Here is a 142,863-nt window from a genome sequence, read left to right as displayed (position 1 = left end):
ACAGGACACTAGTTAGTTAATATTTAAGGCTTTGGGCTACTATACTGCCAGCAGTTAGCCAGACATGCTAATGCAGTTTACATTAAACCTGTTTAATCCGTCCTTGCTATTGTGTTTTTGAGTTTTGATGTTGTGACTTTATACGTTCAGTTATGATTGGACAATAATACAGCACCCTTTTAGAGATTTTCCAACCTTTTTTTCTGATTCAATTTTCACTATTTTTCTTTACGTAATTTATTTAGTTTGCCTTAATCGGTCACATTAGAAATCTTAACATTCCCATCATGTGTAATTTGTCAGTATTTCTGAAAATATGAAGACTATATCAGTTTGTTAATTCCTCAATTTCTCATACACTGAAGACATCCTCTCTGTCCTCAAAAACCAAGGGTTAAAATGACCCATAATCCCCCTTATTAAGATTTATATGTTCGTGTAATTTCCTCTCAGTAAGTGGCTCTTTCTTTCTTAAGGTGAGTTCAGACGCTCACCTATAAATTAGCCATAGACCATTTTTAGTCTAGACGTCAGAGGGGAAACGGACACAATCAGTCAAACTGCTCTATTTTTATACAAGAAAACCAAACCAACGTTTTGTTCGACACGCAGTTCAATCGGTACCAGTACAGTTGCTTGACCCTTGACCTTCATAGCCTCAAGGCAATTCTAGATGACTTTTAAATATATTTTCACTCCACTATCATTTCACTCTTTGTCAATATCGCACCGGCGGACACACAACCTCTGGCTGCCTTTCTCAAAATCCCATTTCCGGATGGATTTCTTCAACTGTCCATGTTTACTGTCCGACTCCACTGATCAGATTAAAGCTGTTGCTTCGCCGCCCAACCCCGCGCGTCATCAATATTCCACGGAACAGATGCAAAACACTGCGGGCCTGCTGCATCGCTTTTTAAGATCTGTGAAGTACGACTCTGTTTTTAAAAAAATCCGTCAGAACCACTTACAGGACGAAAGAAACAGATCTAATGTTCAGTCTGAACTGAAGATACGTTAGAGCGTATTGTTCATTTGATCCTGTTCAACAGATGTTTTGTTCAGTATGGGAACGTTAAAATACTGCAGGCTGCAATATTGTTCTTGTTGACACTGTAATTCATCTGATGAATGAGCCTCATATCTTCGGAAACTTTTCAACCAAGTGCTCACAGAGAAATTGGCTTTATTTTCCGTGTGACCCCAGAAAAAGGGCAATTTCTTTATCGTCACTTGTTTCGTGAAATGGTATTTTTATGTACTGCACACGACTTCCGTTCAACATTTCAATACATACCCGTTTTATTGCGCTGCCGCACAATAAAGTACCTTCTGGGAAGGAGCAGTATTTTTACAGTTTTGATGTGATTTGCAAAACTGCAGAATATACATGTGACCTCAGTACGTCAATAAGTCCCCTTCTCAGTTGGTGGAAGTCTTCCCATCCACTCTTCCTCATCTTTCATCTCCCTCCTCCTCCCCATCTCTCTCTCTCTCTCTCTGCCCAGGCTCCATACTTTTGCTCTGTCTTCTTACTTTTGCTCTCCAAGACGTATTGATAATTTCCAGCAAGAATACGATTTCAGTTTATTCTACAGAGCGAAAAATCTAATAGCCGAGTCCTCAATTCAATTGCGTGTGTTTTTTTGTTTTTTTTACCGGAGTGGGGAACAATAAACAGGGAGGAGGGCTCGGTTCCAGACTTTCACCATGAGATTATTGTTCAAAAGAGATCTGATATGATTACAGGAAGCAATAGATGATAATTACATCAGAACATGACTTTTCCTCTGCGAACACTTACATTCATCTGGGTTATGCATCGGCCCAAAACTGAAATGTGGCAATGCACTATACACGGCATGCGGCCCGCTGCGAGTCCCAGAGGAGAGGCGCTGTTTGCAGTCATTGCAGGGTCACGAGGCTGGAGTCCATTTATTATGTTCGGTGGTGGGTTGTTTTTTTTTTACTACAGTACTACACTGTGTGTATTTCATCACACAGGTACAGGGATTAAACCTGTCACACAGAACCACAGTAAAAAAAGTATTTAAAAAAAACATTGAATATCTAAAGGGAAATATATGTCTGTGGCTTGGTTTAGTGGCATCATGTTGATACAGACCATTTGACCAAAAAAAAAATCTGCATTTCTGTGCATTTTTCTCAAATAATTGTAATCAGAGTTACAAGTCAACATTTACAGACGTGACTGATGTAAACAAACCTTTGTCAGCATCAGACAACGGTTGTTGTGTTGCTTCCTCGGTGAATGTGAAGGACAACAATATGACCCCTTTTTGTTCGGATCCACAGCATATGAATTCACGTTTTATTCACATTTGTATCACTTGCCATTACATCACATTTTAGGTGATTCATGAAAAGTTATTCAGCCCCAAATATTTAAGTAAAAGTAGAAATATCACCATGTAAAATAATGATTAAATCCCTGCGTTGATCTGCAAATCAGCAAAATATATTCTAATTATCACATGCAACACTACTCATGATGCAAAACAGACCATATTAACAGAGTTAGCTGAATATAGTTGTTTTTTAATAGCAGTTTTGTTTGATTGTTTTGTATTAACCTGTAAGTAGCATTTTAATGTTGTAGCTATTTTTAACAAATCCATGCACTGTTGAACAGTTTGTTTGAGAGATGGCAGTATGTCATATAAACTAATTATATACAGGAACATCTGATTAGAAGTTATATCAAGTAACATCAAATTGAAATACTCACTTTCCAACACTAGCACAGTAGCTGAGTAACTGCTCCTTTCCACCACAAAGAGCTTTATTACACAACAGCGCTGTATTATTTTTACATTAGAGACCAGGTGATCGCAAAAGTATGAGAAAAGTTTATTACAAAATGTACAAAAGTGTACGAAAGTTTAGTACAACAATACTGTATTTTATATATACACAGACATACACAGTCGAATTAAAGCGTCACTGAAGCAAGAGAACATATTGATGCACTATGTATACAGTAATATAGACATTAAAAAAAGTAAAATGTGTTATGAACAAAAAAATAGAGGGACAGAATATATGCAATAAATATGCCATACATGCATAGTATCAATGACAGCACATTATTAATACACAAATAATCATATACAGAGTTAGAGGTTGATTAAATAGTGACGGATAATTAAAACAAAATGTAACCTAATAGAACATCTCAGCTATAAGCACTGAACCCTGTCCTGACTGAACCTCCACTGTATGTTGGTGTTGCACCACTTTCATCTTCATTCCGACAAAAAAGTTCACATCACAGTCACTGAACACAAACCTGTGCAGAAAAAAAGCAACAAAAAAAACCCCCACACACACACAAAATAAAAACTTGGAGTAATGATGCTCACGGTTTGCCAGAGTCGGCTGTTTGGCAAAGAGCGAGCGGTGGTGAGGGCCAGGCGGTGAAAGATGGCCACTTTTACAAGGCACGACAATGCAAAAGAAAAATAACAAAACTGGCCAACTTTGATGGCCCCTGAATATATTGGGCACTCTGCCTCTGTGTGTGTGTGTGTGTGTGTGTGTGTGTGTGTGTGTGTGTGCCTGCAGCAGCAGCAGCGGGTGGGGGGCAGCAGGGTTAAGTAGGATAGAAGGCACCCATACTTCAGATTGGCAGCAAGCTGCCGCGAGGATAATCTAATCAGGGGATGCAATTCAATTAGCCAAGGGTCTCTGGGGCCACCGAGCCAGGCAGCCGGTGGCAGCGCTGCTGCCGAGGGGGTTCGCTGCTGCCTCCACACCCGACACCCCGACGCTGGCCTCCGCTGGGCCCCGGCCCGCTGCGCATGAATGCAGATGAAATTTGAAATATGAAAATCTCCCAATAATTTATGGAAGTTGTCAGGAACACGGAGCCAGGCTGCCGCTGCCGCTGCTGCCGCTGGCCGAGGGGGGGTGGGGGGGGGGGGGACAGAGGGGGAGGCTGGGGGAGAGGACAGGGGTGATATTTTTCTATGGAGTTAAAATTGTCTTACAGCTGCTGCTGCTGTGAATAGTGATATTATAACACATATGTGTAGTCTGTCAACGCGGTAAGAAGACGTACCTCAGTGTTATTGCCATTTTAGCATTTAGCCTGTTTACTGTGCGTAGTTAATGTGTTTCTGGACCTGTTGAAATCCAGATCTTCAAATACACAAGTATTCTAAGGATAGAGTTTTGTGATTGATATCTAGTGTGATGCAGGAGGGATACAACGGATTCTGTGCTGTTTATTTCTTAACTGGAAAAACTTACGGGGGCAAGGCGTCACTTTTATATTCATGTCTAACCTTTGACCTTTCACTTTGAGCTGTAAAGAATGCATTTCAATTTTCTAAGGAAGTGTAGTCTTATTTATTAGGGACGCCCAGATTTAACGCAAGAGTCAACAAATCTCCGATAGTCGTGAATGTTAAAATCCTTTTTGTCCAAACTGTGAGGTAAAAGATCACAAAACACGGGAATTTATTTTGTCCAAACTGTGGCAGACTGCGTTAGATTTATCTCGGTGTACCTCATGAAATAGCAACAGGGTTTTAAAGCCTTGTTCTATTTAATGTGAGCGTTTCCTGTACAAATCAACATGTTTCGTGTTTTCTCTGATTGTTGCAGATTGAAAGGAAACTGAATTCGTACAATTGCTGCATCAGATTGGAGAAAAATTCCACTTAAATTTGGATAATTTATGTTAATTTGTTTTGAAAACACCACATCCCACTAGCAAATTTATTAAGCTTTTTTTTTTTAAAGAATAATATGTGAAATATAAAAAAGGGGCCAGTCATCTTAGCCTTACATAATGACTGGGCATAGGGCTAAATGGGTCAGGCCTGGGTCTTACTCAAGATTTAGAAATAAAGAAAAATGTCAGCGCCTCTAAAGCTTTGACGTTATGTCACACCTAATACAAACTAAACAACCAAAGTGGAACAACCAAAAGTTGTGATTTGACTAGGCGGTGAGGGACGGATGTACTTCATTGAGCCCAAACTTTTCCGGAACATTGCTGAAATAGCCCGGCATCACCTTTGGACCCCGAACCTTATGTTTAGCCCTTTTTCTCCTTACAGTCTCCATGCTAAGCTAAGCTGAGCTAACCTGCTGCAGGCTGTGGCCTCACACGGCAGATGTTACAGTGGCATCAATCCGATTTTCCCAAAGGAAGAACGGCCCTGGTAAGATTATTTTTGAACATCATAAAAACCCGGGTGATTCACCAGCAGTTATCACAGAACTCTGCAACCCTTCCACACCTGTACACACCACTGTGTGTGTGTGTGTGTGTGTGTGTGTGTGTGTGTGTGTGTGTGTGTGTCTGTCTCTCTCTCTCTCTTCCATCTCTGTGTCATAACGGCTATGACATGATGCACCTCCTCAGGAGAAGAGGAGAAGCTGATGAGAGCTGGAGTAGAAGGGGGAGGAGGGTGAGACAGGATGAGATAGAAGATGGAGGGAGAAGCCACGAGAGGGAGAGAGAAGCTCTTAGACAGATTATTGCTCATTAGAGGCCGCCTTGCACCGTACCATTATGTCAGGAGGAATCCTTTTTCATTTGCACAAATTTGCCTGGAATTTTTTTTTTCTTTTTTTCTTGTTTAGCCCCGGCCTCCATTATCAGAGCTGCAGAATCAGATTAGCCCATGATTATTCTCCGGCCCCCGCTTGCCAACATTTCCCCGCGCGGCCGACGCCGGTGGCTCGGATTGGTCGTGGCCTCTCGTTCACCTCTGCCCACCGACAATGCACGCGACGGCGGCCGCGATATGAAATCATTCAGCGCGGGGTGTGATGGCGCCACCTGAGCGCCGAGCGCATGAGGACTGGATCGCGTCGTCGTGCCGTGCGCAAACAGACGTTCTCCGTGTCGGCCGCAAAGAGGCTGTCGCGACGAACCAGTCTCATATCTGTAATATGAGACTGGCTTCATTTTGAACCTCATGCATTTTTGTAAACGTGGAAGGAGGGACAGTGGTAGAAGCTACATTTACTAAAGTTCTGCACATTTGATTTACAATCTTTTTACAGGTCATTTTAGAGTATTAGAGTTATGAAGCATTGAGTTTTTTCAGACCCCTGCCCTCCCCCTCCTCAGCTGCTCTGTCGAAGGCTAAAGGCTACATCAATTGCTACTAACATAACCCAATCTCTGCCCGAACAGCTGGAGGCTGCCCCGAGTTGCATTCTGGGTAACGTAGGCTACAGAGAACATAGGTACATGTCACTTATTCTCTAACGCCACGTCACGTCTTGTGCACAATAAATATCACGACAAACCGTCACTGTGTGTCGCAAGACAATCTGCACATTGTCCATTTGTTTAAATACTATACTACTATATTTAGAGAATGTGATCATCTTATAAAATCTAACACATTGAAAGAGATTAAACCAGTGGAACCAGTCTTTTCTGTAGAAGTCTTTTCTCCAAGTGACATTTCCCAACTAAACTTCTCAAATCATCTCAGTAAAATCACAGTAACAGACCAAAGAGATAAAAAAAATTTCAACAACATTTTTTTCTATGGCTTCCTTTGTTTGGCACATTTTAAAATCTGGATCATTTTTATCCGCACAAACACACTGATGAGTCTGATTTCTCATTTTGTCAATTTCATAAAGTGTACAGCTGACGGGGACCAAAAAAAAGACAATAAATATGAGGCAGGCACCTTTAAAAAAGCACAAATCTTTGGTCATATTCAGTCAGAAATAATATTGTAGAGCAGTTCAAGATTATAGTACTAGGCCTTCACTATTTAACACCTGAAAGAAATCTACAAAATAACATCATAATACAAATTGACATGTTACATTATTGTATTCCAACTAAGTCTCTTTGATAATATGCCATTAATAATTCAAATGTTCCTATGAAAACTATGATGTGTAAATATGAATCAAAAATGTTACTACAGATAAAATATGTTTAGTATATTCCCTGATAAATAGACAGGCTCCATAGGGCTCACATGACCCCTCTGATATATCTTGTGACCCCTTGCAGGGGCCCAGCCCACTGATTGTAAATCAACTGTGAGTAAACTACTTAAAACCACCTTGAGCAGCAACAGCAGTCAACTGATGCTCACACATTGTCGCATTAATAGTTTTGTCATTTTAATAAAACATCTGGGCATTTTACTGCAGAGTGTGTACTTGGTATAATTTGCCGATATCCCTTCTGTACGCGGAATGCAGGACTTTTACTTGTAATAGAGTATTTTTACACTGTTGTAACTGTACTTTTACTTATGAGTAAATCTCTCAGAGTTCTTCTTCCACCAGTGGCTCGGGTGTAACTAAGGCAACGCGACTATCAAACGCCGTACAGGAGGAGGAGCAGGTGGAATGGTTTCCCATTGCTAAATAATCACTCCAATTAGGCCAATTAAAACCGGAGGCAGAATCCAGTTATGGATACCCCACGAATAAGCCCCCGCACTAATCACAAATCAATAACGACACGTTCGACTGTTACGCTCTCGTTAACCTATTGCTTTTGAACCGCTCGCGCGGATTCGTTTTCCTTTTTTTCCTTTGCGTGGCTTTAATTGGCTGTAAAGCAATAAGACGTAATCTGTTTGTTGGTTTTCGGTTCATTAGTAAATGGTGTAAGTCACTGATTCCAATCATGAAACTTAATAATGAGCCAAATATACGCCGGGATAATGAACAGTACAGTAGCCTCGGACTGAACCCGACCAGTCGGGGGTCTTCGTTTCAAACTCAAATCTGGAAACCCTATGTTTGTTTGTTTTTTTTCCTTTTCATTAGAATTCATGATTTAATTACTATAACGTGGCTCTGTGTCTTATGATCAGCTGTGCGTCCTGTCAGCTGATCCGCCACTGAAATCTGAAATCTGTTGAGTGCTGTCGCTTCCTGGGGTTTGTTTTTTTAATTTCTCTTTGCAGCTTTGATGCTCATCACAACACCCTGATGCTTTGGCGAGACTTCGCAACTGTCAACTCTTGCCAATGCATCTTGGTTTGATGTACAGTACTGCTGGCTGACAGATGTGTTTCTGGTTCTGAACCCCAGACTACAGCTGACTGAGAGAGCAGAATTCTTGGGGTTCACATGCAGGTTAATAGTCTGAATGTAAAGGATATGTATGTATCACTGTCTTGTGATTAAGTTTGTCCATTCAAATGCAGTCTCCCTTTTTTTTAAAACACATGCAGAGCTGTAGAATTGAGACCTGGACCTGAGTGAGACTCAAATCACTAAGCTAGGACTGAAGAGTCTGACGCGGATGCGTCCGACGGCCTGAGATGAGTCTGGACTCGAAAGCAAATGTTTTAAATTTGAATCAATTTCAAAGCAGTACCACTTGAGGCTGCAGGTTTGTTTTCCTCCAGCATTCAAGGTGCCACTTTATCATGGATAAACTGTGTTACATGTACTTATTTAAAATAAAACATGCACCACCAGCAAATTATGTCATTTAATTGAGAAATGCTGATTGAATTTATGTCTTTCACTTTGCTATCCCATAACGATTTCGATTGTAGTTCCACCTCTAGCCGTTTATTTAGTTATGAAGAGTGAAATATCTTTGGCCGCAATATCAAACTTTGCCTTTCCACTAAAACTATATACCTCTATGTGAGTGTTCAGACCTGAATGACTTGTGCTATGACTTACACTTTGGTCTGACATGGACTAGTTGACTTAAAAAGACATTGGACACGGATTCTACCTGGATATGTTGCAGTTGATTGAAGACTTAAATCTTGAAAAAAAAAACTCTTCTGCATGTATGTATTGGTGCAGGGCAGAGCAGAAATTAGACAGATATTTTGTGGAAACTTTGGTCAATTTATTTTCATTGAGGACATTAAATAGCATCAGTTTACATCCGAGACTTTACATACGGTATAAAAATGCAAATGTTTTTAAAATACATATCAATTTGATTAAGTTACACAAAGAGTAAAAAAAAATGTGCCAAGTACTTTTGAAGTAACGTTTATACATTTTCATAATGTTTAAAGCTTATTTTAATTCAAATAAACAGCAACAGTTCATATTTTCATTCAGCTTGTTTTGACTTAAAAATCAATTTCAACCCAGTACTTGTAAAAACAAATGTAAGTGCAACATACGCAGGGTATATATATATATATATATATATATATATATATATATATATATATATATATATATCATGATTTCTCATCTCTCTTGTCTCTGAACCGTGCAGACTGAAGGCGAGATCCCACAGAGGCCATCACTCTCCCGTCCCACCGCTCTCCCACGGCCTCCGTCCCCGCCACCTCCAGCCAGGAGGGTCTGCAGGACGCCGTGTAGCCACGCTGGAGTCACTGAAAGCCGGCTTGGTGGGAGCAGATTGCTGCCTAATTGTGCTTTTCAGAGCTGCTGTGCGCTGGGGGGTGACGACAGCGGGGCTGCATGCCGGTCTGGGGCCACGCCGGCGGACGCGGCGGCCACCGGAGGAATCCCGACCCGGGCAGGGTCTCATTGATCTGCAGAAGCAAAGGTCACCGCCGCTTACAGGGCTGCATGGCGGCCGCCAGAGCAGAGGCTGGAGTGAGAGACTCTCATCTCTCACCTTCAGCCTCTCATCACTTTTATTCTGTGGTCATTTCAAGCGTGTGTGTGTGTGTGTGTGTGTGTGTGTGTGTGTGTGTGTGAAAAGCATCCTGCGAGATCTCATTTCCAGTTTGGTTCATCCTCTTCCATTTCCCCCCCATTATGCATCCTGAGACTGAATGATCCATCTCTCCCTCTCTCTTCTTTTTCCCATCTCCTGCGTCCCTGCACCCCCCCCCCCCCAGCACTCTACCAGCCAACCCCTGCTATTTTCACCCCACACACATCCGTCGCTGCACTTATCCAGCCTCAGACGGCTGCTGGCTCGATGGCTAAACGGATTATCCAACAACAGAGCACCTCTCCTCCTTCTCCCCTCACTCTCTGTCTCTCTACCATGTGCACTCCTCTGGCCGTGGGTCCTCTGGCGGCGGGTGGGGGCCCCATTGAGCGGGGGCCCTGGCTCTCCACTGGCCAGGGCTCTTTATTGAGGCGTCTATGGGGCTTTATGCTGCCAGCGCTCGGCCTTGCCCTCGCCGTCATCAATCATCCTCGGCTCCGGGGCTGCTATCACTGCCCAGACAGGCGGCCAATCGCGACGCCTTTCCAGGAAGCTCTATAGGAGATGGGAGAGGGAGGCAAAGAGGAGAGGAGGAAAAAAGAAGAAGAAAAAAAACAGAGAATCAGTTTGTTTCTGTGGCTGCCAGTCTCGGGGTCTGATGTGATTGGCATCTCCTGTACCTTCTGGGTGCATGACCACACTGGCAGAGTGGCCTGTGTGCTGTATTTGATTCGATCACGAACTGGGACTCTGAGTCATGAAGGCACATATAACCATGTTAGAAATAATAATTATAGTAGGCATTTTTGGGCAGCAATAACAAAGCCCCCCCCCCCCCCGCCCCCGCTTTTTTTATGACGGATCTATGTTAATCTGATAAGTTTGGATTTTAGACGATAGGGACATAATATTAAAGGCAAAATCATAAAAATCCCCGAAGGAATAAAGGAATATTATATGTCCGATCAAACCCGATAAGGGTCAAACTGGCTGATGGAGAAGTTTCGGTGGGATGTGGAATAATGTGGGTTTGTTTGGGCAGAAGTCAAACTGAAGAAGAAGAGAGTTTGTTAAAAGAAAGACGCTCACTCTCCTCTTTTTCATCTCCCCTCAACAGCATGTCGAATTTCTTCTCAAGGCTTAACTTTTTTAATAACGATTGTTTTTCCCCCCTCTGTTAATTCTCTCCTCTCCCTTTCTTCTCTTCTCTTTTCTTTTTGCCCCCATCTCTCTCTGTCTCCCTCTCTCTCTCTCTAGCTGCAGCCCTGAGCTCTCATCCTGCTCCAGGAGAAATAGGCGGAATCTGATTACAGACCTATTTTACAGCAGACGCTGGGGCGCAATAAAGGCGGCGAGGGAGAGAGAGCACGGAAACGGGACTCGGCCCATCAATTAGATCTCTATTAGCAGCCGATGCAGACCTCACCTCAGGATACGCCGGGACCCTGAAATTAAACAATTCTTCAAGCACGACAAGCCCAGTCAACTCTGCTATGCGGAAGAGGACGATGATGATGATGAGGAGGAGGAGGAGGAGGAGGACTATCCTACAATGAAACACAACTAACATAAGGTCACGACTCACAACCAAGTGCAGACTGCCATTTCTTATTTTCATCATGTATAAATGTTCTATTAGCATGATATTGGATATTTCAAAAGCCATCATGTCCAATCAGGTCAAAACAAATTGGCATGTAGGCAATCAGAGACACATTATAGGACTTATGTCTCGTTTTAAACCTACCAAATAGGTCAAAACATAATGCCATTATTATAGTAATGTTTTTTTTCCTTGTTGTCCTTTCTCGTATGTATTATTATATATTGTACAACCTCCTTCCAGTGCCATTAATCTCCGACTGTTGACCCCGTGACCTGAGGCGGGACAAAATGTCAATATTGGATAATTAGCCGCAGCATTAAGGTCATTTGGAGAGGAGTGTGTGTGTCCGTGTGTGTGTGTGTGTGTGCGCGTGCGCGGTCTTTAAATCATTATTGCTTTTCAGGGGGAAATTAAAAGTTTTACTTTGAAACGTCATTCCGGGGGTCTGCCCCAACGAGGGGGCCGCTGCTGCCAGAGATGCCCGTTTAATTGAGGGTTCATAGTCAATGGGGATGTTGGTGTGTCCATGTTCACAGGGGGTTTACTGGTGGGGAAAACGTGGAGGGATACAGTGAACCAGCTTCCTGCAGTCACAGGCCCAAAGACTCCCAATACATTAACTGGTTCTATAATGTGGTTTGCCATATAAACAGCCAGTAACCTGGTAAGGAAGACCAGTATTACTGCTGGGATGAAATGTGGCACCGTGTAGCTCAGCCTCATATCTGTCAGTTGAAGACGTGGCTGCCATCATCTGTTGACGTTCCTCTCCAAAAATAAGAAGGCGAAAGACTAATACTCCCGTGGAAGCAGGACAAGTACATCTCCATATATGAGTTTTGTGTCATTTGCTCTGGAGTCTCACACATTCCAAATTAGGTTTTGGAGAGACTGCAGCATGGTTTTCACAGCCTCATGTTCCGGGTCGGTTCCTTTCTGTGCATGATGCCCCCCCCCCTTCTCTCTCTCCCTCTCCCTCAACAATCTTCGCCTGTTTCTTCTCAGCTACTGTGCATTTTCTCCATTCGCTTCCAATCAAAGGATGGCCATTTATCATCGCGGGAGACAGCCTCGTCTTTCCCTCTACCTTGCCCTGCTCGGTTCCAGCAGCAAATTTGCGCATTTTTATGGAAAACCGCGAGTCATTTTGATTGATGAAATCCAAAGATGTCCACAACAATCCGCGGGGATCCCCAACTGTGGCGCACCGGCGGGGCGCTCCAGTGTTGCCATTGTTCCCCCGCCAGGGAAGAAAAGGAGCGCGTCCGGCGGAGAAACACCAGGGGGAAGAGAAGTCTCGATTTTCAGTTCAAAAGGGCCCAGAGAAGCAGCGTTTTCTTTACAGGCAGTATGGGAAAGTGGAGGAAGAAACCTTTTTTCCCACTTGCAGACGACAACAATACTTGCTTGGCTTTTTTTCTTCTCCCCCTCTCTCTCTTTCTCTCTTGACGCATTCAGCCATAAAGCCACTGCCCTAATAGAAACAGGCCAGAATAATGAATTGATTATATATATATATATATATATATATATATATGTATATATATATATATTTTAACTGTGAGGCTTGCGATGTTATTTGTGTTGTCGCCTCTGCAGCTGAATGGCTGGTGCGACACAATCCCCCCCATCCCCACCTGCATTCATCCAATTTGCGCATATGCGCTCATTGTGTGTCACATGCGCAAAGTAAAACAACCATCCCCGTTACAAAACGATCTCAGACCTGCTCATTGTACGTCTCGTCTTCTTTTTATTATTTTATTTACGCGCGCGCTTGTCTTGTTTGCGGTGATTCATAACGTCACATGAAATGTCACCTGTCTGGCCCCTAATTGGCCCCTTCTGTTATTAATACCATCCCCCCTTTTTTTCTTTGGCACCCGCGGAAATAAAGCCTTATATATATTGCGCGTATACTTAATACAAACGTCACCCAATTCAATAAATCTCCCTTTAACGGTGTCCACCCCCCCCCAACACCACCACCACCTCCCCCCCTCAAAAACTCCTTCAGGCGAGCGGAGGCCGTGTCAAGATTGCGATTGTGCGCCAGTGCTTCGGACCAGCTGCTCCCAGGACAGACAAGCCCTTGTCAATTAGGCGGTGACAAGCAGGTCCTCCGAAGTGCCCGCGGGCTGCTGCTGCTCCACCAGCCAGCAGTGTACAGTCCCCGACCCCCCCCCCCGCAATTAGTATCAATTTCTGTCGAGACCTCCTCGGAGCGCGCAGACACACTATGTGCCGGGGGTGAAAATGGCCAAACGTTGTCCAAATAACACCGAGAGCCCCACAGATGACAGCGTGTAATGGGGCCGGTGTTAACTGCGCCGTGCGCGCTGCTGCTGCGCATGGAAGAAAAACGTATTTGAGTTCAGGCAGAGCGGAGGATGAACCCAGCGGAGGGTTTCTGATTCTTGAAATTTAAAAATAAATAAATAAATAAACACCGACCTAGATTATGCGATGGCGTAATAATTATCGGTTGATATCGCCGGCGGTTTGCTGGGTGGCACTTAGAGGATGATGTTCGTGTGGGAGAATGAGATTATATATTGGGACTTTATTGGATCTGGAGCTGTGGAGTCAGCACTCTGCTTCCAGGTTATGAAAACTCCTGTTGGCTGCTCTTTATTGTGTTGCTGCTTTTTTTTTTTTTTTTTTTAAAAGAAAGATGTTGGCAACACAATGAGATTTTCTTATGAGAAATCCTTGATAGATGGTTTTGGAGTTGTAATGAACTTGATTTTTAGGAGCTCATCCTAATGTCAGAGGCAAAATCCACCCACCTGCAAAGATGATTAAAACATTTTATTAATGACATATTTACATTATATGCTAACCATAGAATTTGGCTTATTAGAGTGTAATATATATATTTATAAAAGGCTGAAATGTCTATAAGTCATATAGTTAATTATAAGCCATCAATAAGAACAAACTTGGGGTTGTCAGTTTGAGTTTCATCATTCTATTTGGAAATTGTTCGCATGTTAACAAGCCATCAATAAATGATTATTGGTTTCCTGTCTGTTGTAAATGTTAATTAGGTGTCAATAGGGGGGTTTAATTGTCATGTGAGCAGTTGAAAGTTTTAATAAGAGGGAAATAAATGTATTGTGGTCCAGATAATCTGCAGCCCTTTTCTAAAGTTGGGCAGTCCAACCAGTCAAAGGTAGTTTTCACAACCTGGCAACCCAAAATGCAAAAGCATTGTTCTTTATTAATAATCAGCTCCTTGTTGGACACTGCTGTCAGATTTTGATTTACAGTGAATCAGACCAAGCTCGGTGCTGGGACCAGACGAGAGTAGATAAATGTCAGGCCAGCACTGTCACAACACTGACAGCCCACAGAAGGATTGCTCACCGAGCCCCTTTTGTAAACGGTGTCACCGCAAGCAGCTGGTGGTGGCATTCCCGGGCCTCGGACGCATGCCCTTTGGCCCCTGGGGGGTGGGGGGGTTGGACTCCGGACAGGGCGGTCGGGCCGTCTCCACAGCGCCGTGGTAGCTCAGGGTCAGCGGGGCCAAGTTTCCAGCGGGAGAAGCCGGGGCCAGCGTCGGGCGAACAAAAACCCCCGAGCGCACCAGGCCAGTGGGATCATTAGTATGAGCGTTTGTTTAACTAATTAGCAAGCTGGGCAGCCAGAGGGAGGCTTGTATAGGCGACATGGACGTCATATATGGCAAAAGGTACATGGGCATCCGTCATTCTGCGTCAACACGGAGTGAATGGCGGTTCGCAGAGTTGTGATTGAGGCGCAGGAATCAAGTGACTGCTCGTGTGAAACGCATCGGCGCGTAGAGACACTTCTGACTTTCTTCACAAGGGGCCAAGCGTCTGATGCTCCGACATCCCCTCATGGTTTCCAACCAATTAAAACGAGTGCAATAGTTTGGCGGACTGACTTCATGGCTTTGCGAACAATTGCTCGTTATTTTCGGGTGGGGAGGGGAGGGGAGGGGAGGGGAGGAGGGGGGGGGGGGGGGGGGGGGGTAATTACGCAGGGTTCAAAGTACAGGACGGGGACAGGGCAGCGCACTGAAGTTCAAGAACAGTGCAAACAGCACATGCCAACAAAAGGAGCCACAGGGCATTGAGCTGTGTGGTAGGGCAGAAGACAGTGGGGGGAGAGGGGGGAGTGGGACACCCGCGTTAAATATGGGAAAGTTTGGGCAACGAGGGCGCCGGGTCAAGAAAAGTCAACAAGAGAGCAGTCTTGATGACAGAAGGAATTTAATATCAAAAATACATAAATCTTCAAGTGAGGGCAGGCGCACAATGGGCACAATGGGCGCGAGTGTTTAAGAGTCAACACGGATTTTGTTGTTGGTGATTAAATGGATCCAAGTTGTTAACATTTAACACAAAACGCTGGCACTAGAATAGAGGTTTAGCAGAATGGACTGGGGGGGGGGGGAGGCTCCATCCCTCGATCCCAGGACAGCCGTGAAAGACAGCTCCATGTGTTGGGACAGATCTGGCGCTATATACCGGTATGAGTATGCGTTTCTGCACCAATGAAGCTGAAAATTAAATTGTATGTCTCATTTTACGCGTGCCATCTGTTGATCATTTGATATATACTCTGCTTGACTTTGAGTCTTCCCTCTAATGGGGCGCTTGTGTTGCGATTTTACGCAAGGATTTTACGCATGAGAACTGATGCCCCGATGGGTAAAGCCACTTTGAGCTTGTTGAATCGCAATGTCACTGCATGGATGATCTTCTTTTTTTTTTTCTTCTTCTCCCCTAATGCAGAGATTAATCATCCCCATCCACGCAGCATACAGGCCCACATTTGTCTCCACGTCCCCTCTCCTCCGACTGCTGCATGCCGTGGCCGCACACTGGCCGCAGCTGAGAACTCTGTCTGACCTTCGCCCTCGCCCCTTGCGAAGTTCCCCGGCAGTCGCAGACAACTTCTGAATTCCATAATTCTTCGCGAAAAGGCACTATTAGGGAGAAGTCCTTCCTTTTTGACAATTTAATAGTGCAAACTAATCATCTGTTTGACACGGGCCATTTGTCTCCGCTGCGCGCGGACAAAGACGAGGCCCTTTTCCACATAGGTTCGTCTGGATCCGGCGGTCAGACCGGCCTCTATTTTCAGATCAAGTGCACAATAAAAGCATTGTGACTGCTTAATGGCTATGTTTGTGAAGCCACCCAAAACCCAGTTTATTAAATACATTTTTTTTCAAAGAAGGAAAGAGGAGACCAACGTGGACTCACTGTCGCAGTCAGAAGCAGAATGGTACCAAAAAAAAAACTTTGTTTGGATACTTCGAGCAATCAAAACACGAAACAAAAGAAGAAGAAAAGATGGCGATTAAAGCAAAACTGGGCGCCACAAAATTGCTTAAACCCCCCCAAGTTATGAATTCGTTTCTGAATCAATTTAGCGGTGCAGGCATTTTCCAACAAACATCCTCTTGCGGGAGTAACAAGACAGGGAAATTGATCCGGGGAGACCTCACCTCTCGGTGCGCCTCAATAAAAGAGACATCAGCCTCCACCCGACGACTGTATAATTTTTAATATATATGCAATAAATGTTCAATTTGTTTTCCAGAAAATGACGGGAAATAATAACGTCAAATTTTAAAGCCATCCATTACGGCGCCAACGATGCTCGGTGCATACTTAGTCCAACGCCGAGTGCTTTGATTAATTCGCGTTTCGATTGTGTTTGATAAAGCAATAACGTTCATACAGCGCGTGTTTTTTTGGGGGGGGACCATTTTCCCTCCTGGAAAACAAATATGATGGTGGCAGCACATACATCCATTTTTTTTTTTTAGAGGCTTTTATTGTTTGTTGTCCAGTTCGGGTTGTTGATCAAATCCAAGGGAGAATTAACCACACACATCATACAAATTATGTATCATAACTGTCACTGTATTTCTTAAAAAAATCTAAATCCTCTGAAGCAAAATCCTCCACAGAATTCAAACTTTGATCCTTAATAATGGGCTCTTATTGGTTACAAATTCATACATTTCTCGTTGATTGCATTCTAAAAAGAAATACAACCTTTAATTGCAAATCTCAAGCTTGATGTCTGCAATAATAAACACTATTGTGTTATGTCCAGATGTCGTGCACAGTCCTCAAAATATGATATTACAGGTGTATCCTCGTGAACAAGTACACTAGTTAGACCTTTAGATATTAAAAAAAGGAAAGAAATTGTGAGTATTGTTTCGCTGCTAACTCACAATTGAAAGACTACAAGTCTCTCTTATTACAGTTAAACTGATAATTGATGATATTAGTTTTAAAGTCAGTTTTTTAGTGCCTAGGAGCATGGGTGTGTTTTTCCCAGTCAGCTCTCATGTCCAGATGAAAACGGTGCAGGTACAGACACACAGCACGAGGCCGGGGAGGTCTGGGATCACTATGGTGTGTAGAGACCTTGACACAAAGTGCATTAGGTTGGCCGATCTCTCTCTCTCTCTCTCTCTCTCTCTCTCTCTCTCTCTCTCTCTCTCTCTCTCTCTCTCTCTCTCTCTCTCTCTCTCTCTCACCATTTGATTAATTCACTCCCATTCAGACGCGGGGCGAGTGGAGGAGTGGAGGGGACGTGACCAATGACATAATGGGCTCTGTCAAACAGCCCCGCAGAACGCCCAGACCATTTGTGGTGACAATCCTGATGCCATCAGTTCCATTATATATCGGCCCCCATTCAGGCCACAAACAAACATAGCTTCACTCCCCACCACCCACCCACCCCCTCCAAAAGAGGGGGAAAAAGTCAACTTTTCTGGTGGATTCTTTGCTTGTTCTGTCGGTTTTGTCAGTAGTTTTTGGCTCCGGTGATGTGACTGGCATCAGGTTCCATGCAAGCCTGTGCACAAGTAACTGAACTGATTTATTTATTTCCACTAAACCGTAAATAAATACGAATCAAGTACAGACAAACACTGACTTTTTTTTTTACTATTTTTGAGTTAAAAAGCAGTAAATCTCAAAATGTCCCTTTGCCATTTCAAAATTATGAAGACATGCTCTTATCTGACCATGCATTCAAATAACTTAATATAATATGATGTCTCAGACTTTTGCAGTGTGCACACTTCTCCTGTTATGAAAGATGAAGAGCTGCATGATTTCAGTGAGGGGGATTGTTTTCGCCCACATGCAGAGAAGAGAAGAGAAGAATAACATGATTTGTATTAAAAAATGGTCACGGTGCAAACTCTGATGCTTTACAACCTGGAGCCTTTGCAAGAAAATGGACGACCTGCATGCAACAACAACAACAACAAAAAAAAGCCAAGAGGCACCTGCTCAAATCTGGTCACTGTATCAGCCATGTTGGAGAAAAGGCAACATTTCAGTCACCTCTGCAAGAAAGCATCAACAGACTTGCCCCCCAAAATTATATTATATTGAAATAAAGGTATCTCCAACAAGGTGGCCATAGTTTCTTGTTGGTCATTTATGACAGCAGCGTGTTACTGGGATGAATCGTAACAAGAGGAACAAGAGAGTCTCGCAAAATGATTTGGGAAATGTTGTTATATACGATAGAGATCGTGAATTACTTTATTGTCCCTTTAAGGACATTTCATCTTGTGCTAAAAGTTACTTACTGCCACATAAAACGTATTATTACAAATGCATCACTGTGCTTAGTGCCTCGGTGCACAATAATGGAATCAGATCATATTTCTCCCTCTTTCCTGCAAATACTTTTTTTTTGGGGGGGGGGGGGGGGGGGCATATATCAACTGATTTCGATTATTTTATTTATTTTAAACACTGTAACCTGCCAAATAGATATGAGTAAATTTAAAAAAAAGACAGTAGCTCAAGTCGACAGGCAGATTAAGGGATGAGCTGCTGCTGCAGTTGTTTGGAGCAGAATTCTAATGTCAGCCTTGACCTCCAAGATATGAAAATCATATTTTCAGGAGGACGTTTCAGTGACTTTGAGATGTTTGGCAGATATTTTTGGAAAAAAAAACCATAACTAGATAAATAAAGCAAAAAGCATAAAGTCGCCGCTGCCTTTTCTGAGCATCAGCTGAAGGACACACAAAGCTCAACAAAAACGTTTCTCATATTTGTGCACATGGTCAGAAAAGGGGCAGCAGTGATTTTTTTTTTTTCAATATTAATTTTTGCCAATTTTTACTTTCTATTTCAAGCCCCCAGAGCAATAAACACGCAGCCAGTGAAAGCGGCCACTATAAATCACAGTGTAGCTCATCATGAAACACTCTGGAAGCGGTTCGGGACTCGTGTGAAACGCCTCCTCGCAGTCGGGCCACAAAGAGATGAAAGGCCGAAGGAAAAAACGCCTGTTGATAACTCGCTCCATTGTTTCTTTAACCAGTTCGAGGGAAATGCACCGTGTCCTTCTTTTTCCTCCCCTTCACAGCGACTCTTTCTTCGCCGTCCTCCTCGCCTGTCCACATCTCCATCCCCGTCCACTGCCCTGTTTGTTTTGGCCCCAATAGACCCGGAGACTGGAGACACGACGACAACAAGAGCTTTCACTTCACCTCACACAGCCCAGAGTTTCTCTAAGAGCAGTTTTGGTTCGGTCTCTCACTCACTTTTCTTTTTATCTCTTTTCTTTTGAAAGCTGTCGATGCTGAAGCTTTGAGGGGAAACATTAGAGGCGGAGTAAAGTGAAGAACGAAAACCTTTTAGTTTGTAACTAAGGGAAGGGTAAAAGTATTGTTATTATACATCATCAGTACTAGTTTTAATTATAATTGTTATTATTATTATTATTATTATAGGTGTAGTATTATAACCTTCAATGATATCATAATATGAATAGTATCACCATAGCCTATCGAGAGCTGTTTCCCTCGATATAATGTTACAATAAAACAATAAGAAGAATAAGAAGCACCCACTATTATTGCGTTTGCCGAAATTATTAAGCCCGCGTTACTTTTATTCCATATAATTTGTAAAAAGGTTTGATCATAAAACGACCCGTTAACGTGCTGTTTATTTGAAAGTTATTTTTAATTATATATATACATATAACAGTTTTTTCAGTTGCCATATTATTTCTTAAAGTGCAGTAACCTTATCTTCATGAGATAATTTGACAGAAGCACAGAGGAGAAGAAAATTGCTCGAATTTATTTAGTAAACGTTAAAGTTATTAAACGTATGAAGATTTTTATTTTTTATGGAATAGTGTTTCATTCTTTTGAAAGAAATCATCATTACTGGTAATATTGAACACATACCAATAATAGTTTGTTTGGTGAAATTTCTTTTTCTAAGTGTTTCATTTTAAGGCTAAAGTGAGATTTATTTATTTATGAGTTATTTCAATATTAATATGAACCATCATGTTCTTGTAATATTCCTTCAGTGAAACGCTCTGTGGTCTCTGGTTCCTCATCGTGCAGTGGACATATTGCTGTAAAAAATAACCATCTATATTCATAATTTATCTGCACATGGGGATGGTTGTCTGTCTCTCATCTCACAGATTTTTTTTTTTTTTTTCTCTCTTCCTCGGGAGTTCGGCCAAATTAAAAGTCGGGCATGAAACTGTTGTCTCATTTAAATTCTCACCTTGAGCTCTCTGGTGACTGTTAATGGTCCGAGAGGAGCTGACGCTTAAAAAAAAAAAATCATCATCATCATCATCATCAAGGTTCTATTCTCACTGTCCCGCTATAACGGTTCACACAGTTCTGTTAGTGCCCAACACATCCGACGGCAGGAAGAGAGAAATAAAGAAACATTATGGCGACAATGTGTTTGTTGCATCAGGCAGAAAGAATCATTAATTCAAAATAAAGAAACATGCATGCGAGGCAGGACGCTGCAGCCTTTACCTACCCTCATGTGCGCCGCGCCGAGTCTCCGCAGTTTTAATTACAGGCGCTAATTTTCCCCATGTCGCAGCGAGACGCGGCGTCAAAAAACTCCTGCGACTATTTCTCAGAGGTTTCCCTTTAACGAGTGGAAACTTTGTGTCCTCCCTGCACCATTTTATACATGATGAGCCGCCAGTAATGGGATTATTAAACAAAAACGTTTCAGGCGCTGGCGTTAACCTTTTTTAATGCCTAATTAGGTTTTGCAAAGAAATAATTAGATTCTACACAGTGCTTACACTGCCTATATTTTCAAATGGCAGGCATCTTGCAGGCAAAACCGCATCGCCCCGGCTGCGCGACACACTGTGTGCCAACAAATCCGCAGACATGTATTGCGGGACACGATCGCTGTCGGATGTAAGATTTTTAAAACATGTTGGGGACCGAATATAAGGTGCACTTTAAGATAAAATAATTATGGAACGCAGGCTGTGTGTGTGTGCGTGTACAGGCCAAAAAACTGCAGCAATCGGATCGTCTGGTCGAGTGGGACCTCTTGTGGTGGTCTGCTGAATGACATTTACATTGAGTCATTACGCAGAGGATCGTTTGGATAAAGTCAAGAGATCAAAATTGCGATTGAACAGCAAATCTCCTTTTTCAAAATCTACCCTTATACCGGGAAGCCTGATATTGTGCAGTGGTAAAGTGGGATTTTTGAACAGTTGAATTCATTTTGAAAAAAGGAGAAGTCAGTTTCTGCTCTAAACATGTGGGCGTTGACCGTGGCGCATGCGCACTGACATTTCCCCGGCTTTCTTTCTTTCTTTCTTTTTATTTCGAACAAATACAAATACAAATAAAAAAGCAAGCGTGAAATTGCACACAAAACCAAAAACAACAAAACAAAAATGTTCATAAAGTGTCCTCCATAAACAAACAAATCAAACATGTTCGAAAAGGAGCAGGAGGGATTCCAAGTCTTATTTGTTCCCACACCTTTTTCAACTCCTTATAGTTTCTGTACAACATTTGCAGCCATAAACACCGATTTACAACAAATTATACCAAATTATTTACATTCATAACCGAGTCAAAGTACTTTCAAAGTCATATACATATACATGTGCTGTTGTCGATTATATATAAGCAACAGATTGTGATTGTGTTACTGATTTATTTACCATTATTTTATTTTGTCCACTAGAGGGCAGCATTGTTCGTGAGCCCCCCCCATTTTTGTACAGATGACACAAGCAGAACCGGTTTTCTGTCCTTCCGTTAGACAAAGCAAATTTACAACTGAGGGTTGTTGTAGTCCACTTATTTGCCTTTAGACAGTTGAGTGTCAACAATAATATAGCCAGTGTAATGACAGACAAATAAACGGAAAGAGAGAGAGAAATTGAGGGGAGACACAGTGACAGGTATATTATTGAATTGGGTACAGAACAACTGTGCTAAATGATTCTGCGTGGACAACAAAAGTGCATAAACAGTAGACCATTTACTGCACAATAGAGTTCATATGATGCTCACTGTCTATTTAGATAATCCATCATCCATCTCTCTGTTTTTGTATTTTGTATTTTTTGGGTCTGGCTGACAAAATATACACATATATCTATTTAATATATTTTGAGACATGAAGTGAATGGGTATAGGTTCACAAATGCGATACCTGCTGGTCATTTTTTGTAACTACTTTTATCGTGCTTGCAGTTGGTTATATGCCGTTGATATTTCTAATGTACCGCAGAGAAGAAGACTTAAGTTTCCACTGCACATCATGAAGAAAACTCAGTGCTTTGATTTTCAAAGTAAGCGCAATGCGTTATGGTCACTCAGCTGCACATGAAACGCCATGCACCATCAGAACATTTGAAAATCAAAAACATTTTATTGTGATATTGTTATTTGATTATAATCATCAATTATTGAACGCTTAAGGCCATTATACAAGTATGTTCTGTCTGACTGGCAATATATATAAGCTATATTTGAGTTGACGTTGCACTGACAAAGAGGTGGGCTAGAACCTTTATTTTGAAAAGTACAGCGGAAATATAAATAATGGAACCGGATGGAACACAATAGCCAATCGGAACCAAGGGAGCTGCTGAAATCCCACCCACCAGTGAAAACGAATTATTGAGATGTAAATTTGTTTTGTCAATAACGAATGAAAACAGGGAACCGAGCTGAATTTGTGTCTGTTGTAGTTTTTTTGCCCAAAATTGATAAAAAGTAAACACGCCCTGTTTCCTGGTTTCTGCTCATGTCATCCGTATGGAGAAAAAAGGGAAATCTCGCGAGAGTCACTCCACTTCTCGCACAAGAAGGTCAGCTGACCGACAGCCTGTCACTTACAGCCACAGTCTCCTCATCGTCTCTGTGTTAGCCCCGGCACCGCGAGGGAACCGTTCGACGCTGTAACCCCCACCCCCCCGGTAAGCTCTTCGTTCTGCTTTCACTTACACTGCATTCACCAACCGGGAGATTCACCCGCGGCTAAACAACCGGGACAGGTAGTATTTATTTTAAAAAGTCACGAGCGAGCGAGAGGCTAAAGCAGCTAACGTTAGCTCACATGCTAGTAACGATGGTAACAGAATATTCTAGACCCACCTGCTGTGTTAGCCGCTGCTAATGCTAGCATCCATTGAATTAAGATTCTTTTAAAAAACACTCACACAATTCACCGGTGATTGACGTTACTCGCAGACCACTCGCTGGGTGTCAGTTTGAAACCACAGGCATTTAAAATGAACGATCGCCGGTCTGTTTAACTTAGCGTTGTTAGCAAAGGCTAGGTTAGCTAATGTGGGTTCATGTCCCTCTCCGAACAGAGCCAGTGAACCGAGATTGATGAAACAAATGGGCAGATTTAAGATGTTGACATGTAAATGATGAAAGTAGGAAATATGTCCCTGTGATCTGCAGTAAGAGTTCTGGTCATTTGACATTTCTTGGCTGAAAAGCTCTTTGGGATATAGGACATGTTTATTGTGTTTCAATCAGCACAATCAGATCTGCAGCAGACTCACTCACTCACTTATTCAAAGCCAGAGTTCTGCCATTGATTCTCCATCCGATTCTCACTCAGTTCTCTGACGAGCATGATGGTGAAATAGGCACTAAAATCTCATTTAATATGGGAACAAAAGGGTCTTTGAAAGTCTAAAATACAACGCGGAGAACCCCCCACATAAAAACCTGAAACCATAACCCTATCTAATATCCATGGGGTAATTTCCTATTTGTCAAAGCTACTCGGTTGAATGGATACACACATTGGGGATGACTTCATAAATGTTTGCGTCAGCCTTTCTTTATTCTTAAAATGAGTTGCCTAGAAGCCCAGCAGATACTGAACTTGTACATTACCCTCCTCTATACTACTCATCATCAATTGTTTCTTACTCATTTCTGTCAATACTAGTGATGAAAAAAAAAAAGTGATCCCGAATTTCCCCATTGTGTGACGAATAAAGGTATGTCTTATAAATAAAGACGGAAACATATTAAAAACTTTCTTTTCTGCAGAAACACTCCCAAAGATGGCTGACACAAACCAACAAAGCCCTCCACCTCAGTTGGGGCCTGTGGTAAGTTTCGGCGTTCCAACAGTTACTTGCAGCTATTTCTCACCTACGTACAGGTTCTACATTTGAAGTCACTTGTCGCAAGGTGTACTACTCATCTGATGTCTTCTGTGGCTCTGGAGGGACTTTCTCTTTTCCCCCCTGTTTTGCTATTTTACATAACAAGGGAAAATCTAACCACCCACATGAAGTTGCATCCATTGTATGATCCAGTGTTGTTGGAGATTCACCCTCAGGGCATTTGGGCCTCTGCGTAGTTGATTTTGATTGTGCTGCATGTTTAATCTGCCTCATTAGAGTCTGTAATTGCAAAATTACTGCTGTCATATACAGTATATATATTTAGATAGATAGATAGATAGATAGATAGATGGATGTCTTTATTGACTTTCAAACTCCATACCAGACAGGTACATGGTAGGAACGAAATTCCGTTTGCAACTGGCTCAAGACGCTAAAAGCAGAGTTAAAAAAAGAAAATGTTCGTATAAATCTATGACAGTCGTATGACACAGTTAACCAGACGTTGTGGGAATCTTGGTTTCGATTGTCAAAGTTTAATCTTTAATTCAGTAGTTTCTCAAGGAGACCACAATATACCCCGGTTTATGTTTTCTAAAAAAATTGGGGGGGAAATGAATTTATGCTTTTGCAACTCAGCACTCCCTCACCAGCATATCACAGTTGTTAATGTTGCTGAGGTATTTATTTGATGTCGAAATTGTGTCCCTCAAACTCTCATCCGACCCGGTCAGTTTATGTAGAACCTTTCCGAGTAATAAAGACTTCTGTACTTGTGCGATGTCAGCCGGAGCACGATGCTTCTCCCCAAGTTACAGCATCTGCATCTTATGACTTGACTTCTGAAAATTAACTCCCAGATTAAATTAAGTTGTGTTTGTAGTTTGGCGAGTTTAATGCTGACTGTTGAGAGAACCAGTGTGAATAGACAGTTTTTCCAGTATTATTTTCACGCCACATACCATAATGCCACCTAAAAAGAAAAGACCCAGCACTGAACAACCCTTCACAAATACTGTTAAGGAGCAGATACATCTCTTAAGCATCATATTCTCTGTCGACATTTATATGCCTGAATCTCTTTAAGTGTATTTGTTTTTTCTTCCTCAGCAATTTTTAATGAGCAACAAGCTGGAAACTGCAATGTGGCTGTCTCGGCTCTTTACTGTCTACTGCTCCGTAATGTTTATTCTACCCATTTTGGGGTGAGTGTCACTCACTGGTTGTGTTTTAATGTATTCATCGTCATAAAAACTGACTGCCAGCTCATTCTCAATTATTGCAGAATCTTGTCGAATATTTGTCGATGCTTGTTGTTTTTCAGACCCTATGCTGCAGCAAACTTCTACCAGAGAGCCTTGTTAGCGAACGCCCTCACCAGTGCTCTCCGCTTGCACCAAAGGCTTCCACGCTTCCAGCTGAGCCGAGCGTTCCTGGCCCAGGCTCTTCAGGAGGACAGCTGCCATTACCTGCTCTACTCGCTCATCCTTGTCAACTCCTACCCCATCACGAGTATCCTTTCAACCTCGAAATACACAGGAAAAAGATCAACGCATAGCGTTGTTTCACAGAAACTGTACACCTGATTTAATAGTGAAATCATGCAGAGATACTGATTAGATGTTTTGGTCCACCTGCCCCTCCCTATCTCTGTCTGCTCCGACACTAAAACAGACAAACAAAACAAAAATAAGCAGCATCTTCTATCCAGATCATCAGTTAAAATCAGGGAGACAGGGAGCCGTGCTTCAGAAATAAAAAAAAATCTGGTTACAGACCTGCTGCACATATTCCTGGACTTACAGTGCATGGAAATCCATTTTCTGATTACTGGCGTAACCGGATTGCTCTGAGTAAATCTGATTCACTTAAGTGCATGAAAACACACCCATTGTGATAACATGCAGCCGTTCTTATTAATGTCTCATGACAGTACATGATGGGTTGCATTTGGGCTTTCAGAAGGATTCACCGTAAAGCAGATTCTACAGTATCACATGATTTCCAACCACTGAAGCTTGTTATGATTCATTACGCAGCTCTTTTCTGGTGATCTTTAACACTTGTGTCCAGTGAGCATTTTCCCTGTCTTCCTCTTCTCCTTGCTTCATGCAACCACCTACACAAAGAAAGTCCTTGATGTGAGTATGAGGCCGTCGTCACCTGCTGTGACTTATAATGCTGGTTTATTTTTATTTTTTTAAAGAAGCCATTTGCTGAATGTTATTTAACACCCGGGGGGCATTGCCAGCATCCAAATGAAGTTTTAATTGTCTACTCAATCAAACGACCATAGCTCAGGGACCCTAATCCAACCCTGAAATGACCTGATAATTTATTTCCTTTACTTTTTACTTCTCTATCAGTATTTCATGTAGAAACTCTGTTGTTGGCCTCTTGACTTTGTGTTATCTCCTGTTCACAGTCCGTGGGCCCCAACAGCCTGATGTTCATCAGAAACCTCCTGGACAAACTAACGTCCAACCAGCAGAACATTCTGAAGTTCATCGCTTGCAATGAGATCTTTTTGATGCCAGCCACTGCTTTTATGCTTTTCAGGTATTTGCTCACAACTGAAGTGTGTTCATCTACTTTATGACTTAAGCATTGCAGATCATTTATCTGCCCGTATGTGACCCTGGATCAGTGACACTGTGGTGGAACTGCCTATTGTTGTCACAGACATTGTTTCACTTATGCAGCTCATTAGTTTAATTTTTGCTTGCGTTGCCAAAAATACTTTAGACCGATTTACGAACAACGAAACACACCAGTTTACTGTGTTGTCAGATATTTGTGAAGCAAAGCTACTGAAGTAACTTCACGAATAAGTCTTGTGGTATATTTTCATATGCAAAATTCCAAGGCAGCCTATTGAGGTACAAAGAGGCCAGATAGTCCTCATACTGGATTGTATTTGCTTATAAAAGTGCTACATTTGCCTGTTAATTTAGTGTAGAGAAATATTTATAGCATTTTGTCAGTTTTGTTTAATTCATGTCTCTCAAAATCTTGTTAACAGTGGCCAGGGAAGTTTGCTGCTGCCTTTCATTTACTACCGATTCCTCACCCTCCGCTACACATCCAGAAGAAACCCGTACTGCCGGTAAGATGTTTAACAATAGACTATTACAACAAAGTATCACCATGTTAATTATAATAATAATACACAAGCAGCGGGATGGAGAACATCTAAAACTAAATTATGAATTCTGTGTAAGATAAGAAGCCTATACTGTCATTATATTACAATGAATACAACGAAATTGCAAATGCCCCTCTCAGCAGTGCCCCCAACAGTTTGGCACATATTCGTACATAACATAAAACACACATACACAGTCGACCACATTCCACGTCGTATAACCAGCATTCATCATGAAATCATAAAACAAGGGCAGGTAGGTTGTGATAAGTAATAAATATATTGCACCGATTAGTAAAATGAATGTAAGAACAATAATGAAATGTAGTAAAAGTGTGAAATGTGGGATGGCTGCTGCTAACCTGAGACATTCATCATTTTGAAAAGTTCATGATCGATTTATATCATCAAAACAAATTGACCTTTAACAAATGGGAACCAAGAATTCGGTCGCACTGAACATCAGCTCAGACATGGTATTGTTGTGTTACTGTGTATTGACCAAAAAAGTCAACAGAAGATTCACATACAGAAATATCAGACGTATGTTTGAGATAAGACAGAAACGGTCTCAAATTAGTATGTTGTTAGTCCACGAAAGTGTATTTATTTTGAAGCTGACACATTCAGTATTGGTCAGACAGACAGATATTGTGTCAGATATTAATTGTGCATGACTGTGGTAACATGCTGACACATAAGTCAGCCAATAATTCGAGAGGACAAGACAAGAGAGCAATTGAATAATGTCACTAACATTATTTATTCAATCATGGATGTCTGCTGGATTATTGTTCAGCAGTCTCGACTCTAAATGAAACCATGCGCTGCAGATTATCTTTCTGTGACAAATCTAATTGAAAACACCGAAACGTCTTTCACCGAAACGCCGTTTTTGTTGTTTCATTTGATCGTGAGAGTCTTCTTGATTTGCAGAGTGATAACGATCTGATTCAATAGATTTATTTTTTTTCCACCCCTCCAGCACCTTGTTCACAGAGCTGCGAATTCTCCTGGAGCACTTCATCATGAAGCCAGCCTGTCCCACCTTCTTCAGGAGGATGTGCCTCAGCAGCATCGCCTTCATCAGCCGCCTCGCCCCCACGGGCGTCTGATCACGCTTAACGCGAGAAAAAGTTGTTTTTCTTCACATTATTTTTTTTCTCTCCACCAGTTTAGGACGTGACTTAAACTTTTGATGGGGACAGACGAACGCCATCAGCAGAAGGAACTGTTTTTTCTGAATGTCAGCTTTTACAGTCTGTGCTCCAACCTCGCATATTTGAGTACAGTTGGAAGAGCAGCCAGTTAATGCACTGAAGTCTCACGGTGACATTTCCTTTTCCCCCATCCTCCTAATGTGACCTCACTCGAGCAGCGGACGCCCCCCCCCCTCACCCTTCACCCTGTTGCGTTCGCTGATAGGAGCACGGTAAACATCAGCCCTGTTCTTTTTATCGGCTGTTGTTGTTCTTTCCTATTATATCCTTTATTTATTCATGTAAATCGCTTATTCTGTGAAGAATTTAACATTCTGAGATTAATAACTTAAATGAAAATGTTCTTTTACGTAGTTAAAAATCATTCTTTTTTTCTTTTCTTAAAATGACCATGTGCTTGGATGGATGGTGGATGAGATTTGTTTGCAGGATCTATCTGTTCTAAAAAAAAAATTCATCTGACGCTCTAATTTGTCTAAATGCCTAACTTTAAATGTTTTCTATCAATGCCATCAACCTTTATTTTAACAACATGCAAGAACTTACGTTTGTATGATGTCCGAACGAGTGTTGAATTGAGAAACAAGATATCTTCTGTATTTTATAGGATATTTTAAGGTACCAGATACTTTTGTGTTTGAAATGAATTGCACAGTGCAAGTCATGCTCATGACGATGCATTCTGACCTCGTTTCTCAGTTTGAAACTGTTTTTAAATTTCTCTGTTCATTTATTTGTTGCTATTGTAGAATTCTTGCTCCATGTACTATGATTTTCTTTTCTTTCTGTCATCTTTAATGATTATTTGCCTACAAACAAACCACATTTTTATCACAAGAATAAACTGATCTCTTAATTAACCAATAAAATATTAAAATATATTAATGAGGGTTTGTGCTTATTAGGACCAGAGCAACAAATGGTGCGAGGACTTTAGTAGGATTTTACATTTTTGAGGCCTGAACATGATTGTAAACCCACAAAACTTTGCGCCAGCAGGCTTCCCTGGCCTGCTCGCCTGTGGCTCAGTTCATTTTTGGCTGTTGGCTTCCCACAGATTTTTTAAGAAATGTTGCCATAGCAATGCATTATTCCTCATAAATCAGGAAGCTGTTTTTTAGAGGCCTGGCATGCTTTAAAACTCAGAATTTAACACGTGCATCAGAAGGGCGAAAAACTATTATAAGGTTGTAGCCCCCTTCAAATTCCATCAGAGTTGCTCTCATGGAATGTTTCACTTACATTTCCAAACTTTGGAAGCAGATAAATCAGGCCAAGTCTCTTGGGTCCAAATCCAACAGCAAGTCCACAATTTAGAAATTTCTCTTAAACTAATTTGGAAATATAGGGTCCGTTCTTTATCAAACTCCTAGCAAAAAACTAAATCTGCTTCAGTTTTTTTGACAGCATAATGAATATGACTTTTTGTTAAATACTGTGGACTTTCAAAGTTAACAGTACATTTACTCAAGTAATGTATTTGGATGCATTAGGAGGTACTTTATTTGTTTAGATTAAAAAAAGATTTTATTCTTCTACATGTATTGATGTTTTATTAGTTATCATTTTTCTCAGTTTGAGAATAGTTATACAGGATATTATCAAACAAATAAATGATGATGAATTATCTTAAATTCTGATAAATCAGGACTCATCCCCAGTGGAGAAACTCACAAGCTCCACATCTGCAACATTGAAGTGACAGACACTTGCATCATAATGCATCAAGTATTATACATAATATTCTGAAATAGGTTCTTTTACTTTTCCACTTAATACAAATTTTGGTGCTGACACTTGTGGATTATGTAAAACTTTGAATGCAGTACTTTTACTCATAATTGTACACTGTTGTCTTGCTGCTTTTGTTGATCTTTTTCAGTATTTTATTCCAAAACTGCATATTATAATAAACGCTCATTTAGGAATATAACATGGAGCGATATTGAACATCATTTAACAGCGTAAGAACAACAACAACAAAAATTGCTGCAGCGAGTCAACCAATCACAGCACAGCTTCAACTTTTGACATTCACTCTCATCCAATGGTGTGGCAGCTTGTTGCGGCTAAAAGCGTTGCCGGTGGCAACAGACCACAGCGTTCGACCCGCTTCTCACGCGCAGCACCGACAGTTTCATCCTTATATTCGCGTCGAGGAGCTTCCGGTGTCAGTTTACTATTCGCCGCGGGGTTAGTTTGATCCGGGTGTTTTTGTTCTATCGCTCGGTACATTTCGACTCGCTCCTCTTCACAGTTGACAGTTGGCGTGCGGACAAATCGCGTTAGCCAATTAGCTTGCTAGCTAGCGTTAGCGCGCCGAGCTAATCTCCTTGCCCCTGGATAATCCCGGTCTCTCCTCTGCATCGTTATCCGACCGTCCTGTCATTCGACACCGACACTTTCAACCGAGTTGTGAATGGCATGAAGTGATCTGTTACAAATGACCCCTGCAGATTTATAACCGGGCTACCTGCTCAATCTGAACCAGATTGTTTTTTTGTTTTTTTTTCAAATCCCCCCAAAACAGCCTGTAGAGAGAGAAGATGGAGCTCCACCTGAACCGAGTCGATTATATCCAGGTAATGAGAAGTTCATCCGATCAGTTACAGTTGCTGTCAGTTCAGTGTTGAGTTGATCTTGTGTTTGTCATTTATCTACAACAGCGTCTAAGGTTAGTTCATGGTTTTGTGGTTTACTTCATCTCAGGCTACGTGTTCTGCACGTGTGCTCTTATTTAATGTCCTCGTGCTGTGAACGCGATCTTTTGTTTCATGCTTCAAGACACAAACATCTATTTTCTCCACACATTGAGCTCTTTCATAACTTGTCTCATAGCCATTGGTTTTTAAATCCTCCTCCTTACAGTTGAAGCTCTTGTACATGGCCTCTCTCTCAGTTACATGCATGACCTGTATTAGATATGTAGTCTCAGATGTTCAGGTGTTTGCAGTCAGACCTGCCTGAGGATGTGAAGCTGTCTGAGTCAGTGACATCTTTTAAATCCCCCTTTTTAAAACCTAATTTTATTAGCCATTATTGATTTCATTTGAGTTTTAATCTCCTTTTTTTTTACAATTAATTTTATCTTCAATCACTGAATAGGGTTTATCTTTTATGATTCTGGTTAAATGTTGACTGCCCTTATGTGAAACACTATAAGTTCCCTACAAATGGCAATTATCACTTCTATTATGATTATTACTACTATTGTATAATGTGTTTTAATTGTGGTGTAAAGAGAAAATAAAGTCACATTTTAATAAATAAAGTGACATTTTCCTCACTGTGGAGTAAGTTTCCTTTCCCTGATTTAATATGTGGTCCTCTCTCTACTCACAGGTTGGTGTGACCTCTCAGAAAACCATGAAGCTGCTTCCAGCTCTGGGGAAAAAGGCAACTCAAAAGGTATATTTATTAATGTCAGAGCTATAAGTAAGTTCTAACCTCAACTCAATATAGTCTGTTGTTGCTTGATTGGCGTCTCTATGTTTCAGGTTGCCATCGCTGATCACGACGGTATATTGACGTGTTTTGGGATGAAGAAGGGAGAAGCAGTGGTGTGTGTCTTGGTTGAGAAGTTTCTTTGCATTATTGTACAGCCAGTTGGATCTTTTCGGTTTCTAACGGCAAAGAAATTTGTCTTTTGTCTGTTTCAGCCCGTGTTTAAAACACTTCCGGGGCAGAAAATAGCCCGACTGGACCTCGGAGGAGCGGCGGGAACGCCGCAGGAGAAAATCTTTGTTTGCTCCGGTTCTCAGGTCCGAGGATTCACCAAGAAAGGAAAACAGTTCCTCACCTTTGAAGCCAACCTCACGGAGAACATTAATGCCATGTAGGAGCCGCGCTTACCAAATTTTGATTGACTGTGTGATTTTTAACTTCATTGACCAATGTTGCTTGTGCAGGCACGTCGCCGGCGCCGACCTTTTCGTCTGTGCGAGTTACATCTACAACCACTACTGCGACTGCAAGGACCAGGACTACTATCTCTCTGGAGACAAAATCAATGACATCACGTGCTTGTCCTCAGAGAACCTGACTCGCGTCATGCCAGTCCTTGCTTGCCAAGATCGGGTTCTCAGAGTCTTGCAGGTAAACCGAGCTATTTACTATTTTTTGAGTTGTTCTACCTCAAACCATCATATTAGATTTTTTTTCCAATTATAATTTTTTTTACTCTGCAGGGATCTGAGCTTGCCTATGACGTTGAGGTACCCGGCCCACCGTCTGTCTTGGAGTTGTACAACAAAGATGGAGGCAAGTTAACTCCTCCGTGTGCTGTGTTTTTGGGGACAATAAAACATTAGATTGTTTTACATGGAACAGAAACAGACATGATGAGAGTGATTTTTCTCTACAGGAGAGGAAATCCTCTATGGAACTACAGATGGTAAAATCGGATTGGTCCAGATCGGCGAGCGCTCAGCTGCGACCAAATGGGAGATCGACAACGACAAAAAGAAAGGAGGTATGTCGTTTATGGGACAAGAATATGAGATGATAACTCTGGCTGCTTCGTTCTGCTGCGTTTTTCCTTCTTGTTGTAGCTGCATCGATTTTACCTTTCACGGCCCAGTTTCCATTTTTCTGTCTCCCACCAGGAATTCTTTGCATCGACACCTATGACATTATCGGTGACGGAGTGAACGACATTCTGGTGGGCAGGGATGACGGGACGGTGGAGGTTTATGGATTTGATAGCTCCAGCGAGCCCATGTTACGTTTTGATCATGTAAGTTTATGCCCCATGTTTTTAAGTTTACGGCTCATTTCGAGTATTTACTGACTTCATCCATTAAGAAACAGCCAGTGCTTTCCTAAGAGTGCTCCCAGATACAGAACATTTAGCTTTCTTCAATTTGCAAAAAAAATTCTGAAGAAATAAATGGTAAATTAATAATCACATTAAATCGTTTAATAACCATCCTGCTGCCTTTTCTTAAATGTTCAGGTCTCTCACTGACGGCCTGGGTTTCCTCTTTTTAGATACTGTCAGAGAGCGTTACTTCCATCCAGGGTGGCTGTGTGGGGAAGGAGTCTTATGATGAGGTCCTGACTGCCACATACACAGGTAAAAAAAATTAATTCAGTTGTCCTTTCTGCTAAACTTTCTATCGATCTGAACGACTGTTCTCGGACTGTTGGTTAATTAAAACCCAACACTTAAAGTTAAAGTATTGGTGGGATAATTGACTAATTAAATTGGCGTTGCCTCTTCCAGGATGGGTGACTGGTTTGACCACTGAGCCCCAGAAGGCTGAGGCTGGCCCTGGAGACGTGGTCAGAATGAGTAAGGAGACCCAGTCCAAAGTAGAAGCACTTAGGTAATTCCACCTCCCTTCTATTTACACAGTATCTTCTTGTACCTTTAGTGCGTTTGATTTATGATATATACAAATGATTTCAAAACAAATCCATGATTCATTTTCAGGGCAGAGCTGGAGCAGCTGCAGGTCAAAGTCTTGCAGGGACGAGAGCAATACCAGCAGACGTCTCAGTCGAGCACGGCCGTCTCTGCCGTGCCCGTCTTCAGCATCAACGACAAGTTCACCCTCTGCCAGGACGACGCCAGCTACAGCCTCACCTTGGAGGTGCAGACCGCCATCGACAATCTGCTGCTCCAGGTACTCTCGGCGACAAGCCTCCGTTGTTACAATCCCTGGTGACAGATTCAAAGTCGCATTCATTTGCATGCAAAATGTCACTAAAAATGGAATCCCCTATGCAGAGCGACGTCCCCATAGACCTGCTGGATGTGGATAAAAACTCAGCTGTTGTCAGTTTCAGTGAATGTGACTCAGAGGTGAGCAGCGTAAACTCATACAGTGGGGAAAAAAAGCACAAACCAGCTGCTGCTCCCAGAGGCCTCACTTCTCTCACTTCTTGTTTGCAGCAGCCTAATGGGAACTTCCTCCTGGCCACGTACAGATGTCAGGCGAACACTACCAGACTTGAGCTCAAGGTAACAAGTGCATAAAAATAAAAAAAACCATCTTATACTCACAGTTAATATTGAGTTAAACTCAATGTGCAATTGTACAGGAACCTTCCTGTAGATATCTAAAAAATTGTTCCCTAGTTGACTTGCTTCGACTAGTTGTGGTGTGAAGCGCTGTGAAAAAATGTGTTTTCATGTCTAATGAACTACTTTCACAGGTGAGGTCCATTGAGGGACAATATGGCACCCTGCAGGCCTACATCACCCCAAGACTGCAGCCCAAGACCTGCCAGGTCCGCCAGTACCAGATCAAACCCCTGTCCCTCCATCAGCGCACGCACAGCATAGACCACGAGAGGTAATGACTGCAAACTAACTGACAAATAATTGAAAATTGGGTTTTACCGCAAGAAGTTACGAATCATTTAGTTTTAGGATTAGAATTTAGTCATCCAGTCAAGTGAAAATATTTTGGATAGTTTCATACCAAAAGTCAGGTCCCAGTCTTCTGAAACACTTTCCACATCACTGATTTGTTCTGTATGACTGAAGTGACATGAAATGACAATTCAGTCTGATTATGAAGTTATTGAAATGATGGATTCCAAGCTGGATTTAGAGGCACAAGCAGCATTACTTACTACTGACATAACTAATACGGAATAATTTTTTACTAAAAATACTATTTAATCATGAGTTTTTTTTATCATTTGTAGCATAAATTAGACCTTAGTTTGTCTCTTACCTCTCTCTGTCTGTGTTACAGGCCCATGAACAGGCTCAGTCTGGTGGGACAGTTCAGTTTTGCAGAGATCCACTCCTGGGTGGTCTTCTGTTTGCCAGAGGTGCCCGAGAAAACACCGGCAGGAGAGAGCATCACTTTTCATTTCCACAACACTTTCCTCGGCACGCAGCTTGAAGCCAATTACTGGTAAACACTAGAACGCAGTAGAAAAACTCAAGGGCTTGTGAGATTTTCATATCCCTTCCAATGTTGCATTTATGTTTAACATGGTATTTTCACAGTTCATATAAAATGTTCAGTGGTGACCTGTGTTGTAATCTACTTGGATCAAATGAGCTTCTCCTGTGTCTGTAATTTTAGCAAAGGAGAGGGTCACTTCAGGTCAGACAATATATCTACCATCTCTATACTAAGTGATGTCCTCTCTAAAGAAGCTACCAAGAGGAAAATCAATCTCAATATTTCATACGGTAGGTTTACTGTTGTAGTTGGTTACTATTCTAGTTTCTATAATACTCAGTTAACTGTTGTATTTAATCTTGCTTAAATTTCCTTCTGTGTATTTTATGTTCCAGATATCAATGATGACTCTGTGAGCCACACCCTCAAAATGATCCATCCCAAGCTGGAGCACCAGTTGTTGTTGGCGAGAAAGGTTCAGCTCATCGATGCTCTGAAAGTAAGTACAGGTTAATGGATAAAAAAAATGCTGTCTGTTTGAACCATGACTTTATCTAGACATTATGTGAGAACGAAAATATCTGAATCAGTCCGACCAGACACTAAACTTGATTTTATTCAGCCAATTCCCTGTTTCTTTATTCCAAGTTCTCACCCATACTCTAAGACCTTTTTTGGGTGATAACTACGTTCATTCCTTACTTGCCTCACCACCACTTCCTCTCTTATTGGCAGGAGCTTCAGGTTCACGAGGGGAATGCCGACTTCCTCATCCCAGAGTATCGCAACATCTTAGACGACTCTGTGAATCTCCTCGAGGAGTATAAGAAGCAACCGGCGCACCTTGAGAGGCTTTACGGTACAGTCACTTTTTTACTTTTAACATTATCATTGTATTTCACTATACAGTAGCTCCCTCTTGAAGTATCCTGCTTGTGGGCTGCTGGTGGTAACTATTATCTCTGTGTGTCTTTGTCTTTCCCGTAGGAATGATCACAGACCTCTTCATTGACAAATTCAAGTTCAAAGGCCACAATGTGAAAACCAAGGTGTCCTCACTGTTGGAGATACTCGATAATTATGACTTAAATTCTCTGTTGGACTTTTTCAATGAGGCATGACGTCATACGCTTGAGAAGATATTTATTCACTATCTTGCTTTGTGCTATTTTTGTATTTGTACATACAAATGTTTTGTTTTTACAATAGTTGATTGTCATACAGTCGTTTAGATACAGTTTGTCCTAGCTGTGGTGTATAATATTGCAATATTTATAATGGCTTTTCATAGCATGTAAACATAAGGGTGGTGATCAATAAACCACCAAAGGTTGCCTGCATGGTGCAGGTTCCTCTTTTTAGTAGTGGCCTGGGATGAGATTTGAAATTCCAGTTACCAAACATAAGCCAGGTAAATGCACGTCATGTATATTTTTTATATCATAATTGTCATGACTGTGAATTCCCCCTCATAAAATAAAAATAACTTCTTTGTTTGGAATCATTGTAAGATTCATCATTTGAGGGGCTGATTGAAAGTTTAGAAAATATATATGAAATTCTGAAGGAAGAAGAGGACTCTTATGTTCATGTTCACTCGTATGATACAGTGAGCCATACCAAACAAAAACACCCTCAAAGTCCTATTGAGAAATTGTTACATCTGAACACGCTTGATTGGTAAATAGGATACGATGATAGATAGATTTTATGACATGTATATAGCAGTTTCTTGTATCTTCATGAAGATTAGAATTTTATAGAAATAACTATATGGTCAGATGATAAAATATACCCCACCTGAGTTACTCAGCAGTGTATAATGTTATTACAATGAGCCTCATCTTTCACAGCTGTAATATTAAAGGATATTTTTCTTATTGTCACCAAATTTCTTGACCAAACAAATGGTGAATTTATCCTTACAAGTTTGTTTGAGGATCATTTGCCTGACATATCTATATAGTACTATATAGTTCCACTGTTGTCCAAAAACTATAAAACTAAAAACATAATTGTAAAATTATTAGTTGTCTAAAATTCCAATAAATGTATTATTGATATCAATACTTAATACTGGAGTTTAACAATTGCCATCATATTTCTAGGTTTTGCATTGTTGCTTCTAAATAAATAAACGATCCGAGTACTTTGTCCGAAATAACACTACAGACGTGTTTTATTATTTATGCTTTATTTTTTTTATATAACCTTTTACGTGTGCGACTACCTCAAACCGGTTTTGAATTTGCAATCAAGCGAATTGTACCCTTCCGGCTTCCCGTACGCTGTCGGACGTCACTACCTGCGCGGCCCGCGATTGGCCCGTTTCAATCCTCGCGGGCTACTTGAACTGGGAGAAGTCTAGTGTCTCTTGTGCAGATGGACCGAGGCTAGCAACAGCTGTCCCCCCCCCGCTCATGCTGCAGGTTGGTGTTTGAAACTTGAACGAGTATGGCGACTTAGAATCACATCTTCTTTTAAGTGACACATTGTAAGAAACCGAGCCACCCATTTGTACCCGTTCCGTATTACTGCATTCCCCGGGGGCGTTGATATCTCAACCACTTTAAGTTTCGATTGTGGAACGTAGCAGCTAACGCTAGCCTCGGTTTAACCTCCAAGAGCCTTTTTTTAAATTTAAAAATATATATATATATATTAGACAAGCAAACACAAAGGAGCACTGCAGCTGCAGGGGGGTAGTAGTGCGGCAACGACGGTCTGGAGATGTCCGGAGCTAACGGGGGACAGGCGAGCGCGGCTAGCGACCACCACAACCAGGAGAATATGCTGTCAAGGCTGCGGGGCTCGCTGAAGAGCCGAGCCGCCGCCGCCGCCACCACCACCAACAACGCTCCGGGCGAGAACCAGGAGAACCTCGCGCCCAAACAAGCGTCCACCAGGACCGTGCTGGGAGCCCTGCAGACCAACCAGCGGAGCCAGAGCCAGAACCAGAACCAGCGCGGCGGCACAAAGCAGGTTCGTCTGTGGCTGGCGACGATGCTAAGTGGCTCGCTCGCCTTTAGCTTCTTGCTCGTCGCGACAAGGTGCCGTTTCTTTTCTTTCTTTTTTGGAGGCAACGTGCTTTTCACTTGTCACCGCGCCGGGTCATATTTACACTCGTGTCTTGACTGACGGTTTGATTGACGCGTTGTTTTTTTTTCAAATCTACAGATTTGAACGTAGCCACCATATACACACACAGATGGTGTCCAGGTTGTCCGCCATTTTAATTCGTGCTTGTTGCAATGTTCAGTTTCATTATTATAAGATGCTCCTCCCGCCACAGTAACTGTAACAATGGCGTTTTGTATATAATTACAAAATCAATACATGACTTATTTCCACTGACTAACCTGCTGGTTTATACAGTGGTTGAATGTCCTTTTGTAATTTTCCTCAGACAAAGATCACAAGGTCTATTGTCAAACCCAAATTTTGGCTTTAAGCTTAGACCAGTAATTGTCTTTCATTTTTTTCTTTTAAATGAAACTATGATCTGTGAATTTGCAGCTTGCACAAGCACGCTAATATCAGATTAAATGAGATTTCTCAAAATTAGGTCAAGCAGACTATCGCACAACAAACAAACCAGGCTCTTCTCACAAGTTGCCTCTACACGATTGCCCAAACTTATTGTTGCAACTCGACCTAAAACTGTTTTCTGTAGTGTTGTAACTGCATTTTCTTCAAATCTATTCAATCTAAACCAACTTTCTTTTTTTTACTTCCAGGATGGATCACAGTCTTTGTCTTGTAAAAATGAGGACTTTGGCAAAAGCTGTTTTGAGAAGCCCGCCGCCAAGCAGCCCGCTTTCCAGATCCACGTGGACGAGCCCGACGGTGCCAGGATCAAAAAACCCCAGCCGGTGGTCGACGCTGTCAAAGCGAAGCCCGTCCCTGAAGAGTCTCCGCTGGCCATCAACAATGCCGTGGCACGTCTCCGACAGCCCCTCGCCACCATCGATGTTCCGTCAGCAATGGACGTCAGCTTTGGTGTGTTTTGTGAATATTTGGCAAATCTTACTCGTACAAACTGACATCAGCGTTTCGATTTCACTTGCATGTGCACTAAACGTAAAACTCTTTTGATTAGACTCTCCCATGGACATGTCTGTGGTCGAGGGGGAGGAGAAGCCTGTCGATGTAAATGAGGTCCCAGAATATGCTGCTGAAATCCACACGTACCTGAGGGAGATGGAGGTGAGGTTTCAAATGCCACCACGTTGCTGTCTCAAATCATGTGCACTGTTATGCAAAGTTTCCCATGACAACCTTTTTTGAATACATTTATTTGAAGTTGACTGCGTGTGATTTCTTTCTAACAGTACTGTTGCCCTACAGGTAAAGACACGGCCTAAAGCAGGCTACATGAAAAAGCAGCCAGACATCACCAACAGCATGAGGGCCATCCTGGTGGACTGGCTGGTCGAGGTCGGGGAAGAGTACAAGCTACAGAACGAGACTCTTTATCTGGCCGTAAACTACATTGATCGCTTCCTGTCCTCAATGTCCGTCCTGAGGGGGAAGCTTCAGCTCGTCGGCACTGCTGCTATGCTGCTGGCTTCGTACGTGTCCAAATTGAATTTTAATCCATGAGATCATTGTGCCTAATGTGTGTAAGCGACTTTTCTACAATGTGGCCTTTTTAAATGCAGGAAATTTGAAGAAATCTACCCCCCTGAGGTGGCAGAGTTCGTTTACATCACAGACGACACCTACACCAAGAAACAAGTGTTGAGAATGGAGCATCTGGTGCTTAAAGTGCTCTCCTTTGATCTGGCAGCCCCCACCATCAACCAGTTTCTCACCCAGTACTTCCTCCACCAGTCTGTTAGCAAGCAGGTGGAGAGCTTGGCAATGGTGAGCATGCGGCAGATTTTTATTCATTTGGCAATATTTGTGGACACGTCAACCTTTTTGTAGCCAAAATGGTGGAGGAAAACTTTTTTGTTTTCCAAAAACTCAATGCAGTTAGTTTCATGGTTATTTCTTTCCCCCCTCAGTACCTTGGGGAGCTCAGTCTGGTTGATTCAGATCCCTTCCTGAAGTACCTCCCATCACAGACTGCTGCTGCAGCCTACGCCCTGGCCAACAGCACTGTGACCGGTGGCTCATGGGTGAGTACAATAGTAGGCACACGTATGGAGCTAACAGTTGTCAAAGTAAAGTTGTTGTTTTTTTGGCTTTTTAGATAAGATGACTTTAGTAGTCCTCCCACCATAGCTTTTGGATTGAGTCAAAACAAGCACGGTACTCTAACTGTCAGCTGTTAAAAGGAAATCTATTTTAACAATCTTAGAATTCAGTCAAGTAAAAGTGCTAGTCTCAAACCTGGTATAATCTGAACTTTCTCTTAAAAACCTCACTTGCCTCAGTAAAACCTTAGTTTTTATCTCCTGAACATGCTTGTGTACTTTTCTGTTGAGGACTACTGTGAAAAATGAGCTTGTCGTGTATAATACAAACATGCAAGATGACTCCAGTTGTCTCTTCCTCAGCCCAAATCCTTGACAGAGATGACTGGCTACTCCATGGAAGACTTGATGCCCTGTGTCGACGACCTGCACCGGACATACCTTGGCGCTGCTCAGCACGCCCAGCAGTCTGTCCAGGAAAAGTACAAGGGCTCCAAGTAAGTGCACTACTCGCAAAATTGACATTGGCTGTGAATTGATCGCTTTTGCATAGGCCAAACTTTATTATTTTTCTGCTTTTGGATGTATACATGACTTGAACACTGCCTTTTCTGTTTCCCAGGTACCACACTGTTTCTTCTATCGACGCTCCAACTAAATTGCTGCTCAAGTGACTCCTTCCCCCGTCTGTGTAGAGTTGTAACCCCCTGTCAGTCTTTTTGTATTTTTTTATTTTTTTATATCGTATAACACAAGCTGCTCTTCTTGGAGTCGTGCTAGATGTTTAGAGTTTTTAAATGGCATTTTTATATACTAAATCCAGATATTCATGCCAGACGCTACAGTTGTTTGTTAATCAAGCAGATTTAAATGTTGACTTTTAATCTCGGACAAAATGTTGAGGTATTCACCGCTACTCTGTAAAACGCTATGCTTTGATCTGCAGCGTCTCAGTTCCACCAGTTGTCTAAATGTACTCAAACCCAGCAAACCTTAATATTGGCTTTTTTCCACTTTTAAGGGTTGAGTTATTGTTGCTGGTTACAATATCTACGAGGGTACGCTACATCCTCCATTTTAAAGAGGTATAGCCTTTTTTAAAAAGTGGTGTAACCTTCAAATGTTTGGCCTCATGAGATGCAGATTAAAGTGTATTTTGTCTGTCATTGAGTCAGCTGTCTCATTACATACATGTCTTGGAAGTTAAATGCTTTTCAAGGAATCTTCTGCACTGTAAAATATGGCTCTTGTAAATAAAATTTCATCTAAAGTAAAGACTTCATTTCTATGTCTTTATGGCCACATCAGACTCATGGGGGCAGCAGAGGACCAGTTTTAGTTTGGTTGTGATTTGTTCAGATGCATCCAGACTTGGGTTTTATGGAGCAAAAAATGGTGACGTAGTCTTCAGGTCTGAATCTTAACTTGTAAAATGGTAATTATCAGTTGTGAACGGTGCAGCTTTGTTTAAATTTTAAAGCCCGGTTAGGTTAATGAATCCCATGGTCCCTTGCCTTTTGTCATCTAATTGCTTGGCCCGGAGATTAATCTGTGACTGAACAATGAAGGAAAATGAGATGAATTATACCCTTGTGCTATAACGTGCCCCATCAATAATGGAGTAAGAGGCTGTAAAATGCACTTATGGGTCCTTACTTAAAACTCGTATTGTGCTTTTAAATAGTCTTCAGTAATTTTATTACAGAAGCAATGTTGGCAGTTTATCTAAATTAAAGGGGCAGTAAGTGATTTGAGAGCTTGTCGCGTTGTGATTTTCCTGCATTCAAACAATCCTGCAGTGAGTCCTGCCTTCATGAAGGTTATTTTGTTGAAACTTTGAGAGCTGTTCATTTTATTTTGGAGGCTGTAGTTTATGGTGCTGTTGAAATCATGACAAAGGGCTTGATTTAGTCATGTGGATTTGAAAGTGGGTGGAAACTGATATTACACAATTCAAAGCAGTCTCTAAAATTTGAAAATAAAATGAGATTATGAACATCTTGAATTTACTGCATTGGACTACATTGGTTTAGGTTGGCATACATAATGCAACACATGGATATATATGAAAACAAAAGCAAAGGGTTAAAATAGTTGGATTGAAGTAATGAACAAAATGTAAAAATTAAGGAAATCAATGATTCTTGATTGAGATCTCAGCAGTTTCCACTATTACCTCATGCGAATTGCCGTTAGTATAATGATACCAAATATCTGACTATATAAGACATGCATGGCAAACAAACGTTGCTTTTTGTTTCCCCGCACATGCATCAATTATCAAGCGATGGAAGAGGATTGACATTTTCTGTTCATCAGTGATCTGATTTATCCCTGTTAAAATGAACTACAGGCAGCCAATGGCGTTGAAGGCGTCTCTCCCCCCCGCTCTCTCTCCGATGATAAATTGGGAGGGTTGGCTTTGTGCGAGGAGTCTGACAGGGGAGCGGAGGCACAGAGCAGCCGCACAGAGATTTCCACCATTTCATGTCAGCAGAATGGACGACTCCAACACTGTGTTCGCACCATCAACAGGTTTGCCTCATCACTGACAGCACACACTTGTGACCAGCTGGAGGATTAAACCATGGAAGCCGATGGGAATTCTGTAACATAACCAAAGCGGTTTGGATACTTGCTTGAACAATGGCTCCTACAGCAGCAGCACATCATCTTTCCCATCCCTGAGCGGGTCCGAGTGGGAGAAAAAGAGTGCTTTTTTTGTTGTTGTTGGGACGTGGCAGCAGGGAGGGGTGGGTTTGCAGCCTAACCCCATGCCTGCCCCCAGAAAATTTCTGGTGGCTTCCACCTCGCTGCCCATGGCGCTCGGCTGGGGCTGGAACCTGAGCTTGTACGTGGGGATGCTCCTCGGACTCCTGGTACTCATGCTCCTCCTTCTCTGGATGCTGTTCAAGCAGCTCAGGAACTCCGTGGGAAAATCCATGCTGCAGCCTGCCCGCTCGTTCAGGAAGCCTTGCCTTGAACAGAGGTTGCAGCACGTGTTGTGAACAAAATTTAAAAAAAAGAAATCCCCAAAATGGGACAAATCTGCCAAAAACACTGCCAGGACTGACGCTGGTTTGGGAGTGCTTGAATGTGCCTTTGCAGGATCATGTAAGAAAATGACTTTTGAAAAATTGTTTGTGAAGTGCTTATATTCGCTCACAAAATAATAAAAAAAACATGGTCTTTCTAATAGAGACGACTGTCTATTCCTTTAACAGCTTTTTGCAAATTGCCCAGACAAGTACGAGTAGGGGAGTCTACTCTATGTTCCGTTGAGCAATTAAAAACACTATTATTCTCATGCAACAGCTACTTCTTTTCATCTCTCGAGTGAATCCGCACAGCCAAGATAAACCGTCTGAATTGCACGAGCCAAGATTAAATCTGCATCTCGATTCGGGCTGATTAAAGCGACGCATTCAGGGCGGCAATTTGCACTCCTCTCATCTCATCGGAGAATTGGCAGGAGGCATATTGAGGATCTGCCGCTGACGGAGAAAAAAATGAAAGGACCCGTGTGCCACATGCTTTGTAAACTCCTGTGTCCACGTCAGGGGACAATATAAATGGGGCCCTTGAGGCTAAAGGCTAATATCAACTGAAAGTGCCCACAGATCTTCAGACTGTTTGGTATTTCTCAGGTATTCGCAAGTTACAATACATAGTTGGGGGCGTTTTGGAGATCCGGGAGACATTGGGCTATTTTTGTGAGATTTGACTTGGTAAATCTGACTCTTAATGTGTTTTACCTCTATTATTCCTCTAGTCATCAGTCAGCTGTGACCAGGCTGCGTTTGATTGAACGGTATGAGAGGAATCAATACCCCCTCAGCCCTGAGGGGAGCTTGTTAATTACACCTTGACAGTCGATTTCCTTAGGAGTGCGTCTACGTGATGTGGCTGTGTTTGCAGTGCATACACCCTTGTTATTAATAAGGGATGTTAACAATGAAATATTTCCGCTTTAATAGAAACAATTGAATGAATGGCATGAGATACCTTTACCCCATTTTATAGTGTATGATACTCATCGTGTTTTCATCCAAGACTCGGATGAAAAGATTTACACTAGCCCCATATGTGTCCATTCAATATAAAGCCAGTAGCCCAGTTAGCTTAGCATTCGTGACTGGAAACAGGACGGCTAGCAGAAACCATAAACATTTACTGCAAAAAAGCCAGGAGGCTAGCTGTTGACCCCATTTCCAGTCTTTGTGCTAAGTTAAGCTAAGCTAACTAACTTCTGTCTCTAGCTTAAATATTGCGTAGAGTCATAATAGTGTTATCAATGTTGCAACCAGTGAAGTCGCCCTCTGCTGGTCATTCCGGAAAATACAGGCTTCAGACACTTCTGCATTGGCTTCACTTTCCGGACCTATACATTTATACTGCATCTGTCGTGAGCTATTGCTTAAATATAAAATTCCATGGCAACATATGCCAACCTCACCACAATATATTAACAAAAAGGAACAGATACACTGTTTGCTCTTTTGTGCACATTTAATAGAATAGGACTTGTATAAAACGGAATTTTTTATTATATTCTCTTTTTCTAAGCAGCTGTGGACACGGGCCAGCCTGTAGCCGTTTCCCTGTATTTCCAGTTGTTATGCTAAGCTAAGCTAAGTACCTGCTAGTTCTGGGTCCATTATGCAATATTGAGGGTGATATGAATCTTTTCACCTAAAGCAATTTGTATTTGTCAAAATTCTGTCTGAACGTTTGTGTAAATCAAAACCGTGGAGATATTTTTTCTGCCCAAAATATTTTGATATATATATTTAGAATATGAGTGATATGATTTTTGTCCACGACGCAAAGTAAGACTTGTTGAAATGGAGCCGATCGGTGGCGCGGTGCGGAGGCCCCGTGATTGATGACAGAGCTTATTTACCGTCGGTCAGCACCTGACAAATTGAGCTGTCCACAGCTCTGTATATAACCAGGCCGTCCTTCGGTGCTCTGCTCATGAAAACCTCACACTGACTCACGTTTTGAAACGGACTATACTCTGTATACTCTGTGTTAGGGACATGCAAGCAACAGTCAGCAGTTTGCAAGGCTCACTCACATTTTAGCAACTTAAAAAAAACTTTATTGAAGCAAAAACTAAGAACTTTCTATGGTTCAAGCTTCAGAAATATTATTAATATTAATGTTACTTTTTGTTTGTCATGTCCAACTGGACACAACCTTAGATTATGGGAACTTGCAGTTGGCAGTTTTCTGCATTTTCTGACACGACTAGACTCCATCCGTCCATCCATCGTCTACCACTTTATCCATTTAAGGGTCTGACACTGGGCGAGAGGCGGGGTTCACCCTGGACAGGTCGCCAGCCTATCACAGGGCCACATACAGAGACGGACAACCACTCACTCTCACATTCACACCTACTGTCAATTTAGAGTCTCCAATGAACCTGACCCCATTCTGCATGTCTCTGGACTGTGGGAGGAAGCCGGAGAACCCGGAGAGAACCCACGCATACACGGGGGAGAACATGCAAACTCCACACAGAAAGGATACCCTGGTTGGTTTGAAGCGGAACTCGAACCCAGAACCTTCTTGCTTGAGTCTAGTCGTGGCCGTGCAGCCAAGTGTCGAAAATTATTGGCACACTAATCTTTGTTTGTAATATTTATGCAGTATAAGTTTAAACAAATTTTCCAAATTATTTCAACATGTGAATATGAAAGTGGTCGTCCAGCTTTAACTCGTTGTTATGTCGAGTATGCTTTATGTAGGAGAAACAAAAAATACTTGGATAGGGGGATGCAGTCAATACATAATTCAACAAAAAAAGAAAGAATATCCCAATGTGTTTTTACAGCTTTGTGAGATACAATATCCACATGATTCATTCAACATGCTCAGGCTCGATGCTGGCAGACTAAACCCCTGCTCAGCCCCGTGGAAACTATCTAAGTTTAATCAGGTATGTTTTCTAGCCACTCGCTCGCACTCTTGTTTATTAAAGGAAATTGGCTCCGCAGCAGTCTGACTCTGGGAGGCTGCGAGATGAGACGGGCGAGCATCCGTAACTGGATCACCTCCGTCTTCACACTCTCCTCGTCTCCCAAGTGCTCACTTTAATTAAGGTTTGCAGGGACGAGGACAGCAATGATGACATGTGAGCCGCGCCGTGGCGCTTCTGCTCATTCCTTTTCGCTCCAGTCAGACACCGAGCACGTCCTGCTTGTCTCCCGTTTGCCACGGCACACATCTCCGCCACACCTCGGAGAACACGACGTGGGTGATTGAGAGAGCCAAAGGCGGAAGGGACACCTAATTAAGAATTACATATTGTTTCATTTGATCTGTTCCATGTCTCCACAATGATCAATTGTAGAAGGGGCAACGTCTCTCAAAAGGCTGGTTCACGATATTGGACTGATGCTGTTGGTCACATCAAGACATTGATGATGATGATGATGAGGCTCAGTGAGGAAAATTAAACAGTACTTTGGTTTCGTTTTTTTTAGCTACTTGTAGGAACATGTTTTAAATCATTTGCCTATAGATACTTCATAAGGTAAGACTTTTAACGTACGATGCATGTTTATGGATTAAACTATTCAAACCGTCTATGAAATACATTTAATGAGCTCCGCCTCCAACAAATATCACAGAAAAATCACACCAATCAGATATGACAATCCAATTTTAATATAAAACAGTGTAAATGAATTGCAGCTAATAATACTCTCATACTCAAATAACATTTTCAGCACTCTCTTGTGCTGTATTGTTATTTTTAGTCAAGTATACGATCTTAATACTTCTTATTTAATATATATATATATGCTTCCCATACCTTGATCCAGAATTATCATTTGCAGAGACAACACCGAAACTAAAACTTTGGCGGATGATAATAATACATTTTTAATAATAATAATAATAATACATTTAATTTATGAAGCACTATTCATTGCTAAAAGCAATCTCAAAGTGCTACAGAGTAGAAACTAAATAAAAGAAATATGAAAAAAAAAATAGGTCTAAAAAGAAAAAAAAAAGATCTGTAGAAGAAAAAGTTCAAAAATTTAGGGGAATGCTTGTTTAAAAAGAAAGGTTTTTAGGCCCTTCTTAAAAAGGGATGATCGCTAACCTTTGCGGAAACTTCATTCCCTTCAACCATCTGTAATTTTAATAACCATCTGCCCTTTACTGAAATACAATATCCATTGAAAAAACCCACTTGTTGTTTGGTGTGAGTGCAGAAAACCGTTTAACCCCTCCTCGTGTTCTCGAAGGTCACGTGAAGGCAACTGGATACAGGAGGTCACGATCTCCCGCTTGACTGACAGCGAGTGGAAGATAACACTGCGTTGCGGATGAGGAAGTGTGTCCCGCCTGCTTCTCCCCCTGTGACACTGCAGCCTCGACGAAGGTGCCAGGAGGAGCTTCCGTTGGAGAGACAGAAATCACCTGTGAGGAGAACGAGCACACACACACACACACACACACACACACACACACACACACACACACACACACACCTGGTGGTAAGAACAAAAACGAGGTAATGTTACTTATTCTGAATGTAAAACAATTGCGTACTAACTCAGTGGCATTTTTAATCTGTTTCACTCTATTTCAGTTTGCAACACGTGTCGTCCATCAGCAGAAAGGATGGTGAGTGTTTTTCCTCCGACCGTTCTATTATACGTCTTGAGAATGCGCTGCGAGGATTCCGTTTTGCACAAAAGGGCTACGGTTGCGACCACGCGTGTTTCAGCCACGGCACCGGAACTAACCCTCCGCAGTATGTTTGTGTAGTGAAGTGTTTCCCGACTCATTCAAAGGTCACTGCCTTTCTGAGCCACATCGAACTGCGTGAGCAGTCTGAAACAATACACCATCAGAAAAGGGCCGTCGCCACAAAGATCGGCACCCTAAGATCTCGTTTGACGGTAATGTAATCGTATTGTCATCACACCGAATTCTCACCTGCCAACCTTGTTTTTGCGACCTGCTGCTTTAGGGACTTTAGGTGAGGAGAAGCACTCATCATTAAAACATCCAAGTGGTGCAGTACGCTCACAGAGGCGGAGAGGGGAGAGGGGAAGGCTTCATTCGATATCCCCGATTTGACAGGAGCGAGAACTCCGTTCCAGTTGCGAGCGGTGGTCTAATTTGTGCCATATTGTATTACCACGTGCATGGAAACGACAGGTGCGAGTGTCTATTGTATCCCCACTGGGTTACAGTTTCACAAGACAGGTGCAAGGTAGACAATGGTCCCTGACGGCTGTTTGGCTGATTGTTGTTATAGGTGAAAGAATTTTTTTTAATTAATGTTGATTTTTAAAATCAACCCCTGAGGCTGTTCCGTGCCGGAGGCCCACTTCATATTTGTCAATCAGGGCTAGTTTGAAAAGAACTGATTACGCGAGAGACAAGAAAAACAGGAATTATTGACGCACGCCGACGGACTTTAGACCATCTGGAAGAAATCCATGTGAGGACTTTTGACTTTTTGACGTTGCTCCCATCTCCAAAGTCGACTCAAGACCTACAATGTTGCTTGAGTTGTCACCTGACGTGAATGCTATCAAGTCGTTAACAGGGGAATCGTTCCCATCTTTACCAGTCTCCCTATATTAAGTGATGAAGCTAAATGCTAACATCAGTGTGCTGACGTTTGGCATAATGTCGATCAAGTTCGCCATTTGAATTGAGCCTGCCAGTGTGCTAGCATTAGCTAATTAGCACCAAGTGAACGGTTTATCTGATGATCGACACTAGATTACAGGTCAGAGGATCACCAGGGTCAATATGATCAATCCTCCAGGGACCGTGAAGATCTGATACCGAAGTTCATGACAGTCCATCGAAGAGTTTTTGAGACACAGCACACTTAACCAGAAAATGTTGAATCCTACTTTGTCGCATCCTGGTAATGAGAGGGAGTTTGAAACATCTAATAATTGATTTTACTGTCAAACAGCTTTCGCGTTAGTCCCTAAAGTTAGACGGCGGTGTCACACGTAAACTCTGTTTCACGACTGTGACACTTCGGGTTAAACATCCTGACGCTGCAGGAAGAGGATGTTCTCTTGAACACATCGCACACAAGCTAGTGTGTGTGTGTGTGTGTGTGTGTGTGTTATAACAGATGACCAACAGAAGAAGTAATAAACGGAAACTTTGACGAAGCGAGGCGGGGGGGGGGGGGGGGGGGGGGGGGGGGGGACAATATTCTTTCACTTCTCCCACGGCCTCGCGTGTGAATCAAGGCTGCAGCTGAGGCAGATGTTTTATTGCCTTTGCCTCAAATGAAATTTCCCCCCCCCCGAGAACAATCGGAGCAGCAACAAGCGAGACACAGCACATTCTTTAGATTATCTGTAATATCGCGGCGGCCGCACTCGGATGTGGGTGATACTCGCAGCACGACATGTAAACCCAGGTGGCGTCTAGTGGCCTTTTTATCGCGCAGCTTCTGATTTGCAGCAATCGAGTATTTCTTTTTTTAAGCACTCAACTAGAGTTTTATTCTTGTTATGAGAGGGGAATTGCTTAAAACTGAACACAAAATTAAAAATGTTATCTTTGTTATTTAAGTGGGACTAATGTATTGCTTTTGAGTTGAGAGTGAATATGCAATCAATGTACAGGGAAAAGCAAGAACAGGATATTAATTTCATAATCTATTGACCTAATATTCAAGCAAGACAGCGTGTAATACCTCAGCCTAATAATGTAAACACCCAGGCATGAAGATCAGGTCAAGTGTAATCCGCAGGAATAGGTTGTTGCTGACAACTGACTGAGACATTGTTATTAAATACTAGCTATGTTCATCATTTGTCTGTGCTGCTGTCGTCCCACAGGCGTTCAGAGGCAGCGTCCGACCCTTCGTCAACTTCGACGCCAACCGCGACGCCGAGTTCCTCCACAGGGCCATGAAAGGAGTCGGTCAGTCGTCTTGCTTTTCACTCCACTGTAAATCTTCTATGTCCTCAGACGTTTCACAGAACAGGGTTAAACCTGAACGCTGTGCACAGCGGAGAGCTTTATTTTCAAGGTTCTATGACTTTGTTTCGAGGCCAGATGGCTGCGAGATCCGAGAAGTCGGCTTCACCTTCCGGAGGGCTTATTGAAATTCATCATCCAAGTCGTGGGAGTTGCATATGATACAGTTTCTCCCCCAACAGCCTCAACAATATCACGGCTTCATCCCACATTTGGGCTCATTTGCATTCACCCATACAAGTGACAGGCTGGACTTATGCGTGTGTCAGTATTATGAAGTAAATGTTGTTTATAAATTAGGATATTTTTTACAGTGCAATTTTAAAGTTGGGTTCGCTTTCTTTCTGAACCAGTGCAACAATTAAAACAGTAATGGCACCGCTGTCAGAAACTAACCTCAACTATGTGCTTTTCCTAACGAGTAAAGTTCAGTGGAATTGCCTATGGGAAATAATTGTGCTTTCCCATGTGTTGGGTCTAATTAAGAGGTTCGCCGAGTTTGAAAGTCAAACTTTATAACAAAACTTCCAAACGTACGTGACAGTAATGAGCAGTTACTGTGCCGCCACTAAACACAGAGACATAAAATAATAAAGATTAAAAAACTTCTACAAAGTGATGGGAGAAGCAGAGGGAGGGCCAGGCAACAAATCTGAAATGGTCATAATAATATCCGATCCAGGCGTTTTACTCCAACGTGTCCTTTTCATTCACACTGTCAATATCATTTCACATAATGATGAATTCTCCCTCCGCGCTGCAGCAGCCTCGCGCCGTGTTCATCCAGCCGTTAGCACCGAAATTCATCCATTTTCGGCGGGACCTCTGTGCACAGCGGGGTCCTGATGCAGAAAAAGGCCTCGGCAAACACCACAGATGTCGTCCCACTTAAAAACCCAAAACAGACCCAAGCTCATAGCGTTTGTGGTGATGTAATGTCGTGCAGCAGTGCATTTTTGTGGGACAACAGCACCCAATTTTCCTCTTGTTTACCTCGCGGTTGTTCAGAGAGGAGAAAAATAGCCACGGCTGATAACGCCGGCGTTATAAAACCCCCGTAGCAGAGGAGTGTAAATCACTGCAAATCACGAAAAAAAAGCATTTAAAGTGGATCTGTTTTTCATTTTCTCTCCAGGACCTGTAGCAACGCCACACTTTGTTCATTTTGGAAGATGTATAGGTTCACCTTTTTCCAAGTCTATCTCATGTATATATACATATAAACAGTTTATGGTGGCTGTAATCACTCCTGTGCACACTGTTCTTCATGTGATTTTGATTTAGGTTCATGCTATTTTTCACTCTTAGCAGGAAGCTGTTCATCTCTATTTTCTTTTTAAGTGTCTGACCCTTGATCCCATTGTCTTTTCCCGGGTGATCTAATTTTCATTTGCAGTGATGCAAAATAGGGGGAAACTGCGATCAAAACATCATTTCGCCGTCTTTAATGGGAATCAATGGGGCGTATTGCGGCTGACGCTTCCCCTGCTGCATGACCAACAGCACCCCCCCCCCTTCATTTCCTGCTCGTACTTTCTGTCAGTTTCTCACAATACGAGTAAACCAGAAGTATACACTTGGCAATTTTATGTGTAATAATTAAAAATGGAGGAGAAGAATGATGACCCAAAGCAAACCTCTATTTTTTGCAGTTACATAAAAATAAAAAAAGCCCACTTGCTGCTCTTCAGCTTGTTTTTTTCTCTCCATTTGAGCCATTTTTTTTCTCCCGAGCTATTGATCATAAGATCATCGGCCCCCACGAATCCCGATCTCCTGCTTTAAAGGGTCGGGCTCTTCATACGGGAGCGTACTGCAAGCTGTCGGTTAACATCGATCGGCTTTTGCAAAGGGAGAAAAAAGCTCCTGCTGTAGATGTTTGGTGTCCGCAGGAAAATTCTTTATCGGCTCTTTTGTTTAAGACAAAAGGAAGCTAATAAAAAAAAAAAAAAGGAGATTTTTTTGTCCTCCATCCCCTCTACCAACGGAGCGTGCTGGCGTGTTCCTGTGCAGGACAGTTTTACGAGTGTGTTACAGAACTCAACGCTTTGCATCTGATTTCTGGTCCAGGTACGGACGAGGACGCCATCCTCATGCTCCTGGCGGCGCGCAGCAACGATCAACGGCAGCAAATTAAGGCGGCGTACAAAAAGGCCTACGGAAAGGTGAGATGAACCACCCCGATGGACGGTCAGGGCTCATGTCGGCACCTGTGTCCTCCTCACTCGCCTGAACAACATCACTCGATGTAAGAGCGCATATGACACAAAGATGTCTTATTCAGCTTCATTCATTTTTCCCTTTTCTTAAAAGGATAAGTCTGAGGATGTTATTTTTTTTTTCTTCTCATTATCAAACAACATTGTTTCCGTCTCCCCTACCCTGGCACACAGCCGGTTCCCACTGACGAAGAAAGAAAGGTCACAAATATATACTGACACGTCAGGCAAGCTTTATTTGTACAGCATCATTCACACACAAGCAAACTCAAAGTGCTTTACGGAGGCGTTGAAATACATTATGACAAAGGCATAAACATTTAGAATGAAAGCTAAATATTAAAACGTCAAAATGAAAGCATTGCAATGAAATAGATATTGAAACCATAGCGATAAAACATGATATAATAACAATAAGAGTGCATTTAAAAGACCATAATTTATAGAAAAGCTGCGGAGAACAACAATGTTTTCAGGCCTGATTCAAAGGAGCTGACGGTTTGAGCACATCTCAGGCGTTCAGGAAGTCCGTTCCGCAGGTGAGGAGCGTGATAACTGGGCAACTTCGTTGAACAGCTGGGCACTGTCGTTTTTGGCAAATATGATTTGAAAATGAATAATGATGTGTGTTCCTCTGAACCTCTCGGGTTTCTTTTTAAAATAACATTTTGAGGCCGAAAGAGATAAATAATAAAATAATCATCCAATATTTCACATCAAAGATTAGAGAAAGGAGCAAAGGAATTCAAAATTTAAAAAAAATCTTATCATAACTTTGTTTTTCCTCTCCCATGAATCAACTCACAGCCCCCGACTGATCTATCTCGTGACCCCGGCTGGAGGGGAGCCCGGCCCCCTGCACCCCTGGACTCAACTGACTGTCCACAAAGTCGCTGAAACTCGCTCGAAACCTCGAGCAGCTAAAATAGTCAAAGGATGCTTAGTCATTCTTGCATCAATATTTGAAACTCAATACTGCCGTACGTATATTTCACCCTGTCCGCGGAACGATCTGAGGCAGGGGGACCGATTTGCCAGCGCCCCCGTGGACCAGAGCGCCACGAGAAAGGGTCTTCTCACCGTCCCCTGCCCCCCTAATGTTCCCTCACACTGCCACGTTATTTCATGACCACCTGTGGATTGACAGCAGCGAGTTAATTTGAGGTTTAGTGAAAAGCGTTCCGGCAAATGTTATTGACCGCCTGGAGTCTAAAAAGACACGAGAAAAGAAAGTGTTCCCGTGGAAGATATCTCTGAATATCACCGCGTCCCATCAAAAAAAAAAACCAAAACTGAGCCACAGAATGAGCCCATTTGATTTTACTACTATTTCGGCGCCCTGTTATTGGATGTCATAAAGTGTAATGATTGCGAGAGACACGCGTCCCTTTAAACTACTCATTTGCAATAACAGCTGAAACCGGAGCGGGCGCCAGAAAGTTGAGACGGAAAAGAAACCCCAACTGTGATCAGTGAATGTAACGGTCGTATCTCTCAGGAGCGCGCCGCCACCCGCCCCTGTTTCATTACAGGCCTTTTTTCTTTTCTGTTCATTTTTCCGCAGCTTACAGTGTGTCCCGGACTTTTTTTTTTACGGGAATTTGATTCGGCTAGATGTGAGAAATTAAATAGGGAAGATGGAAAAAGAGAAAAGACGAGACGAGACGGAAGAGAGACGGATTGTGTTCTGTGTTTTTCTGCGACGGTTGTTATACTGGCTGGCTGAGGAGGTGATTGCTGGTCACACACACACACACACACACACACACACACACACACACACACACACACACACACACAGACACACACACACACACACACAGACACACACACACACACACAGACACACACACACACACACACACACACACACACACACACACACACAGACACACACACACACACACAGACACACACACACACAGACACACACACACACACACACACACACAGACACACACACACACACACACACACACACAGACACACACACACACACACACACAGACACACACAGACACACACACACAGACACACACACACACACACACACACACACACACAGACACACACACACACACACACACACACACACACACACACACACACACACAAATAAACAATACAAATATGCTATCACTCGCTCTGTTAATCAATGCCTTTCAGATGGCACTCCCAGCAGTGCCCAACCATGTGATCCATCACATACAGGAGCCATTTCGAACGAAACTGTCTGCGCTGTTTGATTAGTTGCTAGTTTAAGGAGATATTGCACTGCTTTTCTGCAGGTTATCTGCCCTTATGATTATCGTCGTTCCTCTGAAAATGTTAGCGGTGCAGTGAAATGGAAACCTGAGAGTTTTTCCCCTCAGTGTCGCACTCGGGCCCCAGAGATATACTCGCGTTCAACCACGCAGACGCATCATGGCGCGTCAACAAGATGCAGTACTCACTTGAACAGTCGGGGGCAGAAACTGTCACGGCGTCGCGGATTTGAGGGCCTCACCCATCATCTACGATGGCACTCCTGTGTTTGACAAATCCTCGTGGACTGATGAGACATTACTTTGACAATTTGGACTTTGACTAATCTCTTCTTTCTTTCTCTTTTGGTCCCTTTTTGTCCTTTTTTAATTCTCTCGATCTCTTCAGTAACTTTGTTGGCGTATCCCTGGCATAGGCCGTTTTCTGTGTTTATACCGGCGTGTTCTTTAATTTACAAAATGACTATCCGGAAGTCCTATACTAGATCTGTGGTGTTTCCCTACAGTGGAATACTTCAGTAACATGTGTAGTACATTACAAGTATAGCATGTAAAGTAGATCTCCTGCCCTAGTTGTTATAATTTCAGTACGTCATACTTGGAAATCTAAAAACACATCGAGCAAACTTTGCGGCTCACGTCAAAAGACATCTGAGGATATTAAGTATAACTATGCATTTTGTGCTTGTCCCCTTTTCTCATCAATACGCTGATATGATATGATCGATGAGTGTTATCTTCACGAAATTCATTATTGCTCGAGTAATGAAAGGGCTTCAGGTATGAACCGACTGAACAGCACTCGTCTGTCTGCTCACAGCATGTAAACGCTGCAACGCGAGGCTCCATACAAACACAGTGACTATCGCTTTTCCCGCTTTCACCGCAGGACTTGGTCGGCGCGCTGAAGTCGGAGCTGGGGGGGCTGCTGGAGAGTGTGATCGTGGCCCTGATGACCCCGCCCGACTCGTACGATGCCTCTCAACTGCACAAGGCGATCAAGGTAACCGATGGACGTTTTCCTCGGAGCGCTCCACTTCGTCTAGACTCGTCGGATGCGAACGGGCCGAAACCCTCGGACGACAGAGTTTGTTCCGTTGTCGGCCGTGTTTTTTGCGCAGATGTTCCGACGGCTCACGCCGAAACATTCGGTTGAGCGATAAGACATATTGACTTGTCACATGCGGAGGCTTCCTTCTGTTTACGGCCTCAATCAGCACACTACCAGCATCTTGGCATTGGAACATGTCGGTGGAACTCAGCCATATTTGATGACCTTGAAGTGTCTGCGACTAAAGCGGTTTAATTCATTCGGACGGTTTATGGACATTTAGTTTAAAAACCATAAGACAATGGGCCCCAAGGTGAAGTCCATACACGCTCCTAGTTAGAGCCTTTGTTCCTCTGCATCTCAGAGGGTTTTCTTATGAAGATTATACCCTCAGTCTTTCTGGAAAGAACTAAAATAAATGGGCGTGGCAGGTGGCTAAAGCTCCACGATACATTTTTGACATAGACAATAAATCAAGCAACTTATTCCCAAACTGCTGGAGCCGCTCTTCTGAGCTCTGTAGCCTCCTTTGGCTCGTAGTTTGGGTTTTGCAGCCAGTGGAATAACTCTCATCTATCCCTCGCCAACGGGCAGTTGCTGCCTGATAAACTCACTCTTCGCTACCTGTCCAACACCAAACGGCAAACTGACAGAAGCACAGAGCTTAAAACAAAGGGGAAATTGGCCTCATTTGCAAAGGCGTGACAACTTCACGAGGTGATAACATCGTCTATCGGCTTGTGGGTTTGTCGCATTGATGTGGAGCTCTTCGGTTCCCAAGTGCCCCCCCCCCCCCCCCCCCCCCCCCCCCCCCCCAAAAAAAATATATATATATATATAGAAGGAAATCACGCAACACAGCGTGACTTTTATCATTTTGGGAGAAGATGAATCGGTGAGTATCGGTGTATTTTGGAATTCAACAGCCGCGGCTCCTTAGAGAATTTTGACAGCTCGGAAAAAATGACGGAAGACAATTCCCAGTGCTGAGAGCCTGGCACAAAGGCAGCAAGGACACAAACCAATTAATTTGATGCACAAAAGAATCATGTTGTCATGACAAAGAGAAAAAAACATGTCACAAACTGCGGTGACAACAGAGGCAGATGCACACAACCAAGCCAATTGGCAAACTATTCATTATAGAATTAACAAATGTGGAGTGGGGGAAACTTAAACTAACAGTGGCATGTGTAGTCAGTAAGATTAGTTTATGTTTTCCTCTTTAATAAATCATTTATTAATTGGCTTGGTTTTGCCAGTTGTTTTTGACTTGTCAAAACATGGTATTACGTACATCGCATGCCTCCGCCGAGGCCTTTATCAAACCACATTTAAAATCTGACAGGTTTTTGGAGCCACACTCTCATAGGTATCAGTCCCGTAAATGTTCCCATATGAATTATTATTATTATCCCCTGGGAAAAGAAACCAATTTCTTGCTCACTGAAGTGTTCTTCAATATCAGATTGAACCGTGATTAATGCGATCGAAAAAATAATGATAATCATCTGTCATACTACTCTTCACCTTTTCTATTCTCTATGTGCTTCGAATCTATTCAAGGTCAGGGGTTAATGGTGTTCTTCATTAGAGCTACTCTGGAAACACGATCCCATCTTAATGTCTTCGGACAGTCGACACTAATGGCAGCCCCCTTTCGAATTTTTTTGTTGTCAGCTCTCAGTCGTGGCGTCGTGTCACGTATTTTTCCTCGCATCCATCCTGAGCACCTCCCCGCTCAAATTTGAGCTGTAACGTGACTTTTGTTTATTATTCTCAAGGCGTCACACTCTTTTGCTTCTCCTGCTCTTTCATGTCCCTCTCGTTGCTTTTTAAATCGACCTCCTCCGCGCACGTTGTGCTTTTGGTTTCCCCAGGGCGCCGGGACTAATGACGAGGTGCTGATCGAGATCCTGGCCTCCAGGACGGGAGAGGAGATCAAGAGAATCATCAAAGTGTACAAGACAGGTGACTCTCAATTTCCCCCTGGAAAGAGACACGGGAACGTCTCAATGGCAGGACAACGTCGTCTTTGCAAATCCATTTTAGGAAATTGTCCACAGTCAGTCAACGTACGTACAACAGAGTCACAGTTTTTCTGTTCGCTTCAGACCGAAGCCTTTCGTATTTAGAAGTAGAAGAAGAACACACGTATTCACAGCATGTTTTCCCCTGTGCGTCCCTCAACTCCTTTTCATTCTCCCGGTCGACAACGTGTCACTGCGCCGACGCCATCCGTTCAATTGCAACAAGCCACAGCGGAAGAACACACGCTGTGACACCGGAGGCCCCGAAGGCAAAGGGGCCGGTTCATTTGACCTGGAGACAGAGAAGAGGGCCACGCTGTCTCGCCGACCAGATCAAATCAAATCTGCTCCGGTCGGCTGCCGCCATCAGTGAGCGGCGCGACCAAACAGGTGTAAGAGCAACGCGCCGCCCCTCTTCTCTTCTTTCCCTGCGCAGAGTTTGGCGGCAAGCTGGAGAAAGACATCTGCGGTGACACCTCGGGGCACTACCAGAAACTGCTGGTGATCCTGCTCCAGGTAGAGAGAAGTGTGTGTGTGTGTGTGTGTGTGTGTGTGGGGGGGGGGTGACGCCATTACAAGGTCATGAGGTGTAGGTGTGAGCGACGGGACACCGGAGGGGGGACGTGGGACGAGGACATGACAACACACTCGAGTTTGTGTCTGTAATGGGTTTTCTTCTTGGTCCCGGGGGGGGGGGGGGACACCTGGTGGATAATTCAATCTGCAGGGGGTTGAGGGAGACGCTCGAGTTCACTGTGACACTGACCCGCCTCTGCGTTCTGCTTGTCCACCTGTCCGTCCGTCCGTCCGTCTCTCTTGTCCGCCTGGTGGATCACGTGTCCGGCCGCGCAGGGGAACAGGGAGGAGGAGGTGGACGAGGGCAAGATCGAGAACGACGCCGAGGTGAGAAGTGGGAAACGTGCTTTGCACATCTCGGGCATTTCATGAAGCATTTGAATAAATAACCTGAAAGGTCACTTTTATGACATCCCTCCCATGGTGTCATGAAGAAGAAGTTTACTGTTCTTTCCTTCTCTCTGGTGTCACTCCATGAACTAAGCAAACTTGATCTTACATCCAATGCCAACCTTTTTCAGATTATTTATAGGAACAGGAATAGGATTGTGCAACTGCGCCTGGCCGAGAAAAATCACAAAAAATTGCCGATTCAAAAGAAATTGAAAATGCAGGGAGATCTCATGCAACAGCTCGATGTCAGATCCGTCCTGATTCCACATCCGTGTCTCAGATGTCAACTTGTCGAGGGTTTTTCGATCGCCGCTCGCCGCCGCTGCTCTCCAAAGTGCGGCGGAGCCAAAGGCCAACGGGGCTTTGACCGAATCCTCTCGGAAGAACACTCGATGGAAGATAAATGCATTAACCTTCAGGAGCGGAACGTCTCGGCATTCTCTCATTGAGCCGGGCGATTTGGAATCCGACACGCTCATGAAAAACAAAGCGGCCGCGTGTCAAATTACAACACGGAACTGCTCTGTGATCGCAGTTTGCAGGAATAAAGAGGGCAAAAATTAATTTGTGTGCGAACTCTGCATCCATGAACGTGCTGTGAAATGTATCGGATCGTGAGGAAACGAGAGGTTTAAGGGGAAAGGACCTGAAATCCTGCAAAAATGTCTCTAACAGCTCGGACGAACTGAGGGAGAGAAAGAAAACTACAAGCTCTCCCCGCTGTTCTGGCCGAGCACAAGGCTCACCAGAACACCAGCTCTGAGACTTCTGCCCCGTCTTGTTGTCATGTCAACACAATGTTGCACGTGTGTGTGTGTGTGTGTGTGTGTGTGTGTGTGCGTCTGCCGTTGCAGGACTTGTACGCCGCCGGCGAGGGCAAGTTTGGCACAGACGAGGAGAAATTCATCGCGATTCTCGGCAACAGGAGCGCCGAGCATCTCAGGAAAGGTGAGCCTTTGTTTTTCCTCAGACCTGCCCAGGTGAAGTGTCCAGCCGACAACACGCCGTCGCCGGCGGCCACTCACGTTCCCCCTTACGTCACCTGAATAATTCAGGCGGCTTTCAGAGGGCCTCGGTTGCCGTCGAGCTAGACGTCGCAGCGTCAGAGACTTGAACAACCCTTGGGTTTCGTCGTTACTTATTGCAGGAATAATGCAGCATTTTCACATTCAAAAAATAAGAGGAGCGGGGTTTAAAGTGCAGTAAACAAAACCTAAGGAGAAGGTGATGAAAAGGAAAGAAAGGGAGCGCCGGAGTGATGAACCGCAACCTGCAGGGGAAGTCCCCGAGGGCGAAAAAACTGCTCGCTGCGAAGAGAGGCCAGAGAGAAAAATGGCCGGCCGAACGCACGACTCACTGAAAGATTAAAGCGGAGGGAGTCGAACAGCGAGAAAAAACAAAAGACATGTAGTGTGCTGGGTGAGACGAAGAGAGAGAGTCAACACTGAGCGTCCATCAGACTCATTGTCCTCATGCCTGAACAAACGTCAGCCGCTTACCCACATCACCATGGCAGCAAAGTTTCATTTAGTTTGGGCCGCAAACACAAAAACACATGAGAAAAATATTAGGATTCGACAAAAAAGGATACAGCCAATATGAAATATTTACCTGTAAACATCAGAGCAAATAATTTAGTGGTAATCCCGTTTTGTTCACTATGGAGTTTAAGAATGTAGCTGTGTTCTATTTTGAATTGCTACTGTAATATACACATGTTTATACACATTTTTTTGATTCTAAATATGTAAAAGCAGCGTTAAGTGAAAATAAAGTCTGTTGGCTATAATACATAATATTCTAACATTGCAATGGGTTTATTCCACTAGTAAGACAACTGGTCTTTTTGTTGTTGTTGTTGTTGTTGTTGTTCTCTGTAGTATTCGCTGCCTACAAGAAGCTCTGCGGCTCGGACATAGAGGACAGCATCAGAGGGGAGACCGCCGGGAATCTGGAGAACCTGCTGCTGGCCGTCGGTAAGAAGACTCGTCGTTACTGCGGAGCGGGAGACAAAGTGAAAGTGAAAGCCTTTCACTTTTTCTCAAGCTGCAATTGAATACGGCGGAACACGGCACCCGGCAGGAAAGTCCATATTAACGTGACAGACAGCCAGTGTGACTCATGAACATTGTTTCTGCATTGAGTGCCTTTTGTTTTTTCGCTCTCTCCACAGTGAAATGTGCCCGCGGCGTCCCGGAGTATTTTGCCGAAGTCCTGTTTAAGTCTATGAGGGTCGGTATCAGTGTCTCTGTATTGTTTATCCTTACATCGTTTTCTTTTCTTTTAGTTGAGAAGAAGTTTACTATTCTTCTTTACTATAATACCCCAGCACACACAATCCCAATAAAACAATCCCTTCTTTTTTTTTAAAAGTTCTAGTACGTTCTCCCAGCAAGTGTGGTATCAAGTTTCTCCTTTCATCAATATCATAATTGATCACGCTAACTTTCAAAGTCCACTCGTTGACTTATTGGAATAGTGGGAGAGGGAAAAGCTAAGGATGTTAAATCTTCTAAAAACACTGTCGTGGTCCTTTAATAGGTAGAGTTACCGTATTTGTGCCATGAATTAACTATTGATGGAACTGTACTGTATGAAATATTGTTATGTCCTCAAAGTAAAGCCGCGGGAAATCGGAGGAAAAAAAAGCGAAAATGAGAACTATTCTTTGTGGTTTTGTTGATGAGCATATTTGCTGGACGGAGTTATGATCTCAACGCGCTGAATGTGATTCTGTGTTCAGCGCGCCGGGACCGACGACGACGCCCTGATGAGGATAATGGTGTCGAGGAGCGAGGTGGACATGTTGGACATCAGGGCCAGCTTCAAGAAGATGCATGGGGCGTCTCTGCACACCACCATCCAGGTACCGCGCGCTCAACGTTCCACCGTGTGGGTTATTATGACGTGTACTCGATACAGTCTGGGAAAAAATATAGGTATATATTTGCAGTAAGATGCGACGTCATTGACTTCACATTCCTCCTCCTGCCGCTCCGCCGAACGCACTCATGCATGCCTCTGCAGCGACGGAGCGGAGCTGTCTTGATTTACTTTTAAACGCCTTGTTCGCCGTGATGACACTTCCCCTCCGCTTTTCACACGAGCTGAAGTGAATTAATCTCTTCTCCCGGCACCAGATGTTCCCACACAGGGGAGAGTTATTGCCACATCCCAATCACAAATATTGAATGGGCTGAATAAGGCCATTATGAAAGAACCTATAAATAGAGTTTTAATAGTTTATCAATAAGCCGTATGTAATTATTTAATGGTGTTATTTTTCCTAGTGACTCTATTTCATTTCATTTTTATGACTTTTCATGATAATAAACCATTTTCACATTGATTTAAATTTTTTTTTAAAAAGAAGCTGTAACTAATAACATGAACAGCTGATGTCCATTTGGCACTTTAATGTAGCAGTTTGGGACTGGAGTCATTATAAGTGGGTTTCTTTCTGCGATAATAACAGCGGGTTCATGTCATGTAGCAGTTATTATAATTACCAGTTTTACAGATTGAAGCCCACAAGGAGCTTTCACATCAACGTCACGCTCGTTGCTGTTACATCAGGAGAACTTTTTGGATGCCAATGACACCAAAGTACCCGGAAGAAGCAAACAAATGCGAAACGCCTCATGTTCGTGGCGGTCCTCCGTTCGAGCTAATTAAAGTGGAGATAGACAGTTTTCTTGTTTTGTTTTTTTTGCTTTAATGTACCATTATAACGTGCTGATGGTTTTTTTTTAATATTCCTGCCTCCTCACCTCTTTTCCTCGCTCTCAGCAAACCATCGCCAGCTGAGACACAGCAGGCGAGGAAGAGAAACAGTAACCACTTGTTTTTTGCCTCAATGTTCCGACTGTAATTATGAGCTGCGGCGAGAAGGAGACTGTCTGAGTTGCAATTAAGCTCATAAGTCACGCGACATATGAGTTTCTGGCACTTATGATATCGCTCTCGCGAAAACAACCACAGGGGGTCTCAACAAACCGGTGGCACGATGGCTACTGAGCGACCTTAAATCTCAGTTTCATGTATTATAATATAGATTAAAAAGGAGATATACGTTTTGTATTCCTGGTTTCACTTAATAACGAAAACCACTACGACCATGTAACGCAACAAAAGTAGTTCATTTAGTTCTTATAATGGACCATCCTGCATTATGTACACTTTTATTTTATTTATTTGACACTCCAGCTATATCTTATGCTAATTCTTTTCTAGCTTTACTTCAGTAGAATTAATGCTGGTATCACCTCTAAATTATATTTAGTCTATATTTTTGTCAAATGTGGCGATGACATTAGGCTTGTACGAGCAAGTTGGTGTTCGATGTCTTATAAAAAGTGAAAAGATTAAGTCAAAGTTTATTTGTATAGCACATTTAAATCAGAATCAGGATCTGAATTGTGCTTATTGCCAATTAGGTTCTCACATCCAGGGGACTTGACCAATCACATATTCACTATATGTGACTGGCGCACAACAAACATAGTGAATAGAGAGAAAAACAGCGGGAGGATAAAGCAAAATTAAAAAGCAAGTATTGTACAGTAAGTACTTAGAGAAGAGCAATAACTGAAGCAAACTGTACTATTAAAAATAATTAGATATATAAAAAGTAAAACTTTATAACCACAGTGCTTAATGGGCGTTAAAAATAAAAAAAATGTGAAAAAACGAACAATAAAAACAGAGAAAAAAATTGAAAAGCCGTAAAACTTGAATCATCACAAATATCCCAGGATTCAAATTTTGCACAACAGGAGATGAAATCACGAAATGACGGGGAGAGAATTGGGGCAATTCTGATGTACCTACATAAAAAATGTTTACTTCCATGAAACCGATGAAGTTGTTGATCACGTGTGTGTTGTTGTTGTTGTTGTCGTCGTTGTTGTTCGCAGGAGGACACAAGCGGAGACTACCAGAGGGCTCTGCTCTACCTCTGCGGTGGGAGCGATTAATGCGGTCCGATGGTGAGCTGAGCGGCACTGAGCGATGAGCGACACAGCTGCTGCACACCTCGTCATTCGTGACTCGTAACGTTCTCCACCGCTCGGACAGCGTTGGCCGAAAGATCATTTTAGAATACGACCGAATAGGCTCCAACGCGGTGTTTGATACAGAAGGTGCAGTTTTGATTTTACGTGTTTGTGTCTGCTGTACGTTTGGTTTGAAATAAACGCTTTTGGCTTTGGTCCATTTTGCCGCCAACCTCCGGTGGAATGTGCACACACAGTATTAGCGGTTGTTGTGTGTGTACGCTCACACAGCATGTGTCGACATGCAAGCTCTGGAAATACAATGCCGCTGCTGAATTATTCAAACCCTCCTTACATACGCCGCTGCTCTCATTAATCACGAATGATCTGCCGATCCGGACTAAATTGCAGAGGGGGCGGCCGTCCGTCGGGGATCAATAAGTAATGGGACGCCAGTAGACATCTGTAGACTCCCATGAAGACGTGTACGGCCTCTACGTCTCGCTCTGCATGAAGGGGCCCCCAGGTGTCAAACCCATTCGGTGCTTGGCTCAACGGGTGGGACCAAGGGGGCCTCACCCGGCTGGAGTCGTACAGTACCACCGGGTGGCAGCAGAGATTAAAATGAGCAAACTGTTGCCGGAGAGGTGCAGAGGAGAAACATGAGAGCTGATGTTAAAGTGAGACCACGAAAAAGATTTGTGTTTTTTAACCCCCTTGAAAACCCATCTACAGTATATTCAATTTCTGCTCGCTCCAATACCACAATAATAAATCCGTGACTCTGTTTATGGATTCTCCATATCACATCATATAAAAAAATAACTGTGAATAATGTCCTGTGGAGCATTTTGTGCACGTCTCTATTATTCTGAGACAAAGCAAACAGAAGTGGTGGCTCGGTACATTTACTCCAGTGCTGTACTTGAGTACTCATCTGAGGTACTTGTACTTTACTTGAATATTTCTGCTTCTTTATACTAAATTTTAGAGAGTAATTTTAGTTTTCCTCACAGACTAGGACTCTGCATTAACATTTAAAGAATTAAGATTTTACATTAAAAAAACGAACATATGAAGGGCTTATAAAGAGGGGTGTGTATTTTGTAGATTAAACTATCAAACAATGCAGGCCTATACAATTATATATATAATACAATAACTGACTCAGAGTCATTTAAGTCATTAAAAGTGTTTCATAGTTACAGTTTGAATAATATGAATTCCTTTTCAATCTTTCTAATGGGGGGGGGTAATCATTTTGGGGTTTTGGAATTTTGACTGGATCAAAATAACAAAGATGTCACTTTTTCATGGCCCCAAAATAAGGAGGAAATAGTTGATGAATTGATAAATATTGAACAGAATCATTAGTTATGTTATACTTCTGATTATGTTCACCCTCCTCGCCTTTGTAAATGTCAGCATGATTTAACAAACTAGACAGAACAAGTAAATAATATATCATTTTTGCATCAATACGAAGCCACCGTCTCTGGGGTTGAATGATTTCTAGGTGTCTGTGGTTCAGAAATCCTCCATTTATGTTGAATAAACTTCTGTCTGCCAGACGTTACGTTTTCATGTATTGGCACGTCGATCCTTAAATTCATTCTCATCACCATGACAAAAAAGCAAATTGATGTAACCTTTACTCTGTAGTTACAGTCATTTGTGTAACGAGCCATAATTGCATTTCTGTCTCTGCCTGAGCCTTTCTTTTAGATAAGTTCATATGTATAATTTGTTTTTCTTTTCTTTTCTCTGACTCCGTAAGAACAGAATTGGCTTAAATAGAATCAGAAGAAGGAGGGAAATGGAAATGACATTATCGTACCACAAAATGGACACAACAAGTAAAATGAGTCTTCAACAAAAAATACAATATAGTAAAGAGAAGAGGAAGAAAAAAATTCAATACTATTACTTAATCCAAAGAAGAAAACTCCCAAAATCAGGGATGAATTGGATTCAAACAAGTTAAATATGTTGAGTCAAGGTTTAATGCTGCAAAAATGGCCAAATTTCAGTGTTTCCTCAACGGGCCAGTTAATCAGGACCTATACAATCCAGATAGCGTCTTTACCGGAACTACCGGAATCACAATACTGTCGAATTGAACCTCCGAGAGAATCGACAACACGCTGCAGTTTGATCAAAATCTATAATGGGACAAGATAATAGAATTATGAAATGTAACAAAAAATGGATATAGACACCTCGTGTTTAAAGGGGCAGTAAGGTATTTTGGAGAAATCCCGTTTCTCTCTTTGTAGTTGTTGATATTTTCCTGCTCTGGCTTGGCCGCGAACTAATGACCACGGGTATGGGGGGGGGGATTTTTTTTCAGCGACGGCTAACGGACGGTGAGCAAAACATTTCGTGGATTTTCACAAAACCTGTTTTGCTGGCGAATCGCTTACTGTCCCTTTAAGATAAACACCCTGAAGAACATTGTGCACTGATGCACAGTGGACTACAACCAATAAACAACACATACACACGTATAAATATCTTTCATATTGGATGATTTTGCCTGGAGATGTTTGTTACTTACCGGTGCAATTCCCCCAAGATCTCAACCCTGAAATCACCATAATACGTCTACAGTTTGTTTGGTTGATTGGTCGTTAATCAGTAAGCATGACTCAGCGCTTACAGTCTGTCATGAATCACTCGCCGTGCCCTGGACGCGATCGCGTCCAGGGCACGGGGGAGATGCTGCACACGAGCCTCGCAAGTGTCACATTCCATCCTCTAACGACGGAAGATGGGGGGAGATTATTTTTCCAGCTCAGCGATTTCTGTGGACTCTCAGCTCCGATTCTTTGCCGCTTGAAAAGTGATATTTGTCAGTTTTCGGGGCCACGTGACGCTGCACCCAGAGACCCGGTGGTGCGTGTGCGTGTGACAGCAGCAGCGACGCACACTTATCGTTCTCATTTCACGCCATAACAATGCGATATGTGTATTGTTTCCTTAATTCCCCGTCGTATTCTTTGTAATCTAAGGCAAAGCTCTTTATGAACTAAATGCCCCATTCGCACACATGCAGAGGCATTCATGCGAGCGACGTGTAATCTGGAATGCGCCCACACACACACACACACACACACACACACAGGGTGCCAAATCTCCTTAGTGTCACAGCAGTGCTGCCGTAGCAGTGTGTTCTCCAATAACTTTTGAGTTTGACCAAGGCCCACAATCTCTCAGCCAATCGGGAGCCGCGGGGCAGTCAGGCCACCTTTTAAGTCCGCAGGCCTCTGAGGACGGAGGCTTCGGCTCGGCGCCAGTAGAGAGAGAGTGAAGAGGTTTAAAGCAGCCAAGCAGAAAAAAAAAGTCATATATTTATAAATCAACTGAGAAGTTGTGTTTTTCTTTCCAACTTCCGTATAGATTGACCTTCCGTGTCGCCCTCTGCTGGTCATTCGTCAGAACGCAGGTTTTAGGCCCTTCCGCGTTGGCTTCACTTTCCGGACCCGATGACTAGATCCATTTGCTATATTCAGTCTATGATAGCGTATCAGAGATTTAATACCGGAGACCAGAACCTGTGTCTCATCACAGACAAGATTTGTGAATTAAGATTCGCCGTGTTATTTAATCTAATCTTGATAAAAAAGTAAAAAGAGAAATAAACTCACTACAGTGTTCCTAATAACTTCTAGTTTATCGCTTGTCTTGTGAAGTTAGTACAAAAACTTGTTGGATTATATATTCCTGTCCAAAAACTGAATTGCTTGGGCTTTGAGTCTTTCGTGGACGTGCTCAACCTTCACGAGCGTGTTTTTGGAATGTTTAAAAGGAAGGAGTCGCTGGATATTTCACCGCTGATAACGATGGCTTTATTCTTTTTGAATATGTTTATTTTCAGAGGATTATCCTTGTAGTTGAAAGGTTGACGGTCGGCGCCTCGTGCGACACAGGTCGCGGCCGCTTTGAGCTGATTCAGCCGAATGATTCTCTCTCTCTTGTGCTATTTCACGGGGGTTTCACCGAGTGTGCACACGTTTCTCCCGCAATTTTACAAGCCCTACAAAACAGAAACCGAGTGTTGTGTTCGTCAGCAGCTGGTGTTTCAAAGTGTCGCTCCTCCCTGGACACACTTCTCATATGCAGTTAGTCTGCCACGGCCCCTCTAATTTGCCTTTGGTTTGCGTTCACATTGCTTCGCTCTGCTTTGATCCGACCGACAGCAACACGAGGGCCTTTTCCCCTACATGGCCCAGAATGCATCCTGCTGAGAGAGTCTGAGCTTGATGGCTTTCCCCGCTGCGGGGGATGCATTAGGGTTGCAGCGGGAGACGGAGCTCAAATTTAAGAAAAAGGAAAAGTCGTGGGCGGCGAGAGATCTGTCTCCTTCCTGACACTTACTAAGTTTCTTTCATTTTCTGCACGCGACCTCGGAAGGAACGAGAGGTCACCGTCGAAACGCCGGGCGTGTTCAGCGTCTCCTGACGGACGCGTTTCTTCTCTCTCCGTGTGATTTCTCAGACGTTTCTGCCGATGCTTGAGCTTTAAAGATCCCGAGGTGACGTCACTTTAGAGGAATTTCGAACATCGCGGACGGACGTCACCAACAACCGCTGCGTGCACTGAGCAAGTGCTGAGGATTTAAATGAGCAGCCCACGAATTGCCAGGTCACCAGCCGGTCCGACGGCGATATCGTTTTCGTGACAAAGGAACAACTGCTGCGAGAAGAAACCTCTAGCGGCGGGAAACAGAGATTTACATCAAGGGGACACTGAGACGAGTGAAATGAATTCAAGGGAAGGCGGCGAATGATTTCGTAGGAAACCTGTCGACGCGTGGGAAGAGCTCCACTGATCGTGTCATGAACGCTGAAATCCCCCGCTTCCCCCTTTGACTCTGGTTTTGCAAGTTGAACATGTGAGGGGTTTATTTTAATGTTGTTTTTTTCCCCCACGTGGAGCCAGAGGCTTCGTGCCAAAGTATGCAGGCTAATGCTGCTAAAAATCACACACTCCCTCTGGTGAAATTACTGAGTCAATACCCAACATGCCCGGTGTCTAATCTCCAAGCAAATACCTTTAGAAGGAGTGTGTGCGCGCACACACACACACACACACACACACACATTTGGGAAGAAAAAAAAACCCATGATGGGTCGATTAACAATCAAATGGAATTGTTTTAAAATGCCGTCCTTTGCTTTTAGAAATCTAGAAGGAACTCTTCATTGCGGTGTTGAGCATGAGGGGAAAAACAACGAGAGCAATGAGTTTTTTATTCAAAGCTTACAGTTCCTCTCACCAATCATTTTAGTATTTTCTTAAGATGCAACTTATCACCCCGGGAAATGTTTCTCAAACAGTAGAGCAACGTTTAAAAAAAAAAAAAAAAATCAGTTTGAAATCCAAACGTATTTATTGGAGGGTAATAATGGGAAGATTTACTTCGAATCTGTGCATGAGTTAAAATGTTAGTTCTTGTAAATAGGTGAACATTTTTGCTACGCAGCGAGCATATATGGGGCCTGCAGTGTGATGACACGTGACAGCGGAGAGGCCTTGAAGTTCCGTCTCAGCAGTCGTCGTCCTTCACCATCGTGAAGAAGAACGTGCAGAAACTCGACCAGGAGTCGCTGCAGTATTCCTCCGCCAGCTTCTTGTTGCCAGGCTGACAGGACTTGGCGGCAGCGGCGGCGGTGGGCGGGGAGCGGGGCGGGGCGGTCGTCCTCCCTGCGCCTGCGCCGCCGCCGCGGCCGCGGAGTCTGAAATGAGCACCTCTGGCAGCTCCCCTGCACATGCCCGCCCTGACCAGCGGCTTGCTGTCCCGGCACAGGTTCCTTTGCTTCTTCAGCGCCCTCGCGATTTGCTTCCAGTAGAGTTCGACGTTGGACGCGTACCGGGGACACAGGGACGGTCTGGCAACGTATTCGCAGCTGACGCTCGCGCCCCCCTTCCTGCACGTGGCCCCCAGGACGAGGAGGTCGTCGCCCGCCGCGGCCCAGGTGCACTCGGACTTGTCTTTGGTCACCAGCTTCCCCTTGATGGGCTGCGCGGAGGCGGCTTTGGGCGGGCGGCCCACCTTGGGCCCCGACCTGTCCTTGTGCCCGTGACCTCTGTCCGCCCCTCGCCCCCTCCGGCCGTGACCCTTCTGACAGCTGCCCGACATCAGCTGGTGGGAAACGCAGGCCAGCACCAGGAGGATAGTGACGTTGGTGAAGAAAGCCATGAGACCAGCAAGAGAGGACCCTGCAAGAGGATGAGTTGGGATTTAGATATCTGACCCCGAGTCCCCTTTCATTTCCTGCTTAAAAAGAATCGTTATAATCCCCCGTTAGACCTGTGTGTCAGGAGGCAACAGCCGGGCTTCTCACAGGAACAGTGTTGTGATGAAGTAGCCACAAGATACTGAACCTGAAACTAAAAGGCACAGCGAGGTTTTTTTTTTTTTTTTTCTAGAACTAGAGTTCTTCATATACAGTGTGAACTAAATCGTTAGAAGATATATGACAACTGAATTAGGTTAATTAAGACAAAAGGGAATACATCTGGGGGAACAGTTTTATATTAAAAATTTGAATTGAATTGAATAAAAGTTTTAATACTCAATGTAAGAAATCAGCTAAGACCAGCTGACATGAATATAGTCATAGGAAATATAGAAAGTAACAAGTACACAATTCACGTTTATTGGAAGAGTACAGGAGTGGAACAAGTATTCAGATCTTAGGTAAAAGCTGAAATGCAATATAGATAAATAATACTGCATAACACGTAAAAGTCTTGTATTCATAGTGTTACGCAGGTACATAAGTATCACCAGCAAATTGTACTTAAACTTTTAAAAGTAAGTGCTTATTGTGCAGAAACACTCCAGTCAGTCCTCTATTGTTAATACCTTAAATGCATTGTATTATTGGATATAGTTACCTAATGCTCTCCACACTTTATACACAACTGGTCAATTCAATAGAAAAAGTTCTGCATCACATTTTCATTATACGTTGTTTGCGTGACAAATCTTTCTATTAGACATAAAACAGTAATTAAAGTTGTTAGTAAAATGAAGTCACTCAAAATTTTACCTAAGTACAGTAATTGAGTAAATGTACGTTTCTCCTTACAGCCAATTCTATTCGACTTCCTGTAGGATTTTTTTCAAGAACATTTATACAATACATCATGACGTGACCCCGCGATGACAGTAATATCATTACAGAGACAGTAGATTAAAACAGCGTGAACTCACCTGAATGTTTCAGAGTAGGGGCTCCAGCTTGAAGTCCTGACACCTGAGAGTTTAGACTCCTTTACCTGCAGCTACAGTATGCTGCTGCAGGATCAGCCCTCCCACTCACACACACACACACACACACACACACACACACACACACACACACACACACACACACACAGCCAATGCACGACTGAAGGGGCTTACAAATTTTGCATGTGAAGACTCAATTTACGGTCTTTAATAATTTTTGATTAAGCTTGTAAAGAAAGGGTAACATGTTGAATCATAATCTGCATAACAAACAGCACAATTAAACAATTTCCCCTAGATATCCTCACCGTTTCATGCACTTTGACTCACTCATTTCTCTTCCGTTTGCCTGTTAAACAACAGTAAAGGGCCGAATCGCGCCCGTTGGTCCGAAGCTTGTGAACGCTCACCACGTTCGCGATGAATCATCAGCACTCCGAAGTAATCTGTGGTGGCAGATTGTGCTGTGTGCTGCAAGAAGTCCCAACTGCTTTATGGGTAACATTTAAGGCATCTGGGTCTTTAAAGACATCCACTGGACCATCTGGTAGTACAGTGTGTCAAATACAAAATGACTTGGGGGAAAAAAGAACTCTTGAAACATACCCGATGTACCTGGAGAAAAAGAAGAAAAATAAACCCTCACTGACTTGGTAGTTGCTCAAGCTAAAGCAACAGGGACACCTGAAGGTCAAATACAGCACAGCAGGCGATTACACGTTCACGTTGTGGGACTCTTGCAGTGATTTCTCTTTAAGACAGATCAATAAATGGAAACTGGTGAACACAGATATTGAGAATAACGTTTTATTTCATCAAAACATTTTCACATTTATAAATCTGTCAAATATACCAGAGCAGAAATCCTTGTTGTCGTAGACCAACATCAAAACCACTGTAATATTCAAGATAATGTATTAAGTAGATTATACACAAGTAAACAAACATGAGGACAAATAAGTGGCAACATTTGGATTGTGTGTTTAGGTTGCATTTGCAGAAACGTTCTCACAAGTCATTGCACCGTTTCATATGCATGCAAGTTATTTCTTTCAATTTGTTCCTTCTTACACAGTCAAGTCAGGTAGCGGTGTTCCTCGAGCTGTGATTGCAGACAGATTGTTTGACCGAGCATTTCAGAGGAGGCTGACTCTCAGTGGATGATGATGATCATGCTGATGATGATGATGATGATGCATGCATGTTTGAGAGTCACAGCAGTACCATCCCTCGCCCCTGAAGAAAGCGCTCCGGGTTCTTCGACCGCAGTCCCCCCCCCCCCCAAGGGCCGTCGTTATCAGTCATCAGAAGATGTCCTCATCAGATTTCAAAATCTACGGATGTAACAAAAAGATTTTTTGGGGGGAACTTCGCAAAGGACCGCTGGAGGCAAACTTGATTCATGCACCCTCATTCCACCACAGCATTCCTCGGACAAGTCATGAAACATAGTAAATGCCGCGCGTTATTAAAAAAGCTCGACCACCTCTCGCGCTCAATTTCGAAACCACTTGATGACGTAGGAGCAGATGCCTTGAAGTGACCTCCAGCAGTACTGCCGAGCAATCCGCTTGGCACTGCTCTCCGCGGCAGGCGTCGGTGGCCGCGGAGTGGTCCCCTGCGTGGTCGTCGCCCTCGGTGGGACCCGAATGGACGTCGCGGGTGCTTGCCTCGTCGGGTCGGGCCCGGTGGGTACGGGCCGGGGCTCGGGTCTCGCGGGTCTTGGCCCCGGCCTGGAAGGACCCTCCGGCCAAGACCAAGACTGGGAGGCGGACGAAAAGACCATCTGAGAGTCGTCGGTTGCCCTCTTGCACATTCCAGGTTGGATCTGCCGCGGCGCCTGGCAGGCGTTGTGGAGCTTTCGGAGGCCCCACATCATCTGCACAAAGTAGTGTCGAGGGTTCTTGTTGTAAGCGCGGCAGGTGTGCGGCTTCCCCAAGTACTCGCACCAGTAGGAGCGCTTGGTGCTCTGGCACGACAGCCTGAGCCTGGTGTACTCCCCGTGGCCCGTGATGATCATGGTGCACAAGTCATTGGCCTTGGTCTTGAATTTGACGGGATCCTCCCAGATGCTCTGCGTCCGGCTGCCGTCGCTCTGGGCCGCGGCCGGCCCGAGGCAGCAGGCGAGCAGCAGCGGAAGAGCGCCGGCCTGGGTCCACATGGTGTCGGATGGACGCTGAGCGCAAGAGGAGGAGAGTGCAACTGCCGGAGCCGAGGGAGCCGTCCTGCTATTTATTTGCGCAGCGGACGGAGAGGGAATTCAGGATCCCCCCCAACCCCCCTCCCCCCCGAGAAAACTTGCAGTTCAGGAGGAGGAGAACAGCAGCGTCTCTCTGGAGGAAGCGAGGGCCACATGTCAAACGGGCCGAGAGGTTGACCGTGATGCACATGTTTACCTCGGCGTTGTGTAAAAGGAGAACATTCTGGTGCTCGTGAAGTCAATTATGTCAATTGCACACCAGCAAGAGCATTTTTTCCTACTTTGAGGCATGCTTGTGTTTGTCGCCAGAGGGTTCGTGTAATCGGGCAAAACACACCCCTCGGTAATTACCCAATGCCTGCCGAGTGCCGACATTTCGGTTGAGAAAGAGAACATGTCTGAGGATCAAGAACTGAAGTCAGGCAGCGTCTGAAGCCCCTCGAGTTCATGCTTGTTTTACAAGGCAGTCGGGAGCTCACGGCTGTGCAGTGTAACCCATCATTTCCCCTCCAAACATAAACGGGATCGAGGACGACCGCAAAAGGAACGTGAGCAGAAGGCGCCGGTATTCAGGACAATTAAGAATGAGCGTGCAAGACGGGAGAACCTATTAACTACAATGACTATACGTGTTCCAATAATAAAGCTCCTAAATTTCCTCCATGACAGTAGACGTCTTTATGCAAATGTGACTTGTACATAGGCTACTTTTTTTTTGCATACATCCCAGTTTCGGATGTTATCGTATGGTTCTGCCCATATCAAGATGAGGGTGGACTGTACAGATGGTAATGTACAACTTGTGTAGAATTCGGTGAACAAGAACAATTTGTGACAATCTCAGAAATAGAAAGAAACAGTGTCTGATGTAAAAGTAAACACTGTAAAAAAAAAAAGAAAAAAAAAAGAAGAAAAATCCCCGGAACCACTGCTTCTGTTTGTGACTAGCTTGGGTCTCATCTGTCTCCTGTACAAGCCCATTTAGAAGCAGCGGCAATGGGTTGGCGTGCGGTTTTGCTGGTGGCGCTCATTCACATGCTGCCTGGTGCCTGGGAAAAAACCTCAGAGCGACGCCTATGGGAGAGGATAGTAATCACCCCTTTTAAAATAGTCGACCAATAACACAATCCAGTGGGCTCTGGTCAGAAGTGGCAGCACCACATAAGAATGCGCACTGTTGTGTTAAAGTCTCAAGATACGGGATGTCTCATGTTATACGTCATTTGTGTACTTGTACTTTCAGTATGGCAGATATACTTTCTCTGTTATTCATAGGAACAAAATCTATTAGGCATTCCCAAAGAAAGTATGTGCCGACAGGAAAGCGAAAAAGAATTACAGTAAAAGGAGGTCAAACTGAAAGCCAACGTTTATTCACAATTTTGTACACTATTTTTTTCTCTCATCACCATATATAGGAGGTTCCTTTTTACGTGGCTCCATCAGTGCCCAGGCTGCAGAGCTCCACAGTTCAAACCAGTGACCACTGTGAATCTGTCCTGCCAGCATACGTCCAAGGTTTGGACACACAAGATCGTGTTTAAGCACTTAGTAAAATCATACCCCTTGGGCCACATGGGTCACATCCAGACTCTAGCAGACAAGAAATAGTCCGGTCAAACTGAGCACACAGCTGCTTCAAAAATATCCATCTTAACAACTAAACTGGAAATCACAGTAAAAGCATTAGAAAATAATCTCATGCCAATGTAGGCTGTTTTGACACTTACAAAACACTAAGATAAAGATTTCCTAGTTTCACAGAGTTAGGGGTTGTGTAGTTCGATATGTTGTGTAAATACAACTATTATAAAATACTGTATCGTGTAGTAATATCAACTGCTTTAGGCTTATGTAAAACAGTGAGCAGTAAGTTAGCTAAGCTATGACCAAAAATGTATGTACCCAAAACAATCTGTGCTAAATAGGCTTTTTTGAGCTAGGTCTTTAAATTGTGATGAAAAATGGTGGTAAAATGTGAATAAAGCTTTAGCATCTAGCTAACTAGCATGGATTGTGTTTGTGTAATCAAAAATACATGAAATAGGAAAAGGTATGAGAAGTAAAAATGATATAAGCATTGGTGGATCAAATAACTAGCAGCAGTTATTTCTTAAAATTGAATATAGAGCAAAAAATTCAAAGCTAATTGTATTTATTCCATTTCTATAATGGTTTTTTAACGTAATTCAACTTAAAATCAGATTTTTTTGTAAACCATGGTGTAGTTAGGCTAACTTTTTTTCTGTTGTACTGATTTAATCAAACAGATATATAATCCAAACTTGTGGTGATAAGATGAATATTATTCCTCTGATATACAAACGTTCTAACTGGAGCTACAACTAGCTAGCCAGGCATGTGGTGACTTGTGTATTGGTGTGGCTAGGGAAAAAAAACACATTTAAAAATATTAAAAACTGTTCTGTTGAATTCATGGGATAGATAAATTTGTAATATCAAAGTAATATATGTTAAAAATTAAATTTGAACAAGTTGAAGGTTATTTAAAGCACAGAGGTTGGTTAGCTTAGTAGCAGCTATCTAAGCTAACTGGCCTGGATCAGTTACATGGACACAAGGTTATTGTCATAAGAGGTTAAATAATTCCAACAATTTTTAATGCCAATCAATAACTTGATCCACCTAAGTGAAATCAAAGTTTTATTTCAAAAGCAAGTTAGCCCTTTATTAAACAAAGAAAATCCTACTCACTTTGCTAAGTTATTGTCTTAAAATCTAACGCTTTCATTCCAGTATCATTGGTATTGCAGGTCAGTTGTTATTTTGCAGTTGCACTGTTACAGTTCAATGTTAAGATGGACATTATTTTCCACAGCGGGCATCGACGCCATCAGTCGTGCAAACCTTAAATCCTTCTTTCTTCGTTTCTGCGTTGTGATTGGCAGTGCTCCCTTAGTCCCATGAATGGATTGTCTAATAAGTCTTTCACCATCATTACTACGCGGACAGCAGCTAACCTGTAAACATGGAGGCGCGGTGGATGAGAGAACTGGCTTGCCCGACAAGTCGAGTATAGATTTACAGCAAACTTCTCAGCCGACAGTCATATCAAGCGATACAAAATAGAAAATAGCGTTTGAATACATTCATTTGTTCCATGGTTTCAAATGTATCCGTAGCTACTGTGGGGCTTTAACAAGCAGAGAGAAAATTAGCAACTGTAACTGTCAGACCAGTAAAGACCTGAGACCTAAAGTTAAAAAAAAAGGATTTGGCTTGATAGTGTCATAATAATGTATCACCACTATGAAAGCAAGACAGAGCTCAGTAAAAATGACATGTTAGTGAAATCAGCGTGATCGTTTTTTGTTTTTTTTAATCAATCCATCACCTAAGGAACAATCTAAAAAGCCTCGCACTTTCATAATGTGATAATGTGAGTTTATCGTGTGATTTAAAAAGGAAAACCCACCCAAAGTACCAACACTGTTAAAAAGAACACTATTCAGGGATGTAGCTTACATTTGGTATCTATTTGTAATTGTATGTGGGGGCGTTTTATCGGAGTATGATGATTGGCCAAAGTTTGATGACAGGATGTTGAGTTACAGAAGTCTAAAAAAAAAAAATCACTCTTTGGACTTTCAGCTCATCGATGTATATATTAGCGATTTCTAAAAAGAAAATGACATATTGACATTTTGCTGTAAAACATTGCTGTGAAGGTGATCAAAAAAAATTGACTGTTGATTTTTAACAGTGTAAGAGCATCTACTGTATAGTGGTGGTGGATTTCCCCTTTTGTTAAATGAGCATATATATATATATCTGTCAAAATGCCAGGGTGAGACTATCTTCTGAAAGGCAACCAGTCATTTGCAAAGCGCTCCAAACCAGCATAGGTGTCAATCTCTACATGTTTCTTAATATTGTAAACATTTTTAAAAGTCATGCTAAATTCCTTCCATACAGTAATCCGCCAAAAAAATCCACCCGGCAACCACCTGGTTTTTTCCTTTCTCCATTTCTTTATATACTTTACCACTTTGTTTGAGTCATCCACTTTTTTTCCCTTTTTTTTACATTTGCACGATGCATCCGTTTTAAGTGCAGGAGGAGAAAAGAAATATCTAGCTTGACGTGGCCTTCAGGGGACCGTCCCGTCCCCTCTGGAGCACAAACATCGTACGTCAAAATGAACAGGCATCACACTTTATTGTCATGTCCTCTTGCCCGGTGTGTTTTTCAGGCTTGGTTTTTTTGTGTCTGAACAAATGTAAACGCAGACAACGCAGCAGTCCTTTGAAAAAAAAAAATAAAAAAAATAAATGCAGAGCAAGCCTGGCTCAGATGGACGCTGAGGGAGAAGAGTTTTGTGTCCCGCAGGCAGAGTTTCTCGGAGGAGGTCAGGGGCCGTCGGGGAGCAGGTACGGCAGGTGTACTTCAGGTCGACTCGATCGCTGCAGATAACCTGCATGGCTTTGTGTGTTGTTCTTCCGTTGTGAGGAAGGCGGCTTTCGTGGAGCTTTGTCTGGTCCGAGGGATTGTGAAACACATGGCTAGGAAGAAATAAAAAAACAATGTATGTGAACATTGCTTCAAAGATTATTGCACATACATACAGTGGTAAAAAAAAGAGTTGAAAATACAGCTTCTACTGCGTTTCTTGGCTCTTTTCCTGTCAATGATCTCTCACATGGTGATTTTCATTAAACTATCATTCATCGCATCGGGTCTTCACTAATTCATCTTCATATTGAGTCTGGGAATTGAATATTTAGATTGTATATAAAAACAACAATGTCCAATATATCCCCCAATATACTCTGATATAATTCTCCAAACTGCAACTAAATCATTTTACAAAATTTTTCCCACTTTATCGGGGGGGGGGAAACTCAACCGAAATGGCTTCAATGTAAATCCCAAACATGTTAGACAAAGGAAAAGTTAAAGGCAAACTTACTATTTTAGCTCCAGTTTTTGAGGGCACTGGGAAGGCAAATATTAGAGAAAGATGAATTAGATTTTTTTTTTGAAACATTAAGTAAATAATTCAGGTCAGTGTATTTCTTTCTTCTTTTTCCTTTTGAATGACACAGGGGAATAATGCAGCTCTGGCAGAGTCAGTGATGCTTTCATGAAGATCCACAAGGAGTTTCCAAAAAACTACATTGAGCTTTTTTCCTTCTAAAAAGATGCACTGTTCTACGCTAACCCCATGAAACCTGCTGGGAACCATGTATTTCCCTCCAGATAAATATCATGCGGGAGTAAATGTGACGTTAGGTAATGTGACTTTCGGTTCATCAACTGCAAATAATAATGTAACCTCAAATTCGACCGTATTAAAAAAAGTAAGTTTGTCGTAAATTAGCAAATATTTGATCATATTGTTCATTTCACGTAACTTCTATTGCCACAGATTTTCATATCTGCTTTAACGACAATGTGCCATGTCAGGTCATTTTTGAAATATGAAGCGTCAGATTGTTTCCTATTGACAAATAAAAAATAATATACATAAGCCATAAACTGCACAATTTAGTTTGTATTGCTGTACTACTGACAATACTAGTGTTGCATGGTACACTGGAATGTAGGTTCTTTATTGATACTTCTTTGTTAAAAACAGTTCGGTATTATTAGTGTCTCCAGTGTAGAAGACTAAGAGGATGAAATACATATTTTGTCTGCCGCGCCACTAAGTGGCACTGCTACTGTGGGACCACTTTGCCCACAGAGCCGACACTTGGGGCCAGTGACGGACAGACGAGACTCGTCCACCAGCCTCACTGTATTACAAGGTCGCTAAAATCTGATAGCTTGACCAGTGTTGAATCAGTATTAATTTCAGTTTGATGTACGTTTTGGTATTGGACATTGTGATGCTCAACTTGGTTCTGCTGTCAAATTCCAAAGGTTGGTGTGTTTGCAGATTTAATGACTTCCCTCCACTCACAATTACATTTGCTGGTTGCTCTCTCGTCATTGAACAGAAACCCGTGGATCACGACAATGGGCCCCTTTTTTTTTCACAGAGGACATTTGTGAGGGTACGACACAGACGGGTACAGCTAACGGCGGCCCCGCTCCGTTCGGGTGTCGCCGCGAGCTCTGACCGCAGCGTGAAAAAAGGCCAGGGACCCTGATGTTGAAACAGCCAAATGGAATTCAGAAATTTCGAAGACAGTTTCATTATTTCGATGTGTGACATGTCTACATGTCGTCTGTGAAAAATAAGACGTGAAGCGCGCACCTCTGCCAGAGGCACATGAACTCCAGTCACACCAGAAATATTACAACGTAGTGCACTGAATCAGTGGCCTCTCCGAACTTATTGAATATGCGCAAAAGTAGAATTTTTTCAAGGATTCATACACACTTATGTGACATACTGTAAATCTAATGGTTAGGCAGGTTTACGCCCCCTTGGTAACTAAATGTGATTCTCAATAAGCGTCAAACAAAGTCACAAAAAGTCGAACAAGCGCAGTCACAACGAGACAAACATAAATATCCCGGGGGACATTTATGGTTTGTTAGTGATTCCAAAATTAGCAAATTCTCACCATGCTGGTTTTCCTGCAAAGTCACTGTGAGCAGAACAAAAAAGAAAAGAAAAAAAAGAGACTAGAATACGCTGTGAAAGAAGCGACAGAGAAGTCGGGGTTAGATGGAGAAACACAAAGGAAGAAAAGAACAAACAGAGGAGCGGTGTGCGGGGCGGCGTGGCGACAGCACACAACGAGAGGACAGCTGTGCGGAGGAAAGGGTGTGAGATTGCGAGGAAGGAAGTCGGGTTAAAAGAAGCGCTGTTGAGAGTAGCAGCGCTCCGATTGGCCGGCCTTTCCAGTACCTTTCAGGAGCCAGGCTCTCTGTCACCAGTCGATGTGCCTCGGGGGAGCCGAGGCCCGCGGGAACCTGTTAACGGGGTCAAAGGTCGGGATGCTACCGACCCAGGAACACACACACAACATTAACAGCACAGACAGGGTATTCAACCAGCACCTTTTCATGAAAACACAACTTGTTTCTTTGCAAAGAGGAGAAGGACGAGCGGATGACGTGGGGCAGAGAGCAGAACGGCCACAAGGTCGACATCCTCTGAGAAATAAACTGTATGATCAGGTTGAGGGGCAATAAGTATGTTTCTGAAAGTGCATAACATAACTGTTATATCAATATACATTTACAGTATGTATATGTGGGTTTACTGGTGTTTGTTCATCCGTAAAAGTGGTTTACTAAGTAAACTGTGTGTCTGTTTTCCATCTGCTGAATTGTTTCAGAGTCAGAAAACCGGACCGACTTTATTCTGTGACATGAATATGAAATCGTTAATATTTTATAATATATACTTTTTAAATAGCTACTGATAATGTAGCTGAAAAGGTTCAATAGAGGAATTACTTAGTGCCCCTTTAAAATCAAAATAAAAATTTGGACTGATTTGTAAGTTCCATTTCAAAAGACTGTACCCATTAATAAAGAATAAGAAAAAAAGAGAAAATTACAAAATAGAACATTACAAATGAATCTTTAAAAAATATTTAGTATCCAGGTGAAGACTTCAAAATGGCATTTCAATTATAATTTTTGTCCTTTATAGTTTGGCAAATTCAAAATACAGATGCAGTTCATGTTGCAATTAAATTCCACAAGTTCAATAAGTTTAAAACCGGAAGTGGACGTGGAAGATGAAAGATCAGCCTGTGCCTGAGCTCAGCTGTTCTGCTCTCTGCCTGTAGCGTCTGTTACAGCAGGTTGGTTGACCCCCAGCCCCCCCCACCCCCCCCCCCCATCCAAACGCAACTTAAAAAAATGACCAACATGCAGTTAGACGTGTTAAATTACGGAGAACATGAAACAGAAAAAAAAAAGGCGCAGCATTCTCAGCGTCACACCAAAGCTCGACATGCTTGCCTCTCTCTGAACAAAATGATCAGGTGCACATTCACGGGACTTTGGCTGACTCTAAACGAGAGGAGACAGGACATTTCTTTTTCCTTCTTTTCGTTCATTTCACACCAACGTGCATTAACATGGAAGGATCCCCCCCAAACAACACCACACAGGAGAAGGTTTGGCCGCGACATGGACAGAAGAAATGGACGGAACCCGAGCAAAACAAACTCTAGTGTGTGTGTGCGTGTGTGTGTGTGTTTGATTAATCAACCCCCTTAGAGCCATGCATTGTGTGTGGCCACCCGATTTTGCTTGTGGCAAGAACACTAACTAAACCCTTCGCCCAGGCATGCCTCCACTCCCCCATCACATGCAGTCGACAGGATTACATATAAGGTTTACCTTGCCATCGCAGGATTTGGGATACCTTGTGAGCGCTCACTATGATAACCATTATTACCAATTTCCATACTGAAAACAAAATATTGTATACACAAAAAAAAAAGGGGGGGGGGATGAAAAATGTAATGTGAGAGACATGGCATGCCGATCAAACTTTTAAAGAGTAAAAGTGCTTTCCGTTTTGAGTAGCTGAACTCTGCAAGAATGTGAGAGGAGATACACGTTTGGTTCTCTCTAAACTATGAGCCACAATGTTTTTGATTTACACCACAGCTCACAAAAGAAAGAGAACAGGTGGGACTTGTACGGTACAGCGATCGCAGGAGCCCTTCGCGTGAAAGTAAGGGGCACTTCTTCAAAGAGGTGCTGCGCACGAAAACGAGAAGCCACACAGCGTCCGGGCCCAGAAGAGCAATCCCAAGCTTTATAAAACCAAGCACCGAGAATGTGAGTAAACAGCTCTATGTACAAGACCCAGGGAGAAAGAGCACGCAGTGACGGGAGGTGAAAAAAGGGGCGGGGGAGGTGGGTAAGATGTCTTACGTTTTCATGGGAATTGTCTCAATGCTATAAGGAAGATACACACACACACACACACACACACACACACACACACACACACACACACACACACAAAAGCAAACAAAATGAAAATGTTATTGACGTTTCTCAGCAATGGAGGCGCACTGGAACGTTCCCTGTGATCCGGCGGAAGACGCCGCTGATGGACTGAGGCGCTACGCGACAACCGCTGTGTGTGTGTGTGTGTGTGTGTGTGTGTGTGTGTTGAGCCGTGGGAGGGTTGGAGCGAAAAAGGTCCACGAAGAAGAAAATGAGAAACGTACAAAATGCATTGCAATGTTTGTCTTTTTTTTTTTTTTTAACTTTGTAAAGTGCCGAGTGCTTGACGGATAGAAAAACTAAAAATGAATGCACGAATAAAGGATGTGGAGGATGGAAAACAGTAGAAATGGTTATCACAAAGTAAAATGCCAAGTCCCAGAAACAGAGGAACTACGAGGAAGAGAAGAGGGGGAAGAAAACGAATGAATCAAAAAACAGACCAGTGCAGCTACTGTGAACAACAACTAAGAAACGTCAACCAACTTGTGCCGAATGCGCGGCGTTAAAAGAAACACGGGGATTTGTCAAATGACATTTACTATAAACTGCAGGAATTGTGTATTTCGGGAGGCCGAAGCAAAAGGGAGGATGTTGTTTCTGTTGTACCTGCGAAATGTACCGTGCTGTACACCTAGTCGATAAACAACAACGACGACAACAACGACAACAACAACAACGGCAGCGGCAGCAGCGACTCACTCGTCGTAGACGTCCTCGGTGTCCATCCTGCGGTAGTGCTTGGACAGTCGCACTGCCAGGACGATGCTCGGCAGCAGGAAGAGAGTGCTGCAGCCCAGGCCCATCCAGAAGGTGTTCTGTTGACCAGCACAGACCCGTTAGACCAAACTGACGGAATATGAATCATATCTGCTCATCGCTGAGTCCTGAGCTCCTGCTAAAGACCACACAACTCTGTTTCCAGTGGCGGCGTCTTGGCGTTGAGGATTCGCTGCTTTTCATTATCTTTTATGGGCCAAATTTTGTCGGTTTGGGTGTATTTCACTACTTCCTGACATATTAAACGGTAATGTATGTATGTAAGGTCTCTTTTGGCATTTTATCATTTCATCTTCATCCTCTTCACATCTCCTCTACCGTCTTATCTTCATCCTATTTCTTTGTGTGGCTGCCTTTGGCGTCTTTTTCTCATTTCAAATTCAGGAGGTTTTGCCACGACGTTTCCCCAGTTCCCGTTAAAAGTATATTTTGTCCGCTGATGTGCGCGGGTGGAACTTGTTGCTCTACTTTATTCTCCTCCTGCATGCCCGCAGTATCTGCAGTAGGCTTGTCTGCGGTATGTTTCCGCACATCGCCAATATCATTACCATGGAGTCGACCAAGAAACTACAGGCTATGATTTCCGCCGTGTCCACCATGTTGCTGAAGGGCTTGCACGGCGCGACCTCCATCGCCAGCTATGGAATACAACAAAAAAAACAAAAAGCAAAGAGTGAAGATCAACACACAACAAATTCAAAAGCAGAACTCTGCATGTCAAATTCTGCAACAGATCATTGTACCGCAACTGTACATGTGTTCACGGAAAACAGGAAGAATTTTCTCATTCAAATAAAAAAAAAAACACCGTACGTAAAAAAACACACTCGTGCTTGTTTATTTCTTTTTTTAACTTTGCTGATAAATTCCTTTGGTCGACTCCAGCAGAAAAAACCCCCCAATGAGCCGCAGAGCAGATTCCTCGACTTTATGGGGGTTGTAACTGTTATATTCGTCTCCTCTATAAAAAAAAAAAACCCGGCAAAACTCTTATGCAACACACATTGCCAATAACTCCCTGACTATCGCACCACTGGAGGGAAACATATCAGTCAACACTTAGCAGCACATGGAAGAGAAAGCAAGAAACACACACACACACACACACACACACACACACACACACACACACACACGCTCCGACGAATTAACACTTACGGATGTTTTCACCCATTCTATGTACTGGTGGAAGTAGCCAACTATGGTCGCTGTGTATTTTCCCGACTCCTGAGGGAAGAGCAGGACATAATGGGAGTTATGCATCATTTTTTTCAAATTACGATTCAAACGAAAAATGTAACTAATTACCTGATTGATTAGATGGGTGGCATTCCGGGAGATGAGATACTGAGCAGCTTCGATGGCTTCGAGAACCGCCAAGACTTTGTTCTTTGCAGGAGACAAACGCTGGTTTTTATTCGAGGCTCAGCCTGAATGTTGATTCGAAAATGACAGATTTTGGCCGGAGGCTGGTTTTTACTTACAGGCAGATCGGAGGCTGTTCTCTCCAGGAACCTCATACTCTGGTTCAACGCACTCTTTAGAGGGGAAATGAAGAGCAAAGAAAGATGAACACCGGCAACACCAAAGACTATGGATCATTTTTTAACACGCAAAAAACAATGAAACACAACGAGACACGGGAACGGGAAAAACGAAACCAACCAACCAACAACAACAACAACAACAACAACAACAACAACAACAACAACAACAACACTCTGCTTTTAATTACAGACATGCTGAAGAAGTTTGCTCCAAAACTAAATATCCACAGTGCAAAGAAAGAAAGTACTCACGTACTGACACAATTGCTAACTATGGTGCGCACTGTACGCAACAACTTCTACGCAATTTTCGAGATTGTTACCAAATGAACGACAGATTTATGACAAAAAATATTATTATGTGGATATTTGGCAATATTTTTTGGTGCAAAACCCTTCATGATTAACACCATATATGAACTTTACGCAGAGCACGCAAACAAATCCTATTAAACACCATCCAACGTGAGTTATATTCAGTATGATAACAATATGATATGCTGGTTAATTTCTAGATATGACAGATAATGGATAATGGATAACGGATGGGGACGCGTGATACACGGGGTGGACACATCTTCTGCTTACCCGCGCTCTAACATATTTCTTGAAGTTGAGAGAGAAAAACAAAACAAAAAAATAACCATGAAAGAAAACACAAAGAGCTGCGTCGGGAGAACATCACTACTCGTCTCATCTGCCAGCAGAAGGAGATCCGTGGCGTTATTCGAGAGGAACGGCATCGGCTTCGACGGAGAAAAATGAATGAAACGGAATATTTTATGTGTGTGTTTTTTTCCGCAGACGTGGCGAGTTCGATGACACGTGTCCCCGGGGATCAGAAACAACAACGCTGTCGATGAAAGCAAACGAGATGCAGTATTTTCTCCGTCGAGCACAGTACCTCTCTCTTCAATAAGACATGGATGACATCAGTTACTCGGAGCTCAGTAGGTTTGACTTCACCCAAACCCAAACACATTGATACTTCCGCACAAGTAACAACCTTCTTCCCAACACAAGTTTACATTCAAGTCGACCCGTAGCCGACTTTTGATCAATCTCTCATCCCAATCTAATCACCCGGCACATAGCGCGACATCATATATATATAATATATATAGGCATAACCTAACAAACTCTGCAGTTTGCCGTTCGCCTGTGAATGAGCGCAGGAGGAGGCGGACGCATTCACAACAGCAGGAACATAAGAGCGCCCACTCGCACCTTCCCTGATGTTTTTCCTGCCGTATTTCTCGGACATTTTTTCCGGACATTTTCACGAGGGGGGGGGGGGGGGGGGGGGCTGGCAGCGAAAGTTCCAGAAAACGTCTGGAGAGTTCTCACGTACAGCCCCTCCGGAAAAAAGTTCAGGAAAATGTTCTGAAATCGGCCCGAGGTCAAATATTCACTCTCGTTTTAGCTCTGTTTTGGTCTCCACCAACTCTTGAGGGACACATCTGCTCCAGGTGCATGTTTTTTTTTACCAGCTCTTTCTTTCTTGTTCTCCTTTTTTCACTTCAAATGTGTGAACTGCATTTTTTTTTGCACCGACAAAGCAGAGCGGGAGAAACAAAAAGCAGTGGCTGCGTGATTGAATTCTGGTCTTTGGAAGCCAGATGCGGTTTGGCCTACTCCTCCCCTGTGCTGAGTCCCTAAAAATGTCGAGGTCGAGAAAAACCGAAGGCCCTCCTTTCTAGCCTCGCGCCGTCAGTTCATCACAATCGTGACGGCAGAGTCGTTTAGGGAGGGCGCTCCCTCTAAAGGGAGGACCAGACAAAACCCACTTAACCCCCCACAAAAAAAACCGAGGGGTCCGGTCAAGTGCGAGTATCTGGACGGTAGGTGGAGATAACACGGTGGGGCAGCGTTACCATGGCCTGCTCCATGGGCGTGATCTGCTGACTGTGGATCTGTCGCAGGGTGCCGCTGTGGCCTTTCAGGGCGGTTTGCAGAGCGCCTCTGGGCTGGAGACAGACGAAGCACAAACACAACTTTGGTATGAATACATGAAAGCACTGGAAAAGGGAAAATTAGGAGAAAGAAATCATACAGGCTCATACAGTACAGCATAAAAACCATGCCAGTGAATTGGTATTATTTTCGAATTTTTAGCTTGGATCCAATAATAGTCATTGTCTGTTGCCCCTCAACAAAAACACAAAATGTAGCTACACCATTTCATCCCTCTAATCCAATAGCATCATCAGCAGAGCTATCAGACTTTACCCGATGAAGGTACCGGTTGATAGAATACAGACAACAACATGGCAACGAGATGTCAACTTTAAATTCTGCGCCTCTGGATGAACGTAACGCCGGTTTTTCCCGTCCCTCTGGAGGATCCACACTGGACTCATCCTTTGGAAGTGAATGATCGTGTGTCCTGTTTTCTTGAGAATCCTCTGTGGGCACGGCCGAGCGGTCGGACTCGCTGCGGGAGTCTGCGTTGTGTGCGCGGACGGCGAGGAAGGCCTGACCCGACCACCGGGCGCTCCGGCGACATTGAAAATCAATACGCAGAATGAAATCAAATCAAAGTGTCCGCGGTGCAGTGGACGTTTGCGTTTCATCCTGGCCCGCGGGCTTTTCCTACCATGAGGTCCGTCTGCGCCTCCAGCTCTCTGGCATATGAGAGCAGGTCGACCACTGTCACGCCTTTGTTCACCTGCAGGGGAGAAGGATGAAGAGAAAAGATTATGTACTGACAGTGACATCGGAGTGTGAGCGAGTTGTGTGTCAGGACAGGTGGTACACTTGGATGGAGTCCTTAAACTTAAATCTTCTTTTTCTCCCCCCCCCCCCCCCCCCCCCCCCCCTCCGTCTCTCTCTGGGAAATAAATCTAAGCGAACCGGACAGGTGGTGTTGGAGGAGACGGGGGAACGCCAAGTCCCGGCTTGTTCCTACACACACACACTCTTTGCCTTGGCAGGAGCACCGCTGGATAATCGGGCTTCAGTGGGCCTCGACAGAACCCGTTGCACTGTGTCATGTCGCAGCTCATATCAGGCAAAGAGCGCGGTACATCAGCTGGCGGCACAGGGAGGAGGCCGCTTGACTGAACCGAGCTGCTGCTGGAAACACATTCCATTAAAGTCCAATGGTGACACGATGATATCAGCTCGTGCATGGAACAAGTCTATTGACAATATTCACACGGATTCGCAGTCAACGGGTATTAATAGAGAACTCGTAACAGTCTGCAATCCCCTCCGTTCGTATCGATTCGCTCTGAACACGATCCCATCAAATTTCGTAAAATCTGATGGGATCTTCTTTGTCGTGCTTCTCCCATTTTCCGCTCCCGTCTCTCTGCGGGGGGGGGGGGGGGGGGGGGGGGGGGGGTGATGCTGCTTGTCCCATTGGGTTTGTGCGTTTCTCTGTCCATTCATGCACACGGTGCGAGCGTCTGGTTTTGCCCCGTCAGCCTCGGTGGGGCTTGCTCATTCACGTGCGTCAGTGTGCATCCGCTTTGTTTTGTGTAGGCAATGTACACTGCGTGTGTGTGTGTGTGTGTGTGTGTGTGTGTGTGTGTGCGTGCGTGTCACCTCTTCCAGATAGTCGGCATAGTTGATTTCCGCCAGCCCCGCTTCGGAGAAGTCCAGGAGGTTCTGCTTCCCCTCGGCCTCTAACAGGATTATTCCCCGCAGGTCGATCTTGACGCTGTCCAGCTGACTCACCACATCCTTAGTGAACTGCCGACAAAAAGAGAGGCCACAGCGACAGGTTTCACCAGGCACTGAAGCTAAAGTTCCTTCTACTGTTGCTTAGGGCCGAAAGTGTAAACGTACAATATTGTTCTACGCTCATTGTTTGGCACTTTTGATGAAACTAATGTCAACAGTATTTGGTCGTGCTGCTATCTGGGGGATTATACGGTTAAGCCTCCGACCAGCTCGTTGGAAAAAGCCCATGTCTGTGTCCAGAAGGAGACGTGGAGTTACTATAAGTGCACATGAAACATTGTTAACTTGATGGAAGGCTTTTGCGAAAGGTCAAAACAGCGTTTGGCAGTTTGGGTTTGACCAAAGATCTGTTTTTTTCTTTTCCAGTGCAGCCTCCATCTCTGCGTTTGTGCAGACGGTCCTTTTCTTTAATAGAAAAAACACTCACAACTTTTCTTTATGAACTAATCATTAAACAATCAGTGAACGCCTCACTCGAAATGGCCAAAAGGAGGGAAAGACCAAGACTAATGTGTCCCTATACAGAAATGTGTAGAATAATTCAAGTTTTTATTTCAATCTTTTCTTTCGTTCTGACCATAGCCTGACAAACATGATTCCCACAAAAGGATGCATTTAATAGGAATATGCAATTCCACCACCGAAACAGAGGGACGGCATCTTTCCCCCCCCCCCCTGTGGCACCACAAAGAGAACGCAATCAAAAAAAAAAAAACGAGATGTTGGCATTAAAAGTTGTTTGTCCCTCAGACTACATGGTGCTGACTGCATGTCCACAGGGGTCGGAGTTCCCGGAAAACTAAAAGAAAATGTCCCACACGTGAAGTTATTGTCGGAAGGATGAAATTAACTATGACCAAAAACTTTAATCCAGTGACAGCATTTTCAAGCCACACGCTTTACTGGTAACCCAATGAAACGTTTCCTTTTTCTTCTCTTCTTTTTAGTGTTTAAAAAAAGATTGTGGCAATGAAACATTGCACTCAACACATTGTGTTTAGACGGCGCCTTATCATTTTGTACCCTATGCGTGTATGGATGATAAAATAACTGACGTATAGTTTGCTTTACTGTCAGATAGAGAGGGAGAGACAGACTCTTTGGCAGCACTACAATCAGGACAAATGACCAATGTGCAGGAACAGACGCAGCGCGGCCTCGTATCAGCTGCTGGCCAAAAGACGAGCCAAGTCGCGTCGCGCCAACTGGCAGGGAGGCACCGAATTTCCCGGGCAGGCGGACTCGGCTGGCTCCGGGTCAGCGAGAAACAGAAACTTCCCATCGGCCTAAAGTCTCCGTACGCCGAGGCGGCAAGGAAATCACGGAGTCATGTCGCTGCAATGCCGTCGCCAAGGGATGGGGATCTCTGGAGTCTCCATCACTGTTTCAGAGCTGTGCGAGCATCAGGTACAGCGCATTGATTTATTGTATGGTAGTTGCCACGTGGCAACCCACCGTGACGTCACCCATTGGTTTTTTTCGAAATACATGTTTGCCGTTTTTTTTGCCAGCGCCATCTTGGTATTTTTTGGAACCAGAAGTAGCCACATATGGAGGAATCGTGGAGAGGAGCCTGACTGACAGCTCGTCCGCTGCACGTCCACCTGCACCCACAAACCGATTGGACGGTACCAGCTGTCAATCACGCTGTATCCACCCACGCTCCAATGCAATACCGTGCTTTATCGTCTATTTGACTCTAAATGGCGCCATCGCTTACAAACTGAACATCATGCTGTATTGGAGAAGACCTGAAACTTGAGATTGAGACCATAAAGTCCTCGGGAAAATGTTTTTACTGACGGTATAAATCAGAAGTGACAAGTAGAGTCATTAAACTTCTATAGAAACTGACTTCTTCTTTTTTTTCACCAGTGGAGTCGCCCCCTGCTGGTCATTCCAGAGAATACAGGTGTCAGGCACAGGTGACCATGTCCATGTTTATATACCGTCTATGTTAGCTACTCTTTATATATTATTTTATGAAGATTACTAGAGAATACAATCTATATTATGAAAGAAGAAGTACCAGTACCTCAGGGCTTATTCTAATCATATAATACCAACAACCCATCCTATCTAATATATGAATGATTAACTTTTTTTTTTTCTTTTTTTTTTTTCACGCAGTTAGTGTTTTGTAGTAAAACTAAAATTTCAGATTAAGGAACTTTCATGATTATGTCGTCATCAGGTAAAGGACTAAATCAGTACAAAGGCACTCAGACGGCGTGTGTACACAGCACTGGACAGAAGTGTGAGTACTAACCAGTGTGGTGTTCATGAAAGACGAGATGTTGAACACTTTGTCCAGACGCATGGCCAAGTAGATGCCTTTGTTCTCTTTGCAAGTACTAAGAGGGACGAAGACAAACGCGCACACACACACACACACACACACACACACACACACACACACACACACACACACACACACACACACACACACACACACACACACACACACACACACACACACACACACACACACACACACACACACACGCAGACGGACACGAGAGAAAGAGAAAGAGTGTACAGTCAATTTTCGATTCAGCCACAGTGAAAATATTTGCTGCCACCAAGTGACTTTGACGGGAAGTACAGGACGGACTGACGCGTGCCCCCCGATCCCCCTCAAAAGACGACGGTGGATGTAAAGAAGATGAATGTTCCGTGATGATAGCATATGGACTCTCATAAAGCGCTGCTTGTTTTCTAATGTATGCCCCCCTCCCCTCTGTGTGGACGCGTAAAGACTGAGGCGACTGCAGCGTCTCACCGGAGGGAGGTGATGAAAGCTGATGTAACCGCGGAGAAAGAGGCTGAAGAGAAAAAAGCAGCAGAGATCCGTGTAGGAAAAAAAACAAACCCATTCATGCTAATGAACTCCTAAATGTTAATAGCACAGCTCCCCTTTCCTTCTGCATTTCCCATCAATGGAAGTTAAAGGTTCCGACGCACGCCCGTGATGCCTGATTGGCTGCAGGAAAAAACCAAACCTTAAAAAAAAAATGAACACCGTGAAGGGATTTTAACGACTGTATTTGCTGCAACATCCATTCATGTTTGCAGACAAATACAATCATGAAATATAGAGGAGATGGATGGGAAATAGGTCGCAAGGAGAATAATCACCGCCGTAGCATTGCTCCTGACATAACTGTCACTTCAACATATAAATAATAACGTTTCCTTTGCCTGTACAAGCTCTCTGCTGTCAGCTCCAGGTCGGAGTCGTTGTACATGTAGCCGGGGATGAAGTTCTTCCACTCGGGGTGGACCAGGTACGGGGTGTCCACCACCTGGAGGGGTCGCAGTCAGGGAGGGAGAGAGAGAGAGAGAGAGAGAGAGAGGACGTGTGATCAATAACCATCAGTAAATCAAATATGCTTGAATCAAATCATGCAAAGGAAGAATGTAATTGAAGACCAGTGTCACTCAAGACCCGAAGAGAAAAAGAAGAGCAGCGTCTGTGCTTCACTTTTTCCAGAGCTCTTTAAAAAAAGAAAAAAAATCTACTGGGGGGGAGAGAAACTCAGAAATAGCAAAGTAATTACTCCATGAATTACTGTAGTAATGGCTGCTTATCAATTTTTTCCCGCTCCTCCCGCCTGGAACACAGAGGACCGAAGTCATTACGGTCCAAAGTACTTTGCACGTATTATTGAGAACATCTATGGCAATGAAAATGTTCTTCATGAAATCAACTGTACACTTTGTCTCTGGAGTTTTTTCCGCGCGGTGCAACCTTTTCCACCCGGGCTCGTGACTTGCCTTGAAGAGCTCTCTGGTGCGGAACGGCTCGCAGCCTAGTTTCTCCATGTTCCCCCCCGCCAGGAACAGGACGGTCACCAGCCCCATCAGCACCCAGGAGAAGATGAAGCTGAAGCCGACGCCGCTGCGGAGAAGAGAGCACACAGGGCCCCTCAGGTGTACGGTTCGAGGAGACGGAGATGGGGAGGACTTGTGATTTACAGGGACAAGTGTCGGCTTCATGTGAAACGTAACGTGGACGTTGTTGGGGGAGCAAGAGGGAAATTAAAAGGAGCAGCAATAATCACAGGAGACACACACAACAAAACTCTGGACATATATGTACACACAGCGGTCACAAAGTCACAAATGCAGGATTTAGAAAATATATATTTATTATTTTAGATTAATTTTATTATTTTATCATCATGTTGGGAACCAACGTACCCTGTGAGCAAGTACATTTAATGCGAGAGCACAATGCTATCTAACTGTAAAGCGCGTAATCTCTGTTTGTCTGTGGCTCGTATATATCTCGAGAATATATATATATATATCTCACCTTATCGGCTTCACGCTCGCCGCGTGTCTTGTCAAGGGCCCGAGGAAGTTCCGAGTCGACTTTGACACAATATTCAACATTAATAAAATTTGACAGCGCTCCGCTTCGGCAGTCTGCAGTCCGAGTTGAACGTATGTTTTACTCGTAAAACTAGTGTTTTAAAAAGAAGTTACAGTATTGTTGCGTTTATAAGATCAGTATCAATTTGTTCAGGTACTTCATTGCATATTTTTTAGTTTGCAAAAAGCTTTCTCGAACAGAAAAACACCCCCGGATCAACTTCACTTGTTAATACTCGACAGTGTTTTGTTGTATATTTCATATGATGATGACCACACGCTGTGGTCTACTTTACCTCATGAGAAGAACTGCAGCATGTAAAGTAAATGGTCCAGTGACGAAGCGGCACTAGTTGAATAGTTGTCTTGTCGCGTGCGCATGTCCACTTACGCCATGAGCATGGTCCCCCCCGTGTTGGAGATGCAGCCGCGCGTCGTCGGCGAGGCGTGCTTGTCGTATCCCAGGGTGCCGCACAGCAGGCCGAGGTAGTTGAAGGCCAGGACCAGCACGACCACGCAGCAGAGACCAATGCAGCCGATCCACCTGTAAGAAGCAAAGGCGAAGCTAAACGGGGTGGAGCTTTCACCGAAGGCTAAATTAACAGCGTCCCGCCGAAGTGTCCTCGGGCAACGCGGCGTAGTCCCACCTGGTTACCTGCCACGAGACGTCACATGAAGGAGGCCAAGTGAAAACGTGACACAAAAGCTCTTAAGACAACTGATTAAATCAAACTTCTCTCCACTGGACTATTTTTCAACTGAATAATGCAGAAGTGACATGAATATTTAATGAATGCAAAGTATTAGTTCAGGGTGATATGGTCCCACGTTCATTTTGCAGTAGCTTGTGAAAAGAGGCTGGTCAAGCCAACAATCTTGTTAGACGTTGTTTCCAAGGACAGTTTCTGGATTTTAAAACTTTAATTACAAGCTTTGATTTGCGCGTAGTGGTTAGCGCCGTCACCTCACAGCAAGACGGTTCTGGCTTCGAGTCCCGGTTCAAACCAACCAGGGCCTCTCTGTGTGGAGTTTGCATGTTCTCCAGTCCAGAGACATGCAGAATGGGGTCAGGTTCATTGGAGACTCTAGATTGACCGTAGGTGTGAATGTGAGAGTCTTTGTCTCTGTATGTGGCCCTGTGATAGGCTGGCGCCCTGTCCAGGGTGAACCCCCGCCTCTCGCCCAATGTCAGCTGGGACCCTTAAGTGGACTAAGCGGTAGACGATGGATGGATGAATGGATGGATTTGCGTGAGGAAAGTATTTGTGAGCCGCGAGGTCGGCGTACCTGTAGAAGTCCATTTTGTCAATTTCGGGGTAGTAGTCCTCGATCTTAGCGTGCGTGTGGCTGATGAGGATGGTGAAGTTGGACAGGGTGCTCTGCACCGGGAACGCCTTGGAAAAGCTGCTGATGTTCTGGCCAATGCCGTCCACCAGATTCTGCACGTCTGGGACACAGGTCGATCGGTTCCATCAATTCATGAATGCGTCATTTGAGGAAAAACGTCAAATTCAATACGGAGGACTAGGCTAGGTTTTTGAATGATATCACATTACACGGAGGGAAGATGGTAAATAAAGGATCTGAACTGAAAATCCACCTCATCTTGTGCAAACTCACAAAAAAAAAAAAAAAAAAAAAAAGGAAAAAGAGACTTAGAGAATGCCAGGAAAGGTAAGAAAGTCATATAATCCATAATATAAGTAACACAAACTGCAGGAGTTATTAAATAAACATAATGGGATTGGAAGTGTGAAATGTCACTCACTCTCCACGACGCTTCTGGTCTGTTCGATGACCATGTGCGGCGTGTCGTTCAGGGAGGAGTAGCCCTGCGAGGGCAAAAGGACGGAGTCGTAAAAAAAAAACACAGACAAGTTTCTTAGCAGACAAGGCAGCTGAAGGACAAAGGACGGCGGCAGACGTTTCGGTATCAAATCAAACGTGACGCAACTGTGTCAATGCTCCGGAAACTCACCCTCTGGACGACGGCGCCGAGGTCCGTTCTCAACACGTCGTTCACCTTCTCCAGCTGAGCGTTCACATTGGGTAGCTGAATGTAAAGAGGCAAGGAGACACCGAGAAATACATATCAGAGAGCTGTGTCTCTCATCCGTCGCATTTCATGATTCACCTGTGCAGCATATTGTTAGGGAGAGAGATGTTTGAAAAAACACCAAATAGCAAGAGCATCCCCTCATTTTCACAAAAAGATTTGCTTTATCACAACAGAACCTTACGTTAACAGCGAGAAAGAAAGGAAAACTGCCACTGTCCGCTTTCTCAGAACGCCACGGTTGTAAATGGACGAACATCTACAGCTCGGAATGCTGCTCATCACAGAATAAATAGCGTTCAGGGGTTTTTTTTTTTTGTTCGTTGAATCTCTCTTTGTACCCGTGTGAAGTTGGCGCCGATGTGCAGCTGCGACAGCGACTGGCGGATGTTGCGGCACAGCTGGGCGGTGGTGGCGTCCGACTTCTCGTCGTGGCAGCCGGGGTCGCTGAGGGTGCGGTTGATGCCGGCGCGCACCAGGCTCAGGTTGAAGTTGAGTTTGCCCGTTCCCTCCTGGAGGACCTCCAAAGACACGCTGACGTTCTCCAGGGCCTCCTTGGTCTCTCGCATGGCTGCGCGGACAGAGAGGAAGAAGAGGAAGAAGGAGAAGAAGAAGAAGAAGGAGAAGAAGGAGGAGGAGAAAAGTTTAGTTCTGCCCTGGGACATTCTGTCCACTTGTTGTGACAGGAAGTGCACGGATGCAAACTTAAATTCAGCAGCAGTAAGATGTATTCTTGTTAACTAGGAAGCCCGGGAAGCTTCAAATCTTAATGGCAAGTGCAATTATGTATCGATCAGTTAACTATGAACGTAGACCAGATTGGTTTACACTGTCAAAATACACAACAAAATGAAAATACTGATCCACAGAAACGTACTCATTGTAAGGGCTAGGCCTGAGCCGAGGGCGACGCACGGAGTTTCTAGGTCCGAGCCAAGTGTTCTTTTTGCTGGTGTGACATCTAAAAATTAAACTTTGACTGCCCACCATCAATAACCAAAACCAGGAACGCTATGAAAGTGTGAATTCGTCGGCATCTTCTATAACGAAAACATCCCTGTTCAGTGAGTGAGCGTCCTTTTAATTAAGTACGATGAAAGAACGCAAAGGAACTGGCCTTTGCTTCAACACCGACACAAAAGATGCTAAAGCCGACGGCAGCAAACAGTGAATTTTACGATCACACAGCTCAGCAGCGCAGGAGGGAGTGAAGTCACCGATGAATGCACGGATAGCACATTCTGTTTTTATTTTTTTTTCCCATAATTCAATCAGTTTGACTACCCGGTGAAACACTTGACATCTGCGGCTGATCAGAGATTCTGTGACGACTCGGCTCAGCCCCAGCGGAAACACGACGGCACACAGAAAAACCAACGTCACAGGAACACGGTGTGGCCACAGGCACACGACAAGCCTGTATATTCCATGTCGGCGAACATTCATATACAGCTGCTTGTTACATATATCATGAATACGAAAACTTTTGAAGTGGTTGATTCATTTTTTACCGCTCATTTCACATTGAGGAAACACACCTTGTGGTTCAAAAGGTCGATTTCCAGGTGCAGGGGGATCTGGTGAGTCCATTAACTTAAAACTGCACTAGGCAAGATTCTTATGTTTCGTAAGAATCGTATGTTTAGGTATTGAACGTGTTTGTCCATTGAAAAACCATCTGATGACTGCAGAAGCAGAAAGCGATCAGGGTACGCTGGAGGCTGCAGGTGATGGAAAATACAGAATCGCTAATGGCTAAAAAAACATCCAACGCATGCCAGACTTGAAAAAGACACAAGAAGCTGATTTGAAAGTATCTTTTTCATAATTCTTCTATAGATAGAAAAAATGGTTCTGTGTGTCTCAGCACAGTGACATGTGGCCCAGTGCAGTTTTAACATATTAATTGGTTGTACTGTAACTCTGGGACGGGAACAAATCACAGGAGCAACACCACTGTCAAAGGTCACAGGGTCGGGGGGGGGGGGGGGGTTCAAAGGATTGTGGGTCGTTGTTCAGTTACTCAGTTACCTTTGATGGTTCTCTCGATTTTCACTTTATAAAAAAAATTCAAATACAAAAAGAAGATTGAAGGGGGGGGGGGGAAACACTGAATGATTATTACAAAGCATTAATGATATTTAAACACAATTAACAGCTTTTATCGTCTCACTGAACCTGGAGAGAAAACGTAAGCTTCGATTTGACGCATTGTGCTCTGGAGCCGTGACAGCCGTCAGCCTACAGACATCTGATGGCGGCCGAGAGAGGAAATTAAAAAATGAGCGGATGTTACCTCCGGCCATGTTGAGCACTCGGTCCAAGGCAGGATGGACCTCCTTATCCAGCTGATCGTGTATCCTGCCGCCCAGCAACGGGCCTATATCTGCAGAGGAGATCATCAGGGGAAAAAGAGATCTAATCGTTGGCTATGAAGAGAGACGTAATATTTCATGCTTTATCATAATATTAGCAGAATGGCTTTTGCTGATGAAAAACTTTCAGGAAATCAGTGTCTGCAGTTGTGCCACGGGACAGAGAGAAGCGGGATGAATACGGGCTCCTCTGTAACAGTCGCCACCGGACGGATATCTAGACCTAGTTATGTCACGAAGACTTTTGCAAAAGAAGTTATGGAAAGTGGACGCGGCGAGTTCACACAGTGAGCGAGATGTCGCGGCAAGAGGAAGAAGCCGGCGCACAGTTTCTCGCCACTTAATTCACTATCACGGAGAGAAGGCTTTACTCACGATTCAGGTCATAGATGACTTTCTTCTTGGCTGTGGCGTATTGAGATATGAGGTAATCGATTTGCTGCACACAGAAAAACAAAACGTAACACAAATGAAAGGACTTTGTTACTCTAGTCATTGACATCGGCATGATATATTGTTTTTACATAATGCTTTATGCTTGCTTTAAGCATTACATTGTATGAATGCCTGCTTAATCCAGGCTGGATTTCAAAACGTCACCGTGCAGGTTACACCTGGAGAGCGAGACTGAACGCCTGCGCCTCTGAAATTCTTATGGAACAAGAATGATGTTCTACGAAGCGAAATCTATAGCTCGACAAAGGGTGCGAAAATTGTCATTTTTCCCCTCAGCTTAAAGGGATTAGACGGAGGAGGCGTGACTGAAGTATTACGTTCTTGACACAGAGATGCACAACACTGCTTCATGCCTCCGACTGGATTTCAGCAATGGCTGAACTTCACGTTTTATCCAAATGATTTCGTCGGCCCCCGAAATTTTTACTAGCAGCTTGAAACCAAGCGCTCGTATTTGTTACGTAATTCAATTTCTAGGACTGTTACACAATATGCTGTTATGATCTCGTTTGTTTTGACAACACACACGCTCTGTGAGAGCGGGAGTTTGACGATGATGCGTTCAAAGTAAAACGTGCTACGGCATAAATAGACATAATCATAATAACCGTATTCATTTCATGGAGCCCTTTTTTTGTGCAAATAAGCTGCTTTCCAAGGTTCAAACAAAACATATGCAACATTAAAATATTACAACGGGTGTAAAGAATAAAATGGGTGCATAAAATATACATACATACATATATATGTATGTATGTATATACATATATATACAGGTATGTATGTACATACACACAAACACACATAGGGTAACGATTATACCGGAAGTGAAATCTATTAGTTATAGCACTAAGGTTAAAACTTATATACACACACGCACACGCACACACACACACACACACACACACACACACACACATTTATCACTCTCTCGTCTCACCATTGGCGTGTCATTTGCGAAGGTGTGCAGGTCCCTCATGTTGCTGTTGACCAGCCGGCGTATGTTCTTCACCTGAGAGCTCAAGTTCTGGTTGGCAGCATATGCACACAGCACGCCGATCCTACGGACACGTGGCAGACACAAATCACCGTGAGCATTCTTCTGTAGGCGAGTGGCCTTTCTGCTGCAGCATCCAGCAGAAAGGGTGTGTGGGTGGGGGTGTGGGGTGTGGGGTGGGGGGTGTTTCTTCGCGGGGCCAGGTGATAGCGTGTCAGCAACAGCAGGGGTCAGTGTGCACCACCACATCGGCTTTGACATTTTTTTGTGCAACATGTTCAGTGGCTCGGAATAAAAGGCGGAGTTGGAAGAACTCTGATTTCTTTTTTTCTCTCGAGTGCAGTAAATGTACCTCCACAACAGTGTAGAAATACTCTGCAACAAGTAGAAGTGATGTGAAATTACACAAATATTAGAATTAAAAATACTACTTAAAGTACCAAAAAGTAAGACTAATTGGACTATAACTGCTGATGCATTAGCATCATCCATGATAAAACATCATCATTTATCTGTTGATTTTTGAGATATTGAAAAGAGATTAACTGCAGGCGTAAAAAAAAAATCATTAAAATTTTGCTGCTAGAAATTTACAAATCTAGCAGTACACAAGTTCGGCATAGCCTGGTTTTATATTCGCAAAAGGTTCATGTTGTAGAGAGTACACAGTAATAGTATGGCCTTGTAAGCTGCAGGATGAATGTTTCGCTGATGTTTAATACATCTTATTGCCTCTCTGCTAACAAAAGATAATTTAAAGTATCTTTATTTAGGCCATACCTGAGTCTAGTGAATTGTATCATTAATCATAAATCTACTTCAGTAAAAATAACTGAAGCGGAATAAGGAGGAGTTAACCAAATGAACCTAAAACGTACCACTGTGCTATGAGGAATAAGTGAGTTGTGAGTTATTGCTTGGAAGCAGCCATTTTATCAGGCCGGCTTGGATAGTGGTTCCTGCAGGAGGTTGCATATAGAACGAGCAGGAAATGCAGGTGGGTCCGCGCTATCTGTACCATCTGACGTCCCTGGGTTGCAAACATATTCAAATGAAATGTGAAAACACAGAGTTGCATAGAGGCGGATCATTAAAGTGAGCGTCTGGCGCACACAACTTCAAACGGACCTGCGGAGCCCCGGTGCGAGGCCTTAATTAGCTCCAGCAACATCAAGGGGGGGAAAGCATCCCAGAATATTAAGCCGTCTGCATGACTCACGCTCTCGACCCTGCTGCCGAATATTCTGCACGTCACAGCTCGTGTGCACGTATGTTTTTTTTTTATTATTACTGTTGCATGGATCATCTGTGCGAGTGGGCAGGATGATGAGCCATGAAAACTTATTTTGAAGTATCCCCCCCCCCCCCAAAAAAATTCTGACACCGCAAAATTTCATTGATGGGAAAGGCTTCCGCGGAACGAGCAGCTTTGTGAATGACGTAAGGTGACTCACGTAAAGGAATAAGAAAAAGGGACTGACTCAGGGGCCGACGCCGGGGAGGTTTAGATCGATGGAGATGTTGTTGTGACTCACTGCACAATCCGTCCGTGGGCCCTGTGTCGGTATGCACAACAGCTGGTGTGTGTGTGTGTGTGTGTGTGTGACTTCAGCGCATGCAAAGTGAGGTTACGCTCCGTTCGCCGCCTCATTGTTGACGCATGAAGAAGGTGGTATCAGTGTGTGTGTGTGTGTGTGTCGTTCCTCTTCACAGTCCCGTGATCTGCAGTCGTATAGCCACAGTCTCCCTCGGTGGTTATAATCCTGCTGATCTGATCTAATCTGATCCACTCTAACCTGCATTATGCAGCAGACACGTTGTCACATCGGTAATTTCACGGTGTGTTTGTAAACTGAAGGTAGAAAACGGAAGACAATTTCTCTTTGTTTTCGTTAAATGACAGTACAGGAAGGCGTAAGCCATCGCTTCACATCAGCGGATTTTTACTTGAGCTGTTGAACAGTCTTAGTTGCAGAGATCAATTTACTGAGTTAACATTAAAGGGCCATTGTACTCAAAAAGACCACGATAAACACCTGGAAAGGGTTACATCTTGCATCTATGAAGTGTTTTAGAGGAGATTAAAAAAAGATATTGCGATATATCTATCGTGTATAGATATATCGCGGTATAACAAAAATATATCGCGGCATTATTTATAGGCCACATCGCACAGCCCCACCTGGATGTATGACTGCTTTAATACAACCCTGTCACGAGGTCGGCAACTGCTGTTCTATTTACCTGATGGTGCACTGAGCGAGGAAAATGTAATTTCCAGGAACATGTCTGGACTTCAGTGCACGTCTGAAAGCGGCTTGAAAGTCACTGGAGGGGCCCCCGACCCCCAGGTTGGGAACCACTGACGTGGAATAATGTGATCATATGGCAGCCGTTTAAAATCCTGGATGTTACAGCATCTTTTAATGTAAACGGAAGGAGTTGGTCCTTCTTTTTTTTTTTTTTTAAACTGTCCCTGCCGGAAAAAAAAATGGTTGGCACACGCGGTCTGTTAAGCGTGTGCACTTTGCAAGTTGATAACAACACGTGCGATCACTGATACGGTCCAGAAAGGACAAATGTTTCACAGGGTCATGTGTTGGCCCGGAGAGAGAGAGAGAGAGAGAGAGACGGACAGAGAGAGAGAGAGAGAGAGAGAGAGAGAGACAGACAGAGAGAGAGAGAGAGAGAGAGAGAGAGAGAGAGACGGACAGAGAGAGAGAGAGAGAGAGAGAGAGAGACAGAGAGAGACAGACAGACAGAGAGAGAGAGAGAGAGAGAGAGAGAGAGACAGACAGAGAGAGAGAGAGAGAGAGAGAGAGAGAGACGGACAGAGAGAGAGAGAGAGAGACAGAGAGAGACAGACAGACAGAGAGAGAGAGAGAGAGAGAGAGAGAGAGAGAGAGACGGACAGACAGAGAGAGAGAGAGAGAGAGAGGAGCTGTTCTCCTCAGCGTGGTGTCCGGGGGGGGGGGGGGGGGGGGGGGGATTGTGATGATGATGATGTTTCGCCATAAATAGCGAGAGGGCCCGACAGAGTAAAACGCCGCCGTCGTGCATGCGGAGGCTTTGGCGAGAAACTAGGCCAAACAAGCAGACTGGGACACAGTGAAGTGGAGCCACCCGGAACCGGGGGAAGATTCAAAATGGCCACTTTCACCACAAAAGCCTTTTGTCAAACACTTTCTATCGCCCTCCCTCCCTCTCTCTCTCTCTCTCACACTATGTCCACACCTTCCCTGTTTGTCCGCCTCTGGTTGTGTCTCTATCACCAAAAGCCCACGTTTCCTTCTGTTTGCTTTATTCCCTGCTCCGACTCGTCCCTTCCATTTCTCAAAACCTCCCTCACTCTCTCACATGTTGTCATTTCCCCACCGCGGCCCCTCTTCTTCCTCTTCTTCTTCACTCCTCTTCTTCTTCTTCACTCCTCTTCTTCTTCTTCACTCCTCTTTTGCCCTCGGCTCGCTCTCTTCTCGGCCTCCCTCTCTTTTTCTTTGTCTCTCACTCACCGCCTCTCCGCCCGCCCGCCGGTGTCCAGCGAGGTCGCTGGAATCTGCAGCCGGACAAAGACTCTTTGAGGAAAAGCGGCGATCGAGATTCGGCTCGGCTCGAGTTGAATCCAAGCAACAGAAAAACAATAAAAAGACTGAACCCCCCTGCGGGCCCATCACTTCCGAAATGTCACCGTCATTCTACCTAACATTTAAAGGTCTCCGAAATATCACGTACGATGAAGAAATGTTTCATTCCATCGCGCCGAAAATATTTTTTTATTTTTTCATAAGCAACGGCATAAAAACCGAGTGGAGTTTTGGTGAAGCAGCGTGATGAATGAGCTCTTCAGTTAAAATGTGAAGTTCAGGCATAAAAAACTTAAAATATAACTTTTCATCAGCTTTGACATGCGGACCAATGGCGGGGGTTTCTGCCCACATGTATGTTTTCTTTAAATGACAAAAAAAGATAATTGAACTATGACCAAACTCATATTGAACCTTGGGTTTCAACTCACCATTATTGTTTCATCATCTCATTAATCTGCCGATTCTCGATTTTCTTTCTCGATTAATCGATTATGAACTTAGTTTTAGTATGAAAATGTCCAAAAAGTAGTAAATGACAAGCATCACAACTTTATTATTATCAAGTATTTGAATTTCAATCTTTTGAAACAGTCCTACGCCCAAAGATATTTCATTTACGACAGCATACATAACAAAGAAAAAAAAGCAAATCCTCACATTTGACAAGGTTGAACCGGCAAATAGTCGGTTATTTAATCATCCTTTTTTTGGGTTTTTTTGGTAACAGCAGCTCTTATAAAAGCCCTCTGTAAAAAAATACCACTTATCAACAGTATACTTTTAGAAATACATCTGTTCAATTCAATTTTGCGAATTTTTATTCAATTCTCAAGGCGCTCGACGGAGAATAATATTACAGAGACAAAACCCAACGGTTTCCACATCAGCGACACCGCAAATGACCGCGGACACAAACTGTGGCCAACGCCTGTGTCGTGCCCCTGCGGATGCTCTTTCGTTTGATAGTGGGCCTCTTGCTGACCACAGGCGACACTTCGCACGCAGCGGGACGACCCTTTACCTCCAGCAGCTTTGGAAAGAAAAAAGTCGCTGTAATTCCTGTTTGAGCCAAAGCCAAATGACACATGAAACCGTCCCTCAGGGCGGAAAAACCCCACAAGCGCAGAGGAAGAGGAGCGTCCAACTCCAGTGCCAGCGCCCCCAGAATCTAGGCCACTGTACCGGGGGCTGGGCGGAGAGCGTTACATGGTCTGGTGGCTCCATAGCTTCTTCTTTTTACAAACGCCCAACAATGGGCTGCATTCAGTGCGCGGTTGTAGCTGCGAGGCTGCCGGGACAGTCGTCTCTCAGCCCGTTCCTTTGCTTTCACACTGCTGGAACTGCGGACTTCTTATTATCCTGCCTCTCAATAAGGAAACGATAACTGTCGTCATTGTCACAAATGGAAAACTCGAATGAGCGGCTAAACAACTTGCTCTTTTTAAAGGGTTTGCAACGTGTCTTGCTAAATCAGACCCATAATGTATAAGACAAACAAGGCATGTAATGTGTACAAGGGAACATTGTAAATGCAATGGGGCTGCAACCAACTATTCATTTCATTATCATAACTCTATTGATTATTTTCTCTATTCATGGATTAGACGTTTGGTCTTAAAAATAGTGAACAAAATAAATTGCGTTCCCTTAAACCCCTACGGTATTCAGTTTACTGTCAAAGCGGAGCTGAAATCAGATAAATTTGACTTTTAAACCGATTAATCGATTATCAAAGTGGTTGCAGATTGATGAACGATTTTAATCTATTATTTTTACAGCTTCTAGTATTCAACTAAGGTCTTATTCAAAACTTTGACGTTCACATCTTTGAACATGGAATTTGTGCCGTATGTCCAGTCTGATCTCAGGGTCCTGTACTGTATTTAAATAAAAACTCAGGAGAACAGATGCAACTTGTTTTTTTGCGGGACAAAACGTCAGCCGGCTACAGCACCTATTGTACATGCATGAAGAGTACGAAACCAGTGTATCCTGACACATATTGCACTTTATTTCCTATAATTTTTCCGTATTATGTAATACCTAAATGCCTGCGAGCAGCTTTTGACATGACCGATGGCAATCACACGTAAAGAGGGTTATTTAATGCAATTAAGCCGCCAATTTATTCAGTCAAGCCCCTGGTTTGCCTGCTTTTTACTCCATTAAATTGCTTTTTCGCCTCGAGTAGCCGTTGTTAAGTTGCTTCTATCCACTGTTTCAATATATACAGGTCTGAGCTCGGCTTCCCGGCGCACCACTGTGTCCTCACAAGAATTTAACCAGACAATGAATACTTGAGCTTTCCGACTGCACGGGGCCGTTGCTCTGTGCATGGAAACCCAGCGAGGACGTCGCCGTGTTGTTCCTCCTCGTCTAAAGCACAATGTACACGTTGGGTGTCGGTTCCGTCGAAAGAACCGGCAGCAGCAGTTTGGTGGGTTGGACACAACAGACAAACCATCCGGAAGTGATATGAATATTAAACTCGGAGCCCAACGGGCTGTAGGGTGCCGCCACAGAAGGTCACTGGAATCCAGTGGCATTTCAAAAACTCTAGAAGAGCCAAAAGATTTAATAATAAAAACACAACAACAACATTGTCTGAAGTTGTTGGTGATTACTCTGATTTGTCCCCGCCGCATACAATCAGATTTTATCCAGTAGTTTTCAGTCACAATCACTGCTTGTAACTTATTTGCGTCACATTTGACCATTTCATGGTCTGTTTTCTGAGCAAGGTGATATAAACATGGGCATCCCCAGGCTCTAAAGGGAAAACAAAGTATTAAAGGATCAAATCACATGACCGAACAGTGAGACTCCGCCCTTCCGATGTGTTTTCAAGCAAATCGCTGAATCCTCAAGCAAAGGCCATTCGTGAAGGTGGGAGGCAGTCACAGCTTTTTAATTTCTATACGATAGGGTTTTGTAATGTTGTAACACGTTTGTTCTGCTCAGTAAAACCAAAGATTATTAACCTTTCCAGCAGATTATCAACAGTGTGATTCGAGAGTAAAATGTCAGCCGTCCGAGAAGGAACGAAAAGGGGCGTTCATTTACTCCGTAAGCAATAACTCCATGACAACTTCCTGGACTCCATTGAGCCGTGACCAATCAAACTACTGCCTTGAATGCATTGGGACCAACCAAGGACTCGGGAGGAGGACTTCAAACTTCCTCTGGAGCCATCGCTGAAAGTTAGCTGGGTAAAGTCAGACACGAGCTGAATCGGCCGCGGTTGGTTTCCGCGGCGTGACCCGTCGGTAGTAAGTGGGATCAATCAGCGTGGAGCAAACACAGCTGTCGCGAGGGGGTTTGACGTTGGCTCGGCCCACAGCACCTGGGCTCAGACGGACCGGATCGGCGTTCGTTTTTGGGTAATGGGATCAGCCTCTGACTAAACACGGTCAACTTCTGAAAATAAACTTAAAAATTACCATTAAAAATAAAACTAGAACGAAAACTGACAAATAAAGTGTAAAGTTCACCGTTCTCCTCCTCCTCCTCGCCTCAAACACACTTTCCTCCGCACTAGTGATTGTGATGTACTGTACCGCTGCCGCCGCCTACGCTCCGGGTCCAGCTGGGTGTTGAACACATTGATGCACAGACGCGAGACCTGCGGCGGTAAAAACAAGACCTCGGCTGACTCAGTCAGCCCAGCGTGGAAACGTCTACTGAGAGAAAGTGAGGTTCATTGTGCTTGTGTGGGCATGTACAAGACAGGAAGAAGATTTCTACGGACGAGTGAACGTTAGAGTTATGACCAGGCCAGAGGAGGAAAGACGTATTGTTAAATCTCAAGAATCTCAAAAAGAGGCTGCACGGTGGTGCAGTGGTTGGCGCTGTCACATCACAGCAAGAAGGTTCTGGGTTCGAGTCCCGGCTCAAAACCAACCAGGGCCTTTCTGTGTGGAGTTTGCATGTTCTCCCCGTGTATGCGTGGGTTCTCTCCGGGTTCTCCATCTTCCTCCCACAGTCCAGAGACATGCAGAATGGGGTCAGGTTCATTGGAGACTCTAAATTGACCGTAGGTGTGAATGTGAGAGTGAGTGGTTGTCCGTCTCTGTATGTGGCCCTGTGATAGGCTGGCGACCTGTCCAGGGTGAACCCCGCCTCTCGCCCAATGTCAGCTGGGATTGGCTCCAGCGACCCCGCGACCCCTAAGTGGATTAAGCGGTAGACGATGGACGGATGGAAGAATCTCAAAAATGTATACTTTTTCCCACTAATATCCTCGACTGTTTACCTTTAAAGATCTCTAACGTAGAGTTGTGTGCGGCGCTCTGGTTCCTCTACGTTAGAGATCTTTTATGAAATGATTTTTTTCACATAAATCTTGCCGGTCCAATCCCCACCGATTATCTGAGGATGGGCGGGGTTCAAAGAAGTGACTTTTGAAAAAACAAACAAAAAAACAAAAAAAAACAAGATGGCCGACCATCACCACTGTGACTCAAATGTGTCCCAATCAATTCGAAAGAAAGCCTGACCAAGTTGTGAACATCGATTGAGTTTCACTACGTAGAATTCCCGTAGGAGCCCGTTGATTTATATCTGGCTCATTAGAAGACCGTTAAAAGAAAAAAAAATGGAAAGTGGATGTTGGCCGTAAACCAGAAATGAGGGAGAATTAGAATGATCAGGGAAAGTGAGGTCTCTCCGGAGGACTGTGATAAATTGTGGGATGATGCGTAGAGAACCTGACAACAACCTCTCCGGTTAATTAGCCTGGCACCGGTTCGTGCGAGGTCCGCCGCTGTGGGACTCGGACATTGTGTTTCCTGGACAGGGACGGACGGACTTTGACAAAAGTTTGTTGTAACAAAATACACAAACTGTGTAGTGTCAAATTATCTTTATCATAAGACTTCAGGCGCAATGGATTTTTTTTTTTAAAAAAAAGGGGAAAAGACACATTGGTGCAAACTATAAAAACGTCAATAAAAAAAAAGAAGAAAGAAACCGCCTCATAAAAACAATTTCTTTGAAGGACAAGGTCGTTACCTGCTCTATTCATTTCTTGCAGGCAACATTTCTCTTTTAATAGCTCAGTATAGTGAATCAGAATGAGATGCTTCGGTTAAACACCCGCTCGCGTCTCGTGTGCTCGCCGGTGGCCGCCGCTGTTTTTCGCTGCGTCAGCTCCGTTCTCCTGTTACTGCGTCGGCGGTGTCGTCGTCTCGACGTGAGCGATGACTGACGGAGACGCTTATGTGCATACGGCCGTTAAAATATATTGGACATGTAAAGATATAAAAATGAAAGGCTATTCTGTTCTATCGGTCTATTTTAAAACTGAACACGGGGTTGTTACCCGGGCTGGTTTTACTGCCTCCATATATTTTCCTTTTTTCCTCCACTGATTTAAATACGTCGGGGTGTTTTAAAACAGCGATGCCTGTTTCTCCTGGCTGGATCTATAATCAACCCCACCAGAGCTTTGTGGGTAAAATGACCCAACGTCCTGCGCAAGAGCCGAAATACAGAAATAGCAACTCTTCTGTAGTTTAAAAAAATATTCCTATTTTCCGCAATATAACACAAGATATTACTTTTACAACGTGAAGATTTCGTCTCGCTCTCTCAAAACAGTTACGTCTGACTCAAATCAACACCAACAGGACGGTTATGGTTACTCACTGTGGATTGGTTATGGCACAATATCAGTAACCATAATCTGTAGTAAAAACTCAATAGCAATTTTGTCTGATTGTTCATATAGTCAGCTATAGGATTATGGCAACTTTTCCAACTTATATATATACATTCAAATATCACAAAAACGTGACAAAACTCTTTGATGAAAGCAAATACATTAAATGAAAGAATCAATAAATCAAAATCTCACCATGAAGCTTAAAGACAGCACTCGTGGTAATAAAAAATCAAATAAATCAAAATGAGAATATTTGGTGACAGCCAAAGTCCGTGTGTCGATGAGTTTATAAAAACCTTGTATCTACAATATATCAATTATTCAGCAAGAGAGAAATTCTTGATACTGACTGAGTTTCCAAGACAAGACTCAAAGCTCAACACACAGAAAATGATTCTAGTCATACTAAATCATTTACACCTACAGACGTATCTTCTGTAGAAATAAATAAAACCTCTCAAACTCATCCTGAAATGATCTTCCTGCACGTTCTGTACCAAACGTGAAAGACTACAAGACTCGGTGAAACTGCCCCCAACAGATCTCAACACAATTGGTCCTTTAGCGATTTAGTATTTTCTATATTTATAATCAGGTATAGAACCATGATGCAGTGACTCTAGTCGTAAGATATTTCGTAAAATGCTCGGCTCCGCCCTCCCCCAGTAGCCTGACATTTAGTCAGCGAGTGGCATCTTGGCTGCGGTTGTGTGGCTTCCTTAAGGACGGAGTGAAGTTAAAGCCCACCGCACTATTAATGAATCCACTAGAAATAGCTCGGCGTGTGATGACACCCCGGGGAGGCTGCGCGCGGGTCACGGGAGGCAGAGGATGTGTGAGACGAGTGTGTTTTGGTTTGTGTGTGTGTGTGTGTGTGTCTCTGACTGACGTATTGTTTTTTTGCCCATTTTTTATGTAATTGTGTAAGTGAGTGATTGGGAGGCGTTTCGCTACAATTACACTTGTTTCCTCGAACAAAGTTCAGCAAAGTACCAAATGTAATTTGGGGATTATGTTCAGTATCAAGAATAAGTGAAAGACTCAACCGTTTTGAGAATGTGCAACAAATGTGTAAAAAATGAAATGTATAAATGAACAATCGTATCACATTACGTATTCCCAAATGTACTCCTTATCTCATGAGATGTATCATATCTCGACAACCCTATATGTGCACGTGAAGGAGCGCATGCGCACGAGTGATGGCACTATATATCATATATATTTGGATTATTGTGAATGTGTGTGTGTCTGCTGAGCTCCTGTCCCTCCAGTGCCCTCGCTAAAAACCAGTGGACCAGTGATGAAAATTTGTTTTTATGCATTTTTTTTGGGTCACTTCATTAATAATTCAGCCGAATCCGCCTGTGCTAATACCTCCTGTCACATGGAGACGAGGGAAAGTACTGCAAGCCTTGCATAATATAAGACAAATGCCCTGTGTATTAACTAAACTCATATATATATATATATATATATATATATATATATATATATATATATATATATATATATATACGCAAAACAGCAGTGACTACTTTTTGTGCCCCGGGTTGGAAGCCATAGCAATCAAATCCTTTGCCCTTTCTTCAAATCTTCTGATGACCTCCTCCTGATTTTGTGTTGCAGAGACGTTCCACACGATACAGCACGTCTCAGAGGAGCGAGCTGCAACACTGGCAAAAAGTAAGGGCCGACCCCCCCAAAAAAAGATAACCTTGATGTAACGGACAGTCATTGTTCTGTGGACTATGAAACGTGGTCAGTTTAACAAGGTGGAAACAGCATTACACTGAACACAGCCTTAGGACATATCTACGTGGACGCCTGGTCCTATTTCAAGGCCGAATTCTTAAGCCTGATAAAAATCACTATCACTCCAAAGGATGTTCGGGTTGTCTTTGGAAAGGGATATTAAAAAAAGAAGAAAGGTTTTATAACACATTTAGCTCAGAAAATCTTCCCCCGCTGATTTGCAAAGTATTCATATAAGTTCTCCTCTTTCTGTATTCTTGTTATTGCACAACGGCGGATTTCTAGCAGCGTTGGGATGATTGTTTGACGATGGCGTGATGACTGTTGGGTCGTGGTCACCTCCACATACAGTAACATCACGTTGATACCCTCGAGGATCCCTGCATTGTCTGAGCCAGGACCATAAACTGTAAATAAAGTTGGCGGACGCGGCTCCTTTTTTTTCCCACTGGAAAATGATGTATTATTATGTATTATGTATTGTAGTGATAGAGGTGTATTTTGGATATTGAGGTCCCACCAATACACGTGCTCGTCCAATCGCAAGGCAGTCTCAGCTGTCAATCGGGACGTTTCACCCCATTTTTATAGCAACATGTAACTAATTTAAACCAAACTTATTAGAAACATGGAGATTTCAACATACATCAGCGTGAAATGAACTACCACTAATGACAGGAATCATCTTTGGGAAAAAATTATTTCACATTTGAATTTTTAGTTTGTCCCATTTCCCATCTGCTAACATGGAGGAGGCGGAGTTTATTACCTATACTGCAGCCAGCCACCAGGGGGTGATCCAGATGTTTTGGCTGCACTTTTGGGGAGCTTTCATGTTCTCAATCTTTATATCCAATCTATGGCTATAGTTAATAAAAAAAATTAAAAATACCATAGAGCAGATGTACTTTACTATTACTCACACTGCATTATTATAGCCGGCATTATTATTATTAATTAGACGCCGTTAGCATGAATTAACTAAGCCTGCAATGTTGGGAACCTTTGTGTTAATATTGTCGGACACCCAGAGACTGAAATAGACTGCTGAAATGCATGTTGGGTAACAGCACAAGGCGGGGGTCTTCGACTTGGCTGCAACAGTGGGACGTGATCCTCTGTCTGTCGTGTTATCATCATAAATCCACGCAGGGGTTATGGCCAATCAGAGCTGATTAGCGGAGACCGAAATAGCTCCAGCTGTTCTTTTAATAATAATAATAATGTGCTGTCAGGCTTAATGCAACATGCCATTTTACTGTACGCACATGCAAGGAGCTACGCTGTGATACGTTAATAACAAACAAACACAGTGTGTGAAGAAGCTGCTGGTGATATTCACAAGAACAAATATTAAAAGTGTTGATAGTATCGATCTCATTTCATCCTCGATGATTATCACAAACTAAATTCCCACAATAACGATGATAAACCGATGAGTAAATTATGAGGAACATACCTGTTCCAAGTTAACGTCAACCCAGATGCACACACATTAACGGAAACATTAAAAAAAATATGTGACCGTGACGAGAATCAAACGTTTGACAGGGACGAGGAAGAAAGGTCAAATTTGCTCTGTGACCTGCGACGACGAAGACGCAAAAAGGAAATGACACAAACCTTTTCAAAACCATTGGACATCGCAACGCCTGTCCTGTCCGTCTCATTGGGTGATTTTCTGTTATGGGAACCAGACGTTCATTTATATATCAAAGAATATTTTCTTCTAAAAACTAAAACTCTGAACATGATGTTCAGGGGAACTTTGGTTATTCAGGTTCAGTAAAAGCCGGAAGAGATGAGCAGGCTCCCTCCGACGAGACGTAACCACAGCGAAGCTGTTAACGCACATTTGTTACGACCGCATCGTTACAGTGATCCCAGTTCATCTCGCCACAAATGTGCCCCTAATTGGCTGCTGCAGCGCGAGTGGGACGCTAACCTTTGTCCCGGCAGGAATTCACAAATTAATGAAGGCCTGATAATCACGTCACGCTTATTTGGAATTTCGATCTTCAGTCGCCCCAATTTAACCCAGTGATGAACAAGTCGGCTGCACTAATAAAGAGTGTAACCTTAATAAATAAATGAAATGTATTACTATTATTATTATCATTATCATTATTATTATTATTATTATTATTATCTCTGCACCACATTTATCTCCAGGTCTGATTTTTATGACACAGTGACACGGGATGAACTCCTGCGCTGAACTTTACATTTGCTGCGTATTTCACTAGGTTTGATCCCACCCACACACACACACACACACACACACACACACGCACACACACATTGACGACGAGCCCGTGACAGTGTCACTTTAGCGTGTGCATTTTCAGCATGACTGGCGTTGGTGCGTGTGAATCAAGCCCCCCGTGTCCCTGCAGCGCCACTCGAACCCCCCGTAAACATTATTACTCATTCGTGTTTACAACCGCGGCCTCTTTTTTTTGCCAGCTCCCCTGGGAATGACCCCCCGGCCCCCGGCCGACTCCACGGAAGACGGGGACGCAAGAGTGAAAATTATTTCTTCTCGCCTTTTTTCTTCCTCATCTTTCCAATTTGCAGCCAAGTCCGCTCTTTTCTCAAAGCTTTGGTTTTGTCGCAGCCAATCTCATCCTGCCCCGAATCTGTCAATGGGACTGTTGCACTGATTCCCCTCCGACTCTTTGGTAGATCAAATATGTTTGTGCATATATAATTGTCATATATAGAGCTTCGGGGGAAAATGAAATGTTCCAGTTCGTCTTGCCGTTTCATTTTGAATGATCCAATATCAATTCTTATAAACAATCTTTTCGTTTTGCATTTCCCTGCGCTACGTGTTGTGTGCAGGCCGTACAGTTACTTGGTCGCCGCCTTGTTCCTGTAGGACAGGGTGTGTCTCATCAGGTAAAGGTACCACACCTTCACACTGCGGTTACAGTTCATGTTGCAGATTGAACTGCGGCGATGCACTGCTCAGAAATAACACTTAAAGAGCAATTTGTGGAATAATTGGCCTCCGGCGAAAAAAAGGCCATCGACGTGGAAGCTCGAGTGAACTTTTTGGAGCTTTCAATATTCTGTGTTCATCCGAAACAAAAAGAGAATTCGGTTTTGTCTCTATGTGTTACGATTTCAACAATTGAACCAACTGCTGGAGCAGAAGCGGCAGAAAGAATAAATGAAAAATCAATTATGAGAAGATATGCAAAGGAAAAGTATCACTGCGTCTTTCCCACGCAGCTTTGGGAAGCGACAAAGTGATGTAAAACTTGAGTGACATTCGCGGTTTGTTTCTCTTCTACCACATAATTCAATGTCCAGGCTTTCATACGTATCATTTTGTTTTCGGTGCATTCACTGGCCTTCCTGCTCAACCCCCTCACTGTCCTCGCCCTCACCTGGGCGTCTTTTTTCTTGTTGTTTTTTTTTACCCCCTCATAATCCAATTTCAACACCTCTCGGTGGGAGCACATATCGCCCCCGCCACTTCTCTGTGCCCCGGCTTTTGGCTTATAAAAGAGGCAGTGAAAAAGCTCATCCCTGGCCTGCCTGTAATTGCTTCATTAGAGCCTGCTGCAGCATCTCTGGCCGGTAGCTCGGGAGATTTAATAAGAGCTCAGGAGGATGCTCTCAGACTCCGGCGTCTGGGCTGCCGGGATACTGCCGTTGGAATTTCTCTAATATCCGGGCTTTGTTCCAACAAGGACAGAAAAAGTCAAGAGAACATCAACCCAAACACATTCCTGGATCCCTTCAGTCAAGCACAAGACGAAAAAAGCACTGCTGCTTCCCTTTGTACGTTTGGTCACCGTCAAACGGACTAATGCCGTATCCTTAAATATGTAACTCACCACGCCGCTGTGGTTAAAGGTTCTGCAAAAATAATTTGGTTCCAACTTATAGATTCCTTAGAACAAGAAAAAGGATCAATAATCCCGCTCCAACTCATTTGTTGTTCCACCATTGCTCATCCTCCTCAAGCATTTGAGGACACAATCTTTTATGTGTGGCGATGGTCCCCCTGGGCCGCAGCTGCTGCTGCTGTCCGTCTATTTCCTGACAAGAGCAAGTGTCGGAAAGTGACAGTGTTGTCAGTTTGGATCCACTGACATGATTATAAAATGGGGAGAAAACAGAGCAGAAGCAAAACGGCCGAGCGGCACAATTAAAAACGACTGGATTGCAACAGTTCATCACAATTAGTTTTGCCTCGGACCATTAGTGATGTAGGAGTCAATTCTGCTGCTATGCGCTCACTGCTATTTCCCACTGGATGAAATCATGGGCCAAATGGACATTTGTGCATTTAAAAAAGTGGGAAATGACAGCTGGAGCAGTAATATAATAAAACCTTAGAGGCAGGTGCAGGAGGCATTGTGGAAAAATTAAGCCAAGGAGAATAAATGGACTGTATTTATATAACGCTTTTACATTCACACATTCACACATTCACACAGATACACACACACACACACACACATTCATTCAGCGCCGCTTTATACCACCCTTGTTCCATCACATTCATAAACTGCCAGTACGGCCGTCAGGGTCGATTTAGGGTTAAGTGTCTTGCTCAAGGACACTTTGGCATGCGGACGGGAGGAAGAGGGGATCAGACTCCCGACATTCTGGTTAGTGGGCGACCCTCTCTACCTCCTGAGCCACAGATTCAAAGTGAGAGTTATTGTACTCAAATTATAAGGCATATCGTGGATTTGTGAGCTGTCGGTTATATTTGATGTTGTGTCGAATGTGTATTGATAGTGATGATAATTATGAAAACATCGCAGAGTATATGAGAGCTTTGGTATTAATTCCCTGCAGATGTGAAGGACGCTGCCACATAATATCTACAGTGGGTCTTTACTATATATAGCATGGGGGATGGGGCAGGCTGACCACCAGCATTTGTGTGTGTGTGTGTGTGTGTGTGTGTGTGTAAAGGACACACAAGGTGACAAGAGGTGTGTTTTCGCCGGCATGTGTGCATAAGAAGAGGGGCTTGCATGTGATAATATTCCAGCATATGTTTGCATGCAAAACACAACATGTGAGCACGCTGGATGCTCGCGAGCGGCCGCGTGTGCCGCGCTTCATACTCACGTGATGACCAGCGAGGTGGAGAAGAGCAGCGTTCCGAGGAGGCCGCGCCGGCAGTCGGCGTTCTTCCTCTGGCGCTGGTGCATCTCGCCGCCGCAGTTGTCGCAGCAGCGGCACAGGCAGAAGAAGAGGCCGACCAGCGGCAGCAGGACGGTGAACAGCAGGCCGACGGCCGCGCACACGAGGAAGCCTATCTCGTAGTAGATGGCCTGGGGGTCAGCGGCGGGGAGGAGGGAAGGGAAAGGGGGGGAACAAAAATTAGATGAAGGATGAGGGAAACAAAGGTGGCGATGGGTTGAGGGGGGAAAACAGGGACATCAGAGGTGAAAAGGGAGAAAAGGTGGAGATTAAAAAAGAGGTGGAGGTGGTTGTGAGGGAACAGGATTGAATCAGGAGGAGGGAGCAGATGAGGTGGGGAGTGAGGGAGAGAAGAAAGGATTGATTAACAACGACGTGAAGGGGAAAGAAGGGAGGACACACACACACACACACACACACACACACACACAGGGATGCCGAGGATAAAGTGAGCAATCTAAAAATATCCCGCAGGATCCCACTGCTGGAAAAATTCTCTCTCTGCTCTTTGTCCAAAAGGGATTTTTTGTGCGGATAAACAAAAAAAAGAAAGAAATACACATTACATAACACCGCTCGCTGCCGGGGAGGCCTTTCCTTTCCAGTTCCTAAATACCGACGAGCGAAATTCAATAATCGCCTCTTTAGAGACATTATTATTCAAGATAAATGCCAAGACTCGGGGAGGGAAACGCTGCTCCCACATGCTACACCGGTAAGCAATTCTTAAAGGTTGCTTTTACATAAATTTCCAATAAAGTGCAATATGCCCTGAGAGGATAAGAACATATTACGGTTTACGGGGGGGGGGGTCGACTCAAAAGGAGTGGGAGCCAATCCATGTACAGTCGCCCCGTGGTGCAGTTTTTGCCCCGCTAATGAAAGGGAAAGAGATATTTCTGATGAAGAACCTGAGACGTGAGATCCCGATTCTCTGGAAACAAGAACAACATATAAGCGCCCGAGGTGAGATGATTGTTGCGTTCACACTACTTACAAAGCAGGAAGTCAATCTCTTTCAAAATAAATGAGGGTGATCTCCTCAGCTGATGATAAAGTGGAGTAGGTTGGGTGATGCGAGGGCATTTGGGAGAACATGAAGCAGGTGAGATTGACATTTCTGTCACATCCACTGACGACGTTTTCCCTGAAATATTGTATATATATATATATATATATATATATATATATATATATGTGAGTCTGCAACAGAGTTCTCTGGGACATTTTCCTGGCATGTATCCGCATTTTCCGGATATATGCCAGTGAAGTAAAATGTACGGAAAAGCGTGAGCCCATTCGGAACATTGGTGGCCAGCGAGTGGCCGATCTACCCAGGTTCCAAAAATGTTCCTCATCTCCTGCTGCGGTCTTCATACGCTAACGCTGACGCGCGCGCTTTCCTGGACATTATCCGGGGTTCGTCTGCAAACTTATGGCTGATACAGACGAACCGCAGGCTGATCTTAACGCAACAGCCTCACAGCCCACCTTCATGGACGTTGCCACCGCTTGTCCGTCGCGAACACGTCTCAGCATAACGCGACGCGACTCATGAAGCCTCCGACGTGACCATCAAGTTGCGTCAATCCCTCTGTGCAACACTTTAAGCCAAATGGAACCATTTTACCCTCGAGAGAACATACACCGCTCCAGTTTTGCGTAGGCGAAGCTAACAAACTGCACGATTTAGGTATATTATCTTCGGACCATTAATAATAACAAGTCAGACCTGACTGGATCGGCTGGAAGGTGCACACAAGTCAAGCTTGATTCCTCGGTATCTTGAATTCTCCTGGACAACATTGTCACACAAAATCACAGGCGTGAGAGAGAGAGAGAGAGAGGGCGGTTGTTGGGGTTAAACAGTCAATGGGGGAGGAGAGGATTGAGCGTTAATAAATTACGGTGAAGGGCAGTAAGATCACAATGCTTGGACTGTGTCAGTGGAGTCAGGAGTGAGTGGAGGGATGCTGACGGCTCGGTCGCATCGCTTTTCGTCCCCGAATGGTCAACGGGGAAATCCGCTCGTTCCTCCTCGCAACGTCCCGACGACCCTCGACTCTGATTGGCCATTGGAAACATTCAAGGTGACTCGACGTGGTTTCTTACGCATTCCTCCCGGTAAAAAAAAACTAAAAAACTGAGAGTTGCATCGCTGCTGTCTCTCAGCCCTCCCGCCTCCTCCTGTCATGTACGACAGCGCTGCGACTTAATCTGCCCCCTATCTACGCGCCGCACTCAGCACGGCCTTTGGAAATTGGCAAAATTGAATGGGGGGGGGGGGGGGGGGGGGGGGGGGGGGGGGGGGCTTGATAATTCCCACACCGTATGTAACTTGTCACAATCAGGGCTCGATGGCTTCTTATTACAAAAGGATCAAAGCGGGAGCGGCTGATTCGCACTAATCTTAATCGCCCTCGTAGGTCGAGGACCCTGCCTCCTCCAGGGACCTGCAGCTTTGACTTTTTAACAGGCAGAGAGAAAGAGAGAGAGAGAGAGAGAAAGAAAGAGAGGAGGAGGAGGAAGAGGAGGAGAGAAACCTCCTCTGGCTCATTTAAAAAATCTGTATGAGAACTTGGTTGGAAGTCTCCCGCTGCGAGTGTAATCCCAAACTCCTAGACAGCCGCTTGTTTGGACGAGCGGGGATTCTGGCTGTGTCAGGAACATACAGTAGTTTACAAGATGTGGGAGGAAGAAAAAAAATGAAGAAGGACGAGCTGACAGTCACAGCCCGGAGGAACTTTTTTGGGGGGGGTCAGAGAACGGAAAGGGAAGGGGAAAAAAAAAACCCCCAGCTCTGTGAAGACGCGCAAAAGGCAAAAGGCATCTGTAAGAGTGTGTGTGTGTGTGTGTGTGTGTGTGTGTGTGTCAAAGCACCAGTGTCCGACCGATTGCTGTGGAGTTTGTAATGCGTGTAAAACGGAACGCTTGCGTTGTCATTCTGCTCCGGGGGCGTTGCTCCTTATTGGGGGGAATCTTTGCAAAAGAAGGTCAAAAAATGTTGGGTTTTTTTTCAGTTTCTCTTCCCCAACTCTCCTCCTCAGTGGCCCGCAGCGCCGACTACTTTTGGACCGTCGAGCTTTATCCTTACAAGTGCCCAAAAGAGGAGGAGGACGGCGACCTTCTCACAGGCACAAACAGGATGATGAGGTGGCAGCCGAAGACGAGGGCATTTAAATCAGATTCCATCGCAGCAGCAGCAGCAGCAGCCGCGAAGCCCTGCCGCTGAAGTGCCCTCGAGCAAGTCAACACCAAATGGGTCAAAGCCAAATCCCCAAAACCACGCAACCGCAAGTGAAGAAGTCAGAGCAGCTCCGACGTGAATGATAGTGGATAAGGAGCACGTGACTTGCTGAAGTTGTTTTTGTTCCCCCACAGAATAGTTCGGTGTCACTACTGTGGATTTACTCCCTCTGATAAAGCAGCCGCCGCGGTTATAAATCTGACCCCGTCTCATAGAGCTCCACTGCAGGTGTACGGCTGCGCTCGTACTTCACCGGCCTGAGAGTGTTTATGGGGAAATAGAACTGATATTTTGGGGGGGATGTAGGGTAGCTCGCGAAAGTACAACCACAAATATCCGGAGGAACCGGAGATCGCACCCTCCCGCTTTCTGAGCGGCAACAGGGCGTACGAGCACGTGGAGAAGTTGTGTTTTTAACGATGTTACGAGCGCAGATGGTAGTCATGAAGCCGTCCGAAGCGGCGGCGGCGGCGCTGCGCACACTGTGGGTCAGTGGTTGAGGTCGGCGTGTGAAGATTTACAGTGGTAGGAAGAATTCTGCCGGCATCAGCATGCAAAAGATCAAGTGTGTGCGCGTGTGTGTGTGTGTGTGTGTGTGTGTGTGTGTGTGTGTGTTAACATGTGGCTTATACCGGCTGCGGTTACGGCGGATATCGGGGAGGGAGATATACTGCTGAGGAGCTAATTAGATGGCCCGAGCAGCAGTTTTGGAAGAAGTCCAGCACGACCGCTGAACGGCGCTACACTGTCATTACAATCAGGGGGGAAAATTCACAGAGCCGAGCGGAGTCTTGTGTCCGTGCAGCCGCGGTACGAAAAGCATTGGACTTTCGCAAAAATTCTGCAGCAAGGCGATAGGCCGAAGCGAACTCTGCCAAAACCACGTCGGTGTTTCTGCCGTCACATTCTCGGGTCGACGCGGCCGCTGACGGGAATGTGCTGGTTCGGATGTGTTGAGTTCACGCCCACATCCAGGAGACCTGGTCTGTTATTCTGATTTGCATTTGCTAGTGATGACGGTGGAGGATCGGTGACAAGAAACCGGATGAGGGCTCGTCAGCTGTCTGTCGGCAAGTGTTCCTCCTCCATGAAGCTGGGCAGCTCCATGTTAGCTCTTTTAGGACGGAGCCAGCTCAGAACTGGCTCCTGATGAGAACTGGTCCACAGGTCAACAGGTTTGAGGACCATTCGTCACACAGTCCACACTCCATACCAATCTGGACTAATCCGACCGCCGATGAGCCTTAAAAGACGAGGATGGTTACGCGGTGGAGGTTGGGGCTGATAGAACGCGACTGCTTCGCTTGCTTTTTACAAATTGACTTTCGAAGTCATTGCATGTTGCAACTGGAGGTTTCAGAAAGTATTTCGCTGCCGCTGTTTTCATAAAAATGTCCCCAAAACTGTAGCCCACTGGCATAAGTCGCTCCAACAATTTCGGACCGGGCGATTTGGTGGAGCCGTGCCGGTGCCGTCCTTTTTTTTTTTGGCACAAGCACCGGACATGGTTTCAGTGGAAAAGGCGCCGGAACCAGTTCTGGATCAAGCAGCCGTCACCAAGGCCGTACGAGGACCCGCCTTACAACAGCACAGGGGCTGCGTTTTTTTATTTTGACCAAGCCAAAGGGTTGTGAGGTGGATGGGAGGGCTGGGTGGAAGTCGCAGGGTTGCACAACTGATCCTATATAAGCGAAAATGCGGCTACCAATTATTTTCTACTACAGCTGTGCAGCCCCACTGACTTGGGACAGGATGGAGCGGGATGAGACAGGGGGACGGGGGACGGGGGACGGGGTTTGACTGTAAATCCAGTGGTGCAGACTTTACCTGGAGGGTCAGCACTATGTTCTCTGGCTGAGGGAGGCCAGATCGGATGAAGAGCGCATGCAGAAGACAAAGGCGACGCCGCGTCAAAGAAAAGAGCAAAAAGCCACAAGAACAGAAACATGTGGATGAAATAGAGCAAACGAGAAAGAAACACACAAAAAAACAAACAAATCAAAGAACTCAAAACTGGCATGCATATCCACATAGTTGCATTTTGTAATACGGCACACAGACAGACGGACAGCAGAGTCCTCCATGATTGAGAAAAATATAAGATACAGAGTGAACTCAAACTTTTTGGTGTAGCATCTTTCTCTAAAGTCACAGATTGTGCCAGAAGCAACTGCCATTTTTGTATTTATTTATCTGGGGTGCCAGTGAAAACGTGGCTTGCGAACAGCGATCAACATCTCGCTCCGGAGAAAAGCCTCGGACTACAGGGCGTCTCCGAGGTACACTCGCTGTTTAATTCAGATCATAAATTGCTGGATCAAATTAGAAAAGCGTAATGCACAAACGCACACACACACACACGCTCTCTCTTACCTTTTGATATTCCGTCTGAAGGGCTCCAAACTTGTCCTTGGCCAGTTTCACAATGAGATCTGCGACACAAAAACCACAACACATGAACAGATGTGTTTCTGTTTTTTTTTCTGAAATGAATAGAACACGCATGGTGGATTCCTTTATCCAGCAATCACAGTGTGTTGTAAACCGATTGCACCGTATGTATTTCTATAGCACGGCAGAAAACGTGTTGTTGTTGTTGCTCTACCACGTCATACACACAGTGGATTCACCAAATCTACCCGGCAACATGTATAGTACTGTATATGACAGCCTATTGAGATCATGATACCAAAACACTTGCAACCAACCTCCAGATTGTCACCAACACCTATGCAAAACCTTTTTAATGCATAAGTTTCAAAGCGGAGAAGAATAAAACTGAACTTAATACGAACTGAGAACAAAGAAGTTATTTATGTCAAGCTGTGAAGCAGCAATTTCTTTGACAAGATGGTGTCAGGAAAGACCCAAAGACCCCATCTCGCTCCCCTCCGGGGCTTCAGACCGACAGTCTGAGCAACTCCTATTTTATTCATCGGTGGACCGACATCGTGTCGGCGTCCCGGTAAAGTTTCCGATGGTAATGAGGCTGCAACTAATGATTTTAGTTAGTTGCTCTGTGATGTAAAAAATAACAGCGAAGGTTTTCCTTGGCCTTCAAATATGTTGTTGGATTTTGTTGTTTTTGTGTTTTTGCCTAAAGGTCAAATTTCAGATTATAATGATGAAAGGTTAAAAATATCTATTCTAATAACGATTTCAGTCGGTGGTCACACACATGCGGATCATACATCGGGACAGTGGATGTGTTTCAAATAGGTACAGTCAGTGAACTCGTCATGATCTGTGCAGTTCACGTGTTGGTGTGATGTACATGACTACATGATGTGGAAAGTATGTTACGATACCATATCATATCCCAGCATGAACAATATAAAAAACAGTCAAACAAAAAAGAACTAGAATGGCACTAACCTCCGCCATGGCCAAGCAATCCGGACATGCACCAAATTGTGCACAGTAAATATGCCCAAAAAATGTTTCTGCGTAATCTTGCTCACACGCCAATAATTCTACAGAAAACAGACACGGGTGAAAACATAACCTCCCGACGCTCCAGTCATCAGACCTGCGTGTGTCGGGGCGGACACACGATACGCACAAACTGTATGTCGTGGTAGATATATGCACACGTCATCGTTGTTCATAGGTTAATTGTTCACAAAAGTTAGCCACTGACTGAACTCTTCTGTTGATTTCGAAATGATTGAAAGTCAAAATCAAATACAAAAACTTAAAAAGGAAAATATGAATCCACTGAGACATAACAAGTCTCCTATCAAATACAGTGTTCCCTTCTCCCATCTACACCTGGAGCAGTTCTGGGTGTGACTCGTCTTCTCAGGGGCTTTTTCTTTCTCCTGCAGCGTTTCGTTTCTGTAGAAACAATATTTCCCGTAGAACAATTGTTTGATATTTTTCACAAAACAGACGAATGATTCTCGCCTTTATTATCCAAAGCATGAGATGTTGTATTAGTAGGAGGGAGCTCCGGGCTTTTTACTTCAGCTCGCCATCGGGGGGCTGCAGAGAAGTAGAAGAGAGCTCCTAATACGGGGGGATTCACGGCTGATTTCCTTTATCAAAACATTTATTAATGCAGCATTCTTTTATTTCCCAGGAACAGATGCGACTGACTGTGCCGAGTCGAGACTTGTGTCTGACAGTTGACACTGTTGCCAAACAGCTGAAGTCTGTCGCGCGCTTTTTTCCCCCCGGCGCGTTCAGGTGGACTTTATAGGTCAGCTTCTAGGTCAGTTCCTCCACCTCAGGACGGCCGACGGCGGTCGCCATTGTGTCCTTTTTGGTCCAGTCGTAAAACGATCCAGGGCGGTCGCGTCGAGAGCAGCTATCATCTTTTTCTGCCCCTTTTCTTTGGTGCTTTTTCTTTTTTCCTTGCGCTGAAGGTGTGTGTTTAAAAGTCCCCTTGTCCCAAAAGGATACAAGCTGTAACCAAGGTAAACAAGATCTGTACCAGTGGACCACGACGGACTGTGTCAAAACGTGAGAAGCGATGGCTCGGTTCGGCGCCGACCTCGGCGAAAGGTGGAGGCTCGGGTCGGAGAGGGTTGGAGCTGCAACCGTCAGCTGATTATTTGATTAGTCCAGTGAGAGAAAAATCAATTGGCAACTGCTCAGATAATCAAATAATCATTTTGGCACCTTTAAAATAACAATCATCTTATGTTTGCTTTTTCTATAGCAATTAAAATATGACGATTTAAAGCTTTTCTTTGTCACATATGGTGGTAAACTGAATATCTACTCTTTGGACCGAACAAGACATCTGACGGCGTCATTTTAGTCTCATCGTATCCCAGTCTAAACATTATTATGAACATTATTATAAACATCATCTTTAGATCTCTGTCCCCTCGGAATCAAACGGATGTTCAGGCTTCTACCGCTGACGCCCTTCATTAAAACTGATTTTAATTTGCAGATCTCCACGTTGACGTCTCCGAATGCAGGTATCTCTGCATCCTACGGGAACATAGACGGGACCTAAAAGCTTATAAAGGAGGATTCCTGAAACAAAATCAGAAAGTTATAGAGTATTAATGCATTAACCTACAGCTTATCATAAATGAACCAATCACTCGTCCTATAACTGACGTCATTATGACACATATTACAATATAACAAAAAGTTGGCATTCTCAATATGTAACCAACACCTCACCTTTCTAAAAGCTCAACTACAAGAGCAGGTTGACAGAAGTGAGTGTGATGCCAGTGGCAGCGCGAGTTCTCCGAAAGTCTGAATTATTTGTACATTAGATCGTGAAGGCGGCTACTGAAGCCAGAGTGACAAACGCAGAAAGGATGAATGAACGAATGAGAAGCAGATTGTGCTCTGAGACAGTGGGGAAAAAAAGGAATTGGATAAATGGAATAGTTGAGCGCCAGGAATCAAAAGGGAAGCCGGGCGAGGACGGAGGAGGGACGTAAGAGAGACGCAGGGAGAGACAAAGGACGGAGGAGGAAGAACAAAGACGGGATGAGTGAGGAGGAAAATGAGAGAAGGTGAAAGAGAGAAAAGCGGCGAGGACGGGGAGCGCCGGATTCAATCAGTGAGACGCGTTTAATCCCCGTCTCCATGAGCGACGCGGCTCGCTTGATGTTCCCACCCACGCTCACCCCCTCCCTCCACTTTCCACCTCTAAAGGCGAGTCAATGTAAACGTCGAGATGCCGCGACTTTGACATCTGAGGACTAACCTGTGGTTTGTCACGCATCTTTAGACGTCTACACCGATTCGCCGAGGGATTACGACAAACGGACGTGCAGTATATATATATATATTGAAGATTCATGTGAATGCAAAAAGGAGCAGGAGCAGCGGGGAGTTTCAAAATGTAACCCTGATTAATATTAATAAATGATTGTGATCAATGCAGACTGCACATTGCTTCAAATTGATTTGTTGTTTGACTTTCCCCACGCTCTTCCAGATATCAGATACCTATCAGCCAGATCTTCCTCACATTAAAGAAGATGAAATCAGAAAATCTTGCCCCCCCCCCATAAAAAACCCTTCAAATCAAAAATAGTTATCAAAATAGTTTGCAATTTATTTAGTAATCGAAAACTAATCGATTAACTGTTGCAGCTATAATTAACACGCACGTGTGTATGTAAGTACATGTGTTCCCACATATAAGATTTTGTCTAAAATCAATCCCTTCTAACTCATCAAGAGCTCTGCCTGATATAATAGACAATTTAAAAGTGTAAAACTGGCAAAATTTTGACGTAAATCAGGAAAATATCTGGTCAGAGAAGTCGGTAAAGACATTTGATGCCAGCGTTCAATAATACAGACACATTTTTGTTGGTGCTAATAAACAATTGAGGTCATAGCCCCATTTTTCTGAAGGCTGCCTATTATAATTACATTCTTCTAGTGGAAAACTGGGAAAACAATATGAATTCCGCAGTTTCATAATTTTATGATATATAATATAACAATACAGATTCAATGAAGGCCGATACAAAAAGAGAACAAGGCTCTTATAAGGTCAAGTAGTTGCTCGTGTTGCTGTTCCTCAGTTTTGATTTCTGAATCTGAATCTTTTCATTATTTGATTGAATTCCTTTACAACTCAGCAGTCAGGAGGATCCCCGCCCCCCCCCCCCCCCCCCCTTGATATTGATGTTTGACTGTTTAAAAATCTATATTTTACAACATTACAATTTATATATATATATATATATATATATATATATATATATATATATATATATATAAAACTGTATAATGTATAAAAAAAAGATTTTTGTAACCATGGTGTGTATTACACAGACATAAGCTCTCCCAAAACCACAGATACCTTCTCTTCATATCATACATATGCGTATATGCACACATTAACGTGTACATACAGAAACCCTAACATGCGTACGCACATTTAAATACCTGCATCAATATGTACACGTATGATCAAGAGGCCGCGGCGGGTTGTTCTAGGACGAGCAAACAGAGGCGATGGGTCCGAGCGTGTTGAAAAAAATTGGAATGAATGTCGGCCTATTTCTTTGGAGATTCTGGGGGGGAAAAAAGAACAGAAAAGGATACTCCACGTGTCTTAGGTCACGTGACGACCTGTGTGGAATTAGACGTTGTTTTAAGTAGGAGGGATAATGAAGTGAAAAAGCTCTCAGCTGGAAAAAAAAACTATTCAGTTCTTCCTAAATTATCTCAAGCATGTTTTTTTTTTCTGGACAGTCTATTGCGGAGAATTGGATTACTGTTGCACTCGCAGTCATTTGTACTGTCCATCCAGCAGGTGTAGTACATTATACTGCAGACACTGGACTGTGAAGGGGGAACGGATCCGGACGGAGGAGGACGCAGGAAGCGAGCCGCAGCAGACGCGCGCCGCCGATAGACGATACTTGAGAGCGACGGAATCCATTCACGGTGGACAAATGGCGCGGACAGGCGAAGGACGCATAGGTAGACCGGCTAACGATGGGTTGAACGTGCGCTATAGGAAACGCGCAGGGGGGAAAAAGGGGGAAGGGAGGAAAAAGAAATTCCATTCCACTCGCACCAACGGCCACAGGCCAAATCAACAGAACACTCTTGATATTCCTCCTCAGCCGCGGCAGTGGGCCCGCGACAACACCCGTCGCTAACAGGCTTATTAAAGCGTAAGTAAATACATAAATACATAAATACATAAATACATACATACATGCATAATTAAATAAGCCTCGGCCATGAGATACACTTCCACACCACAGAACTTTCGGCCCCGCTCTGCGTGTAAGGCGAGCGGTGCAACACAGCCGATAGCCAGCCGGGGGATTTCTTTGTCTTTCTTTGTCTTTTTTTTTTGAACTCAACGCCGCCTCCCAAAGTCACCTGAGGACCCACGGCTCCAACGACGGGAGAGAGCTGAAGGGACACAAGCAGGACGTTTGCTCCCGCCCTCGCATTTCGCGCTCACTGTGTAACAACTCGGGGGATTTACGTACGAAAACACGCTCCCTCCAACAATGAGTGTCATTACGTGGAGGACGGGGATCCAGTGACGGTGTGTGTGATATGAGGGGGGGGGGTCGCCTGCAGCCACGACCTGGCTCGGCAGGTTCCTTCAGTTTTCCCCGCAGGGCGTTGACGAGTCGAAGCTTCAGCTTCTAGTCTGAAAGCTCTCGGGCACACAGCGGACGAGTGTGGATTTAAGCAGATGTGTGTGTGTGTGGGGGGGGGGGGGGTTTCGTGGCGGTTTCGTGTCTTTTGGACAGTTGTGCGACCGGCTGTCGATCAGGCTCCAGTTCCGACGAGATCAGAACTGGAGCCGCGACGGTTAATCCATTCATCGGTTGGTAATCGACTGCTAAAATTGATCGCCAACTATTTCAATTAGTCGATTCAAAAAGTCAAAATTCTCTGATTTCAGCTTATATATATATATATAATATATTCTGGTTTCTTTGCTCCTCTGTGACAGCAAACTGAATGTCCGAAAACAAAACTCCATCTTGGGGCTTTTGGACCACACCACTAATGGATTGATCGAGGTAATAGTCGACAATGAAAATAATCGTTAGCTGCAGCCCTAGAAATGAAAAGTCATTCCAGTTGTACCCGTAACACTGCATCACTTCAGAACAAGAAAAAAGGGACGCATGAATGAAAACGATAATCTGTATCCAGGCAACTCTTTTCTAGGTAACAGTAACTTATCTATACGTTCATGTGAAATGCTGTGATAACGCCACGTTTCCGGCGCCCGCCTCATAAAAAAACAGTTGTTGCAGGTGATTCGTCTGTAGGTCTATTGATCCGTGGTGTCGGGTTGGGCCCCGAGTCAGAGAGCCTCTCACGCGGGATTAAACAATTTCAGATCGAGTTTTTTTTTTTTGTCGAGCGACGGCGGCACATTAACAGAGCGACGGCTCTGCGCTGCCGTTCTGATACCGGCCACTGTTTTGCTGACGTAGATGTATTTTGCATTAAATATTCACGATGTGACTTAGTGAAACTATAATACCAATTTTTTTTTTATTGGCTAAACTGCAAATGCATAGAGTGCAAATTACACTGAACAAAATATTGTGAATCTCATAAGGACTATGATGCAACAGGTGCAATGAGAAAAAAATGAACCAGTGAATACCAGTGTTTGAATAAAATAGAGACTGTTTTCATAATCGATCATTATTGTTGGTCTGAACGCAAAAACAAGAAAGAGGTCCTCCTACAAAAAGTCAGATTCCAAACAAGAAAGTTTCTTCTTCCACAAGGCTGCGTGAAGGTCATTCCGCTTCTTTTTAGATTTCTCTTCATTTTTTGTAATAAAGAGAATAATCACCACCCACAAACCTCAAGGAACAAAAAAGTGCACCAAAGTCAAACTCAAGAAAAAACTCAAGAAAAAAAATAAGCAGAGAACTCTTTGGCAAGTAAAACAGGATGTGGAACAAAATCATTACATCTCATCGACCAAGATGAGGGTGAAGTTTTCCCACGAGAAGATTTTCTCCTTTGCCAACGGCAAATGTCGTGTGTCTGGCGGTCGCGGCGCGTTGGAAACCGTCGGACGCCTGCAGGACGCGTCGCCGGCGCCTCGCCGCCGTGATCAGACGGCGTGAACGTGGAGCAGCGCACGGAGATGAATGAAGGCACTCGAGGAGCATTTCTTCATCCTTGTTGCTATAGCAGATGATGGTTTTTTTAGTCAACAGTCATAAAGCTGTAGGTCGACCCCACGACCTCCAGCTGGTGATCAATACGACGCAGACAACCTAGAAATATTCAAGTCAGCTGCCGCTACAAATATACTAAGACTGCGTAATAATAACAACTAGCAAATGTTGTCATAACCTTTCACATTCTAAAAAAAAAATATGTATTGCTGTTGTGGTCGTGCGTGTGACGCTATGTTAATAGCATCGGGTTCCGTCAGTTCCCGTTTTGGCAATCGTCCTTCACCGAATGTTAGCACACCAGTGACTTGACATTTCACTGAAGTGGTTCTGATAAAGGAGAGAGCGAGCGAGCGAGCGAGCGTGTGTGTGTGTGTGTGTGTGCGTGTGTGTTTGTGTGTGTGTGTGTGTCTCTTCCCATGAGCTTGGTGTAAAAACACCTCTGCACAAGGTAAACACTCTGTTACCATAGAATCCGTAACTATGGAGGGAGAATTGGCTTCACACACAACCAGAAGACAGGAGAGGACACACACACACACACACACACACACACACACACACACACACACACACACACACATCCCCCGGGTAACAATGCCTCAACAAATGACATTCACAGAAACTAACTGATGCCAGTGGTTGGGAGAATGTGTTTGCCTCCTTCTTTGGCATGCGCGACGTTGTAATGAATTACGGGAGGTATTAGTTCATGAAGAGACGACATCACAAGCCACTATATGACAAAGTTATCCCTCACATTTCAACTCAGAAAGAATATCCACTTCTATTTAATTCCCACTGCACGATGTTACATAATTATGTTAATGCTCCAAGCAAGAAGGCGGGAGGTTGTGTGTGTGTGTGTGTGTGTGTGGGGGGGGGAATGTTTGACACACAGTTAAATGCACATGTGTGAGTGTGTGCGGCGAGCACCTCGCTATGCCCCTTCCATGTGAACAGCTGCTCTGAGGCTCACGTGATGTAAGAAAGAGCTGGTCCCCCCCCCCCCCCCCCCCAAAAAAATCCCAGTTTCACAATCTTCTGTCTCCCGATTCTAATCTTGTCTTGGCCGTGGAGTCTGGTTGGCCCGCTGACCACTGGACGGCCAAGAGGATTGTGTGTCTGCAGTCTGACCCGGGGTAAACAACATCCCAGATTACCATCAGCCAATCAGGGGCCCCGAAGCCGCGCCGCTCAGGTGACGACGGCCGACGCGAAGCGGTCACCTTGCCGAGTGGCCGAGACTCCGACCAATCACAGGGGACAAACCTTGACATCCACCCACCACACACATGGAGGGAGGAACCGAGCCGTTCAGACTTGTCATCGCCAGAGATGTATCGGGCAGGTTGAGCCCCTCCCCCCCAACTATGTGCCACGCCACACTGCACATCACAACTCGCCGTGCCCCCATGAGTCGCCTCGTACGGAGGGGCACCGCTGCCCCCGCCGATGAAGCGGACACAAAGAGACGGAGGACGCATGAGTTGCCGTCCATTCAGCGGGGGCCGAGCCGCTCGCCCCCGTCTGGCGATGGGCCTCTTCCTGCTCGGCCGCCCCCTGACCCAAATATGACGTTGGGGGGGGGAGTGCCAGCTCTCTCTCCGACACACTCCCCGTCTATTTATTTCTTCTTCTACCACCACCGCCGCCGCCACTTGCTTCTTTAAATAAGCCGATATCTGCCTCGGCCTCTCATGCTCCCGTGATCTTTGGGGTTTTTCTTCTCGACTCGTGCTTTCCCTCTGTCTGGCTCTGCCACGTCCCTGCCCACCGCTCTCTCTCTCTCTCTCCCTGTCAGATAGCTGGGAGCTTAAGCCGATGGCGGCATTATAATATTACCTTGAGGTGTCTCAAACCTAATGCCACCGCTCTTATCTCCCCCTTGTCCTCAGTCTGCTAAAACGCGCCGGCAACCTTAGGTGAAGCCGCCCATCTCCCAAAATCGAGATGCATCTCTCGCGCAGTCCAGGAGCCGACGGGTTGAGTGTATCGATCCACTTCTGGCCTTTCACACTGTACGAACGCACCTCAACAGAGAGAGCCGGTGGCTCGGTGAGCGGCCTTTCACTTCGACCGTGGAACAGGGGGCGCTCAGGCGGCTCATTGCGATGCAGCGCGCGCGCGCGCGTGTGTGTGTCTTGAATTCAACAGTGCGCATTGTGTCGCCGCGGCAAATGTTGCACCGGAGGAACACTGGACTGATTATAAAAGCTTTTCTTTGAAGCACAAGTTGTTCTCAAGTGAACAAACACCTCGCAACTACTGTTCTGACACAATAACTACACAAAAAGCTTTGTCCCCCCCCACCCCCCACCCCCGCCCCCTTCTTCCGGGGTTGTTTGAGTGCACATGCAGCTGCCACGGCGGGGGGTCTCTGAGTCGGGGACGACAACCGGCCCGTGGGGATTCTGCTTTTTTGAAGGCAAAATTCATTTTCCTTAGCAATTAGCCGGCACAGAACAGCGATGTTGACAAAATGGGGATAAAGTGAGTAATCCCCGTCTGCCACATTAGTGGATTTTCGCTTGTTAAAAAAGATGCCGGGATCACGTGAAGAATTTACATGAGATCCCAGTTTCTCGACGCAGCTGCCTCTGATGCTTCAAGATCATTTTCTTTCACGTTAGAAAATGGATCTTGTGGGAAAAAAACTGACCATGAACTGCAACGTGGTCGATTAATAATGTCGCTCTGCATCTCTCTGCCCTCCTCCTGATGACTTTCTGACAAAGGCAGTTCCACAAAATTGTCATTGTTGAATTAACTTCTGCAAAATCATTTCTTGGGGCAATTAAACACTAAATATCTATATCTGAACTGTCATATTTCACAGAGCAAATCTTGCCTATACCCAAAGTGAGGGCAGGCTGATGGGTAAAGTCATAACCTATTATGACAGGGATCTGACCTCTGACCTGTTGATCAGAGGTCAGTTTTTTTTAACGTGTAGACAAAAAACAACAATAAATTTAAAGCCACAGTGTGTCATTTTTGTTCTTTTCTGCAGGCATCTGGTGGCAATGTTGCAAACTGCCACCAACTGAGCGACCGACTCGGGACACTTTATGGCGGCGCACCGCTGATTCCATTTCCGCTTTCCGGCAGCGTCAGAAGCCAATGCGACGTATTCTGGAACCGTTTCGTGCAACAACCGTATTCAACGCGACGTAGCAAACATGGCGACTCACACGGAGGTCGGGTCCAACTCACGTAACTTTATTTAACTCATTCAAAGTTGACGAGGAAACATCGGCTCTTTGTTGCAGGTGATCATACATATGTGAACACATACTTACGGACAATATATTCAATTGCTGTGAATGGGTTCTCCTAAATATGACACACTGTATCTTTAAGAGTCATTATTTGGGATTTCTTAGTTTGCTGCTGATTTGAAATGTCACATAAACTAGTTTCACCGTCGATATCGTCGTCTCACCGACGTCACGCTGCTTTTTTGATATTGTAACCGTTTTATTCCTGTTTGTCACATTTCCGACCGGTGTCGGTGTTGAAGTAATTGCTTTAGATTGAACGCGGGTTCATTCACAAGCGGCCTCCTCGTCTGTCTGTCTGGCTGAGCCTTCAGAGAGACTAATCCCAGATTTGTGGATCCATTTCAAGAGCGGCGACGCGCGGCTGAAGGCTATTTTGACATCTATTCACAGCACAGGAGCCGCGGGCGAGGAATTAAAGTGCTGCACAATATTACTTGTTGTGTTCCTGCTGTGGGCCGTGATATTCCCGCACAAAGCCGGGGCCCGGCGGCAGCTCAAATGTAAAATGAGCCTGTGTGTGACGACGACGGGAGCGCTACCGCCCGTTTGTGTTTATCTGACCTCCAGGGCAGAAATGAAAAGGAACCGTTTGTCGTCTTTAACAACAAGGTCAGAAACAAATCCAGTTCTGCGTCGCAGGTTTTCAATGAGAACATTAATTCAAGACACAGTCACTCAGACGATAATTGGGAGATTATTGTTCGACAGCAAAAAAAACAATGTGTCAATAATTTGACAGGCTGGTGTTGGTCAATTATCATGGTTTGTGAACCGCGGTGAACAAGAGGGAATTCACAGCTGCAACTAACAACCGTTTCCGTCTTTAATGAATGATATTTTAAAAGTATTGTAATATAACGCAAACTTTAAAATGTCAGACAATAGTGGAGGACGGCCCGTCACAAATTTCCAAAGGGGAGTGATGCCTTCCAAATTGCGTATTTTGTCAAAACCAGCAATCGATTTTCATTTTTACAGTGAAATAAATGAAAGGAGGCGGAGGAGAAGGACTTTTTACATTTATGAGTCTGGAAACAGAGACTGACACTTAAAAGTGATGTGCACGTCTACTCTGGACACGCCTGTCGTTGCCCGCGGATTTTGACCCACGGCGCTGTCAAGGTTCTCTTTCCGTCAGTGGTGTTGGAAAATAAGGTTCAAAAAGGAATGTTTTTTTCGTTTAAAAAAAATCTGCGGCAACAACAAGCGTGTCCAGACGTGTGCGTCGCGTTCAAGTGTCCTCTGGAAACACTTCCGTTTCTTAATTTGCTAGTCTTTTTGTCTATTTGCATTGTGTCTTCTCAAGTTGCAGTGCTGTGAGCCCTCAGGGCCACCGTATATATATATATATATATATATATATATATATATATATATTTTTTTTTTTCTTTCTTCCATGACATATAAGTGCATGTCACTGTGCAAGTGCAGTAATGTGCAGAGAGATGAAAACTCGGATGTATGGCATGTCAGTGTGCTGCGGTGACACGTTGCCCCTGGCGATCAGCTGGCATTACGCCGCGGGCGAGTGAGGCCGAGCCCCGTGTCCCGAGGCGCCTCGGCGCCCGGGGGGCCTCGCTGTCAGGGCCACTGACATGAACTGCAACGGACAGCACAACAACACTGCGGAGGAGCCGCGTATATATATATATATATACATCACTTTCTATACGACCGAGCCAGGGAACCTCGCAGGGATGCATGGAATAATGTAAACAAGTGTCATTTGTTCGTACGGATTATTACGAGGCCTGTTGGTTTTAATTTAATTAGAATATATCAGGGTGAGCGTGCGGCCGTGCCTGGATGAGGCCCCTCGCAGTCGTGTTTCATATCTGCTCCATAAACAGATGGCAGCTCCGGGAAAAAAGTTTCAAATATTGAGGAGATGAACGCGACTCGCTCACACCGACGTGTCTGTGCCGTGGGCCTCGGGCCAGCAACCCAATCCCACGGAAAGACGGAAGAGCGGCAACGCGATCCTGTTTTTCTTCCTTTGTGTCGTTTTGTTTTCGAACCGGGTGAGTGTGGGAATCTGTGGACGTCACAAAGGAAACGGGGGAAAAAAAAAAACATTAGATAGCAAACGGCTTTCCTTAACAGGCAACTGAATATTTGTGTGCGCTAACACTGCTCGTACTTTTGCCTGAAGATAAAAGCAGAAGAACGAAATATGCAGCGGCACTGTTTTAATATTACGGGGCACAGCTGCTGTGCTTTATTTATTCAAGCGCGGCAGGTGGCGCCCACACCAGAGTGGTTTAACACTGATGGCGACAATGAGAAGCTCAAATCAGACTCAAGCCGAAGACAAAAAAAACCCCCAAACACAGACGCAGACGGAAAGTGCGGCTTCCTCTTTCGTTTCAACAAGACGCGACGCAGCACGAGGCCTCAGAAAAACAACAGGGTCCTCGAAGCGACTGGCCACGGCGCTGTCACGGCAACGTCGTCGTTCAAAGCGCGGACGTCCAGAGGGAAGACAAAGAGCTGAAGTGAAACCAGAACTGAGAATTGAATTGTCAGAATTGAACAAATTACCCAAAAATCCAGCCCAGTAAGGATCATAAGAAAAATAATTAAAGTGTCCTTGTTTGTTCAATGGGCCCTGTTGTTACTGTGGCTGCCCCTTACGTAACACCATGGCCCATAAGCCCGAGTCTATTGTAGGTTAAATGTCACCGGGAATCAGAAAGTTCATGGGCGAGTCGAGTGTCTGTGGCGTTTGGTCAGACGTGTCCGTACGAACCGTAGGACACGGAAGAAAGTTAATGTTGTAGAAGTTTTCATACAGCAGGAAAAGTTTGAGATATTTCTTTTATCCTCTCGCTGACTATGAATTTCTGGTTTCAAACCTTGTTAAAATCACAAGTTTCAACTTGTAATAGCAAGTGCTGAGGTATTCTATTACAGTAAATTGCTTAGTAACGGCCAATAAACCTCTGGAGCATGTTTCCCTTCAGAGGGACTGGAGAAGAGCTCAGTGGGCGAGTTGGAGGTCGGGTCGGGATGTTCGTCTCACCGTGCCCGCCATCATCCATCCATCCATCCATCCATCCATCCATCCATCCATCCATCCATCTATCCATCCATCCATCCATCCATCCATCCATCTATCCATCCATCTATCCATCCATCTATCCATCCATCTATCCATCCATCCATCCATCCATCCATCCACTGCTGCTTATCCAGTGTCGGTCGTGGAGGTGTGCTAACTTTTTTTTTTATAGTTTCAACAGTTTCAGTGTCTTGATTGGCCGATGCCTTCTGCGACAAGTAAGTGGGTCTGATACAGTGTGTCATGCACACATTTTTGGGGACTGACACGGCTGATATCTTTTGCCGCTGTTGTTTGTACTTCAATATTTCAACATTTCAATTGTATTTCCAGTGGTCACAGTCGGAATCGAAACACTTGATGTCCCCGACTCTTGGAATCGATTAAATAGCGAGACGCTTATAGATCCGTGGTAATGACAGAACGCGCTGCAGCAAACTAAAACGGCGGCCTTTTCATTTTCGGCGCCACGCGGCTCTGCAAGCTGGTGTGTCCATGTGTTTTTGATATGATGAACAGAGAAATGATTCAGATCTGCCAGAAACATTATGATTTGCAGATGATGTTCAGCTCTTCTGGGGGGGGGGGGGGGGGGGGGGGGGTGATGGCGGCATCTAATGATAATCTCCTCAGATCCCTACTCAGGGAAATGGCTGGAAAGAAATGCAAAAAAAAAAAAGGACAGTAGTTTCCTTCTTTTCTGCAGAGACCCCCCCTAAAATAACTGTTTTCAGCCCCCCCCCCCTTTTTTCTCCTGTTAAAATGCAGAATCAGCAACGACGCACTCAGTCTGCAGCTCAGGGACACTTCAGCCCAGCAGGTGCTCGTTGTCCAGGGGCTCGAGGAGGTGACCTTCCTGTTGGAGAACGTTCCCTCTAATCACTTTAAAGCAAAAGATAAAGAAGAACAGTAGCCCGACAGCGGCTGCAGGATCAACCACTCAGTCGCTGACCTGTTGTGTTTTGTTTTTTTTACTTCAGATCTGCTGTTGTCGATCCTCCGTTGCTCTGATCACACTCGTCACATTACAGATATATTCACGCCCGGAAGTATAGAGACATACATCTGTTGGCTGATAGAACAGGCGTGTGTACGAAGAGACGGAGAGAACAGCTAGAGCAAAGACCGGTCAAAGGTTTGACGCTTATTTTTGAGCGTGCGGCTGAGATTCATGGCAATTCAACGGAATTCGACGGATCCAAAACTGTCACTGTGTTTCCTCCCTCAGAAGATAAAAGGGGAGAAAAATGTCTGTCTGCTCCTCTATAATTCCATTTTATCTCGGATGCGCGCTCCTCAAAGCGCTCGGATCTCCCGCCATTGTCCTTGGATCGGAAAGTCTTTTGAAACGTTTTCCCCTTGAGCTTCTTTCATGTCCACACGGTCGCTCTGTGTTGGAGGGGAGGAGGAGAAGAAGAAGAAGAAGAAGGAGGAGAAGAAGAAAACACCCCGGGCTCCTTTTGACGAGTGTTAAATAACAAACATCAGGTCGGATCATATAACCTGGCGCGTATGGGTCGCGACCTTTTCGCAGACGGCTCAATGATATTTCGCCCCAGCAGCGAGACGTACTGTACTTGTACATCAAGCCGGCGAGGTGAGCACCAAAACATGCCGTCCGCCGGGTTTCCCTGGCAACCGTTCACTTTCCTTGAATTGATGCCAGATTTTTTTCCCCACCGGTCCTCTTGTCGCCTGGATTCCACCTGGGCGCGGCTTCTTGAGAAGAGCGGCGCGCCGACACTAATGAGGGACCAGCTCTTTTCCAGCGGGGACCCGATGCACGACAAGCGGCTGCGACCGTCTCCCCAGCCGCGCTCCGCCGGCCCGCAGGCCCGCAGGCGGCACGCGGCCGACAACTGCTACCTGCTGTTCTCTCAAGCGAGGGCCGGACGTACCACACGCCAAGGTTAACTATACGACTGGAAAAGCAGGGGAATCATAGAGGCCTTTATATCACATCGATGTCTTCCAATCTTCCGTTTGTGTTAATTAGCGTGGGTGAGGGTTCCTCGTAGCCGAAGGTCACATTCAGCTGTGCATCCTCCCACAGTCTTGTTTCCCTGTGAAGTGTCCTTGAGCGGAAAAAACGCAGCAACACTTCTTATCTCACTCCCCGCAAGTGGAACTCGACACGAGCTTCAGAAGGAAATACCTCAGAATCCACACTCCCTGCTGCAGTGTGTGTGTGCGTGTGCGTGTGTGTGTGTGTGTGTGTGTGTGTGTGTGTGTTACTCACAGCGCATTTCAGACATAGAACTTTATGAAAGATCATCTGGGAACCATGAATGCGTACATAACGGCTTTCAGACGTGCACTGACGTCCGGACATTTTCCTGAAATGCTCCGGAGGTGCATTTCAGGAAAATGTCCGCAAATGTGGTACACTTTTCCCGCCAAGAGAAAACGATGTCCTGTCCTCCTGCGGGCTCTACGCAGACGCCAACAGAATGGTTACGGAAAGTGTTCCCGTCGGCGTGAGCGCGTCTGACGCGCACGATCTCCTGCTGCAGGTTTCTTGTACGTGAAAGGCAAACTTCTGTGAAATGGCCAGACGTTTTTTTTTTCCCAAGTTCAAGTCTAAAAACAGCTTCATATCTTGTGAATGCTGATTTTCACAAAATAAGTTAGTTAGCGCTGGAGGAAAAGTAAAATGTGGGGGGGGGGTCACCAAACTCTGCAGGAATGAGCCTCAGGGGAACATGAATGTTTCATTCAGCAGTTGATGAGACACTTTCACTCTGCAACTAAGTTGTGGAGTGCCGCCGTGCCTTGCATTACTAAGAAAAAAGAACCCACAACAATATTCAAGTCAGCAAACCCTCATTCATGCCGAGAAGTGCGACGACGAATAAATGAATATCCCGTCAAATTTAAAGTCTCGACAACACAATTGGTCGATCGGCGGTTCAGGTTGTGGAGGATGAAAATGACTCATCTCGCTTCATATCATGAAACTTTTCAACTCGCGGCCGTCTCCCCAGCAGTGACGCCCCCCCCGCACATCAGGGGCCTAATGTCGCTCGACAGCGGTGCTCTTTCCACTAATGTCCCCGTCGTGCGCGCGGATGAAGAAATCGTGAACGTTTACGTGACAGTCAACTGTGTCTGACTGACGGGAAAAGGGCCCCGTCGCTTTCACAGATCCGTACTGTAAAGACAGATGCTCGTTCCTCATGGCCCTGTGTGCACCGTACCATCCAGTTTTGCGTTTGTGCGTTGGGGGAGAGTGTGGGTAGGTTTGATGGAGGGTGGGGGGTGTGGGGTGTGGGGTGGGGGCGGGGTCCACTGCTGCCTCCACACAGCAGTGAAAAGCCGTTAAGAGATGTTAGAGAGTGAACATGTCACCGTTCCTTTGCCTTTCTGCGTGGGCGTCAGCGATAGACATTTGTTGCTCCTTTGCTAATAACACCTCCTACGAGCTCCGGGGGGGGGGGGGGGGGGCGCACACCGCTCACACACTGTGATACAGAGGATGAACTCGCCGGTCGACTGCATCAGACGTGATTATAAAACGTGAAATATCAGACGGTGATTTGCGGCGCCGCTAGTTATCCCCCAACATGAGGGGGTCAGGTGACAGAGTGGTTTCTAGGGTTGGACCGGAAGATAGTGTCCGTCAGTTGAGTTCTGGATATTTATACTGGTAAATATTTCCGTGAGTCATTCCTGCAGGCGGTTGATTGTGTTGACTGTGCTGCCTGAACCTCCAGAGCTTTTACTTTAACGGTACATCAGCACTGACAACACACGAGAAATACCAACTTCACGTTCAAGTAGTAGCTTTTGAGACTTTGATAATCCGGCTGAAGGTGGCACGGCAGTTGCGTCACCGCCACGCCTCACGGAGAGAGAAGGCTCTGCGTTTCGAACTCTCGAACCTGCAAAACTGAACAACGTGCTTTCATGTTCTCTGCAAGGGTTGTTCAGGTGCAGGTAAGGAGAAACTGGAGACTCCGAATTGTCCGTAGAGGTGTGAATTGTCTCTATATATCAGCCGTGCGATGGACTGGCGACATGTGCGGGTCATATTCCGCCTTTCGCCCAATGTTGGATTCGATGGGCTGCCGCCCGCCTGCGACCTGAAAGGGATAAGTGGTAAAGCTAATGGATGGATGGAATCCAGCTGATATACTGCATTTTTTAATGGGCAATATTGATAATGATGTTAAGGAGGCCAACTGAGCCAACTGTTGGATTATTTTATCAAAAAATATTTTGGCTACATATCCAACATCATTCACTGTATTAGACTCAATAGAGTTAGAAACAAAGTGCCATTTTAGACACTTATCATCTGATTTAGCATCAGATTATAATTTTTGCATTAACGGTTTTGAGGTTCAAGTAATCGATAACAATCCATATGATTGATTATTCACTCGTTCATCGAGGTTGTAGCAGTTATCTGGTCCTACAGCTTCTCGGATGTGACGATTTGATGCCGTTTTTGTTTTAACATCATTGTAAATTCAATATCTGGACAGAAAACAAGCCAAATGACAGATGTCAGTTGTGGTGATAATAATATAAAATAAACTGTCCATACTGTTCATTTCACTATAATACTTCGCAAACTATGTTGCTGTTGAGTCCACCTGCCATTTTTCTGGTCTTTCTCGGGTGAACTGTCCCTTTAAAGACCAACCACAAGCTATTAGTAGATTTGTTTTTTTGCTGGAGGATTCTGTGATTCATTCTTCAAATGTCTGCCGGACGAAGACTGGACCCTGTGGCTTATACACACACCACAGGCATGAACGTCCCCCCGATCTCCACAGAGCTCCACTCATGACATCTGCACCACCTCCGGTCACAAACCGCTGGAGCGGAAACTCAACCGAAGACTCTTCTCCCCACTTTGTCTCGTAGATTTTGAATGAATGTTGTGTTTTTCCAACAGGCAGCACAGTGCAAAGGGGGAATTCCTGGTAACGCGCTGTTGGAGGAATGACTCTTCCAACTCTCCCCGGTGGTTTCTGCTGCAAACATCAAACCAGACCTGACAGATCACTGGACGCATCGGGCCAAATATCCTCACATGCACTGCTGCGGTTAATGAGCAGAGGGGGGGCCATCACTTGCACCATGAATATCCCCCTGGGCCTTTTCCTAATGACACAACTACATACAGCAATTCAAATATGTGCACAGGCAGCAGCAGAGTTATTATGTACAACCGGAGAATTTCCGCATGATTTCCATTCTGCTGTTGCATCATTTGGTTGTAGCCCGTGGATGAGCTGACTATACTTCACTGAGCAGTGGTCTGTGTGTGTGTGTGTGTGTGTGTGTGCTCAATATAGGATTAGACCACGATGAGCCCCTGAGTGCTGGTGACAAACTGGAAACGAAAAGGCCAACAACATATGGCGCGGGGGGGGCGGTGGGTTATGGGATTACGCAATTAACAAGGTGACTCAGGGAGCTGTTAATCTGCAAAATTCGGGAGTATATACGGACACAAAGAGCGTGGCCGCCTGGGGAGGAGGGGGGCGCATCTTTTGTGATCGTCCACGACCTGCAATTAAACGCACACACCTTGTTGAAGCAGCCAGGTCTAATTCCATTAAACGTAGCAGCCGTGCGCCCCTGACGCGTTCTGGGTGCCATGGGTGCTCCAACCAACATTTTCACTCCCTATAACGCCGAGGGAGGGGGGGGGGGGATGTGCGTAAACCACCGGACACACGACGCCGTCAGCAAGTGGTTCATTAATGGTAATTAACGTGACACACAAGAGTGCGCAGCAGGGCAGGAACACACCACCTTGTGTGTGTGTGTGTGTGTTTGTGTGTGTGAGTGTGTGTGTGTGTTTGTGTGTTTTAGTTGCGCCGTCAGCTCTGCGCTCAAATCCGAAACGCGCGCTGCGTGCGGTGCGGTGCGGTGGAGCGGCGTGACGCACGGACGGGGCCACAGATCCCGCGAGTGGACAAGTATTCGTCTGTTGGTTCGGAGTCAGAATCATTCCTGAAGAGCAAAATGAATCGTGTGTGTGCGGAGAGGGAAGGTTTCCATTAGGTCTGACGGGCTAAACGTCCTTTGGCGATCCGGCAGATTCAACACAGTGGATCTGGCTCGTGCGCTATTCGCCCCAAAAAAAACAACCCCGTCTCATGGAACAACACAAAAGACCCGTTCCACAAATATTATATCATGTGTCAGAAGTGGTTATTCCCACTTGCATTGCAGCCCATCACGTCTGATCCCCTCAGGGGAGTCGTCCATGCTGTGTGTGTGTGTGTGTCTACACCGCGGGACACCGGGTTGGGGAGGTGTTCTTACCTTGCGGGAAGGCGTTGGGCTGCACCGCGTGCAGGAAAGTGTGCACCATGTGGAACAGGATCCCGATCGGCCCCGGCTCGTAGTGGGCCAGCGTCTCGTACAGTCCCGCGGGCACGTAGCCGAAGTCCAACTTTCCCGGCGGCGGCAGCCTCCGCGTCTCCGTCTCCTGCTGGAGTTCGCCGGACGCGGGGAGCAGCAGCAGCAGCCCCGGCAGCAGCAGCAGGACCCCGGCGCTCCACATCGTGAACCCGTGAACAGAGAGCCCTCCCGGCCGGTCGTGGTCGTGGAACTGGGGGTTGAATAAACTGGATTCTTATCTCCCCTATCGACGCGGGGAAGAGGGGGCGAGAGTGTAAAAAAAAAAAAAAAAGAAGAAGAAAAAAAGTGTCCGGATGGATGGATGGATGGATGGATGGATGGACCCGCAGCTTCTTCTTCCTCAAGTCGTGCTGCCCGCGGATGGACTCGCTCTGAGCATCGTGCCTCGCGGTTCTGAGCCCTCCCGCGATGGACGCCGAACCCGGGTGATCTTCTCTCCCTCCCCCGTCTCCGGTCTTCAGTCCCACCGAGACGAGCGCGCCTGTCGCCACCGCTCCGGCATCTGTGCGTCACGGGAGCGGGCACGGGGGGTGCGCGCCGCCGCGTCCGGTCCATGCGCTGCTCCAGAGGGAAGCGCTCCTCCTGCCGGGGGAGGAGGACGGAGTTCAGAGCAGAAGAGACAAGTGCATGTCCTCAATGGCTGTGTACAGTCTTTCAAAAACAAAACAACCCTCCCCAAAAAATCATAATTTATGAGCTGAATCACATTAATGTGATCATGTATTCACATCTTCAAGAAAAAATGACTCAGAAGTATCAGATAATCTGGTTCAACCATCAAAATAAAAGTAGTCAGATGAAGGCAGATTATCCGTGTACGCAATATTGAGTTTAATGTCATTGGATTAGTATCACTGATGTAATATAATAGTAAAGTAAATAAACCCAGTTAGATCTTGAATGATATTCAGTGAATCATACCTCTCGGACCCACCTTTCCTCCCTCTAACAGGTGCTCTCATTGTCTCCCCCGCCCCCGACCTTTGACCTCTTCTCCACCCCAGGGGGCAGACAGGGGATACCTGAGGTGCAGCACCAGAGGTGCACCGTGATTGGTGGAGCAGCGATCAGGATACAGGTTGCTTCTGTCTCTCCGCACAATAACATCCTTGTTGTCCTCTCCCCCGCCCCAAGGTGAACATGGGGGGCCCCCCAGGGCCGGGCTCCTGGAGACAAGGGGCACTCCTGTGTCGGAGGGGGGGGGGGGGGTCCTTTGATCACTGATATCTGACCGACTCTCTCATTTGACCTGCAGACGGGCAGATGGCACTTTTAGTTGTACAAACGCCGAAGGAAGAATCAACGCGACTGTTTGAGGACATATACATTGTTGGTTGAGCTGAAAGTTTGAGATTAGTTTAAGAGTTTGGGAAAAGGGTGAATCATGTATTGGCCTTTTTCCTTTATCGCCCAGTCAACAGCAACAGAAGTGAGAGGAGAAGTGACGCTCGAGGACGAGATGAGGTGATGAGACTCACTGTCCAATATTAAAAAGAAAAGAAAAAGAATGTTTTCTGAGATCCTTGATCACACAAACAGGGCAAGTTAAAACATGTTGTGTACATCTGCTGTTTATATGGTGTCTGTAGGTTTTAGGGTTTTCCTGGGATGCAGAAACTTTTAGCAGATAAATAATAATAATAGCAATAATGATAATAATCTTTAAAAAATATTTCAGTGCCCCTTCCATATATTAGTTTTAAAAATAAAAATTTCTGCGTGAGCAAAATCCCACGTTTGATGTAATATTAATCCCGGGGGACAAAGCAATAACAATTTTCTTATTAATCTGAAAAAGATAACCAAAACAAGAAGGTAACTAAGATCATCTTAAGCATTTACAAGCACTTTATGAGCCAATTGCAAAAAATAAAATTCTTTGCGTTAAAGTCTGAAGAAAATCTGTCAGTAAGCG

The 142,863-nt window shown here is 44.3% G+C and overlaps 7 protein-coding genes across 28 annotated transcripts; 4 read left to right on the top strand and 3 right to left on the bottom strand.

Moving 5' to 3' along the window:
* Positions 1–23,354: 23,354 nt before the first annotated feature.
* Positions 23,355–29,923, top strand: tmem33 (transmembrane protein 33). 2 transcript variants are annotated; one of them, XM_035650337.2, is made up of 8 exons: positions 23,355–23,501; positions 24,598–24,659; positions 25,788–25,882; positions 26,002–26,189; positions 26,751–26,818; positions 27,103–27,236; positions 27,700–27,783; positions 28,808–29,923. In XM_035650337.2, the coding sequence occupies exons 2-8, from the start codon at positions 24,612–24,614 to the stop codon at positions 28,935–28,937; spliced, it is 747 nt and encodes a 248-aa protein (XP_035506230.1). In that variant the 5' UTR covers positions 23,355–23,501; positions 24,598–24,611; the 3' UTR covers positions 28,938–29,923. The 2 variants fall into 2 exon arrangements, with proteins under 2 accessions (XP_035506230.1, XP_035506231.1); XM_035650338.2 differs by lacking the exon at positions 23,355–23,501 and adding an exon at positions 23,556–23,579.
* Positions 29,924–31,117: 1,194 nt separating this feature from the next.
* On the top strand, positions 31,118–37,409 carry bbs7 (Bardet-Biedl syndrome 7). The gene is made up of 20 exons (XM_035650595.2): positions 31,118–31,235; positions 31,573–31,624; positions 32,385–32,450; positions 32,540–32,602; positions 32,702–32,877; positions 32,951–33,137; positions 33,230–33,302; positions 33,406–33,513; positions 33,647–33,777; positions 34,032–34,116; positions 34,267–34,369; positions 34,477–34,669; positions 34,774–34,848; positions 34,939–35,007; positions 35,202–35,341; positions 35,750–35,914; positions 36,089–36,198; positions 36,304–36,407; positions 36,644–36,767; positions 36,896–37,409. Exons 2-20 carry the CDS (start codon positions 31,589–31,591, stop codon positions 37,027–37,029), a joined length of 2,142 nt encoding a protein of 713 aa, XP_035506488.1. The 5' UTR covers positions 31,118–31,235; positions 31,573–31,588; the 3' UTR covers positions 37,030–37,409.
* Positions 37,410–38,223: 814 nt separating this feature from the next.
* Positions 38,224–42,324, top strand: ccna2 (cyclin A2). Of its 2 annotated transcripts, XM_035650323.2 has the most exons (9): positions 38,224–38,337; positions 38,574–38,890; positions 39,646–39,907; positions 40,008–40,114; positions 40,256–40,479; positions 40,570–40,774; positions 40,918–41,031; positions 41,413–41,546; positions 41,672–42,324. In XM_035650323.2, the coding sequence occupies exons 2-9, from the start codon at positions 38,639–38,641 to the stop codon at positions 41,721–41,723; spliced, it is 1,350 nt and encodes a 449-aa protein (XP_035506216.2). In that variant the 5' UTR covers positions 38,224–38,337; positions 38,574–38,638; the 3' UTR covers positions 41,724–42,324. The 2 variants fall into 2 exon arrangements, with proteins under 2 accessions (XP_035506216.2, XP_035506215.2); XM_035650322.2 differs by having other exon boundaries at positions 38,256–38,890.
* Positions 42,325–48,326: 6,002 nt separating this feature from the next.
* Positions 48,327–64,789, top strand: anxa5a (annexin A5a). 4 transcript variants are annotated; one of them, XM_035650699.2, is made up of 13 exons: positions 48,336–48,494; positions 48,665–48,699; positions 50,901–50,985; positions 53,113–53,207; positions 56,415–56,528; positions 58,457–58,547; positions 59,043–59,122; positions 59,459–59,509; positions 60,430–60,523; positions 61,456–61,551; positions 61,749–61,807; positions 62,319–62,441; positions 64,492–64,789. In XM_035650699.2, exons 2-13 carry the CDS (start codon positions 48,697–48,699, stop codon positions 64,549–64,551), a joined length of 951 nt encoding a protein of 316 aa, XP_035506592.2. In that variant the 5' UTR covers positions 48,336–48,494; positions 48,665–48,696; the 3' UTR covers positions 64,552–64,789. The 4 variants fall into 4 exon arrangements, with proteins under 4 accessions (XP_047190640.1, XP_047190639.1, XP_035506592.2 ...); XM_047334682.1 differs by having other exon boundaries at positions 48,483–48,586; XM_047334684.1 differs by lacking the exon at positions 56,415–56,528 and having other exon boundaries at positions 48,327–48,494.
* Positions 64,790–69,804: 5,015 nt separating this feature from the next.
* Positions 69,805–71,883, bottom strand: fgfbp1a (fibroblast growth factor binding protein 1a). Its single transcript, XM_035650700.2, has 2 exons — positions 71,792–71,883; positions 69,805–70,791 (listed from the first exon to the last, which is right to left on the bottom strand). The coding sequence occupies exon 2, from the start codon at positions 70,769–70,771 to the stop codon at positions 70,118–70,120; it is 654 nt and encodes a 217-aa protein (XP_035506593.2). The 5' UTR covers positions 70,772–70,791; positions 71,792–71,883; the 3' UTR covers positions 69,805–70,117.
* Positions 71,884–72,600: 717 nt separating this feature from the next.
* On the bottom strand, positions 72,601–75,128 carry fgfbp2a (fibroblast growth factor binding protein 2a). The gene has a single exon (XM_035650343.2). The coding sequence runs from the start codon at positions 73,968–73,970 to the stop codon at positions 73,305–73,307; it is 666 nt and encodes a 221-aa protein (XP_035506236.1). The 5' UTR covers positions 73,971–75,128; the 3' UTR covers positions 72,601–73,304.
* A 232-nt stretch (positions 75,129–75,360) lies between these two features.
* Positions 75,361–141,623, bottom strand: prom1a (prominin 1a). 17 transcript variants are annotated; one of them, XR_007031476.1, is made up of 31 exons: positions 140,850–141,623; positions 120,976–121,034; positions 120,430–120,456; positions 115,281–115,486; positions 99,123–99,243; positions 98,102–98,165; positions 97,648–97,737; positions 97,383–97,406; positions 95,693–95,922; positions 95,274–95,348; positions 95,064–95,127; positions 94,583–94,742; positions 93,687–93,839; positions 92,696–92,819; positions 92,120–92,223; positions 91,188–91,272; positions 88,781–88,927; positions 87,828–87,899; positions 87,106–87,198; positions 85,820–85,837; positions 85,169–85,222; positions 84,993–85,073; positions 84,843–84,911; positions 84,233–84,322; positions 83,607–83,722; positions 82,827–82,850; positions 82,284–82,352; positions 80,833–80,924; positions 80,546–80,616; positions 78,940–78,965; positions 75,361–78,532 (listed from the first exon to the last, which is right to left on the bottom strand). XR_007031476.1 is itself a non-coding variant. In XM_047334544.1 (30 exons), the coding sequence occupies exons 1-28, from the start codon at positions 141,088–141,090 to the stop codon at positions 80,855–80,857; spliced, it is 2,730 nt and encodes a 909-aa protein (XP_047190500.1). In that variant the 5' UTR covers positions 141,091–141,622; the 3' UTR covers positions 75,361–78,532; positions 78,940–78,965; positions 80,833–80,854. The 17 variants fall into 17 exon arrangements, 15 of the variants coding, with proteins under 15 accessions (XP_047190500.1, XP_047190501.1, XP_047190504.1 ...); XR_007031477.1 differs by lacking the exon at positions 78,940–78,965; XM_047334544.1 differs by lacking the exon at positions 80,546–80,616 and having other exon boundaries at positions 140,850–141,622.
* Between the last annotated feature and the right edge of the window lie 1,240 nt (positions 141,624–142,863).

The sequence above is a fragment of the Scophthalmus maximus genome, chromosome 9, assembly GCF_022379125.1.
Source record: "Scophthalmus maximus strain ysfricsl-2021 chromosome 9, ASM2237912v1, whole genome shotgun sequence".
In the NCBI taxonomy this organism is placed as follows: Eukaryota; Metazoa; Chordata; class Actinopteri; order Pleuronectiformes; family Scophthalmidae; genus Scophthalmus; species Scophthalmus maximus.
The sequence above is the reverse complement of the archived record's forward strand: the minus strand, read 5'-3'. Positions and strand labels throughout refer to the sequence as shown.

What these genes read in the sequence shown, in the direction of transcription:
- tmem33 (XM_035650337.2), top strand. Translation starts at nt 24,612, where the DNA reads ATGGCTGACACAAACCAACAAAGCCCTCCACCTCAGTTGGGGCCTGTG. An exon ending in TTTATTCTACCCATTTTGGG is followed by an intron (nt 25,883 to 26,001) that starts GTGAGTGTCACT and finishes GTTGTTTTTCAG; the next exon opens with ACCCTATGCTGCAGCAAACT. An exon ending in CAACTCCTACCCCATCACGA is followed by an intron (nt 26,190 to 26,750) that starts GTATCCTTTCAA and finishes ACTTGTGTCCAG; the next exon opens with TGAGCATTTTCCCTGTCTTC.
- bbs7 (XM_035650595.2), top strand. Translation starts at nt 31,589, where the DNA reads ATGGAGCTCCACCTGAACCGAGTCGATTATATCCAG. An exon ending in ACCGAGTCGATTATATCCAG is followed by an intron (nt 31,625 to 32,384) that starts GTAATGAGAAGT and finishes CTCTACTCACAG; the next exon opens with GTTGGTGTGACCTCTCAGAA. An exon ending in TCCAAAGTAGAAGCACTTAG is followed by an intron (nt 34,370 to 34,476) that starts GTAATTCCACCT and finishes ATTCATTTTCAG; the next exon opens with GGCAGAGCTGGAGCAGCTGC.
- ccna2 (XM_035650323.2), top strand. Translation starts at nt 38,639, where the DNA reads ATGTCCGGAGCTAACGGGGGACAGGCGAGCGCGGCTAGCGACCACCAC. An exon ending in AGCAATGGACGTCAGCTTTG is followed by an intron (nt 39,908 to 40,007) that starts GTGTGTTTTGTG and finishes TCTTTTGATTAG; the next exon opens with ACTCTCCCATGGACATGTCT. An exon ending in CGTACCTGAGGGAGATGGAG is followed by an intron (nt 40,115 to 40,255) that starts GTGAGGTTTCAA and finishes GTTGCCCTACAG; the next exon opens with GTAAAGACACGGCCTAAAGC.
- anxa5a (XM_035650699.2), top strand. An exon ending in CAGGGCCATGAAAGGAGTCG is followed by an intron (nt 50,986 to 53,112) that starts GTCAGTCGTCTT and finishes TTTCTGGTCCAG; the next exon opens with GTACGGACGAGGACGCCATC. An exon ending in AGATCGAGAACGACGCCGAG is followed by an intron (nt 59,510 to 60,429) that starts GTGAGAAGTGGG and finishes CTGCCGTTGCAG; the next exon opens with GACTTGTACGCCGCCGGCGA.
- fgfbp1a (XM_035650700.2), bottom strand. Translation starts at nt 70,771, where the DNA reads ATGGCTTTCTTCACCAACGTCACTATCCTCCTGGTGCTGGCCTGCGTT.
- fgfbp2a (XM_035650343.2), bottom strand. Translation starts at nt 73,970, where the DNA reads ATGTGGACCCAGGCCGGCGCTCTTCCGCTGCTGCTCGCCTGCTGCCTC.
- prom1a (XM_047334545.1), bottom strand. Translation starts at nt 141,090, where the DNA reads ATGTGGAGCGCCGGGGTCCTGCTGCTGCTGCCGGGGCTGCTGCTGCTG. An exon ending in CTTTCATGAACACCACACTG is followed by an intron (nt 88,928 to 91,187) that starts GTTAGTACTCAC and finishes TTTTGTCGGCAG; the next exon opens with TTCACTAAGGATGTGGTGAG. An exon ending in ATGCCGACTATCTGGAAGAG is followed by an intron (nt 87,900 to 88,780) that starts GTGACACGCACG and finishes TCTCCCCTGCAG; the next exon opens with GTGAACAAAGGCGTGACAGT.